The 139,366-nt window shown below is 45.5% G+C and overlaps 7 protein-coding genes across 24 annotated transcripts; 3 read left to right on the plus strand and 4 right to left on the minus strand.

Annotated features, from left to right (window-relative positions):
* Positions 1-4,216: 4,216 nt before the first annotated feature.
* On the plus strand, positions 4,217-23,387 carry PARP2 (poly(ADP-ribose) polymerase 2). Of its 5 annotated transcripts, none has more exons than XM_036842406.1 (16): positions 4,217-4,299; positions 5,262-5,396; positions 5,739-5,809; positions 6,409-6,459; positions 11,753-11,849; positions 12,276-12,351; positions 12,951-13,053; positions 13,671-13,833; positions 14,090-14,228; positions 15,032-15,095; positions 15,177-15,311; positions 15,571-15,698; positions 15,863-15,962; positions 16,470-16,568; positions 16,815-16,939; positions 17,060-17,329. In XM_036842406.1, exons 1-16 carry the CDS (start codon positions 4,254-4,256, stop codon positions 17,217-17,219), a joined length of 1,692 nt encoding a protein of 563 aa, XP_036698301.1. In that variant the 5' UTR covers positions 4,217-4,253; the 3' UTR covers positions 17,220-17,329. The 5 variants fall into 5 exon arrangements, with proteins under 5 accessions (XP_036698301.1, XP_036698302.1, XP_036698304.1 ...); XM_036842407.1 differs by having other exon boundaries at positions 5,739-5,800; XM_036842408.1 differs by lacking the exon at positions 4,217-4,299 and adding an exon at positions 4,302-4,415.
* A 2,422-nt stretch (positions 23,388-25,809) lies between these two features.
* TEP1 (telomerase associated protein 1) lies at positions 25,810-67,009 on the minus strand. Of its 9 annotated transcripts, none has more exons than XM_036842398.1 (55): positions 66,802-67,009; positions 62,408-63,088; positions 59,834-60,016; positions 59,422-59,556; positions 58,506-58,667; positions 57,934-58,095; positions 57,558-57,632; positions 55,139-55,263; positions 54,767-54,924; positions 51,057-51,166; positions 50,522-50,612; positions 50,108-50,294; positions 47,197-47,365; positions 46,551-46,709; positions 46,017-46,094; positions 44,326-44,456; positions 43,940-43,999; positions 42,555-42,713; positions 41,660-41,836; positions 41,354-41,474; positions 40,663-40,787; positions 40,279-40,392; positions 40,067-40,184; positions 39,715-39,909; positions 39,414-39,589; positions 39,171-39,327; positions 38,882-39,061; positions 38,322-38,414; positions 37,896-38,028; positions 37,606-37,756; positions 37,221-37,354; positions 36,947-37,035; positions 36,544-36,658; positions 35,861-36,101; positions 35,542-35,665; positions 34,500-34,624; positions 34,281-34,380; positions 33,916-34,071; positions 33,557-33,769; positions 33,187-33,340; positions 32,865-33,077; positions 32,070-32,230; positions 31,717-31,830; positions 30,623-30,730; positions 30,111-30,243; positions 29,951-30,027; positions 29,712-29,844; positions 29,436-29,572; positions 29,152-29,276; positions 27,900-28,043; positions 27,657-27,753; positions 26,818-26,923; positions 26,506-26,711; positions 26,272-26,376; positions 25,810-26,028 (listed from the first exon to the last, which is right to left on the minus strand). In XM_036842398.1, exons 2-55 carry the CDS (start codon positions 63,062-63,064, stop codon positions 25,906-25,908), a joined length of 7,974 nt encoding a protein of 2,657 aa, XP_036698293.1. In that variant the 5' UTR covers positions 63,065-63,088; positions 66,802-67,009; the 3' UTR covers positions 25,810-25,905. The 9 variants fall into 9 exon arrangements, 8 of the variants coding, with proteins under 8 accessions (XP_036698293.1, XP_036698292.1, XP_036698295.1 ...); XM_036842397.1 differs by having other exon boundaries at positions 36,544-36,673; XM_036842400.1 differs by lacking the exon at positions 40,279-40,392 and having other exon boundaries at positions 36,544-36,673.
* Positions 67,010-74,614: 7,605 nt separating this feature from the next.
* Positions 74,615-83,660, minus strand: KLHL33 (kelch like family member 33). Of its 3 annotated transcripts, none has more exons than XM_036842614.1 (6): positions 83,603-83,660; positions 82,531-83,307; positions 77,568-78,492; positions 77,285-77,452; positions 77,116-77,178; positions 74,615-74,812 (listed from the first exon to the last, which is right to left on the minus strand). In XM_036842614.1, the coding sequence occupies exons 2-6, from the start codon at positions 83,285-83,287 to the stop codon at positions 74,785-74,787; spliced, it is 1,941 nt and encodes a 646-aa protein (XP_036698509.1). In that variant the 5' UTR covers positions 83,288-83,307; positions 83,603-83,660; the 3' UTR covers positions 74,615-74,784. The 3 variants fall into 3 exon arrangements, with proteins under 3 accessions (XP_036698509.1, XP_036698507.1, XP_036698508.1); XM_036842612.1 differs by having other exon boundaries at positions 83,567-83,651; XM_036842613.1 differs by having other exon boundaries at positions 83,535-83,622.
* Positions 83,661-92,779: 9,119 nt separating this feature from the next.
* LOC118890181 (O-sialoglycoprotein endopeptidase) lies at positions 92,780-99,359 on the minus strand. Its single transcript, XM_036842619.1, has 11 exons — positions 98,885-99,359; positions 97,980-98,099; positions 97,623-97,798; positions 94,979-95,074; positions 94,793-94,842; positions 94,568-94,646; positions 93,853-93,918; positions 93,650-93,740; positions 93,336-93,411; positions 93,134-93,232; positions 92,780-92,980 (listed from the first exon to the last, which is right to left on the minus strand). Exons 1-11 carry the CDS (start codon positions 98,997-98,999, stop codon positions 92,941-92,943), a joined length of 1,008 nt encoding a protein of 335 aa, XP_036698514.1. The 5' UTR covers positions 99,000-99,359; the 3' UTR covers positions 92,780-92,940.
* A 116-nt stretch (positions 99,360-99,475) lies between these two features.
* On the plus strand, positions 99,476-102,698 carry APEX1 (apurinic/apyrimidinic endodeoxyribonuclease 1). 3 transcript variants are annotated; one of them, XM_036842617.1, is made up of 5 exons: positions 99,476-99,606; positions 99,915-100,040; positions 100,254-100,441; positions 101,566-101,758; positions 101,895-102,698. In XM_036842617.1, exons 2-5 carry the CDS (start codon positions 99,983-99,985, stop codon positions 102,410-102,412), a joined length of 957 nt encoding a protein of 318 aa, XP_036698512.1. In that variant the 5' UTR covers positions 99,476-99,606; positions 99,915-99,982; the 3' UTR covers positions 102,413-102,698. The 3 variants fall into 3 exon arrangements, with proteins under 3 accessions (XP_036698512.1, XP_036698511.1, XP_036698513.1); XM_036842616.1 differs by having other exon boundaries at positions 99,603-99,732; XM_036842618.1 differs by lacking the exon at positions 99,476-99,606 and adding an exon at positions 99,731-99,825.
* A 76-nt stretch (positions 102,699-102,774) lies between these two features.
* On the minus strand, positions 102,775-106,386 carry PIP4P1 (phosphatidylinositol-4,5-bisphosphate 4-phosphatase 1). 2 transcript variants are annotated; one of them, XM_036845192.1, is made up of 7 exons: positions 106,099-106,386; positions 105,588-105,778; positions 105,111-105,217; positions 104,557-104,662; positions 104,300-104,352; positions 104,112-104,202; positions 102,775-103,623 (listed from the first exon to the last, which is right to left on the minus strand). In XM_036845192.1, exons 1-7 carry the CDS (start codon positions 106,259-106,261, stop codon positions 103,480-103,482), a joined length of 855 nt encoding a protein of 284 aa, XP_036701087.1. In that variant the 5' UTR covers positions 106,262-106,386; the 3' UTR covers positions 102,775-103,479. The 2 variants fall into 2 exon arrangements, with proteins under 2 accessions (XP_036701087.1, XP_036701088.1); XM_036845193.1 differs by having other exon boundaries at positions 102,777-103,623; positions 106,120-106,356.
* A 7,738-nt stretch (positions 106,387-114,124) lies between these two features.
* LOC118891078 (purine nucleoside phosphorylase) lies at positions 114,125-120,453 on the plus strand. The gene is made up of 6 exons (XM_036844685.1): positions 114,125-114,256; positions 116,066-116,235; positions 118,463-118,566; positions 118,767-118,942; positions 119,056-119,246; positions 119,809-120,453. Exons 1-6 carry the CDS (start codon positions 114,246-114,248, stop codon positions 120,024-120,026), a joined length of 870 nt encoding a protein of 289 aa, XP_036700580.1. The 5' UTR covers positions 114,125-114,245; the 3' UTR covers positions 120,027-120,453.
* Positions 120,454-139,366: the final 18,913 nt, after the last annotated feature.

The following is a 139,366-nucleotide window of genomic DNA, read 5'->3' on the forward strand; positions in this document are numbered from 1 at the left end:
GTGCCACAACTACTGAAGCCCGCACACCTAGAGCCCGTGCCGCAACAAGAGAAGCCACCGCAATGAGAAGCCTGCGCGCCGCAACGAAGAGTAGCCCTTGCTCACCACAACTACAGAAAGACCATGCACAGCAACGAAGATCCAACACAGTCAAAAGTTAATTAATTTTTTTTTTTTTAAAGCTAAGTTCAATGACTCACCCAAGATCACTGGAGGAGTAAATTGTGGTGCTGGAATTTGATTTAGGCTTGCACTACGCTAAGGCCCCTCATCTTTTTCAGTATATCCTAAGCTTTTTAGGGCACAGTGCCGACATTAAAATTGGGAGCTCCTTTTAGAGCTCATTAAAATCATCTGACTTCAGAGTTTACAGCCTAGTCCCACTAAGAAAGCCAAACTGCTCTGAGCAAAGACCAGGGCAAAGACAACATCCACTGCAGCTCCCACAAACCCAGTAAGAACCTGGACCCTGCAGATACAGGAGAATTAAAACTGACTAGTCTGAACTCCTCCTCCCAAGATCTACCCTCTCACTAAGGGAGACAGAAGTCAAAACAGCATTGAGACAATAACAGTACATTTTCCTCCAAGCAAAATGAATCCAGGCATTTTGCAGAAACACTATGTACATGAAGCAGAATCTACTGTTCCTAGGTCACCCTGTCTCGGAGAAGGAAGGCAGGTCCAGTCCAGCAGAGGCCCACGTGGAAACAAGCCAGGCAGATCATTTCACTTCCTTCCTCCAATCTCCACGCAGCCAAAATTAATCACCTTGTAGCTCACCCACACTCCAAGGCTGGCTTGAAATAAAGGCCTGCCACCAGGATACAATGGCTCAAATTGAAGAGAAATTCAAAACAATTAGGAAGCAAAATTAAGTGCACACTCACCTGCCCACCACCAAAAGGAAAGAGAGAAGGTGGAGAGACAGGAAGTAGCTTTGAGAAGTGGCCTCAGAGCCTGATTGGCTAATGATGATTCCCTCCTCCTTTACCTTAAAAGGTGCTGAAATGATGCAACCCCCCCCCCCCTTCACCTACTTGTCTCTTTAAGGACCAATGATGCTACTTGCACTGTTTTTAGATTAAACTTTTTAAATCAAGTTTCCTTTTAATATACTTCACACAAGCAAACATGGGCTAATTCGAGCTATTTACACACATTCTTGTTTAGTTGGACCTACTGCAAAGAATTTTCATTCCTTTGGGATAATTTCATATCCTTTGTGACCTTAACATGGTTAATTTATGCAAGGTGACAGGTTTCATTATAAACAGTCTAGATCTACTCAAGTTAGAACTTACCATCAGGGTAATATTCAAGTTAACAGGCTTAGCAGGAAAGATACTGGAAGAAGACATCCACCTGCAATCCAGGAGAAAGGATTTATAAGAAAGCCACACTGGGGTTTCCCTGCTGGCGCAGTGGTTGAGAATCCGCCTGCCAATGCAGAGGACACCGGTGAAGATCCTAAATGCCGGGGAGCAACAAAGCCCGTGCACCACTACTGAGCTCTGCACTCTAGAGCCCGCGAGCCACAACTACTGAAGCCCACGCGCCTAGAGCCCATGCTCCGCAACAAGAGAAAGCACCGCCCGCGCACCACAACGGAGGGTACCCCCCACTCGCCACAACTAGAGAAAAGCCCGCGCGCAGCAACGAAGACCCAACGCAGCCAATAATTAATTAATTAATTTTAAGAAAGAAAGAAACCCACACTGCCGACACCTTTATCTTGGACTTACAGCCTTCAGAATTTTGAGAAAATAAATTTTTGCTGCTTGAGCAACCCAGTCTGTACTTCTTAGTTATGGCAGCCCTAGCAAACCAATACACCGTGTGACCTTGAATAAATTACTTACATTTTTCTAAAGTTCAATTTCCTCAACTGTAAAATGGAGATAGTAATAATACCTACCCTGTAGGGTTGTTGTGAGAATTAAATAATATATGTAAAGCTCATAGCATAGTAAGCACTAAATAAATTCTAGCTATTATCATTATAAAGATTAAATGAGGTTATGCATGTAGAGAGCACTTAGCTCAATGTCTAGTACACAAAGAAAGCTCTACTCAGTATTAACTATTTTTAATAAACTTTGATTTTTATTGTCTTCCTATTTCCAAATTAATGCCTTTTAGACCAGTCTAGCTTGTTTGTGCCATAATTAAGTCAGATGCAACAGGCTTTGACATATCTTGGAAACAGATTAACCAATCCCATCCAATCCAACAAACATTTGTTGAACACTTACATTTTGTTAGATTTATTCCTAAGTACTTGATATGCTTTTATGTTATTATAAGTGGTATCTTTCCTAAAAATTCTGTTTCTCCTTGTTTGAAGCTCTTTCATAAAGATAAAATTTACTCTTACATGTTACTTTCTAGCAGCCTTGCTAAGCTTCCTTATTGAGTTAAAAAATGTATCCCCCAGTTTCTTCTGGATTTTTTATCCATAATCAAACCACATGCAAATAATGAGAAAAATTTATTTTCTTTTTTCTAAACTTTACATGTTTTGGTGACCAAAATTTCTCAATTTTAATATAATCAAATTTATCAATATTTTCTCATACTCAACGACGTTTGTGTCTTTAGAAGCCTGTTCCCTTCCCTCAAGGTCTAAAAGATATTTATGTGTATTTTCTTTAAATTTTACTGAGGTATAGCTGATTTACAATGTTGTGTTAATTTCTGCTGTACAGCAAAGTGACTCAGTTATAGATACATATTTTTTCATGTTCTTTTCCATTATGGTTTATCACAGCATATTGAATATAATGTTCCCTGTGCTATATACCATAGGACCTTGTTGTTTATCCGTCCTATATGTATTAGTTTGCATCTGCTAACGGCAAACTCCCAATCCTTCCCTCCCCCACCTCTCTTCCCCTTGGCAACCACAAGTCTGTTCTCTATGTCTTTTACGTGTATTTTCTACCTAAGAGTTTTCAAGTTTTATTTTTGAATGTCAGTCCTTAATCCATCTGTAGTTCACACACACACACACACACACACACACACACACACACACACATCCGTATTAGAACAAATCACAATTCTAGCCTTGACCTGGAAAGCCTGGCTTGCTGTGGGCCCTGGCGGCCTCTCCAGCTCGTCTCACACCACACTTCCCGCTTTCATTGCTCCAGCCACTCCGTGTCTCTCCTCTTTACTTACTGATTCTTCTGATACAGCTCAACTCCTGTCATTTCCCTAGTGATGAGTTCCCCAGTTTGTTCTCCCATTAGAACTTCCCTTAGTACTGTATATTTCTTATAGCGCTTGTTGCTGCTGTACTTTTGCTTGTGTAATTGCTTGATTAATGTCTGTCCCCAACTAGACTCTAAGGTCCATGAAGACATGAACCATGTCTATTTTGGCTCAACTACCATATCCCCAGAACCCACCAAGGTGTCCAATAAATGTGCTGAAGTAATGAATAAATATCTATAATCTACATGAAAATCACCAATGCACTGGTTGTTCTTGTTAAAAATGCAGACTCCCAGTTTTTAATTCAGAGGGTCTGAGACAAGGCTTCAGGGCTATGCTCCCAGCGGGGTGGTGGTACCCAACTTTTCTAAGGTTCACTTGACCAGGTCCTCCGAGTTCATTAGCATTCTCTGTAGCTTCCACGCCCCTTGCATCCCTAAACGTCTGCTTACTCAGACCTTCCACAGCCTAAAAGAGGACGGGGGGGAGAGTAGTCTGAATTGGGTTATGAGGCCCCCATACGAGGTACCTCACCTCAGCCATTGAACTCACTTCGCTGGCCGTGAGTCTGTTCCAAGCTCCGGCTAAGGAGGCATCCGCCAGGCCCCCTCCGCAAGGGCGGGGTCGATGGCATCTCCTGCCCAGTCTGCCCTCGCGCGGAGCCCCGTTCTCTGGGAACTCACCTCCCCGAAGCTCAGGGAGAGCCCTGTTAGGGCCGCTTTTGGCCCTAGTCTCAGACCTTCCCAAGGGACATGCGATGGAGTGACTAAACGCACTCAGCTTGTGGCCCCATCGATGAGCTTCCCTCCGCCCTATGCCGAAAATTTAGCTCAACCTGCATTTATAAGGCTCCCAAACCTAAAGACATTTCTCGGTTATGGTGACTTCCCGCAACGCATTGCGACATGCAAATACTGCGGAGTGCACCTCCCCTGGCAACTCCTCGCTGGGACGCACGCGCGCTGCGTGCTCCCGCCTTTTGACTGCGCCGGCGATACTTGGGAGAGGGTTGATGACGTCAGCGTTCTGGCTCCATGGCAGCTCGGCGGCGGCGGGGGACAGGCGGCGGCCGGGCGCGAGGTTAGGAGTGCATTGTGGGGGGCAGAAGGCTGGAGGGCGGGAAGTCGGAAAAGGAACGGTGCCCTCTGCTATAGCCCTTCCTACTTCCATCGCCGCCTGAACCAGCCCTTGTCTTGGTACCGAACTTTGAAATTTTCTGTTCTCAGAGCTTTTGGGATTACAGAACTGTGTATGACAGCTTGTTGACCTGTAACAACTAACTTAGTGACGGCACTATCTTAAATACCTAATGTCATCCAGTTAAAAAAAATTAATTGTAAGGTGCATCATTGTTTTATGTACCACTAAGCAAGGAGAAACGCTTCCAATTAAAACATGATTCACTACTTATAAGTCATCCATGGTAAAATGCATCCCAGTTTCAGAGATAATAAAATGCAACTCTTAGAACTGACTTATGATGAGATATCATACTCTGTGTATTGTGTTCTTACGTGCATAGGTCCACCCCACAAATTCGGTACTGTGTTGTCTTCCTCTGGATTTATCAGTTGGGGCAACCGAGGTACAAAGAGATGAAATAACTTCTACACGATTCCACAGCTGGAAGAGACAGGGCTGGGCTCTAAGTTAGGCACAGACTCCAGAGCACTCTAGTAACCATTATCTCATAGCACCTTAGGTAGTTTGAGGATAGATATTTGGGTGGTATTGGGGCACAAGTAAACAGAAGAGATAAGCAGGCTATGAGACTCATGCCTCAGGCCATGAGCTCACAAGGACCTCAAGGCTCCATTTTGCTTTGTTTAGTTTTATGTGGCTAGAATAGCAATTCAGGAACTCACACTGTTTTCAAGAACAGTGGTGTGGCAGTTATTATTTCTTTGTAAATTTACAAAACCATCTCAATCTATTTCTTTAAAAAGATGTTTTTTCAAAGTAGCATCATATTCAGTGTGTACTCATTCTTTCTTTTGCTTCTTTGCCCATGCTTCTTGCCCATTCTGTATCACTGAATGAAGCTGAAAGAGTTAATAATGGCAAAACAGCTACAGAAAACCCTCCACCTGCGAAGAAAATTCGAAAGTGCCAGAAGATGAAAAAGGAGCCTGTGGCTGGAGGAAAGGCTGATAATGACAGGACGGAAGACAAGCAAGGTCAGCTCCCCGACATACATAGTAGGCCAGGGAGCACCTGGGCCAGCAAGGGCGTCTCTGGGAGGGGTGAGGGTCGGCGGGGGTGGGGGGTAATCTTGTTTTTTCAACTCTTATTTCTTCCTTTCTTGAAGGTATAATTAACTTTCTATCTTTTGGGCATACCACAGGACTAACCTACTTTCTCAAAATCTTCAGTTTCCTGTATTTGAGATGAATTGAGACCTGGACAGATCAGGAGTGCTTGGGAAGGGCAAAGTTAATTATGACAGGTTTCTGTCTAACCATGACAGATATTTTTGATTCCCATACAAGTAGATGTGGTACATATCTGTCTTTCCTCAGAGTCTGTGAAGACCTTGCTGTTAAAGGGCAAAGCTCCAGTGGACCCAGAGTGCACAGCCAAGGTGGGGAAGGTGAGAGACTCCCATTGATTTCTCAGGGAGCAGTTGTTCATTTGTTATTGGGATTCCTGTCTGGAACATTGCTAGTATCCATTTTAGGAATGCTCTCCAAAATATTTCTAGTGATTAACTCTCTCCAAGGCTGAGTGATGGCAGGGGTGGGGTTTGGGGGTAATCATCAGGGTGTTTTTTAGCATGGTTAACTTATGGAGTCGTCATCAGCTTTCCACACCTCATTCTCTTTCTCAGTTAGAAAATTGTATCATTATCAATGTTCTAATGAGAAACTGCCCTGGTATGTATGGCATGAGTTACTGATGAAGGGGGAAATGATTTGAAGAATACAGAAGAAAGGCTTCCTCTGGAACAGGTTTCCTTTAACTGAGTTAGACTGATTTGTATTTCTGTAATTACAAAAAGGCAACAAGTTTTCATCATAGGAATGACAGTTTATGTGTAGAAGAACGTACTTTTGCATTTCTTTCCCTGGAAGATGCATGTTGGTAGAGTGGGAGAATACTATCTCGAGGCATAAGAAAATTTAGAGCCTCGCTTAGGATCTCATCAGGGCTGTGACTGTACAAATGTCAATTTTTTTCTTTTCTCTCTAGGCCCATGTATACTGTGAAGGAAATGATGTCTATGATGTCATGCTAAATCAGGTAAGGGAAGAAACTATTTTATTTATGAGAATTTCTTCTTGATACTTATTGTTGACAGTGTCCCAGTGCCCAAATCTTTAATTCTGAAGTCCCTTATATTAGCCCCTAGGGGTTCATACTCCCAAGTACTCAGCCCTAGTGCACTCTACCTGATAGTGGAGACCTCTATGAAAAGCAGATCTTTTAGCAGATTTTATGTCTTTTATTGAACCTATGAACCCTCTGTTCATATCATTTTGCACATTTTCTGATAGGTTGTTGGTCTTTTTTCTTATGGGCTTTGAGGAACTTTATATAATGTGGAGGATAGTCCTTTGTCTATAATATAAATTGCTTATATATTTTCCAAATTTGTCATTTGCCTTTTGATTTTCCTTATGGTATACTTTTTGCCCTTACTGAAGTTTTACATTTTTATGTAGTTAAATTTATTTATTTCTTTTTTTAAATTTACTTTTTATTGAGGTAACATTGGTTTATAACATTATATAAGTTTCACATGTACAACATTAGATTTCTACTTCTGTGTGCACTACAGGGGGCTCACCACCGAAAATTTAGTTCCCATCTGTCACCATACAGTTCTCTATGCTCATCAGAGACATGGGCCTCTAATTTTCTTTTTTGTGTTGTCCTTGTCCGGTTTTGGTATCAGGGTAATGTTTTGCTTTGGGGGAGGTTTTTTAATTACTATTTCAATCTCTTTACTAGAGTTTGGTCTATTCACATTTTCTATTTCTTTATGATTTAGTCTTGGAAGGTTGTATGATTCTAAGATTTGTCCATTTCTTCTAGGTTGTCCAGTTGTTGGCATATAGCTAGTCATAATATTCTTTTATAATCCTTTGTATTTCTGTGGTACTCATTGTTATTTCCCCTCTTTCGTTTCTGATTTTATTTATCAGAGCCTTATCTCTTTTTTTTTCTGAGTCTAGCTAAAAGTTTGTCAATTTTGTTTATCTTTTCAAAGAACCAGCTGTTAGTTTCATTGATCTTTACTATTGTCTTTTTTAGTCTCTATTTCATTTATTCCTACTCTGATCTTTATTATTTCCTTCCTTCTGCTGACTTTGGGCTTCATTTGCTCTTTTTCTGGTTCCCTTAGGTGTGAGGTTAGATTGTTTATTCAGGATTTTTCTTGTTTCTTGAGGTAGGCCTGTATTGCTTTAAATTTCCCTTTTAATACCACTTTTGCTGCATCCCATAGATTTTGGTATGTCTTATTTTCATTTCATCTTTAGTATTTTTAATTTCTCCTTTGATTTCTTTGTTGACCCAATAGTTGTTCAGTAGCATGTTGTTTAGTAGCATGTTGTTCAGTCTCCACATATTTGTGATTTTTCCAGCTTTCTTCTTGTAGTTGATTTCTACATTGTTGTAGTAGTTTCATGCCATGTGATCAGAAAAGATTTTTGATATGATTTCAGTCTTCTTATATTTATTGAGAACTGTTTTGTACCTCAACATATCAATATGATCTATTTTTGAGAAAGTTCCTTGTGCACTCGAGAAGAATGTGTATTCTGCTGCACTTAGATGCAATGTTCTGTACAAATCTACCTGATCTAATGTTTCATTTAAGGCTGCTGTTCCCTTGTTAACTTTCTATCTGGATGATCTATCCATTGATGTAATTTGGGTGTTAAAAGTCCCCAACTATTATTATGTTGCTGTCAATTTCTTCCTTTAGGTCTGTTAATAATTGCTTTATATATTTTGGTGCTCCTGAATTAGGTGTACATATATTGAAAAACTTGTCTTCTTAATGAATTGTCCCCTTTATCATTATGTAATGTCCATCTTTGTCTCTTGTTAACATTTTTTCTTGATGTGTATTTTGCCTGATATGAGTATTAATTATACCCGCTTTCTTTTGCCTGCCATTTGCTTGGAGTATCATCTTCCATCCCTTCACTTTGAGCCTGTTTGTCTCTAGAGCTGAGCTGAGTCTCCTGGAGGCAGTATATAGGTGGATCTTATTTTTTAATCCATCCAGCCACTGTGTCTTTTGTGGGTTTTTTTTGTGTGTTTTTAAATTTATTTATTTTATTTTTTGGCTGCATTGGGTCTTCGTTGCTGCGTGCAGGCTTCCTCTAGTTGCGGCGAGTGGGGGCTACTCTTCGTTGCGGTGCGCGGGCTTCTCATTGTGGTGGCTTCTCTTGTGGAGCATGGGCTCTAGGCGTGTGGGCTTCAGTAGTTGGGGCATGTGGGCTCAGTAGTTGTGGCTCGCGGGCTTAGTTGCTCCACAGCATGTGGGATCTTCCCGGACCAGGGCTCTAACCTGTATCCCCTGCAGGCGAACTCTTAACCACTGCGCCACCAGGGAAGCCCCACTCTGTGTCTTCTAATTGGTGAATTCAATACATTTACATTTAGGATGATTATTGATAGACGAAGACTTAGTATTGCCATTTCATCTTTTGTTTTCTGGTTGTTCTATATCTCCATTGTTTCTTTTTCCTTGTGTTTCTGTTTGCCAGTTTGGTTTGGTGGTTTTCTATGATGTTTTTCTCAGTTTCCTTTTTTTTAATGTTTAGTGCCTCTGCTCTAGATTTATGTTCTGTGGTTATCATGAGGTTTGTATAAACGTCTCTTAGATAAAATAGTCCTTTTTCTGCTGATAGCATCTTCATTTGACTATATGGCTTCCATCCTCTTCCTCTTCCCCTTTTATGTATTTGTTGTCTCAAATTATCCCTTTTTATGTTGTAAGTTTGTTACCAAATTGAAGTAGCTATAGTTGTTTTTTCTGCTTTTTTTCCCTTTAACCTTTATGCTGTTTAAACCTATTCTGATAGAGTTGCAATTTTCTGATTCTGTTTATCACCTTACTCAAAGTTTTGTGTACCTTTGCCTTTTTCTTTCAAGTAGAAGAGCCCCTTTCAACATTTCTTGTAAAGTAGGTGTAGTGGTGATGAACTCTCTCAACTTTTGTTTGTTTGGGAAAGCCTTTTTTCTCCTTCATATCTGAATGATAACTTTGCTAGGTAGAGTATTCTTGGCTAACAGTTTTTATCTTTCAGTATTTTGAGAATGTCATTCCACTCCTCTAGAGTTTCTTCTGAAAAATCTGCTGATAGCCTAATGGGCATTCCTTTATAGGTGATCATACTTTTTTCACTGGCTGCCTTTAAAACTCTTCTTTTATCATTGACTTTTGACAGTCTTAATGTGTCCTGGAGAAAATCTTTTTGTGTTGAGGGAATTAGATGCTCTCTTAGCTTCATGGAGTGGTCTGTCAATTTTCTTTCCCAGGTTTGGGAAGTTCTCAGCTATTATTTCTTTCTGCTTGGTTCTTTTATAGTTTTAATCTCTTCAGAAAAGTGTTCCTTCTGTTCATTAATTTTATTCCTGAGCTCATTGAACTGCCTTTCTGAGTTTTCTTTTAGCTCATTGAGCTTCTTCATGACAGCTATTTTGTATTCTCTATCAGTTAGATCACAATATTCCATGACTGTAAGTTTGGTTTCTGGAAAATTGTCATTTTATTTTCATGATACACTGTAACTGTGGTTCTTCACGGTGTTTGATGAGTTGCTTCTCTGCCAGTATGTCTGAAGTAGCAAACACCGCTCTTCTTTAGGTAAAGCTTTTTTAAAAAATCTTGATTCTGAGGATTCAACAGGTTAGAAATTAGAGGCCTTTCTTTTGTTTTCCAGTAGGTGGCGCTGTAACACAAGTTTTTGGTTTCTCTTATCGGACCTGTCTCTAGTTATATTTGAGAGCACTTTCCACCCTCCACCACCTCTGTCAGGGGTCACCCGGTGCCCTCCTTATCACTGTTGTGCCTCTAAGGTCACTGGTGCTTTGCTGCTGCTGCTGTCACTGGCGTCACCACCTGGGGCACCAGGATGGCAGGAGCCTCCGTTCATCTGGGATCTCCTAAGTCACAGGAAAAGGCGCGGGGAGCCGGGTCGCCAGTGCCTCTGCGTTGTCTGGTATTGTTGTGTTCAGCCGGGAGCTGCCACTGAGGGTGAAGGTGCCGGGGCCAGAGTCATGGGCCCTCCATGGCTCCCCTGTCACTGCTGCCCGGTTACCTGTGGCTGCCGGCACCACTGCAGCCGGGACGCCAGAGTCCTGTGCACCGCCTCACCTGCTGCTGCCAGGTTCTCTGGGGGCGCGGAATCGCAGGCACCGCCTCCACTGCTGCCCCGGTTCCACCTCCTCTATGTGTCCCAGTCCACCCACCTTTAGATGTACAGATGTGTGGAATTCTCTGGCATCCTGGAGTGTAAGACAGAGGCACCTTTGCTGAGTTGTGGATTTTTTTACTGGTTGTAGATTGAAGGGGAGAGATGAAGGGAGCATCTTTTCTCCACCATGATGCTGATATCCAATTTTTTTCTTTTTAATCTTTTTTCTCTCTGTTTATTTTTGTTGTTTTGGATAGATACTACACATGCCTGGTTAATGTATTTCCTGAATATGTCTTCATATTTGAATTGATTGATCTATCGTATATACTTTTAACAGCTACCTAGTATTCTTTTATTACCACTTTTTTCAGTTAAAATATCATGAGCAGATAGAAAAGATCCTAAGGCCCCTTTTTGTTCTACCATCTGCGACTTTATAATGTGAGCAGACAGGAGGTAGGAACAGGAAACACACTTAACAAAGAAGACTGCCGTGATGACAAGGGCTTGGCCTTACAGCACAAGCTGCTGTTCCTTATCGTGGACTGCTCACTCTCTTCACTCAGAGCAAGTTACTCACAGGACACCGCTTTTTAGATACTAGTCACATTTTCTCTGAATGTCTCCAGCTCAGGTCACATTAGGTACGGGACACATGTGGCAGTGGTTTCTGCCTATCCTCCCTCCCCTCCTAACGTCCCGCTCTCAGCTCATTGTCAGATTGCTGCAGCTGACAAACCAGAGCTGTAAGTGGAACTGTTGAAGAATAAGCTGTCTAAACAAACAAGCATAATAGTTACAGATCTTTGGGGCATCAAAATTGTTTTCATTTGGAAAATAATTATTGGGAATGGATTGGGAGCTGGAAAACACATATGGCCTCGGAAACATCTATGGAGGGAAGTGATGATATTTGAGGTTGGTTAGAGGTTTTAGGAAGCTTCCAGCCTTTAATTCCTAGGAACTCAAAGTTTAATATAGAAACCCTTTTCCTCCTTTCTTATATCCTTACTCTTACATGAACCTGATTTTCTTGTCCCTTGCTGTCCTTTCCTCATGGCAATTACTGGTACCTGTGACCAAGGAAGAGTCATTGGTTTATGTGGCTTCCCTTTGCAAACTTCTGTCCTTTTATGTTCATATTTCTATCATCGTAGACCAATCTCCAGTTCAACAACAACAAGTATTATCTGATCCAGCTGTTAGAAGATGATGCCCAGAGGAACTTCAGTGTTTGGATGAGATGGGGCCGAGGTAATGACTTTTATTGTGGATTTGATGAATTATTATTCAGAAAGCCAGAAGCAACTAAGTGAGTAGCCAAAGGATCCTCTGGGTTTAAATTGGTGAAGTGGAGTTTCTATAACCTGTCAGAGGCTTAGGAATCAAACTGTGCTGCTTGAAATTGGGGAGTGGCCAGCATCCTCATTTGCAAGTTCCCATCGGAAAAGCTACTAGCAGCCTGTTGAGGCTGAGAACTCTCCTGCAATTGGGCTGCTAGTGCTGTTCAGAGGCAACAGGATCGGTTCCCTAAGCCCTTTCACCTTTTCCTTCTTCCCTTCCTGCCCATTTGTCAGATGCTAAGCGGAGAGACCTTAGAGAGCTGGCTTGTTGCTCTCAGGGAACTGTTCTTGGGTTACGGGGCAGAGAACCATCTTACATGTGGCATTTACTTTGCAGTTGGGAAAATGGGGCAGCACAGCTTGGTGGCTTGTTCTGGGGACCTCAGCAAGGCCAAGGAAATCTTTCAAAAGAAGTGAGTGCTATGAAATGAGTACAAAAAATATCCTTCTTCTTCTTGGATATCTCTTCTTTAAGAATTTTATAGTAAGTGTGATTTGGCCTAAATGATAATGTCTTTCCACTGTGACACTGTATGATTGGAACACCAAATTGCATCCTTAGTTAGTGATTAAATCACCTGGAACTGTAAAATTGACTAAAAACAGAAGAAGCTAATATATTCAGCATATGACCAACAATTTAGGAAATTTGGGAAAAATGAGATGAGACTATTCAGCTACAGTTTGAAAAATTATTTTACTATGATATGAAAAACTTTCTGGAGTCTCTGGAAATGTTTCTTTCAGAGAAAAGGATTGGATAGGGATTTTTTGTCTTAAGTCTCAATGACTTTTGTGATGTTTGGGTCCTTTTTTCCCATTTTTTTTTTTGTTCCCTTTGTCTCTAGAGCTTTTCTGTCCATTCAGGGTCCTAATTCAGAATCCAGATTTATGGAAAATTGATGTCACAGGAAATAAAAAGTTTGGAGATGTTCTTAGGAAATAATTGTAAGCCCATCCCTAGTAGTAGACCCTTGTTTGTAAGATTTTCTCACCACCTTGAACTTTACAGATTCCTTGACAAAACAAAAAATAATTGGGAGGATCGTGAGACGTTTGAGAAGGTGCCTGGAAAATATGATATGCTACAAATGGACTATACCACCAATACTCAGGTAAACTCTGACTATACGTTTAGGGAAGAACTGTTTCCTCTTAAGCAGGGTGAAGTCTAGCAGAGTGACTTAGATGAGGTCCTAGTCTCTGTTATTTACTAAGGTTCTTATAAAATCTTAGGTCCTGTTTCCAGAAGTTTAATATTATGAATCAAGAGAGGAGTAATAAATAGTCAAACTGATAAAACTACATTTAAAGTTGCCTTCACTTCTAGTTATATACCACAGTTTAAAAAAGAAAAAAAAATTTAATTTTGAATGCTGAGTTATAACCAGGATGCTAAAAGGATCTGTCCTGAAAACCGTCACATATCTGAAAAATGGAAAACCAGTCTTTTTAAGGTGAGAAGATTTGAGATACAATAGCTTCTTTACATACTTAATGACATCGTATTTGGAGGGCCTTTTAGACTTACTCTGAGTGTTTAACTATGGGAAGCAGAAGTAGGACTAGAAGGTGGAAGTCACACTGAGTTCTCTAACTAGGTTAATAATGGAGTGGGCCTGTGTTCAAGCAGAGGCTGATGTTGACCTGCCAGGAATATTGTAGAGCCAGTCCTTGCAGGGAGCGTAAAATAGATCCTTTCAGATTTTATGACTTTTTTTTTTTGCTGTAGAGTGAAGAGGAAACAAATAAAGGTGAATCTCTCAAATCCCCCTTGAAACCAGAGTCGCAGCTAGATCTTCGTGTACAGGAGCTGATAAAGTTGATCTGTAATGTCCAGGCCATGGAAGAGATGATGGTAGAAATGAAATATGATACCAAGAAAGCCCCACTTGGTAGGACTTCAGATTCTATCCTACATTCTCACTTCATATTTTAGTTCCTTTACCAGGATATTTTATCAACATCATGATTTAAAGCTTACTGATATTACTGAATAAAGAAAGAGAGATTTGGGGTGAGAGGTTGTGTGAGGGGAGGAAGAACAATTTTGAAAGTTGAAAGGTGAGAGTCTTTGTTGGGCTGGGACACAAATACAGTTTACAGGCTGGGACCCTAGTTGTGGAGTCTGATCTCTGGCTGGGTCTGCAGGGAAGCTGACAGTGGCACAAATCAAGGCAGGTTACCAGTCTCTTAAGAAGATTGAGGATTGTATTCGGGCTGGCCAGCATGGACGAGCTCTCGTGGAAGCATGCAATGAATTCTACACCAGAATCCCACATGACTTTGGGTAAGGCCTGTGCTGTTACTTCACTTTGGTCTTCTGCCCAACCATATCCCCTACATCACTCAGCAGCAACTATAATCTTTTTAATTTTTCATTTCTAAGGAAATGATCATCTTGAATAGCTGTAGAGCCAAAATGATTTATAGATAGCCTATTTAATCAGCTTATGAGTATGGGATGTGATCTCCTGGCCTGGTTAACAACCATATTCTCTGACAAAGTGGAAGTTACCAACTCAAGAGAGAGTGGGTCTAGCTATCCAACCAACATGTAAAACACCTTCAGGCATATCACCCTGTTTCCTATTCTTTAAGGTGACAATAACACACACCATTTCTGTGAACTCAAATGATGTTAGGTATATAAAATACATTTTATCTTTGTTGATTCTGCATTCTGGTGCTTACTTTATTTTTATTCCTCTATTGCTTTATAGAAGCCTGTGACCTAGAAATAACCCCGAGTGGTCAATAGGTATATTTCTGCTTCCAGATAGGACTTCATCCAAACTATTCCTTATTGATGTCAATACATCTTATTTTTAAAAAGTTCCCATAAAAAGGAATTTTAACTCTAGTCCCAAATGTCAAAATCTATAGAGTTTGTTCATTTTATCCTACTCAGGGTATATGCATAATATCTCTATATTTTTGGAATGTAAAATCTCTTACAGACCTCTATCAAATGGAAAACCCCAGTTTCTTATATCTATTTTCTAAAGGACCTATCTTTAGTCTGTTATTTTTAGTCATGTGCCTTTTGGCCACACATCAGAGAACTAATTATTGGTTATATCTCTGTCCTAGACTCCGTACCCCTCCATTAATCCAGACAGAGAAAGAACTGTCAGACAAAGTACAGCTACTAGAGGTGAGATATGTGTGGATCGGGAAGTATTACATCTCTTGTCCCAGGTTTCTCCCACACTGATTTTCTGTCTCATCTTGTCAGGCTTTGGGAGACATTGAAATTGCCATTAAACTGGTGAAGACAGAACTGCAAAGCCCAGAACACCCACTGGACCAACACTATAGAAAACTACATTGTGCTTTGCACCCTTTAGACCATGAGAGTTATGAGTTCAAAGTAAGAAAAATGATCATTTATTTTCATAACAAAATAAATGATCCACCCTTCCCCATCCCCCTGTTCTCTGACTACTTCTGGTTAAGAGAAAACTTTAGGGCAGAACTTCTATTTACTAGGAATTGGGAAGGTAGGGCTCTTTCTAGCTGCCCTTGTGAGACCATTTGGGCCAATTTATACCAGAAGCCCTGAGGTTCTTCAGCTCACCGTGGTCTCTTATAGAGTCCGCATCAGCCACTTCTTTCATTCTTCTTCACAGGTGATTTCCCAGTACCTACAGTCTACGCATGCTCCCACACACAGTGACTATACCATGACCTTGCTGGATGTTTTTGAAGTAGAGAAGGAGGGTGAGAAAGAAGCCTTCAGAGAGGACCTTCATAACAGGTCTCCATTTAGCTCTGGGTTTGGGAAGACATTCCCTTGCCTGAAGTGCAGTTATGGAACTTATAGAGAAGGATAGCGGAGACAGCTGTTGGTGTTTTTTTATGCTTATGGCCTGTGTTTGCAGGAGAGCAAGAGAGAGTACAATAATATTGGCTTTTCCTTAGGATGCTGCTATGGCATGGTTCCAGGCTGAGTAACTGGGTGGGAATCCTGAGCCACGGGCTTCGAATCGCCCCACCTGAGGCTCCCATCACAGGTTACATGGTGAGTAGAAATTGAACCCTGGAGGTAGGTACAAGGGAAAAGAATACAATTTTCTCAGTCCTTTTCCCCCCACCTTTTTTTTTTTCCTAGATTAGGATTAGGTGGTGACCTGGCATTGACTATGACCTTCCTTTCTTAAATTCCTAAGGATATCCCTCCTTTCTCCCCAGAAAGCAGAGATTCATTGATGCTTCTGCCATCTCTTGGAACAGAATTGTGAGGGGAAATGGAGAAGGGTCTATATTGTGTTTAAGATAATAGAACACAGGGTCAGTGGTATGAGCCTCCCTTCTTTTTTTTTTTTTTTTTTAATTTATTTATCAGTAATAGTGGCTCACGGGCTTAGTTGCTCCGTGGCATGTGGGATCTTCCCAGACCAGGGCCCGAACCCGTGTCTCCTGCATTGGCAGGCAGATTCTCAACCACTGCGCCACCAGGGAAGCCCGAGCCTCCCTTCTAACACAATGGCTTTGGCAGTTGACCTTGTTTTTTATTTATATGTTTCAGTTTGGAAAAGGAATCTACTTTGCTGACATGTCTTCCAAGAGTGCCAATTACTGCTTTGCCACTCGCCTAAAGGATACTGGACTGCTGCTCCTGTCAGAGGTAAGGCAGGAACACATCCGTGATTTCTAGTTTATTATTAGTTCCTATTTTTCCAAAGAGAAAAGTTCAGCCACAGAACCAAGAGGTTCACCTGGGAGAACCTGAGAGGGAAGCCAAGTGCAATTTCCACTGCATTCGATTCTTCTGCTGGAGTAGGAGAAGAAAGTACTGATGGAGTTTTCTGTTTGGCTTTAGAGCCATTCATTTCAGTAGGATGTGGTCATTTAAAGATCCTTTTCTTTGCAGGTAGCTCTAGGTCAGTGTAATGAGCTACTAGGGGCCAATCCAGAGGCAGAAGGATTACTTCAGGGCAAACACAGCACCAAGGGGCTAGGCAAGATGGCTCCCAGTCCTACGTGCGCCATCACCTTGTAAGTACTCAGAGCCTGGAGGGTCAGAAAACTCCTTTTGGCCAGATAAGACTCTCTACTTTCTCTATACAAACTTCTGAACCAGAGGCAGATGTTGACACACATTCTTCCATTTGGCAGGAATGGGAGTACAGTGCCCTTAGGACCAGCAAGTGACACAGGAATTCTGAATCCAGAGGGTTATACCCTCAACTACAACGAATTTATTGTCTATAACCCCAACCAGGTCCATATGCGATACCTTCTAAAGGTTCGATTTAATTTCCTGCAGCTGTGGTGAATGTTGATATTAAACAAACCAGAGAAAATATGATCTTCAAGCAAGAAAACAGGCAACGTTGTACTTTAGATTTTCTCATATTTTCTGTAATAAAGACAGTACAAATCTTCCACTGGCTTCTTCGGGTTTTACTTCTGCAAGCACATATTTCTTCTGATGTTAGTGTATCTTTGTTTCCAGGACAGAAAATATAGCTTCTCTGCGTATGCCACAGCTAGCTGCAGGTTATTCAGGATCCTGTTCTGTTCTTTCACAGCAGAATAGCCTCTGTGCATTGAGGGAGACTAATGGAGGTTAATGTTTTTCCCCATTTAATACAGTTTTTCTGCAAACTGGAGTTTTTTGGGTAGTATTATAGGAAGGGCAGATGCAGCAAAGACTGAATTGTTTCCCATACAAATCTTCTCACTTGCCTTTTTCCCCTGTTTACCACCTGCAGACCAGGTCTCCCACCACTTAGCATCCTAGGTCTCAGCAGATGTCCAAAATTTTGGGAAGCACTTGGAGGACTGTCACTAAGCCTAAATATATCTCAGGGAGGAAGAGAGAGAAGGAGAATGATTTTGATGTACCCCACCCCATCTAAGAAGTACCAAAGTCTAAAACAGATCCAGAGTCTTCTTGACTATTTGTAAACACATGCAACACAGATAAACACACACATACAACATACTTCCTTAGTAACAATGAAGGTTATTTAAATGAAGACAATAGCTTGTAACTTTTTAGAGACCAAATTACCAATATCTATCAAAAATTTTAAATGTACACACCCTTTGACCTAAAAATTACAGATGTACATGTTTACATAGATGATGTCACTGCAGAATTGTTATATGCCAAAAAACCCATAAATAAGGAACTAGTTAAATATATTCTCTCATTGAAATACTATGCTGCTGTTAAAACTAGACTATACACTTCAAAAAAATGTAAGAGAAGGGAATACTTCCCAACTCATTCTATAAGGCCGTATAAAACTAAACCCAGATAAAGATATCACAAGAAAATTATAGACCAGTATCCTGTAAGAATGTAGATACAGGTGCAGTGGTTAATAATCTTCCTGCCAATGCAGGGGTCACAGGTTCAAGCCCTGGTCCAGGAAGATCCCACATGCCGCAGAGCAACTAAGCCCGTAAGCCACAACTACTGAGCCCGTGTGCCACAACTACTGAAGCCCACACGCCTAGAGCCCATGCTCTGCAACGAGAAGCCACCGCAATGAGAAGCCTGCGCACTACAACGAAGAGTAGCCCCTGCTCACCACAACTAGAGAAAGCCCATGTGCAGCAATGAAGGCCCAACACAGCCAAAAATAAATAAATACATTTATTAAAAAAAAAAAAGAATGTAGATACAGGGACTTCTCTGGTGATCAAGTAGTCAAGAATCCACCTTCCAATGCAGGGGACATGGGTTTGATCCCTGCGTGAGGAACTAAGATCCCACATGCCGCAGGGCAACTAAACCTGCGTGCCATGACTAGAGAGCCTGCATGCCGCAACTACTGAGCCCGTGCACTCTGGAGCTCGTGTGCCACAACTAGAGAAGCCCGCATGCTGCAACTAGAGAGAGAAGCCCACAATGAAGAGCCCACATGCTGCAATGAAGACCCAGCTCAGCCAAAAAAAAAAAAAAAAGAATGTAGATACAAAAATAAAATACTATCAAGCCTAAACCAGCAAACCATAAAAAAGGATTATACAGCAGGACCAAATGAGATTTACTGCAGAAATGCAAGTTTGGTTCAACATACGAAAATCAACCAAAATTGATGGTTGTGACTTTTGCCAAATGTAGGGCAAAAGTCACATGACCATCTCATTAGATGCAGAAAAAGCACTTGGCAAAATTCAACACCCTTTCACGATAAACATTCAACAAACTAAGAATGGAAAGGATCTTCTTCAACCTTATAAAGGATGTCTATGAAAAACCGCAAAAAGACTGAAAGTTTTTCCCCAAAGATCAGGAACAAGACCAGGATATCTGCTCTCACCACTTCCATTCAGCATTGTACTGAATTCTGGGCACAGTAATTAGATAAGGAATAGAGGGGAAAAGGCATCCATATTGAAAAGGAAGAGGAAAAACTATATTGGCAGATTACATGATCTAATATACATATATTAGATTACATGATCTAATATATATATAGATTAGATTACATGATCTAATGTATATATATATATTAGATTACATGATCTAATATATATATAAAGCCCTAAACAATACATGCAAAAAGAAATTAGAGATAATAAGTTCAACAAGGTTGCGGGATACAAGATCAATACACAAAAATCAATTGTATTTCTATACACTAGCAATGAATAATCTGAAAAGGAAATTAAAATCCCTTTATAATAGCATCAAAAAAATAATTAGCAGATTTAAATCACAAAACTTGTACACTGAAAATGACAATACATTATTGAAAGAAATGTAAGAAGACCCAAATAGGTGGAAATACACTCCGTGTTCATGGATTGGAAAATTTAATCCATGCCATCTAAGATTTAATCCATTGCCATCTAAGATGGCAATACTCCCCAAAGTGATCTACAGATTGAGCGCAATTCTGGTCAAAATTCCAACAGCCTTTTTGCACAAATGAACAAGACAAACCTAAAATTCATATGAGATTGCAAAGTGATCTTGAATAGCCAAAACAATCTTGAAAAAGAAAAGGTTGGAGGACTCACTTTCTGATTTCAAAACTTACTACAAAGCTGTAGTAATCAAGAAAGTGTGGTACTGGCATAAAGATTATATATAGATCAATAAAATTGGAGAGTTGTGAAATAAATACATGTATCTATGGTCAACTGATCTTCAACGAGGATGCCAGGGCTACTAAAAGGGGGAAAGAATAGTTTTTTCAATAAATGGTGCCAAGACAACTTGGATATCCACATGCAAAGTAATCAATTTGGAATACTACCTCACACTATATGCAAAAATTAACTCAAAGTGTGTCAAAGACTTAAATGTAAGAGCTAAAACTATAAAACTCTTAGAAAACACAGATGGAAATCTTGTGACCTTGGATTAGGCAATAGTTTCTGAGATATGACACCAACAGCACAATCAACCAAAGAAAATAATAGTGTTCATCAAAATTTGAAACTTTTGTTAATCAAAGGACACTATCGGGACTTCCCTGCTGGTCCAATGGTAAAGAATCCACCTTCCAATGCAGGGGACATGGGTTCGAACCTTGGTCGGGGAACTAAGATCCCACATGGTGCAGGGCAACTAAGCTCGCGTGCCACAACTACTGAGCCCATGCTCCTCAACTAGAGAGCCCACATGCCGCAAACTACAGAGCCCACGCACTCTGGAACCAGTGTGCCACAACTAGAGAAAACCTGCACACCACAACTAGAGAGAAGCCCGCACGCTGAAACAAAGAGGCCACGTGATGCAACAAAATATTCCGCATGCCGCAACAAAGACCCAATGCAGCCAAAAAAATAATTAATTATAAATAAATAAATAGATATACTAGGGGAAGAAGAAAAAAGGACACTATCAAGAAAGTGAAAAGACAACCTATAGAATGGGAGAAAATATTTGCAAATCATAACATGAGAGGATCTAGTATCCAGAATATATAAAGAACTCTTACAATTCAACAATAAAAAGATAAATAGGGGCTTCCCTGATGGCACAGTGGTTAAGAATCCGCCTGCCAATGCAGGGGACATGGGTTCGAGCCCCGGTCCGGGAAGATCCCACATGCCGTGGAGCAACTAAGCCTGTGCGCCACAAGTACTGAGCCTGCGCTCTAGTGCCCACGAGCCACAATTACTGAGCCCATGTGCCACAACTACTGAAGCCTGCATGCCTAGAGCCCCTGCTCTGCAACAAGAGAAGCCACCGCAATGAGAAGCCCGCGCACCGCAACGAAGAGTAGCCCCCGCTTGCCGCAACTAGAGAAAGCCCACACGCAGCAACAAAGACCCAACGCAGCCAAAAAAATAAATAAATAATAAATTTATTAAAAAAAAGATAAATAACCCAGTTAAAAACCAACCAAAGAATCTGAGTAGAAATTTCTCCAAAGAAATACAAATGCCCAATAACAAGCACGTGAAAAGATGCTCAACATCATTAAATATTAAGGAAACAAATCAAAATCACAAGATACCACTTGACAAACGCTAGCAGGGCTGCAATTAAAAAGACCAAGAATAACAAGTATTGGTGAAAATGAGGACAAATTAGAAAACTCACATGTTACTGGTGAGAATGTAAAATGGCTCAGCTTCTTTGGAGAATAGTTTGGCAGTTCCTCAAATAGTTAAAACATACAGTTACCATGTGATCTACTAATCCTGATCTTAGGTATGTAAAGAGAATTGAAAAGAAATGTTTACACAAAAACTTGTACGTGACTTATGATAGCAACATAATAATAGCCAAAAAGTGGAAACAACCAGAATTTCTATCAATTGATGAATGGATGAACACAATATGGTGTATCTATACAATGGAATATTATTGTATTATTTATTATTATATTGTATTATTATTGTATTGTTTATTATTATAAAATGGAATAAAGTATTGATACATGCTACCAAATGAACCTTGAAAACATGCTAAGTGAAAGAAGCCACACAAAAGGCCACATATTGTATGCTTCCATTTATATAAAATGTCTTGAATAGGCAAATCCATAGAGATGAAAAGTAGATTAGCAATTGCCAGTGGCTGGAGGAAGGGGTGAGAGGGGAGTGATTCGGTACAATGTTTCTTTTGGAGGTAATAAAAATGTTCTGGAATTAATGGTGATAGTTGCAGTGTTGGAATATACTAAAAACCACTGAATTACAGGGTGAAAAACAGGACTCCCCTAACACCACTAGTCCAGTGCTTAAGGCTCCGGGGAAGGGGGAACGAGTTTGATCCCTGGTCAGGGAACTAAGATCCCACATACTGTGCAGTGTAGCCAGAAAAAAAAAAAAAAAGGTGAAAATGAATTATACCGCAATTAAAAATGCTATACTGAATTTTTGTGATATATATTTTTCCTTTATAAATAGTGGCCAAAAAAAGTTGCATTGAAATATACATACTATGAAGTTTAAGTAATAAAATGCAACAGGCTCCCAAACAGTAAAATAGATATTCATGAGTCCATACTGATATGTGAATGACTCAATATATAAATAAGTGGGGAAGAGGGGATAAACATTCCTTTTAGAAGAATTTCAATTAATATAGAAGGGCTGAGGGAAATAGAAAATCATCATTAGAAAATCACAGTAATAATTGCTCAGGCAAGATTGATGGATGAATATTAAAAAGTCAGTGAAAACAGAATATTTGCATAGTCTAAAAAAACTTACCTCAAAATTTATTGATTTTGTGGTGATTACCACAAATTCTTTGATATATCTCCCTCTTAGAGGTTTAATCCCCTTCCCCTTGAGTGTGAGCTAGACTTAATGACTTGCTTCTAACAAACAATATGGAGAAGGTACAGTAAGAAAAACCTGGCAAACATCACCTCAACCTTACAAGTGATCAAGGTTAACACCACTAGTAGTAAGTCATGTTGATATCACTGCTTTTGATATGATGTAACAAGAAGGGCACATCATCTCTTGTATTCTTCCTTTAAATTCATAATTTCAGTCTGTTCATGAGAAGACAGCAGACAAAGCCAAACTGAGGGATATTCTACAAAACACCTGACCAGAAATCTCCAAGAATGTCAAGACTATGGAAAGTCTGAGAAAGTGTCACAGTTGAAGGATTAGACTAAGGAGCCATGATGCCTAAATGCATGTGGTATTCTGGATTGGACCCTGGAACAAAATGAAGATACTAGTGGGAAAACTGAGGAAATCGAATCACATATGTAGTTAATAATATTGTACCAATGTTAATTTTTTGGTTATGTAAGATGTTAACACTAGAGGAAGCTGGGTGAAGAAGGGTATGTGGGAATATTCTGTGTAAATCTTAACTGATCTTTTTTAAAAAAGGACTAAGAGCCATTCTACTGGAAAAGCATCAACACAGGTTCTTTGAGGGTATAACTGTGTATCTGGTTCCTAGTTCTTCCAGATACATGGTAGGATGACACTTCCCTCCCCTTTGACAGTAGGCAGAGCCATGTGACTTGCTTTGCTCACGTATATAAAATATGAGTGGAAGTGATATGTTTTATTTCCAGGTAGATTTAGAGCCAACAAGTGGGGTTTTTTTTCTTTTTTAAAAATTCTATCAGTTCCCCATATATATATATATATTTTAACTGAAAAATTGAGTCCAGATTTCATCTGACTGATTAAATATATACCAATAACCAAGACATTTTTGAGAAAGAATAACAAGGTGATACTTGCACTAGTGGATAAGGAAAAGAACAGTCAAGCACTTCCTGAACATTTACCATGTAAGTGTCAACTACTGTTCTAAGTGTTTCACATGTTTTAACTCATTTAATCCTCACAACATCCCTAAAAAATAGGCAATATTATTCTGCCTATTTTACAGATGGGGAAAGGGAAGCAGTCTTGTTAAAACAAATTTCTGACCTGCAATGGAACAATACTTTCATAAAATATAATAAAAATGAAGTACCAGGAAAATGAACCATCAAGAATTTGTGGAATAGCACTGGTCAACAAACCAAACTTTGAATAGATATGTTCTAGATTTCAAAAACAAATTGTGGTGAGAGTTCCCCGATGGCCTAGTGGTTAGGATTCTGGGCTTTCACTGCTGTGGCCCAGGTTCAGTCCCTGGTCGGGGAACTGAGATCCCACAAGCCGCATGGCATGGCCAAAACAAACAAACAAACAAAAAAACCCAAACTGTGCATAGATGTGTAAAAACAGATGTTAAAAACTGACACATGAAAAAGGTGCTTTTGTGGGTTGAAGAAGAAAAGACTGCTCCAATGTCCTATGATCCTATAATCCAGTGACTATAATTGAACTCATCCAGGCACTGGGAGACACTGAAACTGTTTAATGATAAGAACTCAGAAAATATTTAACGTAAAACCTAAATTGATTTTCCCTTCAACTCCCTTGGGGACATATTTACTGTCACCTAGAACCTGTTCTTCGCTCAGAAGATTATACTTCTGAGCGAAGATTATACAGAAGAAGATTATACAGCAATTATACTTTGGCTGTGTATCTCCAAGATAAGAAAGATCACTCCCTTCAGGCGGACCTGGTAAACAAAGCTGAGTCTACTGAACAAGGTAGGCTTTACTTTCTCCAGCCCCACTCCTCCATCCTCAGCTGGGGTGCCTTTGTAGAATTTTTAGAGCATGGCAGACAGACATCTAGGGCTTCCTCCTGTCCTTGGCCCATGCTTTCAGGGGAACAAAAGGCAAAAGATTGAAACCAGTGACTTCCAGGATGACGCTGTGCCATGGTTCTCTGTAGCATTTCTGGGTAGTATTATGAATCGTAAGTTTCAAATTACCTTAACTTGGACTTCTAGTCACAAGGTTCATGTAGAGCAGGTAGCCTAGAAGGTATACTTAGAGCCCTTGCATGAGGCATGCGAGAAAAGATAGAAGCATGACCTATGATTAAAACTTATTAGCTGATGGCATTCCTTATGTCTTTATCCTCAGGCTGAGAGAGAATATGAGGCATTGGTAGAAATAAGATAAAGTCCTTCAGGTGATTTCTCCACGTAAACTCTGGAATCAGGGCAAAGTAAGAATAAAACTGAGTACCCCTCAACTCCCTAAATCCAGAAAACTCTAGACCAGAGTGCAGTGATATGTCTCTGAGAGAACGCTACCAACCCAGGATAAAATCCTGTGATAGCTCTGGCTTATCAGACACAAGTCCTTGACTTCTTGGACACCGAAGACCCTTAACTCTTCCTTAACCCTTAGAAAGAAAGGGCCTCAGGGAACTTCCTCTCCCATAAAATAGAGTTATAGGAAAATAAGACGGTCACAGTCCACAGCAAGTCCCTGTGTAGGCATTGTTCCACCCTTCAACTCATTTTATCTTTATGAACTTCAATTTGAGAGGGATACCCTTTTGTGATCTCCTCCAAGAATGCAAATTACTATACCGACTAACGCTTCCAAGTCAAGTGGCTGCCGCTGCCCTGCCAGAAGCTGTGAAAGCCAGAAGACGCGTTCTGCTCTCAGTGCCCTGGCTTCTCACCTCTCACCTGGGCAGTTGGCTCTGAGCAGATGGGGCTGTTTCTGTGACAGGAACCTAGTGTTGTCCTGGTTCTATCCCAGTTCTTTGCAGATACCCTGACCAGGGCACAAGTGACTCATTCTTCCTTCTCTTGCTCTTCCTTGAACAAGTGAGAGGTCTTCAGATTTCTGTTCAAACTAAGTGCTGGTCAACAACACTTTCATTCCTCCTCCTGGTAGGAGTCATACCTTTCGGTCCTGGGGCCAGAAAATGACACAAGAATTCTAAAGCATAATTTCAAAGAATACTAAAGATCTGGTTCACTTTCTTGCAGTTCTAGTAAGGATTAATGTTAAATCAGAAAAGAAACATAAGAACATCCATATTCTTCCCTCTTGGTCCAAATCCACATAAGAACACAGGCAGGACTGCATGTGAGATTTTCTGACCTTTTATTTATATAATTGTATCAAGAACATAGCCACTGGTGTCTTCAGGCTTTGCATCTCTAGCACAAGCGGTCTCTTTGCCCTGAGCAGTGATCTTCATTCCCAGGACAGAAAGTATACATTGCCCTGCGTGTCTCCCACTGCGAGCTGCAGGGTAGAGTTAGGACCCAGCCAAGGTTCCAGGCAGCTCACTGCCCCTTCACATCGGAACAGGCCCAGCTACGACGGGAACAAAAACGGGAGATGTGGGCTACAAGCCTAGGTAGGGCCTCCTTACTAACTTATTTGTCTCACACCAATGACTTTTGTTTAGAAACAGGTTAGTTGCACATTATTGCAAGAAGGACAGAGGAAAACAATCTTGATCTTTTGCCCTTTCTTACCCCAAGTTTGCTCTATGACATCCCTTTAGCCCTCCTTACACACACACACACACACACACACACACACACACACACTTACGAGCTGCATACTGGGTCTCTCCCACAGTTTAACATCTCTGTCCTTTGAAGCTGTCACCAGCAACTCAGGCAGCACGTGGAGGGCTGTGACAGAGCCCGTGTGAATCTTAGGGAGGGAGGGGAAGAGGTGTGGTGAGTTCTCAGTGGACCTTCCTCAGACAAGGAAGCAGAGAAGTCCGCTGGGTCAGATCTAGAGCCTCCTCCCCAACGTCTGTGACCTTTCCCTCAAACTCACCTTTCTACGCTGCCGTGTCTTTAGCTGTGGGACCGCTGGACGGGTATACGTGTCAGCACATACACATGCGTCTGTCTCTGGAGTTCGGGTTTCAGGCATTTCTACTTTTTCCTGCCAGATATTATCTGTGGTCCATTCTCCTTCAACGTTGCATCTAGCTAGGTTCCACAGCGTCCCATCAGAGCTGGCACACAAAAATGAGGACTCTGCCATTTCAAGGGCAGAGTTTGAGCCAGGTCTTAGACTTTGAAGGATCCACCATCCTCCCCTAGGCCACCTCTGGATTCCTTGGGCCCTCCCATCACCACTCACCAGATTCAGGTTTGGCCTGAGTTACCGATATGAGGGTCTTATTAGGATTCTCTAAGCTCAGATCAAATTCCGGGCACTCTTCAAACTCTCCTAATTCCTTTTGGCTCTGTGAAAGGATAGATCATTTTGATTAGCCTACTTGTATCACTTACTGCTGCCCAGACAAAGCAACTCTTTTCTGCTCTGGGCTGGTCAAGATTTTTTAAAATCGTATCCTAAATACAGTAAAGTACTGATACACAAATCTTAAATGGACATCTTGATAAAATTTTACACGTGTATACATCCATGTAATCCCTGCCCAGATCAAGATGTAGAACATTTCCATCACCCTGGAAAGTTGCCTTCATGCCCCTTCCCAGTCAATACCAGAGTATCACCACCCCCAGAGCTAACAATATTCTGACTTCTGTCACTATAAATTAGTTTTGCTTGTTCTTGAACTTCATTTAGGTGAAATCATGTAATATGTACTCTTTTGTGTCTGGCTTCTCTCGCCCCACGTAATGGCTATGAGATATATCCGTACTGTTCCAGACACTGCTAATACTCACAGTGGCAAGACAAGACAGACATGAAGAAAATGCAATTAAAAAAACTAGGTTTATGGTTTCCCACGATTCTTTTAAACACTAGAATCCTTTTTAGTATCAGTGAAATCTTACAGGGAAACCCAATATAAAATGCTCTTAAGTAGAGCTACAGTTGAAGGAAGAGAAGGGGATTTGGAACCAACTGCTTTTCCCTTCCTTCCTCTTATCCTCCATCATGGCCCCAAGGCTTTAAAACATTGGTCCTGGACAAATGTTTGTTTTAACACATACCCAGACAGAACTTACTGAGAAAGAAAGAACTCTAAGTTTCATTGACTGCAGGACAAACACACCATAGTCCTGGTGGGTGGACAACATTATAGGATCTTCTGAATAGCTTCTCCTGGTTTATAAGAAAGAAAGAGGCTAAGCCCAGGAACACCTCTCCATAAGACCCCGATGTTTGTTCTAGTTAGACCCAAACTCAGGGTAGCCACTAACCCACTTTTCCTCTTTCTCCAGCCCAAGAGAAAACATTTTGGATCTTACCAGATTACAGAGGGCTCATCACCTGGCTTCATGTGCAGTAACTGCAAATCTGCTTTGGCCAAGATGAGGGAGTGACCGTCAGGGACCAGACTTACACCTGTCAGGAACCCTAAGTCCTCCTGCAGAACTCGGTTCAGGTGAAGACTATAGTGCAAAACAGGATACATGGACAGAGAAAGATTCTACTTTAGTCCACCTCTCTCAGTTCCCCATGAATTCCTCAGGAGTAAAGTATAAAACAAAATGTATCACCGTCCCTACACATTGTGTTCCTCTTTCTGTTTTTGTTATATTAGTATTCATCATACCATCATCACCTTATCTGCTCAAACCAGGAATCTCTAACATTCCTGTCCTTTCCTTCCCTCCTGACCTCCAACTGACTGATAAGCACTGTGGAGTCTACTGGCAACACATGCCGAAATCTTTATCTCTCCTTTTCATCCCCACTGCCCAGGTCAGGGCTCACGTTCTGTCTTCCCTGGACTAGAGCATCAGCTGTAAATGTGGTCGCCCTACGTTTAGTATCTCTCTACTACTAACCATCCTCCATGTGGCCACTAGAGTTCTCTTTCTAAAATTCAGATAATTATTCTGCTCAAAATTCTTAGCACTGTGCCCTCTACAGCCTGGCCCCAGTTTATTTTTTCAACCCAATTCCCCACCACCACTCGCACCAAGAACCCAAAGACTGAGCTATACTCAGAACACACCATGCACTCTCACGCCTCCGTGCCTTTTGTTAATGCTACCTCCTCTTCCTAAAAACACCATTCCCTTCCCTTACTGATTCAGAAAACTCCTACTCATCCTCTAAGCCCAATCTCAAATAGCAACTCTTTTGTAAACAGTAAATTTCTTAAATTCTGCAGCCCCAGGAATTTTACATATATGTATATAAAATATATACATATAAAAAGTATATATATAAAAATATATATATATCTTTATTATAGCAATAATCACTCTGCATATTGTTGGCAGTTTACTTATCTGCACATTCCTGTACTTCGAGCTCCCTTAGTTAAAAATTAATTTCAATCTGGTTCACACTGCCTGGCCCAGAGCTTAGCATAAAGTAGGCACTTGATAATTATTATTTAAATTCACATGATAAGGAGCAGAAAACAATTTCCCAGTGACTTTTTCCTGCTTACTAACATCCTATTGACCTAGTTCAGAAGTAGAAGGGAGTGATTTGAGCAAAATCCCAGATGTAACTGTATTCATTAACCCAGCCACCTCATTTCACCTGAAATTTCTGGGTGCTGAACCCTTCTGCAGTTCCACTTGCCACTCGCTGACTTTTTCATCAGCACTGACAACAATCAAGGTGTGTGCTGAGTACCAGATCAGAGCACTGATGCGGCCTGGAGCCTAGTGAATACAAGTTTATTTCAGTATTTCTGAGGAACCAGGATTAACCTTCTTCCCCATCCCAGGCATCTACGCAACCTCTAACCCCGGCACATACCATCAGATATACAGCCAGAGCAGAATTCACATAAACAAAGAACTGAAGTTGACCCAACTCACCTGTGCTGTGGCCACAGCCTTAGCTTCCTGCCACAAGGTGAGTTCCCCAGCTTGATTCCCAGACACTGCTATAGAACCGTCTGGGGCCCAGGCCACAGCAGTGATGGCTGCATGACTCCTGGGTATATATATGTCATCTGGAGAAGAAAGGAAATGATTCATTAGGAGCTGGACCACTGTTGGGATACAAGAGGAGATAGCAGGCTACCCTTGACCTTCTGGGTCCGACTAACACACCCCCCTTTCACACCTTGCGTCTCTCCACACCTCACTCACCTGCTTCTTCAGGTACCTGCCAGAGCTGTATGGAACCATCCTCTGAGGCGGTCAGCAGGAGGCCTGAGGTTTCTGAAACAGCAGCTGCACTGACTGGGCCACTGTGTCCCAGGAGGGTGTGTGTTTGAAACACCTAGGAGGAAAGGATGGAGATGGAACAGTGGGGAGGTGACACAACAGGATGTGGTCCCATCATACCCTCTCCACTGCCCCCACCCAAGGCCTTTCAGGGAACTCACCAAGAGTGGATGCCACAACCGTGTGGCCCCATCCAATCCCACAGTTACCACCAGAAGCTCTGACCCCAGCTGGCCAGCTGATAAGACACAGAAACTGAGTCAGGAGAAGGGGAGAAGGGAACAGGCAGCGGGGACAGGAAGGTGGCTGACATTTCGTTACCTGCACTGGGCTCCAGGGCAGCTGCACAGTGGCTGATGGGTCCTGAGTGAGCAGCGATGCTGGTCATCTCCACACCCTGATGGTCCCACACTTTCAAGGTCCCATCTCGGCCCACAGATACCACGTGCTCCTCCTGCCCCAGAGCACAGGATCAGAGAAGAGTCACACTGAGCGGGACATGGGAATTACGACTCCCACCACAGAGGTGTGGGCTCAGCATTAAGAGCCTAGAAGATGTCAAAGAATGAGGACACCCCGGAGAGTGGGGCTGGGAGGCTCAGGACTACCATCATGCCACGAGGTCATGATACTGAGATACTGTGTTTTCATGCTCTCCCTACCCTCACACCAACCCTCAGCCTCAATACCCTAATCCTGCTCTAATTCAGGCCCAAGCATCTCACTCTTTATACTCCTTTTGCCTTTGGGATTAGATACGCAATGCATCCAGTCTCCCAAAGCCCCCTTAACCTTCCCAGGGACCCCCAGTGAGCTCTCCACTGCCTTCTCACCACGGCCAGCACGGCGCTCACGGCACTCTGGTGACCCAGGAACTGACCAAGCTGCTGTCTCAACTCTGGGTCCCACAGCCCTACAGAGCCATCACTGGAGCAGGAGACCTGCAGAGTCAGAGGGCAGAGGAGTAGAATAATCAGCATCCCTCCAGCATTTCTCTATACTTGTAACGTAGGGTGGAGGGCTGTAAGCCTGGTGATTAACAGCAAGGGCTGTCCTGGGCTCAAATCCTAGTTCCACCATTCATTGCTTGGTGACCTGGGGCAAGTTCATCTCTCTGGGCCTCAGGCTTCTCATCTATTCAACTAGGATAATGACAGTGTACCTACTGATATGGGGCTGAAGCATCTACGTAAAGGACTTAGCAGGATACCTGGTACATAGTGAGCATTGAATAAATAGTAGCTATTGTCCTTGTTATTAACATAATGTCAGTCAACAACAACTTTGTCTCACCCCGACAGAGGTGAGAAGTCTGCAACGCTCAGGAGAGATCTGGCTGCCTAGACGTCAGGGGTAGGACAGACTATGACAAGTCTATTCAATTGCTACTCATTTCTTTTTGAGAACAACAGGGACTCTGCGTTGGAAAACTAGGCTTTACCAACGCCGAGTGCATAATTTGAGACCCATTTTTCACTTAGGACCAAAGAAATCATAGCAGTACCTTTACCTGCAGGGACAGGGCATCCTAAGCCCTTGGGGAGACAGTTCTGTGTTCTTGTTAAGAGCATGGGCTTTCTTATCATAAAGTTTACTGGCTCAGCTTCTTCACTTACATGACCTTGGAAATGGTCTTTAATCTAGCTGAGCTCAATATCCTTGTCTATGAAATAGAGAGAATAGTAGTATCTTCTTTATGGGGTGTTGTAAAGACTAAATGAGGCCATATATGCGAAGGGCTTAATCCAATGTCTGGCACATACTAAGTGCTCAATAAACGTGAGCTATTATACTGAGTGTTAGAAAATTATATTAACACTATAATACTATATTATAACTGGGTATTAGGAACAGGATGAGGTGGGATGTGTTGTCTTCCCCCAGGAACCCTGCTGAGCTTTGTGCCACCGCCCACCCCTTCACTCACCACGAGGTTGTCTTTGGTCCAGGCACAGCCAGTGACCCAGTCTCGGTGACAGGCAGAGAAGGAGCAAATCAGAACAGGGGCTTTGGGTGTCCTCACATCCCAGCAGAGCAGACTCTGGACAGGCCCCAAGAGAGGAAGCCATCAGGACCATAGGACAGAGGTAGGAACACCAGGGCCATCTCAGGCAAAAAATTTCAAGGAAAGGGGGAATATCAAAGGAGGACGGGTGGACAGATCCCATACAGGCCACTGAGCAAAGCAAAAAGCTGGAGGAAGCAGTGGGAAGTGAGCTGCTCAGGAATCCAGGACCAGAGGGGCTGGGGGCCCATGGGGAGGAGGGCCCTGCAGCTCACCCGATCCCTGCCCCCGGTGGCCAGGCTGCATCCATCAGTGCTGAAGCTACAGCAGCTTATGGGGCCCTCGTGTCCCCGGAGCTCAGTGCCACAGGGAAAGTCTTCTGTCTTTTGTGGCAAAGCCAGCAACTGCCTTGGCCACAGCCGTACTGTGAAGTCCTCTGCATTAGAAATGGGGAGAGAGGAAGATTTTCTGAAAGAGGAAGTGACACAGGCCTGGGAGGCCAAAGACAAAGGCAATCATGGGGGCTGAAGGTGATGTCTGAGGGCACAGCTCCAAGGGAGGGACGCCGTGAGTCCCACCCAGGCCCTGGACGAGGACCAGTCACCATGTGAGGGCACAGGACAGGAATGCCAGGCACTCCCAGCTCCGGCTCTGCGGCTGTCTCCTTCTAACTCCCGACTGCACCTCCGCACCCTCCTCTTCTAAAGTGCACAGTGTCACTTTGAACGAGCCTCTTACCTAGAGAGGACTAAGGCCATTTTCACCTTAACGTCTCTCTCTTCTCCTAAGGGAAACCCATCCCTTTTACACAGCAAAATCCCCCACTAGGTAGAAACTCAGAGGGTGACAGGAATTACAAAGAGGTCCCAGAATCAGGGTTAGGGAACAAGAAGAAACAGTCTAGACTGATTATGCAAGATAAATGCATTTAAAAGCACTTTGCAAGTTGTAAAAAAAAGTTAGATAGGTGTGTGTATTTTCATGCATACATATACATACAAATTGAAGAAAGGTGTCAGCATATTTGAAAGGAACAGTGATTCACGACCCTGCCCATTGCCCAGCCGTACCTGAGGCAGCAGCCAAGAGTTCCTGGGACGTGGCCAGTGCCAGCACAGGCTTCCGGTGTCTGGACAAGCGCCAGAGGGACTGAAGGGAGCCTCCCTGGAGCATCCAGCCCTGCAGGGTCCCATCTTCTGCACCGCTCGCCAACACCTTAGGGCTGAGCCAGGCCAGTGCAGACACTGCCACATCTAGCGCTTGACACTGAGCCCCCTGGGAACCTAGAGAATGAGGGACAACAACAGAGTAAGATGCTTGGAAAGGGGGCCAGAGTTGGGGGAGAGGGGCCCTTTCCAGGCTCAGACACTCCAACCCTTCTCCCTCCAGTACCTGAAGAGATTGTGTAGATCCGAATGCCATCTGCTCGGTACCCAACAGCCACCTGATCACCATCTGGGCTGAGGGCCACGGAGAGGGCAGAAGAGAGAGAAGGGGAACCTAGACGCCCACGGGGACGACCCAGAGACCCGGACCACACCTGAACCTGAGGGCCAAGAAAGGGGCTTAAAGATAACCCACCCCCCATTAAAGTCCTCCTTCCAGAGACTCGTCTCTGAGAGCTACTGTGCACACACCGCACCCCCTCCCTGTAGCACAAGCTCCTCCAGACTCCTCGGCAAAGGCGCCACCCTCCCCCAAATAGTCCCACGCCTTTGCACCCCCCTCCTCATAGCCCACCACCAGCCCTCTGTAACCTGACCTTGCCATCCTCTCCAGCCGTCAGTAACTGGCACCCAGCCCGCAGGAAAAGGGCAGCAGTAACAAAGCCATGGTGCGCAGGGAAGGCAGCCAGCCGTGTCCCCTCCTGCCAGACCCAGAGCTCCACCATCCCGTCCAGCCGGCCCACAGCTACAGCCCGCCCAGACACACTGAAGGCCAAGGCACGGACAGAGGCTCCTGGGGCCCCCAGTTCCTGCGTGGAGAGGTAGAAACTGGAACGTCAGGGCCCTGCTCTCAGCCCAAACCAAGAGTGACCCAGGATGCAGGCGTCCGCCATTTCCCACCCTCCACTCCCACCCTCCCGCGCTTCCTTCCCCAGGGCCAGCCGGCTCCTCTCACCTTGGTGACTTTGAGCCCATCCACCTGGAAGAAGCTGAAAGTGCCAGCCCAGCTGCCAACGGCTATCACCTGCCCCTCTGGGTGGAAAGCGATGCAGTTGAGGGGCTTGGGACAGGTGTGCTGGGAGGCCAGCTGCCCGCGGACTATGTCCCACAGCTGGAGGAGAGAGAAGGGGAGGAGGACTCAGGGTGCTGAACACAGATGCCTGAGCTGCTCAGTCCCAGAGCTCCGGGGGCCACCTTGTCCAATCCCCTGCCCTCAGCAGGCCAGGCAGCCAGAGCCTCTGCCGCGCTGAGGAGAACAACCTCACAGGGCTGACTCCGAGTTCAGGGCCGCTTTCACCACCACAGCCCCCTGGTCGTTACCTTCAGGCCTCCCCCCAGGCACACGGTGGCCAGAAGCCGGCCGTCTGGGCCCAGGCAGCAGCCGGTGATCTGGTGCTGGTGAGCCTTGATCTGGAGCACCCTATCCCAGGGAGACAAGGTCAGGGGCCCCGGGCCACAGACTCCCTCCTCATCCCCCTCCCCCCCGGGCTTCCAACAAACAGGGACGGCCCTCACGCTGAGACGTGAGGAGCCCCTTACCGACAACCGTGCTGCAGGTCCCAGAGCTCCAGGAGCCCGTCAAAGCCAGTAAGAAAGAGGGCGTTGTCGGAGAGGAACGAACAAGAGGAGACCCCATCACAGCCACTCACCACAGACCTCTCCTCCTGTGACAGTGAGCGGGGAAGCGCCCTCAGGACACTCCCCTGACCACTCCATGTCCAGCCCCTCCGAGCCCCAACCAGGAAGGAGGCAATGGCTAGAAGGGCTGGAGCCCTTAGCTCTCCACACTCCCTGCTAAGTCTCAAACTCTGGCCCTCTGGCCCCACAGCAGGAGCCCCTGTGAAAAGTGCAAAGCTTTGAGCCCTACTCCAGACCTAGGCCAAGCTCGAACAGCTTCAAGTGGGACCTCACGATCCAAGTGAGGTCACATCGTCCCCCTCACTTCAAACCCCATACATAACCCCGAGTCACAGAAGGTTTGGTGCTTCTGAGGCGGGAATGACGTCACACACACGCCTGTGGGGGGCGGGGGGCACTGACATGGGCGGAAGAGGAGACGGCGGCTGTGGCTGCAGAACCCACCTCTCCAGCCTAACCTACTACCGCCCTGTCTCACACACACTCTGCTGCCACTGTTCTCAGCAACTTAGAGGGAACATTCCCCCCAGCGTCTTCGCCCGGGCTCCTCGCTCAACCCGGAACCCCTCCCCCTCTCCATCCTATGTCCTCCAGTAACTGCACAACTCACTTAGCTCTTACCTATGCCACATGGCTATGTTTTGGTTCCCTTTTTACCTTGTATGCCTTGTTTTTCAACAAAACTGACCACCTGGTGGGCAAAGACAATGTCCTAAGCCCTGCGTTCCCTGCAGTGCTTAGTACGGTGCCTTGGAAAGCAGGTATACAGCAAGCATTTGCTGTGGGATTGGTTTTTTTGACCAAGCCCTTGTGATCTGATGTGAGGAAAGTAAAGTTGCTGAATCAAATAGGGTGATAACAGGTGGGTTTGGCTTGCCTCGGGCTTGGGGCGGGACGTGAGGCTTTTCTGAAGGTAAATCCCACCCCGCCTTGCGTGTCGTACCTGCCAGGTTCTCAGGTCCAACAGGTAAACCGTCCCACTGGCAGTGCCCACAGCTGCTCTTTGCCCACTGGGGGAGAAGGCCACAGCTGTGGGGGATGAGGAAACTGCCAGGGACAGGCTGGAGCTAGAGGAAGAACAGCAAGAAAGGGAGGAGATGAGGAATGAGGGGAAGGAAGAGGATGGGAATTCGTTTCTGCATTTCTGGGCCTGAATCCCCCTCTCCATGGTGACTGCGGTCTGTTCTTTACTCTCCAGTTTCAGAGAGGGCTGCAGCTTGCTCTCTGGCAGGTTTGCCAGCATCTGGGGTCAAGGGTTTTACCTTTGCTGGCCCCTCATGGTCTGGGGTTTATTAAGCCAACGTAGCATGTGCTGGAGGTGCCATCGCTGGGAGAGCTGGGGGGCCTGGAGGCAAAGGGGCGAGTCCAGAGGCTGGTTGGCTGCCTGCTGGTGCAGGAGCAGTGGGTACTGGCTGAGGACTGAAGCCTGCTGCCTCAGGAAGGTGTGAAATACAGCAACATCAGCCTCAGGAAGCTTCTGTTCCTCATCAGGGACTGAGGAAGCTATAGAAGAGATGTGGGGTGTCACTGGAGAGCCAGCCTGGACCCCCATTCACCCCAGCACCAAGTCAATCATATGATGTGTCTAAAATGCTAAGTCTCAAAGTGTGGCCCTCTGGTCCCACATCAGGAACATCTGTTAAAAGGACAAAGCTTTGGGTCCCACTCCAGACCTAGGAAACCAGAATCTGGGGATGCAGGGATCAGCAGTTTCAACAAGTTTCCCAGGTAATTGTAGGCCCACTAAATAAAGTGTGAGAGCCTCTGGTTTAAGAGACCTAAGCAAAAGGTCTCCCGAGAATCACTTGCTTACCCTCTTGGCCTCTTCACCTTGGAACAGAAATTCAACTGTTCTTTCCATTACACCTCCCTCTGAGCAGGCCCCCCCATGAACACACCCAGGAGCCACAGCTTGGAGAAGACTCCACCCAGTAACTCATCTCACCATAGAGGGCATGGGCCTCCAGGAGCTGAGAGATCAGACCCAGTTCCAGGTGTGCGGCCACCACGTGGAGACTGGTAAGGAACTTTGCAAGAAAGCCACGGTTCCCGCTCTGGAGCTGGGAAAAGTCAGACTGGATTCATGAGGGATGTGATGAGGCTGGTGAGGAGGGACAGTCTAGTCTTGGACCCTGCCTGTGCAGCTAAGACCTAGACTTAGGAGCTGGGACAAAGGACCTGAAGGACGAGGGCAGGAAAACTGAAAGGAGAAAGGTACACGGCGTTTGGGAAGGGGGTGGGGGTGATAACGGCAGTGGGGATGATGGTGGCGGTCACGGGGGAGAGGGGTCTCAGAAGAGCCAAAGAAGTTCCTTGGGAGAGGGTGCCTGTAGGGTCTGGGGACTAACCAGGTGATACGGCAGGTCTCCCAGAGCTTCAGGAGGGCAACTTCGGAAGGTACCTGAGGCATCAGGGTCACACGTCTTCCAGAGCTGAGCTGCAGGTGTGGGTCACAGGAACAGACACTGAGACAGGCTTGGCCCTGAAGCATCTCCAAAGATCACATCCCTCAGGCTACAGCAAGAGCCATCCACCCCCTGGGGTAGCAGGTGAGAGGGCCAGCCGATGTGGAGCGCCAGGTCCCACGGTCAGTGTCCCAGGGGTTAACTGGGCTACAGTCACCTGCGATGAGGATGTGTGCCGTCTTCTCCAGCTCTGGCCTCTTCCCATAGCGGCATTTAGCGGCTGTTCTCAGGGGCCCATCACGGAGGCAAAGCCGGGCACCAGGGCGCTCCAGGGGTCCCTCCCCTAGCAAACTGATCCCGTGTGAGGGAGAGAAGGCAGGACAAGAGGGAGGAGGCCTGTAAGTGAGCGTCTGGCACAGCTGTGGGTTCCCATTCCCACCTCAAACAGTGGTAACTTGAGTGACAGCCATTCAGGGTCGGGGAGACAAGTGTCAGGGGCTATACGGAGGGAAGGGTAGGATGAAGAGAGGATCACATGGGGCCCTGGCTCAAAGACAGGGAGGTACAGAAGTTAGTGGGAGCTCAGCTGGGGGCACCTATACCTGCGCAGACTCTGGACGAGGTAGGCCAACGAACCCATGGGGTAGGGGTCCCCGCTGTTACCAGCAGCCACTGCTTCTTCCCAGGTCTTGGTCCCCCTGGGAAGTATCCGCCATGCGCTCAACACTCCATGCAACTGGTCCACAGTCAGACCTAAAAACCCAAGCTCTCTGAGGCCCTAAACCACGCAATGTACCCATCCCCATGACACCTAGTCCCTCCTTGCACCGCTTGCTGAGGCCCCAGCTGAACTGAAGGTCATCCGACCCCTGAGCCCACTCCAAGTACTGACCGCTGCGTGTGACCTCAAGAGTGGCCAAGGCCTGGGGAAAGACATCAGGGCCATGCTCTTGTTCCAAGGTGCCCAGGATGTGCTGCAGCAGCAGAGGGACAGTAGCGGGCAGGGTCCGGAGTCTCTCAGACACCTGGGAGGGGACAGGGAGGGGCCTGAGTCAGTCAGGGGAGGGGGAGAAGCAGCTTTGGTTGTGTAGGGGAGGGGACAGCAGAAAAAACCGTGGGAAGGGATGACAAGGAAAGAGCGACACTGGTGGGAGAGAAGCAGGGCTGGGGGGTGTGGACGAGGAATGGGTGATCACACGATGGCAAAGGATGAGGGTGGGAGAAGGGGAGGGATGGGGATGCAAGGGGCTGAGTGGAGACTGGGAAGTGGGATTAGGACTTAGAAGATGAAGAGTGAGCGTTCACATCCTCCACTGACCTGCTCAAAGAGCGTGAAGAGCCTCAGGTGATCAGTGACCAAGCGCAGGTAGAAGGGCAGGGCTGACCCTCGCTTCACCAGCAGCAGCTGCATCTGAAGACTCAGAGGACTCAGCACAAGGACCAGAGAGCCTGCCCACAGCCAGCCCTCCACCCGCTGCCCTCCGTCCTGGCACCAAGCCCAGTGCGGGGCAGCTTCTCCTCTAAGAGCCCCCACCGGGGAAGAGACCCGTGGCATCACCGCAGGACACAGCCATCCCTGCCCTGCACTGCTCTAGCCAGCCAGCTCCGCTTTCAGAAAACCCCCCGTGGTTTGGCCTACCCCATTCGACAGCCACAGCTTTCTCCTGCCCTCGCCCGGACAGGCCCTGGAGAGGCCATTCACCAGGAGAAAAGGAATGGGTGACATTATAAGGAATCGCAGTTATCTTATTGACAACTTCCCTCGGCTGAGAAAATGAAGGAGCTGGTCTGCGTGGGCAGCTGCTAGCTTCAGCACCCAGGGTTCTCCCAGCTCCCAGATTCACCCCACACACCCACCCGCCCTGGCCTACACCCAACCTGGTTGTTAAAAGGTGACTCTTCCAGCCGCTTCCCGTACAGGGCCAGCTCCTCTCGCACCAGCCGGGCCCGGGCAGATGGCTCCAGAGGCCCCAGGGCCACCACATGGGCACCTCGGCTCTGCTCGAGTGTCTCCCCCAGGGCGGAATCACTGGACACACTCAGCACCAGGTGCACCCACTGTGGGATTTGGGCAACGGGGTAAAAGCGTTGAAGGAAAAGGAGGAGAAGGCTGTTGGAGAGGTCCCTCTCCCTACTGCGTCCCACCCCACCTCCTTCTCACACTTACCCGGGGGAGGGTCTTAGGGATCCAGTCCGAGATCAGCCGCCCATGCTTGTCCACCAACCTGTCGGCCCCATCAATGATCAGCACCAGAGGCTGGCCAGTTTTCAGGGACTGAGCAGACTTGGGCAGCAGCCTCTGCTGCAGCTCCCACACCAGGCCCCTGTGTATGGAGGAGGAGGACCAAGGTCGGCAGGGGTGGTGTCACGTGCTATCAACAAGGCTGGGCTAAGTGGGGGAGAAACACACCGGTACGAGCTGGGGAGGGCACTTGGCTCTTGCAGCTGGCTATGCAGATAGGCACAGAGGCGTCTGAGCAAGATGAGGACAAGACCCTGGTCAGGGCGGGCCCCTGAAAAGTGGAAGAAGACTAAGGGGGCCACCGGGGCCCCATCAGGAGCTTGCAGGGCTGACACAAGGGATGCCTGCATGGGAAGAGACCAGAAAACACGGTCACATTTCACATGCACAAGCTCCCTGTTTCCCACCTCCTTAGCCCTCCTGAGCTCACACAGCCCTCCCTCCTGTCCAGGCCTCTGAGACTCTGTACCAGGAAGGTGGTCTTGCCCTGTCCCGACTGCCCGGTCACCAGGCTCAGCCTCCCCTGGTGCCGCATCAGCTTCTGCACTGTGTCCTGAAGCAGGCGTGGTCGGGCAGGGCTCGGTGGGTTCTTCAGCTGCTGAAAGGCGGCCTGGACCAAGTCATCATCCTGGATGGGCACTGGCTGCTCCGGCTGGGCCGCAGGCTGAGAACACATGGGGCAGTGACTATCTATACTTCCATGCTCCTCAGGACCCTAGGCCTAAAACTCACTGTGTCCCCACCAAGTTACCTCCCACCCAGGACTATCCGGCCCACCCTGGCCAGGGTCCACTCCCCTGGCCACCAGAGCTCCTGCTGACCTGTAGATAAAGCTTCTGGATCATATTCCACACATCCCGCAGAACCAGCTGCCCAAACTCCTCCAGGTCCCCAACATAGGGCCGGCCAGCCGCTACACCACCCCACTCACAGCGGTATCTGTAGGCAAAGCGAGCACAAGCGGGGTCACAGCAGGCCGGGCCCCCCTCACCACCTCGCTCCGTGCAGGTGCTCCCTACCTCTCCCAGCTCACCTGCGACAGGTGATCCCTTCCTGTCTGCTCAGGTAGCTCTTCAGTTCTGAGAGCCGATGGGCAGCCTCTTCAGACTCAGAAATAAAGTCAGACTTCCAGGCATCTGGCACAGAGCTGACCACCAAAGATACCCCAAGAGTGGGGCTGGATTCAGACCCCAGCCTCTCTCCATCCCCAGCCGCCAGACCTGGCTGTGGTTCCCTGAAACCCCTCAAGTGGAGATCTCCTGCAAGGCTGCTTTGGTGCCGCAAGGCAAGCCCTCTGGTCCCTGTTTCTCCATTCTAGGTCCCCCTCTTGTACTCTGAATATTATGGACAGAAGACACGTCCACTGAGCCTGTCTGGCCTTCTTTGGAAACTGAGGCCTGGAGGCAACAGAAGGTACCTGAGGAAGCTAGAATCCCGGAAGTAGATGAGAGGCTGGGCAGAGGGCTGCAGGCGGAGGCCCCGATTCAGGAACTGCATCACCTCCATCTCCGTCACAGAGCGACCTGAAGGGTACTGCCGGGCCTGCAGGCAGAGGCCGGAGAGCAGGAAGGTTCAGTCCTGGTCACACGAACCCCTCCTCTGAGACCTGCCAAGACCCCAGGGCCCCTTCATCTCAGGAATGTTCCTCTCTCCCTCCAGATACAAGCCAATAAAATATAGCTAATAGCTAACGTTGATTGAATGCCTTTCACATGTTGAGCATTTTTTTTTGAGCATTTAAAAAATAGATTTCTAATTCTTATAATAACCCTGCAACGTAGACATCACTGTTTCTCTTTAATATATGAAGAAGTTGAGGCTAGATTAAGATAAACCGTTTTCCATAAAGCCGCACAATGACAGAAGGGAGATCAGAACGCAGCTCTGTCTGACGGCAAAGCCTAATCAGCCCTACCACTTAACCTCTCGCACCCCATGGCCAGCCCAGAGGTATTTCCCAAAGGAATTCCCTCATCTAGGACTTGATCACTCGCAGAACCTCCTACCTGTGTTTCACTTCAAGTCTCAAGGATCTGCCTGTGCAGAGTCCCAGGGTTCTAGACATACCGAGGCTTCTCGCATCCCTGCCCCAACCTTGTCTGCCTTACCCAGAGGAAGTGAGGATGGTCAGGGAGGCTGTAGTTGGGGGGAACATAGCCATAGCGGGAGCCCAGGATGCCCACAAACAGCTGCGAGTTCTCCACCTCCCCCAGGCACACTTCCAGCTGCCTGCAGGATGGTCATGGGGGCGTCGTGTCAGGGAGACGGGGCTCTGGCTCACAACCGATGGCATCCAAAGAGCACCCCGTACCCTTGGCACTCAGCCACCCTGCAGCCCCAGCCCTGCCCAGGTCAGCTCCCCAACTCAAGCCCCTCATCGCCGACCCAGCCCCTCTTCTCTGTGGTCCCCATACCTGTTCCGACGGGTCTCCTCCTCGGTGACGCCCCAGCGCAGGTCGATGGCATGAAGGCTGATGCAGTGGGGGGCCGCTCGGGCCTGCAGTGCTGGCAGCAGGGACCTCAGCAGCAGGTCCCGCTCCCCATTCATGTCCCGGAAAGTGGAGGAAATGAAAAGCCGGACGCTGCGCCATCTGCAGGAAAGCCAGGGATCAGCCCACAGCCCAGCTCCACACACAGGGCTGTGACCTCTCCTCAGCACTGACAAGCCAGATACAGCAGACTGCAGGGGGGGAGTCCAGCAGGCCTCCAGAGAATAACCTGCTTGTAACCTCAACTGCAGAGCCTAGAAATTAAACCCCACCTGGCGACTGCCAGTGCGAGGGGCGCAGGTTCGGAGAACTAAGATCCCACGTGCCACGCGGCATGGCCAAACATAAATAAATAAATAAACCCACTTGCCATTTCTCGGGCACCCCTCCTGTGTCAGCAATAATTATTACGCACCTACACTCTGCCCATGAAATGCTCATGACAGCACTGTGAGGTAAGCACAAGCATTACCTCCATTGTACTGATCAAGAAACTACAGCTTAAGACATCAAGCAACTAGCCCAAGTTTCAAGCTACTATGTGGCAAAGCCAGGATGGAAAAGCCAGAGCCTGCGCCCCTGAGCCCTCTGCCTGAGCCCTGGTGCCTGCCACGCGCCTCGCATCCTAACCCCTTTCCCTAGTAGAGAAATGGGCATGCTCACCGTCTGTGTTAGAGACACCCCTACCTGGGAAAGAGGAGGCATTCCTCAGCGAATAGAACAAGCAGCATCCCTACAGTCAGAATTTCAGTCACCTGAGTTTCTCTAGGTTTCGACTGAAGCCCCTCCCAATTCACAAAGGCATAAAACACAGACTGACCCAAGCTGGAAAACAGGAGCCAAGGGGCTTGGAGTATTCTCTTCCAGTGGCCGGAGAGACTGGACCTCTGTCTTCCCTGGGGGTGGTGGAATCTTGAATATTTTGTCCATTTGGCCTACATGTTCTAGAAGGCGGGAGGCCCCACGCTCTGCAATGAACCTGACATAAAGAGTGACAAAATACATGAGAGCAAAATAGCAGAGTGAGAATCAGGAAGATCTTCCAAGGGGGTAGGGGACAAAGATATGGCTAGATTAGGTTCACCCAGTTAACTGGAGCTCCTTAAGAAGATGACCATAAACAGTAAATGTAGACTTAAAATAAGCGAGGCAGCAGAACCACAGGAATGAAAGAACAAAGAAGAAACCCAGTTATAGCCTCTTCTGCTGTGTGCATGGTTATCATAGGCTTTCTGTTGAGCCAGGGGCGACTGGGCTGAATGAAGATGTAAAGATTAAGATTATTCCAGTCTGGGCTTGATCAGCTCTGTAGCAGCCATGAAAGCTCCCTGGAGAGGGAGGGAAGTGTATGAGGCTTCCTAACAGGAGTAGGGGGCAATGGGTGGCATCCAAAGGAAAAGACAGGGGAAAAAACCAAATAAATGGGAATCCTAGTAGCGCAGAGAAAAACAAAGTTAAAAGATTTCTGGATCTGGCATAAATAAATAAAGTTAACATGGAATTTCCTCTGAAACGGAATGGAACAGAGGCCACAGAGAATGAATAGAAGTGACGTGACCAACTCTTGAGTTGTTCCCTTAAAAGCAGACAGCACAATCTCCCATGTCCCCTTTTCTCCTTTCCTGCTAGATGTAATACAAAAATAATGGCTGGAGCTGGAGCAGCCATCATGAACTATGAGGTGGAAGCAGAGTATTTGAGGATGGTAGAGCAACAGATAGAAGATGCCCAGGTCCCTGTAATACTGTGCTGTTGCCATGCCTTTTACAGCTGTAAAAGAGGAATGAACTTTTATCTTGCTTTAAAAAGGAAGTGGGGACTTCCCTGGTGGTGCAGTGGTTACGAATCTGCCTGCCAATGCAGGGGACATGGGTTCGATCCCTGGTCCAGGAATTCCTGATCCCACATGCTGCGGAGCAACTAAGCCCGTGTGCCACAACTACTGAAGCCCATGCGCCTAGAGCCCATGCTCCACAACAAGAGAAGCCACCGCAATGAGAAGCCCGCACACCGCAACGAAGAGTAGCCCCCGCTCGATGCAACTAAAGAAAGCCCGCACGCAGCAATGAAGACCCAACGCAGCCAAAAATAAAATAAATAAATTTATTTAAAAAAAAGGAAGTGAACAGAGCAGAGGCCACAGATAATCTCTAAAAGATGTTCTAACAAAGCCCCCAACCTCTCCAGTGTCCATCCTGTACTCACTTCAGTATCCCGTCAGTGCAGCCTGAGAGTGTCACGTCATTAGGATTCAAATCTGTGTATCTGGTAAAGGAAGAGTAGTCACTACCAGTCAGAAACAGTGCCAAGAACACAGAGTCACTGCCCCTAACATCCTAGGATGGACACCCTACCTGTGCACTTTTAATAGGGTTCTGTGCTAGGCTGGGACTGGGGTGGACCATCACGAAGGGGTATGGAGCCAGCCTGAAGACTTCAGAGAAGGTTCTAGCACTTGAAGTGCAATAGAGGTAAGAGACAGAACTGGGGAGGGGTCTGGTGAGTGGGAGTGTCCCACGCTTTAGTAGAGGTAGACGGGAAATATGGATCTCTATCTGCTGGCACTGGGCAAGGAATGTGAGCGCCCTTACAGGTAACCTGTCCTTCTTAGGAGAACACCAACAAAGAGGCACTTGGGATTCACGTGCTGCCAGAAAAGCTGTTTGGCTGCATTTATCAGTTTCTCATTTGTAGTTTGGCCAAAGACGATGACCCTGTCCACCTGTAAGATGAAAAGGGAGGGGCTAAGATGAGGAACAGAGGGATAGTAGAGGTACCAAAGAGCTCAGGACATCAAGAGACAGGTCTCTGAGGACTGGGGAATTAGGAGAACTCTGAGGTGGGGGGAAAATGGCCTTTTCTGAGAGCACTCAGGGTGGGAAAGCCCACTCCACCCTGACTTGAGGGGCATCAAAGTAGAGTTTGGGGTTGGCAAGACATGGAAGCAACCTAAGTGTCCATCAACAGATAAATGGATAAGGAAAATGTGGTATATGGGATTCCCTGGCGGTCCAGTGGTTAGAATACCGTGCTCTCACTGCTGAGGGGCTGGGTTCAATCCCTGGTTGGGAAACTAAGATCCCACAAGCCACATGGTACAGCCAAAAAAAAAAAAAAAAAAAAAGGAAATATGGTGTGTGTATGTGTGTGTATATATATATATATATATATATATATATATATACACATACATTATATATAAATGTGGTGTATGTATATACATTTAGTGTGTATATACATGTATACATACACACATAAACACACACACACACACACACACACACACACACACACACAATGGAATACTACTCAGCCATAAAAAAGAACAAAATTTTGCCATTTGCAGCAACATGGGTGGACTTGGAGGGCATTATGCTAAGTGAAATAAGTCAGACAGAGAAAGACAAATACTGTATGATATCAGTTATATGTGGAATCTGAAAAATACAACAAACTAGTGAATAAAACAAAACAGAAGCAGAGTCACAGATACAGAGAACAAACTAGAGGTTACCAGTGGCAGGGGGATAATATGGGGTGGGGGGGGGGAGGTACAAACTACTGGGTATAAGATAGCTCAAGGACGTATTGTACAACAGGCGGAATATAGTCAATATTTTGTAATAACTGTACATGGAAAGTAGCCTTAAAAATTGTATTATAATTTTTTTAATTTTTAATAAAAATAATAAAAATTTAACATAAAGTGGAGTTTGGGGTGGGGCAGTGTGTAGCTGGTCATTCAGGCTGACAAGAGCTGACTGTCAAACTTTTAGGAATTCTGTGAGCCAGCTGTTAAACACGAACCGCCATTAAATATTAAATTGTATAAGCTTATAATTGAATAAATTTTTTTAAAAACAAAGGTAATAAATACTAAAAAATCATTACTTCCTAATTATTTTACTACATTTCACTATTATCTACTCTTGACCTTATTTACATTTACTTTATCTCTACTGTGGAAATACTATACAAACTGTGCTACTGAGTACCTCTGAGTACCTCTTCCCCACTCTGTGTTCACTGACAGCACGTTGGTAGCTTGAAATCAGCCATGGAAGGAGTATTTACATCATGGAAATTAGCAAATGCTATTAACCAAGATTTATTTTTCCAGATTGCTGGTTGTTAAATATTTACCAGCATGCCACTGAGTAGGGGGTTGCAGCCAGCAGGGTATTGTGCATAGCGTGCAAGGAAGCTTTGAGAAATGAGATACATCAGTGTGGAGGAAAATGTTGGGGAGGGGAGGGTTTCTCAGGGACTGGGCAGTACTCACAGGGACCCTTTGGGTAGCCAGGGACAGCAAGTACTTCCCAAAAGTAGGCAGGGACCATTCACACTTTCCATCCGACTCCTGAAGGAAAGAGACTCGTGTCGTGTGGTTGCATGGGAGATGATCATTAAACAACAAATACTATAGTCTGCTCAAGAAATCTTCAGAACTGAGGGAGTTCCCTGGTGGCGCAGTGGATTAAGATTCTGTGCTCCCCATGCAGGGGACCTGGGTTCCATCCCTGGTCAGGGAACTAGATCCCATGTGCATGCCGCAACTAAGAGTTCACATGCCACAACTAAGGAGCCTGTGTGCTGCAACTAAGGAGCTGGTGAGCTGCAACTAAGGGGCCCGGGAGCCACAACTAAGGAGCCCACCTGCCGCAACTAAGACCTGGTGCAACCAAATAAATAAATAAATATTTTTTAAAAAAAGAAAGAAAGAAATCTTCTAAACTGAGTATAACCAAGCCTTTCGTAGTCAGGCTGTTCCCAGGCCTCTGTCTATTCACATATATTTGCACGGTGGGTGTCTGACCTGGACTTGAGCTTGGAGTTTGGTGGCAGTCTTCAGGATACCTTCCTCTGCCTTAATCACAGCAGTCTTCAAAGTGCCACTTCCACACAGCAAGAGATCCACCTGCTCTGTCCGTGTCATCATCATTGCAATCAACAGCAGCACGTAGTTCAGAGGGGGCTGATTGGACAAGCATCAGGGTAAAATAAGACTCCCCTATTTTAGAATCCACCTTTGCCCACCCAGCTCTAGAGGCCAAACATCTCCACTGGTTGGGGAAAAGTGGACAAAATCCCCAGTTAAGATGGGGCAGCTTCAGCAGCCCAGGAAGAGTTGACCAGGTAGGAAGGTGGAGAAGGGCCAGGATCCCTGCCCAAATTCAACACTGGGATGTAAGGAGGTGAAAGTGACACATATTTTGGTGACAGAAATTTAGAGAGTATTAAGGACCAGCCAAATGTGAAAGGTTAGTGCTACGATCCACGAACATGCTTGAGACCACATTCTAGGAATTATCCCTAGGAACCAAGGTCTGATACTGGGAAGCAAATGCATGTCACTTATTTTAGTTCTGAGTGTTTGCCTGGGAGAACCAGGTCTGGGAACAGGACGCCTCTCAGGATCTCCAGCATCCTACCAACATCACCCCATCTTTTTATTCTTTTACCCCTTGTGGGTTGCTCTTGGGAAGGATCCTGTCTGCATCAGCATCTGTCAGATAGACCAAGAGGGTGCGGCCTGGCAGCGGGGGTAGGCTGTGTTTGACGGAGAGGTTCACAGCTGTCTCCAGGGCCTGTCGATACTGAGCCAGCATCGCACGGTCGTATTTCCACTGTCTGCAGGCAGGAAACAAACAGACAGGGGGGTCACTGTTTGCCACTTTGAGGCAGATGGGAAGATGAGAACTTGCCACTCAAGTATAAAGTCTTCACCCCCTCCACAGCCCATCTCCAACGTCAGTAGAGAAAACAGGGACAGAGCTTCCCTTGGCCCCCATTCTACAAGACTATCCTAATCCATTCTCATGGCAGGAGAGAAGTCATCTTAAGACCCATTCTCTGAAATCGCTTGCCATCAATCCATACTTACTTCATGAGGCAAGATTTAAGGCTACATATTTTTACATTGTAATTTAAAGAACACATGCTAACTTCTTCCTCTAAAAAATGGCAATTAAAGGAGAAAGAATCAAACATTCATCCCACCTTTCCAAGACAATCTCTATTTCAAAGTAACTAAATAGCTTTAGTTCATGAGGGAAGTTCTTTTTAGAGTTCCAGCTAATAAATATGGGAATGATAGAAAACCCCCATTTTGCAACTGCTAATGAAACAATTGATTCGGGCATAGACTATCAAGTGGATAAACCATTAACTTTACAGTGGAGAAATCAGGCTACCATAACCTAAAAGCACTGATCAATCATCAACACTATGAGTGGGACCACTAGGCTTCTGGTGCCTCCTGATCCTGTGTCCTACCAGGAGACAAAAATTCTGGTGGTCTTACTCATTGTGTACAAAGGATCACCTACGAAATATTCATGTAAGAAAAAAGTTAAATATGAATCTATTCAAGCTTTTAGAGATAATGCCCAGGGTACACGAAATACAGAAACAAGTGAGATGACACTGGAGAAGTAGACAAATCTAGAATATGGGACATTCTGTGGGGCCCCCTGAACCTGATTTCCACAGCAAGTCAATGGCATGAAAACAATTAAAAGATTTTAAGAGATTTAAGTAAATCTGGGACTTCCCTGGTGGCACAGTGGTTAAGAAACCGCCTGCTAATGCAGGGGACACGGGTTCAAGCCCTGGTCCGGGAAGATCCCACATGCCACGGAGCAACTAAACCCGTGTGCCACAACTACTGAGCCTGCGCTCTAGAGCCCACGAGCCACAACTACTGGGCCTGCGAACCACAACTACTGAAGCCCGCGTGCCTAGAGCCCATGCTCCACAACAAGAGAAGCCACCACCATGAGAAGCCCATGCACTGCAACCAAGAGTAGCCCCCGCTCGCCGCAACTAGAGAAAGCCTGTGCGTGGCAACAAAGACCCAATGCAGCCAAAAATAAAATTAATTAATTAATTAATTTAAAAGAGATTTAAGTAAATCTTAATAACTACATGTAATGTGTGCATGCCTTGTTTGGATCCTGATTTGAATAAACCTGTGAAATGATACTTTTGAGACAACTGGCAAATTTGAATATAGACTAGCTAGTAAACGATAATACCAAGGAATTATTTTCAGTTCCGTTAGGTATATTAATGACATTCTGATTATACAAGAAAATGTCTGTTTTAAGAGACACATGTGAAATATGGAGGGGTGAAATAAGATGTATCATATTATTTGGCATTTGTTTTTTTAAAACATCTTCAAAAAAAAAAGAAAAGAAGGGAAGAGAGGGATCAGGAAAGGAAGGCTGATAAAATCTAGATTTTCACTGAAAGTGGCTAACAGTTTCACGGGAGTCCATTATATTATTCTCATTACTTTTGTACATGTTTAAATTTTTTCATAGTTTTTTTAACCTAGAGAATCCAGCAGTCTCTACCAGTGCTATCCAGTAGAAATAAATTACAATTAATGAAATGAAATTAAATTGAAATTACACATGTAATGTAAGGTTTTCTAGCAGCCACATTTTAAAAAGTAGAAAGAAACAGGACACATTAATATTACATTTAATTTAGCCTTATATATATATATTTTTTCACTTCAACATGTAATTAATACAAAAATTACAAATGAGATATTTTACATCCTTTTTCACACTGCCCCGAAATCTAGCACATCTCAGTTCCCATTAGCCACATTTCAAGTGCTCAATAGCTACCTGTGGCTAGTGGCTACCAAACTGGCCAGCAAAGACATCCTGTTTGGACTGCATCCTCAGCTTAATTCTTTAATGGCCCCATGTTCTGCCACTGATTCACTGATTCAGGCGAGTCCTGGCCACTGAGTCCTACTAGAAGGTTAGATGAGCCCTGCATTTGTCTTGAATGAAAATGAATGAAGATACTGTGGATGCATCTAAAAGGACAGAGTGCTGGGACTTCATCAAGCTTACAGAACAGGTTTTATGCCTGACTTTGAGTCTGCTTGATGATAACTATCTTTACATGTGTCAAAAGAAAAAGGAAAGTGAATGGGTCAGAAAATACACAGAGGAGAGAAACAAAAAGAAAAACAAACAGATATCACAGAGAAGAAAAAGAAAGAAAATGTGAACCAGAGCATAAGCAGAGAGGCACTATCACGTACTAATAGGAAGGGAAGTGCTACACAGGCTGAAGGAGTCCACAGAAACCAATAAGGCAATCACAGATAATACAGTGGAGGCCCAAACACAGATTTTGTTTCATGATCTTTCTACAGGACAATGTTAAAGACAAGGTTTGCTGTGCGAGAGAAGGCTGGAAACAGGCAAGTCTCAGCCATTGGGATGACTGACAAGCATGTCTTTGCAGAATAAAAGCTGGGTTTCCAGATGACTCCCAAGCCCTTTCAGGGTGCCTCTTGTTGCCCACCCTTTGCTCCCAGATAGCACACACTCACACACACACCTGGCCTTGTGTATTTTCAGCTTCTTCCGCTTGAGCTGCCCATATATCACGGGGATCATCATTGCTGCCCGAAGTTCCCGACGACTTGGTTTGCAAAACTGCCCCGAATAGGCATACTTCTTGCCATATCTTGTGTTTTTCATTATTATCTGCTTTATCAGTTTTGTGTTGGAAGGAAGTGGCAACTCTGGGTGGCGACAGGTAAGTATGTGAGTCAGGCAGCTTCTATTCCCTCATCTTGTCTTCCCATCAGTGCCTGTCCTGAGTCCTGATCCTGTGGGCTGGCCTGTGTCTGACCTCTGCCCACCCCATACCCTGAGACTGGAAGGCAAGAGGCTGAAAATACCAGTGCTGCTGTCTCATCTATCCTCAGGCATGACAGACAAACAGGAGTTGGAAGAAGAGAGATAATACCGTTCTTTTTGAGTTGAGCCTCAAAGTCATTGATGGAATCATGAGCATTAAGGAATCTGAATGGAAACTGCCGACTGTTGATCACTGACTTCTGCAAAGCAAGAGAGGGGTCATGAGCAGAGGACCAGGAAGCATGGGGAGCATCAGAGGCTCCAGGGACCAGGAAGATGAGATAACCACTCTAGCAGATCTGTGGGAAGGTGAGGAAGACCAAAATAGACGTTAGATAAAGGTGGGGAAGAATAAAGAAAGATGTCATGCGAGAATACGAGGAAAGGAGAGGAAGTAACAGAAGGTTCCCTGTTTCTTTTATATCAGACTCCCTCTGAAGTTAGTTAAATCACAGAAATGATCTCAGAAAATAAAAGGGAAAGTTCTTATACTCTATACTCAAAGGGATGATGAACCCCCAAACCTGTCTCCCTCAACCTATCTGAATCTCCGTATCTGTTTACAGCCCATATGGACAGAGCTTGGTGGCTATGACCTTCCCCAGCCACTAGGAGAAGGCTGGCTCCCTGCCCCTCACGCGTACAGCATGCTGGAGTCTCTGGAGCACAAGCTTGTGGTGGCGGGTGCTGATTCCAACCCGCAGCAGGTTGCGCAGATTCCGAAGCATGGCCATGAAGGGAAGCTTCCCACTGTCTGCGGAAGGTAGGACATAGGGTGAGAAAAGCAAACAAAGGATGAGTGAGAGAGGTCAGAGACCAGAGCCATGCAGAATGTTCTGGTCGGAGCAAATGAGGTACGAACATATGCTCTATCCTACCCAAAATGTTTTAAAGGTCTGGAAAGATAACAACTGGGTTGCCTGGGCTTGGAGCACAACCTAATCAACACTGTTTATGGGATTAGCTATTTCAATAAACAACTTAGGGTATCACTTTTTCTGCTGGCTCCAGCCCTGAGATTGGGCTCAACAGGCAAAATACATTCTCTAATCCACAGTAATGATTTCCAAAGTTTTTAGATGGCTGAAAGAGAAACTTCCTAGTGTAATCTTATAAATTATATACACGTAGTACAATCATTAGTTAATATTTCAAGGCAGGATATACATTTAAAGTAAAGGTTCACCATTAACTGTAAGTGTAAATTGATATTTCAAATAGTCTTCTTGATAATTCTTAAGTTTTTTGGTCAATGTCTTGTATGAGCTGATTAAATAGTCATCATTTTTTATTTAAAGATAGGTGAGGGCTTCCCTGGTGGCGCAGTGGTTAAGAATCCGCCTGTCAATGCAGGGGACACGGGTTTGAGCCCTGGTCCGGGAAGATCCCAAATGCCGCGGAGCAACTAAGCCCGTGCGCCACAACTACTGAGCCTGCGCTCTAGAGCCTGCGAGCTACAACTACTGAAGCCCGTGCGCCTAGAGCCCGTGTTCCGCAACAAGAGAAGCCACCGCAATGAGAAGCCGCACACCGCAACAAAGGGTAGCCCCCGCTCACTGCAACTAGAGAAAGCCCGCGCGCAGCAACGAAGACCCAATGCAGCCAAAAATAAATATAAGTAAAATAAATAAATAAAATAAATTTAAAATTTTTTTAAGTAAATTAAAAAAATAAAGATAGGTGAAAAAGGGACTTCCCTGGCGGTTCAGTGGTTAAGACTCTGCACTTCCACTGCTGGGGGCACGGGTTCGATCCCTGGTCAGGGAACTAAGATCCCGCATGCCACACGGTACAGCCAAAACAATTTTTTTAATTAAAAAAATAATAAAAGAAAAATAAAATAAAGATAGGTGAGAAAGATTCACCCTGAAGCAGAATTTCACTTCTGTCACTTTTTATTGTTCACTTGTCCCTGTGATATTAGTATTACCTTCAAGTCATAGTTTCTTTTTTTTTTTTAATTATTTATTTATTTCTGGCTGCCTCAGGTCTTCATTGCTGCGTGCGAGCTTTCTCTAGTTGCGGCGAGCGGGGGCTGCTCTTCATTGCGGTGCACGGGCTTCTCATTGCAGTGGCTTCTCTTGTTGCAGAGCAGGGGTTCTAGGCGTGCGGGCTTCTGTAGTTGTGGCACGCGGGCTCAGTAGTCGTGGCTCACGGGCCCTAGAGCACAGGCTCAGTAGTTGTGGCGCACAGGCTTAGTTGCTCTGCGGCATGTGGGATCTTCCCAGACCAGGGACCGTACCCGTGTCCCCTGCATTGGCAGGCAGATTCTTATCCACTGCGCCACCAGGGAAGTCCCAAGTCATAGCTTCTTAATAATCTTTTTAAGGCTTATGTCAATTTTAGAGGGTTAGTTTGGTTAATACTGAATAATAATTCTAAATCCATTTACAATTCAGAGATAAGCTGCAACAAGTCTCATTATGCAGAAACCAAAAAAGAGTGAGGGGGCCCCATCAATGCCCTTGTATTGTGGAACTCCTCCTCTTCCTCAATAAGCCTCAACTATCATACATGACACATAACCATGTAACATGAACTAAGTGACTACAGGGGTTCAATATGTATAGTAAACATTGGAAACATTCTTTCTTTTAGATAAAGGTCAACATAAATAGGAGGTGTGATATTTTTCCTGGCTACCACCCAGAGATGCATTCAGACTACATTACAGACCAGGCCTATTAGTCCCCACCCACATTCCAGGCACTAGCCCTACCATCAGCAGCTTTCATTGGGAAAGTGGTGGTACCTTTTTTAAGGTGATGTAAGTCTCATTTGAATTATAGCTAGAAAGCTTTAAGCCTGCTGGAAGTCCTGGGGTTCTCCGATCATAATACTTCTGATTTACAGACTGTGTAAAACAATTATGTTGTATACGCAATGTAAATGATGTGTGACAACTCATGAACTATTTCATCCTCTGTCAACTCATTAGTTTTGCTCAAATGTTGCTATGTATGAAAGATTTTCTAGATCACTTTGATAAGAAATTAAGTTCAATATCATATTTATTGACTAGATGAATAAATGAATGTTCATCCTACAGATTGAGAAATTCACTGATTTCATTCCAAATAATTCATTAATGAGTTGTTAATGAGCCTCTGGTTTCCAAAGAGGGATCTGTACATCTAATTATATTTTATCTTATATTTTATAGTTATATTTATTTTTATTTATATTTATTTTCATATCTATATTTATATAATTATATGTTATATAGTTCCTAAAGTACATAATTGATTAGTACATGTATAAAAGTTTTTAAAATATATATATACATATATGCTGGTGTATCCCAAAAATTGTTTCTGCAATAAATGATCTAGTGGTCTGGAGACCACTGGTTTAGATTATGGGTATTGGTCTCAACCAAGATAAATAGCACAGTTTTAATTTTCAGAGGCAGAGGGAGGGAAGGGGAGATGATGCATACTAGAATCACCAACACATGCTGACTGCCATCCAGGCTCCTTTATCCTACTCTACCCTAAGTTGTATCAAACATTGCAGAATAAGCTGTCAAGCATGTGTGTGTGTGTGTGTGTGTGTGTGTGTGTGCGTGTGTGTGTGTTTTAATTCCCATGTGATTCTGATACATACAGCACCAGTGACAACCCCAAAGTGGGAGGAATGATAAGCAGTTAAGCTTTTTGGGCTGCCCTGCGTACAACCTATAAATGGCAGCTTACAGAGCAATAAAAGCCAACTTGGGCTTCTGAAGCTCCAACATATGAAGTCCACAAAACTCAAGCAGTCAAAAGGGCTACAGTCAGGTATTTTTCAACAGAAGGAAGTTGACTTCAAAGATGAAAGAGGACATAAAAGAAAAAGTGGAATAGGAAGATCCTTCTACAGTTAAAAATAAACTAGCAAAAAAACAGACAGAAAGAGAAGACTGAAAGTAACTTGGTCTTCCCCATTTGAATTCTTTTTATCAGTGTGGGCAAATTACCTAAAACATCCATGTCCTAAAAAATGGGTTTTGGTGGAGATTCCAGTATGCCACGTACTAGTCCTACCTTGTTTGGATGTGTTACACCGATATTGACACAAGTGAAATCAGATAGAAGGTATTGCTTTTGTCATGTGTTGATAAAGGCCTGTGTATCACCTAACCACGTCTGGAATTATGACCTACCTATGATGCCAGTGCTACTCAAAGCAGGTGCCACTGTTCACTTTGGTGTGGTCAATGGCAGACCTGATAAATCCAATCATTTTCAGTGATGGAACTGCCAAGTAAGAGAATAACTGCACCATGCCATGGAAAGCTTCTAGTCAGGGTCCAAAATGTAGAGGCATGAATGAGGAAGAGAGGAAAGGAGTGTGACGGTCAAGGTTACTCTACCGATGAGTTCCTCCCAGACGGAAGCTTTGTTCCCCCACAAGCTCAGCTCTCGCTCCCAGGTCTCTGGCTTAGCAAGCTTCATCCGCTTCCCGGCTCTGCTAGAATCCCAGGGCCCCGGGAGGCGACTTCGAGAAAAGGCCTGTAGGTTGGAGGGGTATCTGGAACAGAGGAGGAAAAACTTATGCTTTCAAAGCCAGCTGAAAATAACTGAGAAAAGGAATGGTGAGTCAGTCAAAGCCAGTGAGTCACATTTAAGGCCAGGTCTGCCCAAACTAATGTTGCTGGGGTCCAACTACAGGGATTGGGGCCATGGGTGTTGAAGAATCAGGGCATTACCCAGATGGAGCGTGTGCTCAGGGTGCATCTTCTCACCTGCAGCCCAGCAGGGCCTGGACAAGCTGTGCAGGCTCATGGATGTGCAGTCTCTGTACCAACTTCTTCAGGGTGAAACTTGGCTCATTCTTTTTCTCTGACACTGCACTGCAGGTTGCCTCAAACTGTGGAAATATCCACAAGTCCCACAGGGGTCATTCAATCTATGACCATGGTCACTTTCTTCAGAAAACAAAAACCAAGACTATCCTATACCTATGGTAATTTCTTTCCCCAAAGTAGCTTTGGGCAAAGAATAGGAATAGAGGGCAAAACTCTCCAACAGCAAGAGCTTCTGTGATGAACATAACAGAGTAGGTCTATGGGGTCACCGTGTTTCATTTACACAAGGTTGAACTATCAATAGTTAACATGGGATGACTGGTTTGTGAAAAGCAAGATGGGGATTGAATAAACAGAAAACACCTTGTTCTTAGAGGGAGGGAGAGGGAAAAAAAGCTCTTATTTAAATCACTGAGACCTGGGGCTTCCCTGGTGGCACAGTGGTTAAGAATCCGCCTGCCAATGCAGGGTACACGGGTTCGAGCCCTGGTCCAGGAAGATGCCACATGCCGCAGAGCAACGAAGCCCGTGAGCCACAACTACTGAGCCCACGCACTGCAACTACTGAAGCCCACGCGCCTAGAGCCCGTGCTCCGCAACAAGAGAAGCCACCGCAATGAGAAGCCCACGTACCGCAACAAAGAGTAGCCCCCGCTCGTCGCAACTAGAGAGAAGCCCGCGCGCAGCAACGAAGACCCAACGCGGCCAAAAATAAATAAATAAATAAATTTAAAAATAAATAAATAGGTAAATCACTGAGACCTGAAGCATGTAAATGGAGGCATCAGCACAATGTAGGCTGTGAGGAGTTAAAAAATGAAAGAAGCTGGCTTTCAGAATCTTCTATGTTAGAAGAGCTAAGTTTGGGGGCTTCCCTGGTGGAGCAGTCATTAAGAATCCGCCTGCCAATGAAGGGGACACGGGTTTGAGCCCTGGCCCGGGAAGATCCCACATGCCGCGGAGCAACTAAGCCCGTGTGCCACAACTACCGAGCCTGCGCTTTAGAGCCCGCAAGCCACAGCTACTGAGCCCACGTGTCACAACTACTGAAGCCCGCGTGCCTAGAGCCCGTGCTCCGCAACAAGAGAAGCCACTGCAATGAGAAGCCCACGCACCGCAACAAAGAGTGGCCCCCGCTCACCGCAACTAGAGAAAGCCCGTGCAGAGCGGCGGAGACCCAATGCAGCCAAAAATAAATAAATAAATATATATTTAAAAAAAAAAAAAAAAAAAAAAGAAGAGCTAAGTTTGGGTTGTATTAATAGGATGAAGAGAAAAGACCAATGGACCAACTGAGGATGTGTTTTCTTGTAATACTACTATATTTTCCTAAAAATCTATTTTAATGATGATGATGATGAAATCATCACTTACTCAGTGCCAGGTATTGTCAGAAATACTTTAAATACAGTCACTGATTTAATCCTCACAAAAACCCAATGAAGAAGGTACTGCTACTATCCCCATTTTATATGTGAGGAAAATGAGACAAGAGAGAATAAGCCATTCGGCCAAGGTCACATAGCAACCGGTGGGGGGGGCAGGTGGGGAGATTGAAACCCAGGTGGTCTGAATCCAGCTTCTATGCTCTTAACCGCTATGACCAGTGCCTTGTTATTAAAGTACAAGAAAAAAACTTTGTGGGACTTCCCTGGTGGCGCCGTGGTTAAGAATCTGCCTACCAATGCAGGGGACACAGGTTCGATCCCTGGTCCGGGAAGATCCCACATGCCGCGGAGCTGCTAAGCCCGTGCGCCACAACTACTGAGCCTGCGCTCTAGAGCCTGTGAGCCACAACTACTGAGCCCTCGTGCCACAACTACTGAAGCCCGCATGCCTAGAGCCTGTGCTCTGCAACAAGAGAAGCCACAGCAATGAGAAGCCCGCTCACCGCAACGCAGAGTAGCCCTGCTCGCCACAACTAGAGAAAGCCCGCATGCAGCAACAAAGACCCAGTGCAGCCCCAAAAGATAAAATAAATAAATAAATAAATAAATAAATAAATAAATTAAAAAAAAAAATAATAAAGTAGAAGAAAAAAACTTTGTTTGGTTTGTTTTTAAAACTTCCTATGGAAGGTGGATATTTCACAATGTTTTAAACTCACTTATCCAGCTGGATGTGCCATCTGTCAGTAAAGTATGACACCAAGGAGAGCAAAATGGAAATAAAAGGAGCCTTTTCCGGGGCTCTCAAAACCCCATAATCAACAGCTGAGAATTATCCGGGTAGGACATTGGCATGTGCCTACCATACCCACTAATAGTATTTCTGGACCAAATGGAATTCCATTTCTAAATATTAGTTGAGAAAAGACTGCATGCGTACGTTTAGAACCCCAGAACAAGGCACTCACCATCCTCTGTTCATCTTGAAGAGGCCGAATGAACTTTGGCAAGTATTTCTGTGTCTCAGAAAATGTATGCTCCTTCTGTAGGGACAGGACAAGCCATTTCAAAAGGGGAAGTGGAGGGTGTCCCTAGAGAGACCCATTCCAATAGCCCTGAAGGCCCATCTCTACCACCAAGGAAACTGGCTGGGAAAGAGGCGGGCCCTGCCCTCTCTGCCCTCTGAGCTCTACCCAGCTCCTCTGCATTTCTCTGACTCCTTCTATTCCTGGTGGTAGAAACATGTCAGCTATTTAAGGAGGTCAGCGTGTTCCCTCACCCCTCTCACTTTCCGGGGGAAAAGGGCCTAGGGTGTGAATGACCAGGGTTGAGGCAGGGACTGACTGGAAGGCGGGGTGGCCGGCGGGGGCGCCTCTTGGCCCGGTGCTTCCGAGGGTTATACTTAGCCAGCTGGTACTCATCAAACTGGGCAAATTTGTCCGTCATCGCAGCACGCAGGCAGGCAGGCAGGGGCACCAGACTGTCCTCCTCTTCTCCAGTCAGGCGCTGTCAGAGAGACGAGAAACCATCAGGAGCGAGACCCTCCAAAACAAAATGAGAGCACTTCCTGGGGTTAAGTGACAGCACAGGATAGGAAGTCCCCAGCCCCAGCTCTACAACGACAATTTCTGTGGTCCTGGACCTGAGGGCAGACTTCTCAGATTCTTATTCTCTTCGCTGTAAACACGAGGTCTGGAATAACACCAAGTTTTCTCAAACTCAGTCCAACCCTTCTCAATTATCTTTTCCCTGTTGGGCAACTCAGCCTGGTACCAGGAGAAGCTGTCCTGTCTGGGCACCAGGGTTGAGGACAGCTGAGGGCAGGCCAAAGTGTCTGAGAATTTTCTCCACAGATGCAGTGAGCAAAGGAGAGGGAACCAAGTGAGGGTCAAAAGTCAGGGAACTGAATGCCATACCTGGTAGAACCTGGCTACCTGGATCCAATCAGAAGGTAGCTGGACAATGGCACAGAAATACCGTCGCAGGTAGGGGCGGCAGACTGGCAAGAAGGCAGCAATGGCCAAGACTTCATTGGCCACATCCCGGACATTCAGCTGCTGCCTGGCGTAGAGAGATGCCTAGGGCACAGGGTAGGGAGCGCTGGCCTCTCAGCCACTTCTGCACAGCACCATGCCATAAACGAATTTGCTTATCTAATCTGCCTGCATAAAACCTTTCCTGAGCCCTCCATATTGTCTGTGAATATAAAATCCAAGCCTCTTGGCTTGGCATTCTACATCTTCCATGATCTAGCCCTTATTCACCAGTCTTCTCCTAAGTCTACTTATCCCAATTTAAGGGCCTTTAACCTTGTCCTTTCCTGCTTTGGAAGACCTCCCACCATCAATGTCTATCAAAAACTTACCCAGGGTTCAAACTGCTGATTTATCCTGCCATCTTCCAAAGCTTCATAGGAAACATTTTCCCTCTCTTTTCTGCTTCTGAAACATTCACTATCTACTACTCCATTTGCATTTATTTAATATTTGGGATCGTTTTTGCTTCGCTAATAATACCATACACTCCCTAAGAGCCAGATCCAAGTTTCGTTTTATCTGTTGGTATAACCCTCAAGGCCTAGCATTGTGTACTTACCCTGTGTACCTACTAAACAAACAAACCCTAGGATACACTTTCTCAATCCTATCTTCCCCCACTCCTCAGAGAACCCTAGGGACTGGGCCTCAGGCTCACCCAGAGATCCTACCGCCTTCCTAAGTAAAGTTCCTTCAGCCCCTAGTATAAAGCCGCTCACCATCCCCCTCACACACCACAACCAAACTCCCTTCCTCCTAACTTCCCACTCCCATCCCCTCTTTCATGTCACAATACCTTGAGTATAAATTCAGGCTCCAAGGGGGCAAGTTCACTACAGGCTTTGAGGAGGAAAGCCTGGGAAGAGTAAGCTGCATCATTTGTGTTTACATTTGACACCAGAGTAGAACACAGAAAGCTCATTAGAACCATCTGGGAATTGGGAAAGAGAGGGAAGAAAGGAGAAAAGAGGTAATAAGGACCAACTTAAGCATCCACTCAGGCCAACTTCCAAAGACAGAGAGAATGAACCCAGATTCGGGCAGATGTTTGTCCGGCTGAGAGGTCAGAAAAGGGGATTAGGAAGTAAGAAACCAGAGTTCCTTCCCCTTCCATCTGTGGAGGGGACCAGCCTTTGGTGACCACTCCACCCACCTTCGCTATGCCCTCCCCTCCACCGTCAACCTCTCCCCAGCTCTGGGACTTTTACCTTCTTTTCCTGAAGGGCCTGGTCAGTAGGCTCAGGATGAGAGCCAGAGTCCCCAGGGGTGAGCTTCAGGGTCAGCTCTTCCACGTCCTCCTCCTCTCCCAAGCTTAGACTATAAAAAGGCATTTGAGCATCTGCCCATTCCTTGTCTTCTGGCTTTTTCTCTCCAGAAGAAGACCATCGCCCCTGGGGATAGTGAGAGTTATTAATCCCATCACTCACCCACAGCCCCTCATACAAGAGAGAGATCTGAAAGCAGCATCCAGGGCTAGGAAGAGTCCACATCTACCTTCTAGCACCTAAACTCTTCTCCCCTCACACCCCAGCATGGATCTGTCCAGTCTGACAAGAGTGATCTCTCAGTATCACACACACGCCCTTTCCCAAATCAACATTCTGAGCCTTTGCTCAGATGCTTCATGATCTTCCGGCTGCTTTCATCTCCTTATTGATGTCACAGCTTAGGAGCCTGGGGCCCTTCACAACACACCTCCCAAGAGGCTATTAAGGTATTTTAGAGTCAGAAGAAAAAGCGCCAAGTCCCAGATCAATCGCCCAGCAATCGTGAGCTTACCCTCTGAGCCTCAGCTTCCTCATTCCCTGCCACCTACCTGATGGGGCTGTTACAAGATTAAATGGGGTCATGTATGTATGACTCTTTGCAAATTGCAAAGCCCTAAATAAATGTAAGATGGCAGTAGCTGTAATCCTGACAATGACCCTATGAAGTGGATTTTCATTGATCTCATCTTAAAGGTGAGGAAATTAAAGCTTCAAAAGGTTAAGAGTCTTTGGGTAGTATAGGCATTTTCACAGTATTGATTCTTCCAATCCAAGAACATGGTATGTCTCTCCATCTGTTTGTGCTGTCTTTGATTTCTTTCATCAGTATCCTATAGTTTTCTGAGTACAGGTCTTTTGTCTCCTTAGGTAGGTTTATTCCTAGGTATTTTAATCTTTTTGTTGCAATGGTAAATGAGACTGTTTCCCTAATTTCTCCTTCTGATCTTCCGTTGTTAGTGTATACGAATGCAAGAGATTCCTGCGTATTAATTTTGTATCCTGGGACTTTACCAAATTCACTGATAAGCTCTAGTAGTTTTCTGGTGGCCTCTTTAGGATTTTCTATGTATAATATCATGTCATCTGCCAACAGTGACAGTTTTACTTCTTCTTTTCCAATCTGGATTCCTTTTATTTCTTTTTCTTCTCTGACTGCCATGGCTAGGACTTCCAAAACTATGTTGAATAATAGTGGCGAGAGTGGACCACTCTGGAGAAGATGTGGAGAAGAGGGAACCCTCCTACACTGTTGGTGGGAATGTAAATTGATACAGCCACTATGGAAAACAGGAAACTAAAAAATATTAATAGAACTACCATATGACCCAACAATCCCACTCCTGGGCATATACCCAGAGAAAACCATAATTCAAAAAAATACATGCACCCTAATGTTCATTGCAGCACTATTTACAATAGCCAGGACATGGAAGCAACCAAAATGTCCATCAACAGAGGAATGGATAAAGAAGATGTGGTACATATATACAATAGAATATTACTCAGGCATTAAAAGGAACAAAATAGTGCCATTTGCAGAGACATGGATAGACCTAGAGACTGTCATACAGAGTGAAGTAAGTCAGAAAGAGAAAACCAAATATCATGTGGTGTCGCTAATGTATGGAGTCTAGAAGGATGGTACAGATGAACTTATTTGCAAGCCAGAGGTAGAGACTCAGATGTGGAGAACAGACTTGTGGATGCCAGAGAGGGGGAAGGGGAGGTGGGATGAATTGGGAGATTGAGATTGACATATATACACACTGTGTATAAAATAGATGACTAATGAGAACCTACTGTACAGCACAGGGAACTCTTAATACTCTGTGGTGACCTAAATGGGAAGGAAATCTAAAAAAGAGGGGATGTGTATATACGCGTTAACTGGTTCGCTCTGTTGTACAGCAGAGGCTAACACAACATCGTCGAGCAACTATACTCCAATAAAAATTAATTTAGAAAAAAAAAAAAAAGGTTAAGAGTCTTGCCCAAGGTTGAGTGGCTTATAATTGGCAAAAATGGTAGAGGGCTCAGATTTGCCTTTCCCTCAGTCCAAATCTCAAGTCTACATAGAAGGAATGTGTGTTTGTCTACCGATCCTGACCTGTATACTAAACGTGCTTATATAGATGTGTACAAGTGGACGTGTGTCTGCACATGCACACACAGGGAAGTGGTACTGTAGTTGTTTCTCATGCCTTGTAAGATCTCAAAAGCACTTGATTGACTCTGCTAGTGCAATAGTATATCAGCTCTCCTCCCAAGCAGAGGCTTTCCAAGGACAAAACCTACTTATGCTCTATTGTCCAGAGTCTCTGCACTAGATAAGCAATAAGAGTAATGATGCTCATGAAGACAGCCCTTGGGTAAAAGACGCCTCAGGAAGAGGCTCTGAGGAAAGAAGGTACACAGACACAGAGCAGCACAGAGGGACACTGTGGCACTGAAAGCTAGTGACTAGACATTCTAACAGACATGGCTGCAGTGAAGACAACTGTTTGGAGCTATTACCAAAGCTGCTTCCTGAGCTCTCTCTGTGGCAGAGATGGTTTTCAAGACCCTGGGGCAGGTCAGAAGGTCTAGACCCTCAGAGAAGCACTGAGCCCTTGAGGCTGGAGGCTCAGAGAGCAGGTGGTTGCTGGCACTCAGGCTGCACAGGTCAGATTGCACCATGTGAGGTATCTGGAGACTCTGGGTTAAGGGGCTGGTGGACACAGTGCTCTTCAGAATGGGGAGTGTGGCCAGGAACCGGTTCTCCAAGGAGAGGATGTCTGAGTGGGTAGACACATGCCCATGTGGTTTCTCCAAGGTCTTCAGGTCAGGGAGTGTGGCCAGGCACCGGTTCTCCAAGGAGAGGATGTCTGAGTGGGTAGACACATGCCCATGTGGTTTCTCCAAGGTCTTCAGGTCAGGGAGTGTGGCCAGGCACCGGTTCTCCAAGGAGAGGATGTCTGAGTGGGTAGACACATGCCCATGTGGTTTCTCCAAGGTCTTCAGGTCAGCAAGTGTGGCCAGGCACCGGTTCTCCAAGGAGAGGATGTCTGAGTGGGTAGACCCATGCCCATGTGGTTTCTCCAAAGTCTTCAGGTCAGGAAGTGTGCCCAGGCACCCGTTCTCCAAGGAGAGGATGTCCAGGTGGGTAGACACACGCCCATGGAGTTTCTCCATGGCTGGAGCCCAACCAGTATATGCCTAGAAGGAGAGAAAGACAGGTGATGAGCAGCTGGCTGTATTGGGAGTACATGCGTACTGGGACTAAATCTTTCCCATAGTCCTCCTGGTAATGCCAGTGACCTGAAGGCAGAAAACAACCAATATTTGTTTTTCCAGGACTGGGTTCATTCCAAGGATGTATACAGGGAGTACTCTAAGGGAAAGGAGTAGGGAAAAGGTAAGGTAGAAGCTTAAGAGTAAGGAAGTTTAAAAAACAAAAAAAGGGACTTCCCTAGTGGTCCAGTGGGTAAGACTCCACGGTCCCACTGCAGGGGGCCTGGGTTCCATCCCTGGTTGGGGAACTAGATTCCGCATTCGTGCCGCAACTAAGAGTTCACATGCCGCAACTAAGAGTCCACATGCTGCAACTAAAAGATCCTGCATGCCGCAACTAAAAGATCCTGCATGCCGCAACGAAGACCCGGCCCAGCCAAAATAAATAAATAAATAAATAAATAAAAAGTAAGAGCTGGAAAGGAAAGGAACATGTCTTCACATGAAGGGGTAAAGGAGAACCCCCAGGGCTATCAGTATGATCCCAACTTAGCACAGGAGCCATACTCGTAATCTGGACTCTGGATTCTTAGCTCCAGAGAAACAAACATTTTGATCAAGTTGTCTATACTCACCACCTCAACTTCCTTGCCTCCTACTCACTCTTAACCAACTAAATGGGATTCTTTTTCCACTATTCCTCCAAGGCTGTCCTCTTAGGTAACTAATGGAATTCTTCTTACTATAAGAATAGACATATCTTGGAGATTACCTTACTTCATCTCTCAAGTGGAATATGACCCTGTGATCACTGTCTCACTGAAACTCTCTCCCTTTGACTTCCACGGTGCTGTCCCGGTTTTCCTCTTACAACCCTAATCACAGCTTCTTGGGGGGTTCTTTCTCTACTCTTCCTTGAATGTTGATGCTGCTTAGAGCTCTTTTCTAACGCTTCTATATACTTTCCCAGGGTGGTCTCACCTACTCTGTTGCTCCACATAACACTGCTATGCTGGCAACTCACATATTTATTCCTTGACCTAGATCTCATCTGAGCTTCATACTCATTTATCCATTCCCCTGTTGGACATCTCCACTTGGATGACTCAAAGGTACCCAAAACTCCGTAGATCTCAACTGTATCATCTTTCTACCTCTTCTCCAAATCCATTCCCCCTCATTGCCCCCTATGCTTACAAGGGTTTGGTATAAAATAGGCTTGAGTTTGAATCCTGATGGGACCTTGGGCTAGTTCCTTAAACTCTCTGTGCCGCGGTTTCATCACCTACAAAACTGAAATAAATGCCTACCTGATAGAGTTGTATAGGAATAAATAAGAAAAAATATATCAAGTACTTAGGGTTAGTAAGTGTGCAATAAGTGGAAGCTATTATTATTTATTATTGTTATCATCCAATAAATTACCAAATCCTATTGATTCTACTTCCTCAGTGTCTCCCAGATCTATCCAATTCTCTCTGTTCTGCCTGCCACCGTCATCGCTGAAACCCTCCAATCCACGTGGCACACAGTATGTAGATCTGCCTAAAGGAGCTCCCAATACATACCCCAGCCACCATTTACAACACCTTGTCTATTTCATCATAATAAAAACTTATCTTGTTAGCCCATTTGCCTACTTGTTCACGGTTTCTCCTAAATAAAATAAAACTCCCTGAGGGTCAGGGCTCCTGTGTCTTGTTCACCTCTGCATGCCCAGCATCACACACATAACCTGGCTTCTGACCTCCCAGCCTCACCTCTTACTGCTACTCCCATCTAACGTTAAACTTGAACCATACAAATTGTTTTCAGCTTATGAATTGCCAAGGTATCTCTTGACTCTGGACTTTGCACAGGCAGAGGCCTAGAACATTCTTCCTTCTACCAAACCACCCCCCTTCCCCATCCCCTCCTTTACTAGGCCAAATTCTACTTCCCTCTCGCTCTGAAGGCCTCAGTTTAATAGTCAGTTCCTCCAAGGAGCCTCAGGTGACACCCAGCCCCCAGTCTGGTACAGGTGGTCCTTCTATGTTCCCACACTGTACTTCCTCTAGCATAGAACACATCCTCTATATCATAATTGCCTGTTCATTTGTCTTTCATCCCCCCAGACTATAAGTTCCTGAGCACAGAGACTCTTTAGCCTTGTTCACCATTGTTGCAACAATGTCTAGTCAGTGGGATTCAGAAGCTTTTGAGAATCTGGTGAAAGCCATGGAGCTTTTTCACAGAAAAACATGAGTATATACTACTTTGCATTCAATTTTCAGGGAGCACACCCATGGATCTCCTAGAATCTCCACTAACTGCAAATTAAGAACCTCTGCCTGAGAGGATGCTTGAATTTATATCATTAGGAATGTACATACTCTCTTATTTGGACAAATGCTTATCTCCTATTTACATTTATGTATTTTAGGAATAAGTATGTTGTTAAGTCAACTGCTTAATCCTTAATATGCAAGAGCTTATGGACAGGAATGTAGAATACTTCCAAGAAGACTTGAATGGACTGACAATCCAGAACCAGAAAGGACAATGGATATCTCACTGGACATCAGTGCAGGCAAAGTGCATCAAGAATGATGGCCTATATAGGCTTGTACATTTCCCGCATGTCTTTGCACTATATAAGCCCCCAGCGAAAGGACTGGGGAATCTCAGAATCGACTCAAGATTTTCAAAAGAATGAGTCTCATAACAAAAATTAAGTTAACAGGGCTTCCCTGGTGGCAGAGAGGTTAAGGATCCGCCTGCCAATGCAGGGGACACGGGTTCGAGCCCTGGTCTGGGAAGATCCCACGTGCCACGGAGCAACCAAGCCCATGTGCCACAACTAAGCCCGTGTGCCACAACTACTGAGCTGCGCTCTAGAGCCCACGAGCCACAACTACTGAAACCCGTGTGCCTAGAGCCCATGCTCCGCAACAAGAGAAGCCACTGCAAGGAGAAGCCCGTGCACCGCAACAAAGAGTAGCCCCCGCTCTCTGCAACTAGAGAAAGCCCTCGTGCAGCAACAAAGATCCAACTCAGCCAAAAATAAATAAATTTTTAAAAAAGAAAAAAAAATTAAGTTAACAGAAAAATAGTTACATGTTTTTCACACCCTGGTGTTTGTGAAGGGAGATTCAGCTGACCTACAAATGAAAAGTAAAAGTCTCTACAAATTAAAATTAAAAATCCCCATCTCTAATTCCATTCTCCAGGGATAACCACGGCTAAGTTTTATATGAAGAGTTTCAGACACTTTCTATGCATATACAAATATATGTATAGGTCTGTACCTTCCCTTCCCCCATATCCAGCACCACCCCCCTTTTTGTTTTGTTTTGTTTCGTTTTCCACAAAGAGGATCATACTTTAGACACTATTCTGCACTTAGTATGCCTTGGAGACCTTGCCGTGTTAACACATTAATAGCCACCACACTTTTAAGTTGGCTGTGTGACAGCCTACCCTGCTTAAGCACAGCCCGGGTTTCCGTTCCAAACAGCACACAGAGCAAGGAAGAGCGACCCATTCTCACTTGGTCTCTTCCACCTTCTTCCTGCGTCCTTCTATCCCCGGGCCCTCCCTTGCCCTCATCCTTCCCACTCCCCCTTTCACACACTACACCCGCTCCCGGAGCTGCCGGAGGTGCAGGGCCGAGGCACCCCTCCCGGCGCCCGCCCCGCCGAGTCCCGGGAGGTCACTACCTGGCCGCGCTAGGCCTTCCCCACCGGCCCCGGCGGCCGAGCCCACGCCTAGACCCGGGGCCAGGGCCAGCTGCTGCCGGCGCTCGACCGTCCCCGGAGCCACCCGGGCCTGGAGCAGCTGGCTGTCACGCGGGGCCGCTCGGTCCTCGGCAGCAGGAAAAGGACCGATCTCCCGACTCCGCGGCTGGGTGGAGTGGAAGCCGGAGGTGGGGCCGGGCCGGGAGCGGGGAGGAGACGGCGCGCCGCCGCAGACGCGGGGCGGGGCTGTCGCGGCCCGCGGGGAGGAGAGATGCGCGGCTGGCGACGCCTCTGCAGAGAGGGCGTTGCAGCCTTTTCTGGGGCCAGAGGTTAGTCCCACTCCCTCCCGCCGCCTTTCCCCTCCCTCCCCACTTCCTCGTCCTCTTTTCTCCTGTCCCTCAGGTTTCCTCTTGTACCAAATTCCGCTCTTTTGCTACATTTCCTCTCTTTTGTAATATCTTCCAACACCATTTCTTGAAAAAGATTTTGGCATGTTCGCTGCCGATCTGGACACCTTTTGTCCTGGTATCAAATAGTATAGTGGGACTCTTAATTCATGCGAAAGTTACTTGGTGAAAATAGAAATAAAAGGAGACGGAAAGCCTAAAGCAATGGCCTGTAACCGGGTGTATATATCAAATAATTAAGGCAGAGTGAACTAAGAGCAGCTTATGTCCATCTGGGATAGGTCCCTGGACAAAGAATTTTTTGGAGCCATCCTGAATGGCTAATGCGGAACTGTTTTCAGAAAGTGGGACCAGGCTCAGGAAAGGGACAAGTGACCTTTAGGATGGTAATGCTGGTGCTGTTTCATAAAGAGCAGGGCCAAACAGATGTTAGCAGGAGAAACGTGCTTACCTCATGTAAGACAGATGATCTGTCTTCTGGAAAATATCCCTTTCCTAAGGGTAGTGGGTACCTGCATTCTCAGGTAACAGCTGAAGCTTCAGCTCAGGATCAGGGGCATCCTTTATTCTCAATTTGTTGAGCCAGATCCCACCTAACGTCCTTAGATGCCTCTCTTACCACCTACCCCATTAGTCCCTACACTCTTTTTATAAGAAATATTTTTCTGTCCCCTTTATGATCCTGAACTACAACTTATAAATAATGTATTTTAGCATCACACTGGTGGTACAGGAAGAATAGCAACTGGTGACCATTGCTTCCTGGTTGACTAGGAGGATCTAGAGTGTTCTTTCTGGTTAGCTGCAAGAGCAAAGAAATTCAAAGCCAGCACATTGGAACCACTGGAAATCTTTTTTAAAAATCCCCAAACCCAGGCCACACCCCAGACTGATTAAATCACAATCTTCAGAGGAGGACCCAGGCATTAGAAGTTTTTGAAACTCCCCAGATAATACTAATGTGCAGACAAGTTTGGGAATCTCTGCCCTAGGGTCTTGCTAATCAAGGTATGGGCTGTGGACCAGCAACATCAGCATCACCTTGTTAGAAATGCAGATTTTCGGGCTTCCCTGGTGGCGCAGTGGTTGGGAATCTGCCTGCTAATGCAGGGCACACTGGTTCGAGCCCTGGTCTGGGAAGATCCCACATGCCACGGAGCAACTAGGCCCGTGAGCCTGCGCGTCTGGAGCTTGTGCTCCGCAACAAGAGAGGCCGCGAAAGTGAGAGGCCTGCACACCGCGATGAAGAGTGGCCCCCCGGCTCACCGCAACTGGAGAAAGCCCTCGTACAGAAACGAAGACCCAACACAGCCAAAAATAATAATAATTAATTAATTAATAAGAAATGCAGACTCTCAGGCCCCACCTCAGACCTACTGAATCAGAATCTGTAATTTCACAAGATTCCCAGATTATTCCCACTTACATTAAACTTTGAGAAGCACTGATCTAGATAGGTGGAGTGGGGTCTGGAGTCTGCATTTTCAAGCCCTAGGGGCCAGGCCCGGCAATTTGTATTTTACAAGCTCTCCAGGCAATTTTGATACATGCTAAAGGTTAAGAACCCCTGATTAAAACTAGGGTTGTTGCTCACCCCCCTTGAAAATTTCTGATTTGGTAGGTTTAGGATAGGACCTGAGAATCTGCATTTCTAGGAAACTCTTGGGTATTGGTGATTCTGACCTCTGATCCAGGAACCACATTTTGAAAATCACCAGTCTAGAATGATTCTCTAGGCAGAGGGACAGTAACTGACTGATCTCTAAAGGATATTTCAGTTGGATTTTGAGACAGCCAGATGAACTGTCTCTGCCTTGCAACAGAGGAGATCTCTCAATTCACAAGATGTTTACAAAGTCCAAACTCAGCTTTTCTTTTCAGTGGACAGTGCTAAATGCACCCTGTATTATTTGTTCCTTTGAGAGCTGCTTTTCTAAACTAGCCACTCCCTTGAGTTGAAGCAATCTTTCTTCAGATTACTGTCATTCTGCCAACTGAACAACTACCAGAGCTGAGGAGGCACTCCATTCCCCACTGGGTTAACTCTCATAGAGCTTATTTCCAGGTTCTTAGAGGATGACTCACTTTCTCCTCCATAGACAGCCTACACCCATAATTGTTGATCAATGGTATTAAGCTGCAATATCCAACTGATGAGTGCAGTGTCCAGACTTACTACTTTCTGGGGTGAAGTTGTGCCATCTCCTCAGCCCTCAGAAGCCCCTTTATTAAGGACTCTACCACCTATTAAAATTGCTCACCTTTAGACATACAGATGGCCAACAAGCACATGAAAGGATGCTCAACATCGCTAGTTATTAGAGAAATGCAAGTCAAAACTACAATGAGGTACCACCTCACACGGGTCAGAATGGCCATCGTCAAAAAGTCTACAAATAATAAATGCTGGAGAGGGTGTGGAGAAAAGGGAACCCTCCTACACTGTTGGTGGGAGTGTAAGTTGGTGCAGCCACTATGGAGAACTGTATGGAGGTTCCTTAAAAAACTAAAAATAGAACTACCATATGATCCAGCAATCTCACTCCTGGACATACATCCAGAAAAGATGAAAACTCTAATTTGACAAGATACATGGACACCTATATTCATAGCAGCACTGTTCACAATAGCCAAGACATGGAAACAACCTAAATGTCCACCCACATATGAGTGAATAAAGAAGATGTGATTGAGATATATATATATATATATATACATAAAATGGAATACTACTCAGCCATAAAAAAAGAATGAAATATTGCCATTTGCAGCAACATGTATGGACCTAGAGATGATTATACTAAGTGAAGTAAGTCAGAGACAAGTAATATATGATATTGCTTATATGTGGAATCTAAAAAAAAAAATACATATCAACTTATTTACAAAACAGAAACAGACCCACAGACTTCAAAAACAAACTTATGCTTACCAAAGGGGAAAGGGGTGGGGGGATAAATTAGGAGTATGAGATTAACAGGTCCGCACCACTATATATAAAACAGATAAACAACAAGGATTTACTGTATAGCACAGGGAAATATATTCAGTATCTTGTAACAATCTATAATAGAAAAGAATCTGAAGTTGTACACCTGAAATTGTACATCAATTGTAGTTAAATTTTTAAAAATTTCTCACCTCTTCTAGTCAATATTTTTGCACACTTCTTATCCTCCCCCATTTTGGGTCAATCTTATTGCACACTTTTTATCCTCCCCCATTTTGAGTCAATAAATATCTGTTAAGCACCTATGAAGTGCAAAGACAGTATGTAAAATGTATAAAACGTGCCTTCTTCTCAAGGCTTCACGGTCTCATAAAGGAGACAGACATATGCAGGAGACACAATAATACAAGGCAAATTATGAGAAGTGTTATATTCTACTAAGGAACAAACTCAGGATTCTGTGGAGGAGGGACCTTGAGCAACTTCCTGGAGGGAGTAGACTTTGAACTGGGAAGGGTAGATCTCTGATAAGAAGCTGAGAGGGCAGTGAGTGCCTGGGGATTATAAAGACCCTTGGTTTCACCAGATTTTTCTTTTCCCTTTTGTGAATATTTACCTTTAGATTCACAGCTTGTGCTTCTATTCAGTCTATCCACTGCCAGCTTCAAAGAATCACCCAAGCAGTGATTTATGGACAGGCACCTATTCGGTTGCACTTGGCATCCCAGAGGAGCTTCAGATTCTTTTCCATTATAGATTGTTAAAAGATATTAATACCCTTTAACTGCTCCCACTTGTAGAGTCTAAGTATGAGTTTCGTGAATAAAGCCTACCACTCCATGGAGGTGAATCTACATTGGAGATGTGGCATAATAAAGACAGCAGGCTTGGAAGTCCTTCTACCTGTGTTTAAATACATGCTCAACATTTATAAACTGTGTGACCTTTGGTGAGTAAATTCACTCCTCTAAGGTTCAGTTTTCCTGTCTGTAAAATGGGGATAATAATAGCATCCACTTTTTATGGGTTGTTCGGCATTTAAATGAGATAATGCATGTAAAGCAGTTAACACACTACCTGGCACATAGCAAGCACTTAAACAATCTTAGCTATATTCTAAAATTTTTTTTTTATTTTTGGCTGTGTTGGATCTTCATTGCTGCGTGCAGGTTTTCTCTAGTTGCAGCAGTGCACGGGCTTCTCATTGCGGTGGCTTTTCTTGTTGTGGAGCACAGTCTCTAGGTGCATGGGCTCAGTAGTTGTGGTGGCTCGCGGGCTCAAGAGAGCAGGCTCAGTAGTTATGGCACATGGGCTTAGGTGCTCCATGGCCTGTGGGATCTTCCCAGACCAGGGCTCGAACCCATGTCCCCTGCATTGGCAGGTGGATTCTTAACCACTGCGCCACCAGGGAAGCCCTGAAACAAGCAGTTCTTCCTCCGTTATGAGAGAGTTGGCTTTAATCAGTGACAGTTTGCTTGAAAACTATGCAATGCATTGAGGCTCAGATTACCTGTCTGGTAATGAGTCAAGCTGGTATACAACTAGAAGACCTCTAGCTCCCTAAATGCCTTAGCCTGAGCTGGAGTCCAGATGAATCCATATCCCTATCTCAGGAGCAGTGTTAGTCTGGAGTAGCTGGGGATAAACCTGTAACCCTCTGTATGGCACTCATGGTCTCAGGGGTGCTACAGCACACTGGCCACCCTGTTTGGCGTCATCTAGCTTGCTAATCTAAAAGGGTGTAGCCTGGAAATTTAATTTCAGAGTACCAGGGTACCCTTTTTGAAATGTGTGTAGAGATCCTTAGGACTATCCCAAGCTCTGGAGCTCATGACTATAATAACACTATGATGTTGATAGTACAGGTATTATCTCTATTTTATGGATTAAGACACTGGCATTCAGACGTCGAGAACGGACTTGAGGACACAGAGGGGGAAGGGGAGCCTGGGACATAGAGAGTAGCATTGACATATATACACTACCAAATGTAAAATGGATGGCTAGTGGGAAGCTGCTGCATAGCACAGGGAGATCAGCTCGGTGCTTTGTGACAACCTAGAGGGGGGGGGAATAGGGAGGGTGGGAGGGAGGCTCAAGAGGGAGGGGACATGGGGATATATGTATGCACATAGCTGATTCACTTTGTTGTACAGCAGAAACTAACACAACATTGTAGAGCAATTATACTCCAATAAAGATGTATATTAAAAAAAAAAAGACACTGGTATTCAAAGTGATTAAAGGACTTACTCATGATTACCAAAAGAGCAATTGATTTGGGGCTTGAACCCAAGATACTGATTCTAATTCACTCTAATTCACACTCTCAAGCTATCCTTTTTTCAGAATTCTAAATCAGAAATACAGCTTATTGTATCTTGAATCGTCAGCCATAATAATAATACCGTAAACCTCTATCTCTCAGAGAAAAAAAGACTATAATCTCACCACTAATGACATATACATGTATTCATGCATGTATTTATGAATAGGCATGTATATATATGTAATATATGTATATTTTTGTAGTTGTATTAGCAGAAGTTGTGATAAATTCACACTTTTCCACCTATGATCCCTTGATCCCAAGGGTTAGCTAGGATTTGGAATGTAGTCTGTGGCCCTGACAGAGTAATTATGTCCTAATTACTGTCCTGCCTGTAGACCTAACCTGTGGTGCTTGTCCCAGTGAGTCTCTTGGTCCTGATGTTATAAGTATGTCACCTGGAGACTGTTCTCATTGAAAAGCCTTCCTCTTCATTATCCAGACTATGCCACCTGCCTTGGCTTCCTACACTGTGTAAAGAAGGGTTTGAATTGCACTGTCCAAAAATCTCTTCATTCCATGGTTCTATTAAACAATCTTTCTATGCAGGTTTTCACTCTTTTGGTTGGACATTGTTGCTTCTACCTCCTGGACTGTCAGTCTGGATAAATAATAGTGCTTAGTTTTGCAGCTAGTAGGATTTTTATGTGATTTTTACCCCCCTTTTTTTTTCATTTTTTAACCTTTTCTGTTATCGATTTTCCAGATGTCCAGGGCATAATATATATATATATATATATATATAGTATATTTGACAGGGAAAATATCTGGAGAAGAGACCAGTAAGGTTTCTATTTCAGTAGTTCAAAATTACATGATGAGTCGAGTGAAGAAAAAGATAAGAGGAGAGCAAGCTCAAGATGATTACAAAGTTTTGTGTCTAGGAAAAAGGAAAAATGATAGCGCCAACAAAGCATGATGAGTCTGAACCAATGAACCAATGATAGTGGTAAATCCAAGTAGAGGTGAGGGCTGCTAAAAAAACATAATAATAATACGACTAGAACCCAGTTGAGTCATTAAGGCTTGGGATAGAGGAGAGGTGAGCTTTCTGAAGAGGATCATGAAGCAAAGTAAGAGAAGAACATGGGCAACCCAGAATTAGGCATAGAAGACTCATATAGTCCAACACACTTATTGGTATTGAACCTACACCCCCAGTTCTATCCAGTTCCTGAGTTAACCTTGAAAAGATGAGTGCAGGTGTGTAAATTCCACCCTCACCCACAAAGGAGGTTGAAGGAAGAGTCGGGGCAGGTAGTAGGGGAGTACCTACAACACCTTGGTTCATTATCTGATTTACCAAAGATAAGAATCCTACATCTCTAGGAACTCACCAGACTGTAGCCTAATCCCTGGATTGCCATGATTGCCTGCTCTGTAGGAATGATTTCTGTCCCAATTCCCGATCCTAACTCTACTTCCCTTCTGGGGTCGAAATACTACCCTGAATCTCAGTGCACTTGCCCAGGGCCCCAGCTCGTTGCCTTGCCTGTATCAGGCCCCTCTCACTGAAGAGTGGTCCAAGAGCAAGACCAGTGTCCTGCTTCACATCAGAAACCTCCTCCTGTCTTCTCATTCTAACCACAATTTCAAAAATGGACTTCCCTCGTGGTCCAGTGGTGAAGACTCCGTGCTTCCCCTGCAGGGGGCACGGGTTTCGCATGCCGTGGGGTGCAGCTGAAAAACAAAAAACAAACAAAAAAACTAAGTAATGAAAGCTAGAGCCTTCTGCAGCTAACTACCCCCATCTACATAATTTTGGACCCTTGGCTGTCAGCTCTGCCTGGGATGGCACCACACCCTCTTGGACACTATGATTTGACTTTCTGCCACCTCTTTGGATTGGAGAAGTAAGAAGAGTAGGAGAGTGTGCTATCTCTGGAGCCAGGGAAGGAGAAATTTTTAGGGTAAAAGCCAGTTTTCAAGCCAGCCAATTCCTGCAGAAAGATGAAGGAAAATGAGGACAGCCTTAGATTGTTTGATTTGGTGAGAAGTAGGTCATGGTGACAACGAAGGAGGATGGTTTCAGTAGTGTGGTGGAGACAGAAGCCAAATTACAAGGGATAGTGAATGTTTTTTACAATAGAGAAACTCAGACAAGAATGATTCAGTCATGGTGAAACCTTTATTTAAGCCTGTCTTTGCATACAAATCACAAAGAGCGTGTTCACAGAAGTTCACCCTAAAGACTCAATCCTCGTAGTTTCTCAGTGCTTCTGATTTCCTTCTTCCCTGTCTTCTTCAATCTTTCTTCTCTGTTCTCTTATATAGCCTACTTACCCCTCCTCATTTTCAACTATGTTCCTAAACAGAGATATAGAAAAAAACCTTAATAAAATAATGAAATCTCAAAACAATAAACAAAAACATGTCAAGTCTCTCCTGGCCAGGATGAAGAAAGATGCGAGGGAGGCTCCCTCATCTCACCCTTAGCAGCATGAGAATCTAAATAAGCAAGGGTAAGAGAAAATTGACCTGTACAAAGAACTGGCCCTTCTTTGCCTTAAGCTGCTCAGGGGTCAGAAGTGGAAATACCACACAGGAAAGACGTAGGGGAGTTGTGGAGGAAGAGAACATACAATTAGGTGAAAGCCACTGTCTTCAGGAAGGCTCCAGGGAAGAGAGTAGGCTGGAACAGCAGGAGAATTCTCTGAAGAATCCCTGGAATACTGACTTCCCCTTTGCTCTGGAGACACAGGGCACCACACGCCCCATTTGCTTCTTTCCTCTGACTGGAATGCCTCCCTCCTTCTCTGACTGGTGAGTTTCCAGGAAGCCTTCAAGATCCAGTTCAATCTACACCCATCTGATGATGCCTTCCTAACAGAAGTCTTCCCTGGACAGAGTTCCCTCCTCCATCCTCTGGGCTCTCATATCTTCAACTACGAGGCATGTGAGGTACGCAGCTCTCGTGAGAGGTATGAGGCAAGTGTCCATACCTCTAAGTCCACTGTAAAACTTGTATTTGCTTACAAATCTGTGTGCTGGTCGGGAGCTCCCTGACCTTGGGATGCTTAGTGCCTCACATCGTACCCGGCACACAGTAGATAATTAATAACTGTGAGGGAGAAAGGAGAAAAGATAGAAGAGAGCAAAAAAAGGGAAGGAAAAGCAGGGTGGAGGAAGAGAGAGAGGAAACATCTGACTCAAATTTCCCTGGCCAAGAAAAAGGGAAGTGGATTCCAAAAACTCTGGAAGAAAGGGACAGAGGAAGAAACCACTTTTCTGGGCCTCCTCTGCCTCTCACTCTTCTCTCTGCCACTTCCTCTCACAACTTAGCACCTCACACCACACTGTACTGTTTTCTCTGCTGATCCCTCGATTCACCCCAAAGGGAAGGAAAGAAGCCAGCCAGGCTCCTGACTTCTCCCACCCCATGCCCTCAAATCCTGTTTCATCCCTTTGCCGCCATGGGCGCCTCCCTCCTTCCCCTCCTCGTCTTCCCCGCCTGCAGCACTCCCACCTCGTCGCCCTGGCATCTCCGTCCCCTGTGCTGTGCCGGGTCCAGACAGGAGCGTCCTCCTCAGATTGAAAACCAAGAGGCTCTTAGGGGCAGCCTGTGGTGTATGGCTGAGGAAACGCTAGACTGGGTCTACAAGTTTACCTGAGAAAGAACATTGTCAAGAGGGTCTGGGTGTCCCAGGGATTGGAGAGTAAAGAGAAGCAGCAATCGCAGTCCTTCCCCCACACTCCTCAACTCTTTCACGGATGGCCTCTCCACGTTTTTCTCCTTCATCCACTGATCAGAATATCATTTTCCCAACTGACCTCACATGGCCCCTACACCTTGGCTATTGACGCTTCCTGACTGTCTGCCCAGCCAGATGCACTTTCCCCACCAAGAATCTAAACCTTGTACAGTTGCCCCTGGGTCTCCTCTCCTTACCTAGGTATTCAGTTGCCTCTCCTTCCCCAACGCTCTTCCCCTAGGGATTCCAGAACCACCTTTTCCTCAATGCAGATCATATATACAAAAGCGCTGTGTGAGTTGTAAAGCACTGTGCTAGAATGAAATACGATCATGAATAAAGCCTTCTCTTTATCCCTGCCCCCATCATTTCTATCCTCTCAAAATGTTTCTTATCCCTTCCTCACGCCATCCACTGCCGCTGCCCCTTCACCTGCCAGGTTTAGTTTTGTGTCCTGTGGGAACCAAAGCTATTTGCTGCACGGTGGGCTGTGTCAGGATGCAGGCAGGCATCTCAGCCCGAGGCCTCGGCAGAGTTCCCAGGCACAGCCATCGGCCCAGGCCAGGACAGAAGGCGTGGATAAGGTGGGAGGGGGCGTAAGTACGGTGGCTGTAGCCCCCCAGCACCAGTAGCTCCCCCTGCAGCACAGCGCCTGCAGCCCCGACATGGGGCGAGGGCAGGGGGGTCAGGTGAGTCCAGCTATCAGTCCTTGGTTCATAGGTCTCGAAGCTCAGCAGGTCCCCAGTCTCACCTAGCCCACCCGCTACATACAGCCGCCCAGCCAGAGCAGCCATGACGTGGCCAGCCCGAGGTACCCCCATAGGGCTCAGAAGTGTCCCCGGCTTCTCAAGTCTGGGGTCATAGTGCAGCAACGAGGCCAGGTACTGGCCAGTCCCGCCGCAGCCGCCGCTCACGTACAGCTGGCCCTCCAATACAGCAGCTGCGTGGGCAAAGCGTGGCGCTGGAAGCGCAGGTGCCGGCCTGTGGGAGAACAGGGCAGGTGATCAGGCAACAGTCAACTTCAGTTCTCCTCTTCCACGACTCCTAGCCTCTCCCTGATGCCTGAAACACCCCCTCCCCTGCTCACCTCCACATATTGAGCTTGGGGCTATAAGTCTCCACAGAGCTGAGGGCCGCACCACTGTCTCGTCCACCCAGGGCATAAAGCAGTCCATCCAGCGCCACCAGGGGGAAAAAGCTCCGAGCCTGGCACAAAGGTGCCATCTCCTCCCAGTCCCCTTGACTGGGGTCCCACCTGGACACAGTGGGACAAGAGATGGGAAGAGTGACCCTGGGAGTCTGCGGTTGGCTGAGCTGCCAACCTCCCGCAGCTGCCCGCCTTGGGACCGGCCGCTCTCAGGGGCCCATACCTGAGAGTCGAAGCCAGGGTGTTAGAGTGGCCGTAGAAATCCTGTCCGCCACACACGTAGAGCTCACTTCCGGCTAGGCTCGCAGCCCCGTGCCGAAAGCGCCCGGGGGCAGGCAGGGCAGGCAGCTGTCCCCACTCCACGGTTCGCACCAGTCCTACGCCGCAGCGAAAGGCCCGGGCCCACCACACTCCTCGGGACGGCTGTCTCATGGCCATGTCTGATCTGAGCCCGTCCCCGCCAATCACTACTAGTGCCTGGTCAGGCTCCCTCCGCCTCTCTTGTCCTGGAACCTCAGCCTCCACCATCAGCTGACGCAGCAAGTCCGGGCTCAAGGGTGGAGGCAGCCCGGCGGCCCGTACCCTCCGCAGCTCCCTGGTGGACATACGGCCAAAGCGGACGCATCGAAGCAGGGCCTTGGCCTCTGACTCCTGGGTGTCAGGGTTGGCAGCTAGCCAATGCAGTGCAGCCGCAAAGGCCTCGAACTCCTCCAGCAAGTGTAGCTCGTCGCTGTCCAGGAGCTCAGCCAGGCAGGCGAGCGGTAAAGACGGGAAAGTGGAGCACAAAGCCACAGCAGGCAGGTGGGTGAGGAGGTAGTGACGGGCTTTGCTCCAGAGACTCTCCAGCCCAGGGGCTTCAGCCATGGGGATCAGGGCCAGGCAACGGGCAGGGTTGAGGCCTTGTGCCAAGGCTCTCTGGCACAGAGCCAGGCAGGAAGAGCTCTGGTACCGCACAGCAGCCTGGGCGGCTCTCAGCAGTCCTGGCCACCTTGCCCGCACAACCCCAGAGTAGGCAAAGGAGACAAGCAGTTGCAGGTCCTGGGCAGAGATGGTATGCAGAGACACCTCTGTGCCCTGGGATTCCCTCATCCCGCTCAGGAGCATGGCCCCAAAGAACTCACTGCCACAGGCGAGGGCTGCTCGGTGCACTGCAAGAGGGAGAAGCAGAGGGGGACTCAGAGTGTTGCAAACTGCGAGGCACTCTTCTGACTTCACAGCCCCAACTTTGGGCCAACCACCCAAGACCACAGGCCAAACCACGGTATATGCACCAGAACCACGTGGAGTGCTTGTTACGTGAAGGTTTCACGGACCCACCTCCAGAGATTCTGATTCAGTAGCTCTAGACGGAGACCCTAGGAATTTGTGTTTTAACATATTCAAGCACCCTGCATGATTCTCATGTTAGTGGCCTGAAGACACTTTGAAAAACATTGCTTTAGTCTTTTTGATGCAGGCCAATTAGAGAAAGGGTCTTGATCAGTCAAGTGAAGATGCTACAGAGAACATTTGCTAAGAGGGGGTACAAAATAAACTGCAAAGACCAATGTGCAACTTATATAGGTCTTTCTATATTGTACACAGAATAAAGTTCTTTCTTCTACAATTATAAGAGCCACTGACATCAGCCATTCTGCTAGTCAGATTTTACTCAGAAAGTGGTACAACCCTCAGCAATGGCTGTGACCCACACTCATCTAACTGCCATCTCCTCTTACCCAAGATTTACTGCTTGTAAACTGGAAACCTTCAAAATCACCTACTTCAATTGCTCCTTTTAAGATATGGAAACTGAGTGAAAGGGAGTGATTTATTTTCTATCTCCATGCAGTGGCTGTCTGGGCAGATCACTGTAACTGATGTCAGGCTGCAATGAGCATACTTGTGTATCAGTTCCCTGCTTATCTGCATGGCCCTTGTGACTCTGAAAATGTCCCATTCAAAAATGCTATTAGGGGCTTCCCTGGTGGCGCAGTGGTTGAGAGTCTGCCTGCCAGTGCAGGGAACACGGGTTCGAGCCCTGGTCTGGGAGGATCCCACATGCCGCGGAGCGGCTGGGCCCGTGAGCCACAATTACTGAGCCTGCGCGTCTGGAGCCTGTGCTCCGCAACAAGAGAGGCCGCGATAGCGAGAGGCCCGCGCACCGCGATGAAGAGTGGCCCCCGCTTGCCACAACTAGAGAAAGCCCTCGCACAGAAACGGGGACCCAACACAGCCATAAATAAATAAATAAATAAATTAAAAAAAAAAAAAGAAATGTTAAAAAAAAAAATGCTATTAAATAACTAGACCTTATATGCTCCCTAATGTAACTCAATTTGAGGCAGTTGGCGTCAAGTATGGAGTATCCTGACCAAAATATTTAACTGAAATCTAATCAAACCTTCAGATCTAAATTCAAGTTTATAGGAAACTGAGAGGCTAAAAGAATGAGTTAAACAAAACCATGAGGGAAAATGCTTACAAATCTAGAACATGGAGCATTCTATAGGACAACTAATCTTGTTTCTTCAATAAGTCATAAAAAAAGGGAGAGAGGACTGTACGAGAGTAAAGGAAGCTTAAGAGACATATATCTGAGTTCAGTGCAAACCTTGATTGGCTCCTGGGTTGAACAGAGCAGCTCTAAAAGACACTTTTTCGGACATGTGGGAAAATTTCAATGTGGACTAGGCGATATTAAGAAATAAGTGTTAATTTTGTTAGATATGATAAAGAAATTGTGGTTACATGAGAAAATATCGTCTTTTAGAGAGACACATACCCAAGTATTTGTGAGTGAAATGTCTGAGATTTACTTTAAACTTCAGCAAAAAATAAAGAAAGAAATGAAAGAAATATAGTAAAATGTTAATTGTTAAGTCTGGGTGATGGGTGTTTGAGTGTTCATCTTAATATTCTCTTTTCTTTGCTATGTTTGAAATGCTTCATAACAGAAAAGAGGGGAGGACTTCCCTGGTGGCACAGTAGTTAAGAATCCGCCTGCCAACGCAGGAGACACGGGTTCGATGCCTGGTCCAGGAAGATCCCACATGCCACGGAGCAGCTAAGCCCGTGTGCCACAACTACTGAGCCCACGTGCCACAACTACTGAAGCCCGTGCACCTAGAGCCCGTGCTTCACAACACAAGAAGCCACCGCCATGAAAAGCCCGTGTACCGCAACAAAGAGTAGCCCCACCCGCTGCAACTAGAGAAAGCCTGCGCAGAGCAACGAAGACCCAACGCAGCCAAACATTAATTAATTAATTAATTAATTTTTAAAAAGAAAAAGAGGGGAAATGCTGCTAGAAGTCCTCTCAGGCAGGTCACACAGACCCAAGCTCCCAGTGAGGCTTATGAACCTCAGGCTGCTTTGATCAGTTGCAGCATGTTCACCTCTCTCAAAGGGCAGGTGATATTGGCGTGGCTTTCCACTGTCTTTTTGAGCAGTAGGTAGTAGGTTGGTGCTTCCCAAGCAGTAAACATTAGTGACAGCTTTCACGTACATATTGCCTGAGAAAATCTGCATTCCGTAAAGCAGGTAAGCCATCTCATCTTCCATATCATCAATCAGCCTATAGCTCAGAGCCACTGACAAAGGATTCACAGCCACTTGTATTTTGTGCCCCTTCTCACTCATCATTATTCCTTAGAATTTTAAGTGACAGGTTCCCACCACTAAGTTGGAATGTTTCTTAAAGGAAGTGAAAGCAGTGATATTGAATACAAGGATGTTTAAATTCCAAACCCTAGTGAGAATTTTATAACTATGAAATTTTAAATTCCCCCTCCATCTAGTGCTATTGGAAATGATAACATACACTTAAGAAGTCTGTTATGGACTGAATGTTTGTGTTCCCTGCCCCCACCAAATTCATATGTTGAAGCCCTGATCTCCAACGTGATAGTATCTGTAGGTGGGGCCTTTGGGAGGTAATTATGTATGAGAGTAGAAACCCTCATGAATGGGATTAGTGCCCTTATAAGAGGAGACATGAGAGAGATGATCTCCCTCTCTCTCTGCCATGTGAAGATACAGTGAGAAGGTGGCCATCTACAAACCAGAAAGAGGGCCCTAACCAGAACCTGACCTTGCTGACACCCTGATGCAGCCTCCGGAGCCATGAGAAATAAATTTCTATCGTTAAACCACCCAGTCTATGGCATTTTTGTTATAGCAGCCCAAGCCGACTAAGATAGGATCCTTTTCCTTTGGGGAGTCCCAGAAGCACTTTGGGTCCCAGTCATTCCTCCAATGAGCAGTAGCTGTGTGACTTTGGACTTGTCTTAAAGACTGATTTCCTTAGCAATAAAGTGTAAGAGGTGAACTAGATAATATCTAAACGAATCCCTTTTAATGTTAAACTTTTATGTGTCTGCACTCTGGCTCCATTTGCCAGGTGCTATGTGTCTTTGACTTGACTGCATAGGAGGCAATGCATGGCCTAGTGAGAGCAGACTGGGTTAGTGGATGTGGGCCTGTATCCTGGTTTTCACCTGTTAACATCTCTGAATTTAATATTCTTTATCTGCACCCAGGGATAATGATATCTAACTCACTAGTTTTCAGTGAGATGAAAAGAGATGGCATGTGTAAAAGAAATTCCTGGTACCCAGTACCTCACTAAATGTTAGTAGAATCTGAATAAATCTCAACTTATTCAACCCTCTTCAGCTTTCCTGGTGATGAGCAGAGTTAACTTCAAAGTGCCATGAACTGGTAGCCTTAAGATTCTGGCCAAACAGTACCAGACCTTGCTCACTAGCTGTAGGGTCCACTCAAGCTCACTTAGGGGAAAGGACACACTGAATTTTTCCACTGTGTTCCTCAGGCTTTTCCTGTGTCCTAAATAGAAGATGCCAAGAAGGGCCCTTGGTTAATCTTTGTTTGAGTCCATCACCTCCTGCTTGTTCTACTGGCGTGGACTATATACCCTTAGCTCCAGCCAGCTGACTGTAAATTTCTTGTTTCTGGGCACAGGAAAAGCCACAGCATAAATCTGTCAGTGCTCTTAAGAAAACAACTCAACTGCGCATGCTCCATTCTCAGTGGGTCAGGAGAGGTGCCAAAGGTCACCCCGGGGAAATTCTGACTGCAGCAGGGATCAAAACCACTATGGTAGGGACCGAACCACCCGCTGCTTGCGCACACCATTCCAGGTGGCATATGCGCCTGCATTAATGTAATGCCCCACAGACCCTCACCCCGCAGCCGGCAGCCGCCTGCCTCCAGCTCCAGGTCACACCCGATGCCTTCTTGGTACAGGAGCTCCATGGTGCGCAGGTTCTCTCTCAGTTCCTCTGCCTGGCTGGGCTGCTTTTCATCTTCCCGGGTGCTTCCAGCGCCCTCGCGTCCCCACTGGGCCGCAGCCTTCACCCGGGGTGCTCCCAGGGCTTCAGCCGCGACCAGCACATCCCCCCGTGGGGCGGGTCCCAGCACCCCCTCATAGGCAAAGGTCAGCATGGCCTCCCAGGCCCCGCGGGTTACATCCAGGTGGAGGGGGCGTTGCAGACCTCTGCTGCCCAGCAGCCTGCCTCTGAAGAGGCTGCTGACTGCGGCCAAGATCACCCGATGCACCCCGTATACTCGCCCCCCGACTGACACGTCTTCATCCAGCAACAACCTCTGCTCTCGCAGCCGCTGTGCCTCCGCGAAAAACTGGCTGGGATGCTCCTCGCTGCGCAGCTCCTCGGGCTCCTCTGCGTCTTCTCCGTCCTCATCCTCTTCCTCCTCCTCTTCTTTCTCTAGGGACAAGGCTGGAGAGGGAAGGCTCCCTGGGGCCATGGGCCTGGGGCCAGGCTCTTCCAGAGGAAAGGGGGGCAAACCAGGATCCTCGTCCGGGGACGGAGGCCAGGAGGGGGTTCTCCTGGTGGGCAAAGGGAGCCCAAGACCGTCCTTCTGGACCGGAAGAGAGACTTGTTCAGGGTCTGAGGAACGATGTGCCGAGTCCGAGACGCTCATGGCCCAAGCTCACTGGATTGCTGCAGGTAAGCAGAGGAAAGAGAAGAGAGGGTAAGAGCTGGACCCACAGAGGCCAGAGGAAGCCCTGCCTCCAGTCCGGCGACATGTCAGTCCCTCTTCCTACTTCAACCCCCTCCCCCCATCCCAGGGCTCGAGCGTGTAGGCTACACCGCGTGACTCTGAGGTTCCCCAGGTGCAGCAAAGCACGCAAGATCTATGTGTAAAAATCCAGTACCTGGAACTGTACCCTGCCCGTCTTGCCCCCATGCCAGTAGTCACCCTCCTAAGACACCAGTGTTCCGCTTGCCCTCTCACTTGAGCCTGCTCTACTCCTGACAGTGTGGCAGAGGGAACGCGCGCCCGGGGCCCTGTCCCTGACCGAACCCAGCTAATTATAGCCAGTGCTGGGAGGCTGGGGGCTGGTCTCCAGGTGCCCAAACTCTGACACCCAATCCCCTGGGCCTGACCTGAGATGACCTCCTCCCCCCTTCCACTTGTAGGCCATGCCCTGGTGCTGAGCGAGGCAAATTCGGAAGCCAAGTAGGATGCAGGGATCTGGTGGAGTGAGCCAGGCCAGACAGGCTTCCTTCACTGGACTGGGCTGGAGGGGGTGCGTGAAGAAAGTCTGGACTCTGCACACCAACAGGAAAGTGGGGAGAAAGACTGAAGCATGTGTTTGGGGTCAGTCCTGGCCTTTGATTTTTCTGTGCATGATAATGCTGGGACCCTGGAGCGAACAATCCTGACGTGAAACTCAAATATAACCCATCCATCTGGTCCAACAAGGGCAGAGGGGTGTGGGAGGTGAAGGGGCATGGGTCAGGGCTACCGACCATGGGTGACCCACCCTTAGCGAGGGGTTTCCTCCCTGTGCCAACGTGGAGTTGGTGGTGAGAGAGCCAAACCCAACCCTCGGGCTGCACTCCTCCAAATGGGTCAACAGAGAGGCAGCCCGTGGTTGTCCTGGCTTGTGAAATGGGCGATAGTGACCAGCCTCTGCGTGGATCCTCTTATGGTCTCCCCTTTGCAAGACAAGGTGGCCAACACCTTGGGCCCCCACCAGGAAGAGGAGGAACCGCTATCTGGCAGAGACAAACCCCAGGTCAGCCTCTGCCCTCCCTCTGCCAACAAGGACAAGGACACTGGACCCTGATCTGCGTTCTCTGCCAACCCCGCGGCTCTACCACAGCCACGTGTCTGTCTCTGGAGGCTCTGCTCGGCTCCACCGTGGCGAGGCCCATACTCCACAGCGAATCCCTGAAGGTTGGATGAAACCTGCTCTTCTGTGCAATCATCCACCCTCCATTAAATGTGTTATGACTGACCTCCCCCCATAGCACCTCCAGGTCTGTTAGCCGTCCTTCTTGTTGCTGGCCTCCTGACTGGGGCAGGGTCTTGGCATCTCAGCCAGGAGACAGTATCACTTCCACCTCTGCTCAGGAGCCCCATGTGGAGCCACACTCCCCAAAAGATGATGTGGAGAATTCGGGGGCCAGGCCTGGCAAGGCCCCATTGCGCTTTATCTGGGTCATGGGAGTCATGGTAACGGATTGGTGCTCAGGGTTCCCAAAGGTTCGGGATGGAAGCAGGGAAAGCAAACTTCGCTCCAGAGGACAGTCTCAAGGGTCCCTCTGAGGGTGAGAGGAAAGGGCTGAGGGTGACCTTGACTCCTCCCTCCCTGATGATCAGGGGCATCATCCTCTACCTGCAGCTGCCTTGGATCACTGCTCAGGCCGGCATAGGTGTGGGCTCAGCACTCTGCTAGACAGTAGGAAGGGATTTGGGACTCGGCCTCAGTGAATCAAAGGAGCCCCATTCCCATCCCACTCCAGGGCTCAGATCGCTCGTTACCTTGCTCTCGGCTTCAGTCACTACTATCACCAGCCTGTCTATCTCAGCCATCTCCACCAATGGCAAAGTCAAGGCTGGCGAGTCTGTTGTGACTCCATGACCTCTTAGGGCCCCTGGTCCTGTTGGGAGTTGGTGAGACCGATTGACTCTTCTTTCCTCTCCTCTCAGGTGGTACCTACTTCCTTGTCTTGCACAGCCTGGGTCTGGAGCTTGGCAGTTCCATTGGAATATTTGCTTTCTCCTATGCAGTAGCTGTGGCTGTGCATACAGTGGGCTTCACAGAGACCCTTTTGGACCTGTTCTGGGTAATGCCCATTCCCTTCCTTCATGCATCCTTTTCTCAAGTCAGCTGACCACCCAGCGTGCATTTTCGTGGCTCCAGCCTGGGCAAGTCATTTTAAGAATCAGATGGACCAATTAAAAATCTCTGTGACCCCCTACCTCTGTGTTCTGCCCTTCCAGGAGCATGGGGTGCAGCTACCAAACATGGATCCTGAAAATGAGTTTCGGGTGGTGGGCCTGGTGACCTGACTATCCTTGTGGGCGTTGGCACTGGCAGGCGTGGAGTGGAAGTCCAAGGCAGGTGAGGGGGAATTGAGTTGGGGGTGAAAAGACTAAGGGAATGGCATTGAGAGCTGGACAGATCAGGGAGGGGCGGAACGTGGGGAGATGTGGGATTGTGTGTGTGCGTAGTTGACAGAGCAGGTTTCCAGGGACCCGGACCTGAAACTAGCCGGTTTTGCTGGGAGAGACTCCACATGCCAGTTTTTGAAGGGGAAAGTAAGGAGGACGCCTTCTGAGGATCTGCTGGGATGAGCACTGGACATGACTACCAGATGAGAAACGCCCTGGTTCTTGCTCCCGGTATTTACAATCTTGATATTCACCCCTCTGGCATGGGAAGGGACGCTTTGTAGTTTGAGGCAAGAAGGAAAGACACCCATTTAGCCACATTCCTTTATGGGAGGAGGTTGGTAGGAAACAGAACGAGAGGATTGGAGAGAAGAGTGAAGATGAGACACAGAAAGTGAGGAGGAGGAGGAGGAACTACTCCTTCCCTTCCACTCACCTCTCTCTCTCTTCTTCCCTCCCTCTTTCTCCCTCTCTCTATGGAGGGGGGTGGTGTCACCCATGGTATTACAGGCCCAGATTATCTTCTTCTTCCTGATCTTCCTTTCTCTTATCAACTACCTGCTGGGGACTTCCTCCCCATAAATCCCAGCCAACAAGCCACTGGCTTCTTTGGGTACCAAGGTGAGGCAGTGGGAAACTGACTGAGAAATGTGTCCTCCTCAGAAAAGAACCCTCAACTTCTGATTCTGTATGTCATTCACAAGTTGGCCATCAGACCACTCAGAGTCCTGTAAGTCCCAGGGCCAAAAGTCCCTTATGCTTCCCAGCCTGACCTAAGTCACTGACACTAAACTGGGCAGAGGGGTAATAATTTGGGCTGAACAAAGGAAGCCAGGAGGTGCTCCTCGAAACCTCATCTTTTCTCTCTGTTCCTTTATATAGAAAGCATTTTCTTTCACAACATTGTCCCGCAGTGGTGGGCATGGTCCAGAGGGCAGTTTCCTTGGTATGTTTTCCATCTTCTTCTCCTCAGTCACTGGGGTACTCACCAGGACCAGTATCTCTAGGGACCTCAAGGTGACAAGGATGTCCAGGCTTAGAGCACACTATCACCCCTCTTCTCTCTTCACTGATGGTTCAACTTTTGTTCCCAGGACCCTGCTACAGCTGTCCCCAAAGGAACCATCCTTGCCATCACGTGGACCATACTTTCCTACCTGGGCATCTCTGCCACAATTGGTAAGGCCCTCCACTCCTGCCTTCAGCGCAGAATGACCTGGAACCCTGGTTTCTGCTTCTCTGAGGGGCTAGGTGATGAAATGAGCCAGAGGTATTCATCAATTATATTAAAAGTAGTTTATATGCAGGTAGGCCCCCATCCCCTCCTTCACCGGTTCTCTCCATCCCTAGTTTCATTAATGAATTGTATGGTGCTCTTTGATTATCAAATTTGGTCATCCCCCCAACCCCATGCACACACACTTCCATTACCTGCTTTGGCACTGGTGGTACCTAGACAGTCCTACTGCTTTGGGTTGGGGTTCTCTTCCCATGAAGGAGTGTGTGTCCTAAATCTCATTTCCAGGCTCCTGTATGATTTGAGATGTTTTAGGAAATAGGACCGACATGGGTGTGCAGAGTGGGAGCTGCCTAGGGTCAGAGTGCCAGTATGGCTGGTATTTCGGCGGATGTTGAGAGCCAGGGTCTTGCCTCTATGGGCTCTCTGATTACTACCAGGTGAGTGAACCAGAGGGGAAGATTAGAGAGATAAATCTTACCTAGCCCACTGCCCGGCATAGAGTAGATGCTCAAAAACCAGTAATGACTTAAGTGGATTCATGTAGGAGGAGCCGAAATCTGATGGAAGAGGAGTTTCTGTGGTAGGGGGTACTGGCTGTGGGGAAACAGTGGCTAATCTCTACCTACATCCGAACAGCTTTATGGTTACCAGTTTGAAAGAAATGCCAGCTGGGCAGCAAAACAGAAAAACTAAAGAGTGAAGAAGCCCTATTATCCCTAAATCCCCAAGGACAAATTTCAGAGGATGACATACTTTCTGTTCCCTTCTGTATCTGCGGTTTCCTCTCTCTGTAGCCAAAAGGCTTTTGAAGACTTGGTGGTCTTACAACAGGTGCAGAAGCCACCACCAAAGGAGAACTTGGCATCTACCTCTCTCTACACTCCTGCTCCTTCAGGCTACATCCCTGAGCAGGACCTGAAGACAAACCAAAAGCAGGTAGATATACAGGAACAGGGCCATTAAAGTGGGGGCAGTTGTCCCAGAGTACAAACTGACAATGGCGCACACCTTGTCTCTGCTCACTTTTCCTAACCATGCAGTCAGAGTGGCACATGTGCCTTCATAAAGTCCTATGGCTGCCCTCACAGTCATGAATCTGGGAAGATTTCAAACTGCAGGGGCACAGAGCTCAGGGGTAGGACTAGTCCAATGGCTAGAGAAGCTGAGGAACAGGTTCCATTTCTTACATAACAGGAGCCTACCTGTGATCCCTCAGTCAGCCTGCCCTGGGGCCCTATACATGACCTGCCTGGAGATGCTGTCCAGGGGCCTGACATCCCCCATTGCTTTCACTTGTGGAAATCAGCAGTACACACTCACCCTATACTGTTAGTGAGACTCAGGAGGAAAGACAGCTAGGAAGAGGAGTCCATAATTTAGGACTCAAGGAGCCAAGATTTTAATCTCCTGGCTCCACAAACTTTTTTGAGTCTACCCTTGGGTAGCCCAAAGCTTTGGACACACAAGGATTTTACAACAGCCCAAAGCTTCCTAGGGAGAGAACTCCCCGACTACGTGATACGAACTGCGGCTGCAGTGCCAAAGAAGGTCCTTCCTCCACAATCCATTCCACCTCATGATATTAATAAAAACTTACAAATAAATACCTGAGGCTAATGTGTAGTAACATACTTGAAAACTCCCCAAGCCTAGAAAAACAGATTATTCCTGTTCTCAAATAGATTCAACAAGAATTTATTTTCTATCTTCCATCTCAAAGTTTCTACTTTAAACCTCCACGCCTTAATGCATTTCAACCCATTTATGTGTCTATCCTTTGTAAATGAAAAAAAAAGTATTTATCATCACTTTCTACTTGGTAAGTAATCAGAAACTTCCTCTTTTCCCAAGCTCATGTAATCCTAATTTTTAAAATCTTTTGGCTCAAGTCTTACCTTATAGTCTTTTGATTATTTCTTTGGTTTAATTCCTCATCAGCTTATACATTCATTCAGCAAATACTAACTGAATGTCCACTATGTGCCAGACCCTATTTTAAGCACTGGGAGATGATATGCCAATGAATAAAACAAGCTACACCTCCCCTCAGGGAGTTTATATTCCAACAAGAAGAGATAAACAATGAACATAATAAAAACAACTATTAGATTACAAGGTGCTAAGTGCTACGAAGAGAAATAAAACAGGGGAGTGGGCTAGAAAGCGCTAGAGGAGTACAATTTTAAGTAGGGTTGTCAGGAAGCCCTCACTAAAAAAAGTTGAGCAGACTTAAAGACTATACCTCCGGAAAGAGCTTCCCAGGCAGAGGGAGCAACAAGTATAAAGGCCTTGAGGGGCAGCACACCTTCAGTGTTTAAGGAAGAACAAAAGGCGAATGTTGCTGGAGCAGAGTGAACAAGGAGATAAGTAGCAGGAAGTGAGGTCAAAGTATTACTTGAGGAAGGGTGGGGCAGGTCTTGGAGCTTTCACAGGCCTTTAAAGGACTCCGGTTTTTATTCTGAGGTAGGAAAACACAGAGGGTTTTGAGAAGAGTGACATCATCTGGCTTCCGTGTTAACACTGTTCACTCTGGCTGCTGTGTTGAGAATTGACTGTAAGAGGGAAATGGTGGAAGCAGGTAGACCAGCTACTACAATAGGACAGCAGTCCCCACCCTTTTTGGCACCAGGGACCAGTTTCGTGGAAGACAATTTTTCCACGGACTGGGGCGGAGGGTTCAGGCTGTAATGCAAGCGATGGTTCAGGTGGTAACGCGAGCGACGGGGAGCGGCAGGTGAAGCTTCGCTCCCTCGCTCGCCCGCCCGCCACTGCTCACCTCCTGCTGCGCAGCCCGGTTCCTAACAGGCCGCCGATCGACTGGTACCAGTCCATGGCCCGGGGGTTGGGGACCCCTGATCTTGGAGGCAGAAAATTCTGGCTTGGGCTAGGGTGGCAGCAGAGAAGCGACAAATTGGATTCTGGATATATTCTGAAGGTAAAGTCAACGTGATTTGATGAATTGGAGGAGATGAAAAAGAGGTGCCAAAGATAATACCAAGACACTTTAACGTGAACAACTAGAAGGATGGAGTTGTCATTAACTGAAATAGGAAAGATTGCAGCAGTAAGCTGGGGAGAAAATAAGTTCAGTTTTGTATATGTTAAATTTGAGATGCCTATTAAGCATCCAAGTCGAGATGCCAAGGGCAGCTAGATATTCAGGACAGAAGTCCTGATTGGAGCTAAAAAACTGGGGAGTCATCCACATTGAAATGGCTCTAATGTGTAACACTGGATGAAATCACTCCAGATATGTATGTAAACAGAAAAGCAGTCCAAGGACTGAACTCTAGAGTGCTATGGAGATGAGGAGAAACCAGCAGACTAAGAAAGAGTACTTGGTAAACTAGGAGGCAAACCAGAGAATATGTCCTAAAGCCAAGTAAAGACAATGTTTCAAAGAGGGGGTGTCAAATGCTGCTGATAGCCTGTGCAAGGTAAAGCAGAAGATGCCATTAGATTTAGGTTTGTGCAAGTCCTTGGTGACCACGATGAGAACAGTCGTGGTGCAGTGGACTTAACGGAATTGGTGGAGACGTAGTGGAAAAGACTCTTTTAAGATGTTCTGCTATAAAATAGAGCAGAATAAACAAACTACAAGGATATACTGTACAGCACAGGGAATACAGTGAATATTTTATAACTTTAAGTGGAGTATAACCTATAAGAATACTTACTAAATCACTATGCTGTACATCTGAAACTAATATTGTAAGTCAACTATACTTCAACTTAAAAACTTAGTAATAAACAAAATGTTTTTAAAAAATTGAGCAGGAAAATTGGAAGCAACTGGAAGGGGAAATGGGGTCAAGAGAGGTTTATGTCTTTGTAAGATAAGAAAAATGATAGCATGTTTGTGTGCCAACAGAATGCTCCAGGAGAGAAAGGGGAATACTGACGCTACAGAAGAGGAGGGGGAACTGTTGAGAGATGTCCTTGAAAGCCAGATGATGGGACTGGCTGGACAGGAGCCTGGACAGTTTGTTTAGAGCAGCATTTCTCAACCTTGACGCCAATGACATTTCAGCCCAGATAGTTCTGTTGTGGAAGCTGTTCTGTGCACTGTGGGCTATTTGGCAGCATCCCTGGCCTCTACCCAGCAGCACCACCTCCCAGTTGTGATCAACCAAATGTCCTCTGGGAGCAAACTCAGTCCCAGTTGAGAATCACTGGTATACAATAACAAGAGAGAAAGCAGAGCTTACAGGTATAAATGCTGGAAGGTATGTAGGTGTAGTGGTAGGAGCTTGTGAACCTTTTCTGATTGTTTCTATTTTCTACCAAAGTAAAAGTGAGAATGAGGGATGTTGGAGATTTAAGGGATCAGAAGCGAGGGCAAGTGGGGAATTCCCTGGCGGTCCAGTGGTTAGGACTCCAATCCTGCAAGCCATGCAGCATGGCAAAAAAAAAGGGAGGGCAAGTAAAAGGACCAGGGGATATTGCTAGTAGCATAAAGGACTCACTCAAGTTTTCTGGTAATGAATTTAAAGACAAGTCAACCTGACTGTTTTTTCCTAGCCCTTTCAGCTGCGTGGATCTAGGAGTAAAGTTGGTGAAGAGCTGAGTGTGACAAAAGCCAGAGAGAAGCAAGGGAGGTAAGGCGTGTGTAACGAAGGGCTCATGACTGGAATTTAGTTGGAGGAGGGAAATGAAGGCATGTGGAATAAACTGGAAAGATAGGAAGTAATGGTGGGAGGGTGGGATGTCTGAGACTGAGATATAGAGTAGTGGTAGGTCTAGAATATGACCAAGGGAATGAGTAGCTGAAGTAGGGGTGGAGGACAAGATCACTGGAGGAGCAAAGAACTGAGACCAGAGTGTTAGAAAGGTTATCTACATGGATATTTAAATCACCAAGATTTATGACAGGTACTGACTTGTGTTTCAAAGCTGAGGTATGTTAGAGATGAGAGAGAATAGTCTTAAATATAGTATGAGGAAGGGACTCCCCTGGCGGTCCAGTGGTTAAGACTCCATGCTCCCAATGCAGGGGACCGGGGTTCGATCCCTCGTCAGGGAACTAGATCCCACATGCGGCAACTAAGAGTTCGCATGCCATAACTAAAGATCCCGCATGCCGCAACGAAGACCCAGCGCAGCCAAATAAATAAATATTAAAAAAAAAAATAGTATGAGAAAAAATGAGGACACTTGCACTGCCTCCAGGCCCAGTGGTACAATGCGTGTGAGAGAAACCACCACCACTACTAAAAGAAGCAGAGTCCTCAGGAAAAACCAGGGCTCAGAGCAGGACTATAAAAAGGGAACATACAGAGAAGAGGTTGAGCATACGTGGGATTTTTGCTAATGACTGGCTGTTAATTTCAGAGAGGATGTGTATACCTGGGGCCCGCCCCCTCAAGCCTGCCAATGGAAATGTCTGTAGGCCTAAGTGTATGGAAGAGGGATGGTTTTACTTTTGAGTTATCAATTAGCATGAAATTACACTTGGCTTCAGGCTATTTTCAGGGAAATCCTGAGTACCTATACTTCAAACAATTTAAATGAGATGATAAATGTAAAGCAATTATCGTAAGATCTGATGCTAAAATAGTATCAATGATAATAGCATTACTAAGAAGAGGTTAGAATATCTAAGAGAGTCCCCTCAATTTTAGCTCCAGAACAGCAGCTCCCAAGGCAACCTACATAGTCAGCCAGGGTGCTGCTCTGACCCCCTGCCTCCTTACCCATCACCCCATCAAAAAGAATTTATCCAGTGCCAACTGTGTATCCTTCCTGAACACAAGTTGATTATCAACATATAAAAACAAAAATATTTTAATGCTGAGTCATCTTGAGGTTCAAATGATAGGAGAGGGGCATACATAGCCTTGCCAGGATTCTTACGTCAGGATAAAGATTAAGGCCCAGGGTCCCTTGGGCTCCACTTAGGGCGCTATCTACTCCGATTCTGTTAATCTTGTTAGTCCCTCCAGGTCACTTCTACTTCATCTGTCCGATACCTGTAAAAAAAAAATAGGAAGAACTTGGTGGACAGTTACCCCTTAGCACCTTCCATTCTTCTCTGCCCTCACGATTCTGGATCCTCTTCCCTGCTGATCATTTTTGCCTACCTCCCATTTAATCCTGTCTACCTCCTCCAAGGAGCTACTCACCTCTGTGTGACCCCAGATTCACTGAGAGGAGTCGTGTGTCCAGCCCGAAACATCTCCCAGCCAGCCTGGGCTATCATGGCTCCATTGTCAATGCAGAATCTGGGAAGGAAAAGAGGTATGAAATTCATGATCTAAGGGCGGAAAATCACAGTAATTGGAGGGAAAAAAAAAAAAGAAATAAAGAAAGGGAAAGGGCCTTTACCTCTCATCTGTGGCAAAAAGCTGGGCTCCGCGCTCCTGGCACATCGTCTCCATCATTTCCTGTAACCTCATATTACCTACAAAGAGGTAGGGGTACAGTTAGCTTACTTTTAGCCATTTCTCCACAGTCTGGCTGTACACCTCATGTGCACTGACTTAGGAAAATGAGGTAGGGATTCCAGGGGCAAGGAGTGGGAAGCATAGGACAAGAAATAAAACGAGTGATTTCCCCAAACCCTTAGAGATTTAGAGTATCAGGAGGAAGATACACATGCCCCAAAATAGGAAAGAGAAGCACAGTTCAGTGATACATACACCCCACACCTCCCACGATGAGGGCCTCCTGGGAGCCACAATGTGCCATGGCTCTCTCTGTGATCTCTACCAGCATTGCAAACACAGTTTCCTATGGAGGGCAAACAAGGTAAAAACATCAGAGACAATCCCAGCTTAGTTCTGTCTACTATATAAAAGCTCCTCCAGCTTCAACCTTCTGTCCCAGCTTTTTACTCCATTACCTGCAGGGAGAAACATAGATCCTCAGGAGTACACTCGCCCGTGGCCAGCATCCGCTGGGTTACATCCTATAGTTAAAGGGGAAAACATATAAAACAATGAATTGTGGTTTGGGGATGACATATGAGCAAAAAATTAGTGCACTTGGAGTATCACCATGTTTCACCACAATTCAATTTACCAGTACATCCCATATGACACCTTGCCCTTCACTGGCACTGAGCTATAAAACCAGCAGCATTCTTTCAAGATTCAATAATTATGGGAAAAAAAAAAAAAAAGAAAGAAAAGAAAGAAAGAAAATACTGTGATTATCTTAAAAAAAAGACTCAGTAATTATGAATGTCTACCCTGGCACCCTCCATTCCCTACCCCAGTTAATTTTTCCCCAGAGCACCTGTCCCCATCTGACCCTTTTTATTTTATTATTTCCCCTCCCTTTTTTTTTGTTTACTTTTCTGTCTCCCACCCCCACTGCATGAAATGCAAGCTCCAAGTAGGCAGGGATTTTTGTTTTGCTCCATCTTGTATCACTATTGCCTTGAACAGCACCTGGCACACAAAAGATGTTCAATAAATATTTGCTAAATGAATTTATTCAGCATCTAACATGGGCCAGTACTATGCTATATGTAGAAAATACACTGGAGAGCAAAACATATGTGCTTCGTTAAAAAGCACGAGAAGGGCCCATCTCCTCACCTCTCCCACACTCACCTCAATGAAAGACAAGATCCCTGAGAATGAGACGTCCATCCCCTTTACAGTGTATGGCAGCTCAACTAGCTTCTTGCCTCTATGTGGGAGTGAGTATACGAGGCACTTAAGCCTGTAGTCAGCTGGCTGCTCACCCTCCAAAGCCCCCCCAAACCTCATTAACACATATACAGGGAAATCCCTGGCGCCCCACCGTTCAGCCTCCTTCCACCTTATTCCCCTTACCGCTTTGCCATCTGTTCAATGTTGTAGCCTGGACTTGGGTCATTGGAAATCTAGCAGAAGGAAAAAGAGGATGAAGTCAGGTATCCAGGAAGCATAAGAAGCTAATTTGCTACTTTCCTCCTCCTTTTCCATGGCTCCCCGCAAATACATTCACATCTTATGTTCTCTGTAGCCTCAATGGCTTACCTTCAGCACTCGAGCAAAACGATCCAGACAATTACCCACAGCAATATCGATGGTTTCCCCAAAGATGCGGTAACGATGTTCTGAATACGCAATCACCTAAGGGTGATGAGGATGTCCATGAAACCTCAAGTCTGTAAAGAGGAGCATTTGGCTTTGGGGAAGAACGCAGCAGAGGATCAACATGGTCACTAGAGCTTTCAAAAAGCAATAAGCAATGGGAAAAAGTACTTTCCCAAACCCTCAATGGGTACTTTTTAATAACGCTTATCTGAAAAGTCTATATATACCCCAAGGATTCCCAGAGCAGATTCCTAGTCTACAGAAGGTAGTCTAGATCATGGGAGAAGCAAATTATCACTCTGGATGCATTTTTCTTGCTTGGAGGTTCCTAATATTCCTTTAAAAGCAGTCTAGACAGTGTGTACTAGGGAAGGCTTTCCTTCTTGCAAGCAGGAAACCAGAATTCTTCTAGGTTATCCTACCAGGGTGGTGGTATTTGGAAACCACCAAGGTAGAGTTAAAAGAAACTCAAAAATCCCAGGGAGGGGCTTCCCTGGTGGCGCAGTGGTTGAGAGTCTGCCTGCCAATGCAGGGGATGCGGGTTCGAGCCCTGGTCTGGGAAGATCCCACATGCCGCGGAGCAAATGGGCCCGTGAGCCACAATTGCTGAGCCTGCGCGTCTGGAGCCTGTGCTCCGCAACGGGAGAGGCCGTGATGGTGAGAGGCCCGCGCATCATGATGAAGAGTGGCCCCCGCTTGCCGCAGCTGGAGAAGGCCCTCGCACAGAGACGAAGATCCAACACAGCCATAAATAAATAAATAAAGCACACCTAGTATAGTGTAATTTAAAAAAAAAAAAAAATCCCAGGGAATTCCCTAGCGGTCCAGTGGTTTGGACTCCGCTCTTTCACTGCTGAAGGTGCTCATTCAACCCCTGGTTGGGGAACTAAGATCCCACAAGTCACGCAGTGCAGCAAAAACAACAACAACAAAACAAAACTCAAAAACCCCTTTCTGGGTCAGACTAATGGCCCATCCAACTCAGCACTGGCAACCAACTTATGCCCATTCTTCATACGTGACAAGCTTCTAGCACAGAGAGTATTTATCACCCAAATACCACTGACACATGTGCTGCATACTGCTGACAGTGAGTACTTCCTAAGGACCATAGGTCCCTTTCCCTTTCTGGTGCTGCTAGGGATTTTCTTCCATTCTGATGTAGCTCTTACTCTACTGTCAAAAGCTGGCAACAAGAGAGGAAAGAAAAAATTCTGCCTTTCTACTTCTGTCATCTACTCTTCCCTACCCAATCATCTTCTGTTTTTCACACCTAAGCAGGCTTCAAAAGGGAGGAGGAAAAGAGAAAATTCCATCACTGCTCATCTCCATTAACTCTTGTAAGCTTCCACTGCTACTTTCCACACCCCAAGTCCCTAACCTCGTATGATATCCTTCAGGCCTCAACCAGTTACTTGCTCTCTACCCATTAAAGTTGCCACATCATTTTCACGGGAATGTGTGCTTCATCTTTAATAACTATTTCACAAGATGAAGTTTTAGAACATAACCCTTTCATAAGCTGGAGACAATGACCATTCCTGACAATAATCCCATCAGGTGGTATGTGGGAAAGGAAGGCTGGAGTTCTCTAATCCCAACCTAAAAAGATCTTATAAGGTATCCCAAACAACTCTGGCTTCACTTGTAAGTTTAAAATACCTTCTGCCATTCATAAAATGTTTTCTAAATTATTTATATTTTCATACTCTTAGAGTAAAAACTTCTATATATTTATCACCAGTAACTAAAACAAAACATGCAATTGTTGTAAAGATACAAATGGGACAGTGCCCCTTAGTTTTAATTGCTAAGATTCATAGGAAAAATAAGCTTCAAAACAATGAAAATGAAAATCCTTTCATTATTTTGAATACTTCAATCCTTATCATTCTTTCCTTCTCTAAATTGGAAATTCCTTATCTCCACAGCCACATATATAAAGGTCATCTAATGTTCTATTCATACTGCCCAAACATACAACATCACAAACTCTGTTGTGGGTTTTCTAGTATATCACATTTTAGTTTCAGATGAGCCCAGCTTTGCTCTTGCAGTTCCCACCACTCACGTGGAACATGAAAGTTGTTGGTACAGTGCCTTAGAAATTAAGAAGGAATGGTGGAACTTTTCTGCCGTAGTCCTGAGTGGTTTCTGTCAAAATGGGCAAGTTCATGAAACCTGGGAAGGTGGTGCTACTCCTGGTGGGTCATCATGAAGAACACTGATGACGGCATCTCGCTAGCCCTGCAGTGATGGTTACCACTGGCAAGAAGAAAATCGCCAGGAGGTCAGAGATCAAGTCTTCTGTGAACGTTTATAACTATAATCACCTCATGCCCACAAGGTACTCTGTGGATATCCCCTTGGAAAAAACTGTTGTCAGCAAGCATGTCTTCAGAGACCCTGCTCTTAAACGCACGGCCCAACAAGAGGCCAAGGTCAAGTCTGAAGAGAGACCAGCAAGAACAAATGGTTCTTCCAGAAGCTGTGGTTTTAGATCTGTTTTGTTTCAGTCATTAAAAATAACCAAAAACCTCTGAGGGGAAACAAAAAGAAGGAACAGTGAAGTACTGTTAAATACCTGTGTATTTCCTCCACTGACATATAGCACAGTTGGGCTGGTGGCTCCAGTGATGAGGCGGCCCATCTCAATGTGGCCTATGCAGTGGTTAACGCCCAGCAGTGGCTTATTCCACAACTGAGCCACAGTACGGGCTACAACAGCCACAGAAACCAGTGGGGCACCCATGCCAGGACCTATGGGGACAGAAATGGGAGTGAGAATCCTATAGAGACTGGGAAAAACAGAGCCAGGGGAAGCAGGGGATGTGAAGGTTGGGTGGCGGTAGTGGTGGTAGCAGAGGTGAGCTGCAGGCTGTTTTGACCTAGCCAGGCTCCAGGTATATTCTTCCATTGTCACCCACTCTCCCAGCCATACCTTTGGTGTAGGCAATGCAATCAATATCCTTGGAGGTTAATCCAGCCTCTGTTAGTGCCTCCTGCAGCAGGTCCAGGATAACAGTTCGGTGGTGCCTGGCAGTAGCACCTGGAAGGAATCCTAAGAGATGGACACAAGTCAGAGATCATAGAGTTTTTCTATAGAAAGGTAGGCAGCAGTCAAAACAGACGTTTAGTGGGGCAGGAAGAGTCCCTTTCCCTTTTCTCAAGCATCCTGTCTTCTATGTCTTCAGATATCGTCTTTCCAGCCTGTTCAGCTAGGCTAAAGAAGGCAAGTCAGTTGCCTTCTCCTACGTGAGCAGGTGTTTGCGGGGAGGGTAAACAAGTTACAATATAACTTACAAATAACACTTACTAAAAGTGATAATGTGTCTGGTACTTTAATTCTCAAGACCCAGTGATGCAGGTATTACCATTCCCATTTTAAGAATACAGAAGTCCAAAAACAACTACTGAATATTACAAAGCCAGCCAGTTCTGTCTACACCTAAGCTGGGAGTCTTTACACTCTTTCTCATTCTAGTGTATTTTGACTGCACCTACGTTATACTATTTATCACACTGTAATGTGAAGCTCTGTCTACATGTCCAGCTCCATAACAAGCTTATACATCTATTTTTGTAGCCAGCAGCCAGCTGACGATTAGCACGTAAAAGATGCTCAGTAAAGGCTGAACGAGTTCAGAAGATCCAGGTTCAAGTGCCTGTGACTCTTCTATCCACCAGCCTCGTGATGATAACACTGTCACATAATCTCAGAGACTCACATCAAAAACTATGAGGGGACAATGCGCTCCCCACCTTTCTTCACTAATGTTTAGGAAGATGGCAGGTGATGCCGTGCGGAGAAGTGCGCCGCAAACTACAAGTTCCCTACTCCCGTACCTGTGCCAGGAGGCGTGACGTAAGTCCGCCGCGGGTTCGCCAGCACCACGCCGTCCCGTACTACTCCCACGCCAATCTTGTTGGCGCTGCCTTCAAAACCCAAAACCGCCGGCATGGCTCCTAGCTACCACTGGGGCCGTGGAGCCCGCACCAGTCCGCGCTGGGACGCAGACTCTGGGTCGCTGAAGAAAACGAGTCGCTAGCTGCTAAGGAGGAGCACGCACCGGAACAGATACCAAAGAATTCCCGCTGCTAGCGCGCCGGCGCCAGCCCCAACCCCTGTCGTCACGGCGACCCATCAAGGCCCCTTCGAGGACCTGTTCTCTTAACTGCCAGGAACACTGAGTCGGCATCTGCTCCTTAAATTCCTATCCGTTCCTCTGCCTCTCTCCCATGGTCCAGCCTAGCCTTCTCCACTGATTTTGTTCTCTCTTACACAGCTCTGGGATCTCCGATCAAGGTGGCAGAAGGAGTCGTGATTCTGGCATAGCGATGAACAGCCCAAGAATGGAGGAGTGAGGCCTTCAGTGCCCCGGAGTCACGGAGAAGGGTGGGAAGGCTGAGCTTTCAGTCACGTGGTACAAACAGACCAATCACCCGCATTCCTCCGCCACTGGCGGCGCATCTCACATCATGTGACCACGCCAGTTACCCACGTGGGGGCACATCGTGCTCCATTCTTTGTGCTGAGTTAAGGAGGAGTCAGGCTGCGATCCAAGCAGGTCAGCTACAGGGTTGTTGTTGTTTTGCCCATAGTAGGGGCTTCTCTGGACTTCTGATCGGCAGGCCTAAGTCGGGATTCTTAATGAAGTCCGTCGATTGGCTGGAGAGCCGATCTCGTGAGGAGGGTAGGAGGCACTATGAAATGATCTAGTCTTGAGGATGAGGGGCTGAAAGGCCGATGGTGCACTGAGGCGGGAAAAGAATTCAGAGATAATACGGTTTGAAAGGCGGGACTTGGTGCGGGGGCGCCCGAGGGGGGGAGTCTTCCCCAGCCCTAGCTGGTTTCACTACTTCTTTGCGTCTGTAGGCAACGCGATAAATATACTGCTTCGGTGGGCGACGTGGAACTGGTGCAGAAGGGTGTTTGTTACAGTGATGCCGAAACGTGGGAAAAAGGGAGCGGTGGCAGAAGACGGGGAAGAGCCCAAGATTGGTAAGAGAATGAAATAGGCCCATCTCCCTAGAGGCTGCGATGGGGATGTCTATAATTCCCTTGATGAACGGGAGGTACGGACCGACTGTATACTCATTTTTGCAGTTTGCGAAGAAGTCGCGGCAACTGCAGGCTCTCGGTGGATCTATAGTTAACTGCGGATCAAAGTTGGATACCGCCAACTTATATCATTGCGTATTACTTATTTTATAGAGCCAGAGGCCAAGAAGAGCAAGGCGGGAGCAAAAAAAAATGAAAAAGAGGCAACAGGAGAGGGGGCAGTCATGTATGAGGACCCCCCAGATCAGAAAACCTCACCCGGTGGCAAATCAGCCACACTGAAGATCTGCTCCTGGAATGTGGATGGGCTTCGAGCCTGGATTAAGAAGAAAGGTTTAGATGTGAGTGGAATTAAGGGGAGGGGGGTACCGATCTTGGGGTTTAATCACCTTTTACCATTTTAGTTCCTAGCACTGTCGTTTTCTTGTGGCAGAGATACAAGGTTTTCACCAACTCATACCACTTGTATTTCTTTTCTTTTTATAAATTTATTTATTTTTGGCTGCGTTGGGTCTTCGTTGCTAAGCGGGAGCTTTTTCTAGTTGTGGCGAGCGGGGGCTACTCTTGGTTGTGGTGAGCGGGGTTTACTCTTGGTTGTGGTGCGTAGGCTTCTCATTGCGGTGGCTTTTCTTGTTGCGGAGCGCGGGCTCTAGAGCGCAGGCTCAGTAGTTGTGGCGCACGGGCTTGGTTGCCCCGCGGCATGTGGGATTTTTCCGACCAGGGCTCGAACCCGTGTTCCCTGCATTGGCAGCCGGATTCTTAACCACTCTGCCACCAGGGAAGCCCCCCCAATTGTATTTCTTAAATGCCATTCCACCAGTTCCACTGCCATTGTTTTATTTAATGTCCTCATCTTTTTCCTAGCATGTCAGAAAAACCTTGTTACTGGACTTGCTCCATTTTATTTCCTGCATATCCAACATTTAAATAACTACTTAAAAAATCTTAGCTGGCTATCCACTGCCTATAGGGAAAAAACCAATCTTCTCAGTGTTGCATGGAACACTCTTTCTTGTCTCCCTGCCACTTATGTAGTTTATAACTTCAAATACTGTGTTGCTAGACTTACACTCCTTCTGCAGAGACTGCCTTATTTATTTATTTATTTATGGCTGCATTGGGCCTTCGTTGCTGCACGCGGGCTTTCTCTAGTTGCGGTTAGCAGGGGCTTCTCTTTGTTGTGGTGCACGGGCTTTTCATTGCGGTGGCTTCTCCTGTTGCAGAGCACAGGCTCTAGGCCCACGGGCTCAGTAGTTGTGACACATGGGCTTAGTTGCTCCGCGGCATGTGGGATCTTCCCGGACCAGGGATGAACCCATGTCCCCTGCATTGGCAGGTGGATTCTTAACCACTGTGCCACCAGGGAAGTTCCTCACCTGTGTATCTCTAGTACTTAGCACATAGATTCTTCAGTAAATGTCTGCTGAATTGATAATACTTTTTCTACCTTTCATTTCGCTCACAGTGGGTAAAGGAAGAAGCCCCAGATATCCTGTGCCTCCAAGAGACCAAATGTTCTGAGAACAAACTACCAGCTGAACTTCAAGCACTCTCTGGACTGTCCCATCAGTACTGGTCAGCTCCTTCAGACAAGGAAGGGTACAGTGGTGTGGGCCTACTCTCCCGCCAGTGCCCACTCAAAGTCTCCTATGGCATTGGTGAGACACTGGTGATTCCTAAAGCCCAACTCTTCCAAACCAATTGCTGATATCCCACTCCAGCCCCAATTCTTGATCCCTTTATTCTTTGCTTTCCCTTCTTCAACTTCTTTTTGCTGTTTCATCGTTTCTGTAGGTGAAGAGGAACATGATCAGGAAGGCAGAGTGATTGTGGCTGAATATGATGCATTTGTGCTGGTGACAGCCTATGTACCTAATGCAGGCCGGGGTCTGGTGCGCCTGGAGTACCGGCAGCGCTGGGATGAAGCCTTTCGCAAATTCCTGAAGGGTTTGGCTTCCCGCAAGCCCCTTGTGCTATGTGGGGACCTCAATGTGGCTCATGAAGAAATTGATCTTCGCAACCCAAAGGGAAACAAAAAGAATGCTGGCTTCACTCCAGAAGAGCGTCAGGGCTTTGGGGAATTGCTGCAGGCTGTGCCACTGACTGACAGTTTCCGGCACCTCTACCCCAACACGGCCTATGCCTACACCTTTTGGACATACATGATGAATGCGCGATCCAAAAACGTTGGTTGGCGCCTTGATTATTTCTTATTGTCTCACTCTCTGTTGCCTGCTTTGTGTGACAGCAAGATCCGTTCCAAGGCTCTGGGCAGTGACCACTGTCCCATCACCCTATATCTAGCACTGTGACACCTCCCCCAAATCACTCTGAGCCTGGGAAATAAGCCCACTAAACTAGCTTTAAACTTCTTACCCCCAAGCTTTAAAAACTGCTCTCTAGAGAAATCTGCACTGTTATTTCCCTTCTAAACTATGAATCCTTTAACCAGGCTTCTAGAAACAGACTTAAGTTCTCCACGATTTGTGTGTGTGTGTGTGGGGGGGGTGGTTCTTTTTTTTTTTACATTAAACAAAAGCTACTGATGACTTCCTTTGAACTGTCGATGTGAAAATAAAGAGTCATAGTTTCAGCCTTGCTGTCTTTGTATTCTACCGCTTTGTGGGGCTACAAATTCCCCTCATCCTTTCATACACACAGATTTAACAACTGGAAAAGAGTAGAGTCATGACCTTATTTATTTACAAGCACAGGATGAGTCCCTAACCTCCCCCATGACAGAGCAACCCTACCCAGCCCAGTTAAATACTGCAACTGGGGGGTAAGGTTGAAAAGGAGGAATTATGGGAAATACAGGACTAGGGGACCATACCCCACATTAAATAGTTAATATATACATCAGTTCCTGTGGTTCTGTACAGAGCAGCGGCTGACCCCGCCCCCAGAGGACGTGGAATGGGGGAGAGGAGACTGAGGGTGCTGAGACCAGAGCCAGCCCCTGATGAAGTGCAATAGCAGCAGCAAGGTCCTAATGGTGCACAAGAGGGAGGGAGACCCCCAGGGCTACCCACCCCCACCCTGCCCTGGAATGTGTAAGGGACAGGAATGGCTCTCAGGGAGCATATAGGAAGGACAAGGCTAGAACCGTCTTTTAGGACCCAGGTTTAGGGGAAACTTTCCGCCTACTTCACCCTAAACACAGCAACCACTGGAGGAAAGCAGATGGCCAGCAGTGGTTTTACTTATTCCTCCAAACCTAGGTGAGGGCCTGGTTCCTTCCTACCTCTCCGCAGGGAAAAGGAAGGCAGCTGCTTGGCTCCCCTTACAGAAGCCCAGGGAGCCTTCTACCATCACTCCCTTTAGAGTGTCACTGTCCCCACCTGGACGGGGCCAGGCAGTCTGTGGGTCATCGGGGGGCTCAGGAGAAGTTCTGGACAGGGTGGCTGACCTTCATACAGGCCCAATAGAGGGCCCGGCCCAAACACAGCACAGCCAACAGGATGACAAATGCCCAGGCTGCGTAGATGCCTCCGTATCGTTGTGCATGCTTCCATGTGCCAAACTGATGAAGAAGAAAAAGGAAGATGAGGTTACTGTTGATCTCTCACCACTTTCTAAGAGCCCTAGTAACAGTAACATGGAACTCAAGCTTCAGTCTCTGTCCCCTATCCGCATGCAGCCACCTTCAGGGACCTTTTAAAAGGCCCAGCTGTCTAGTTCCCTCCACTAGGCAGGAACATACTCAAACAATCCCAGACATCTGTCAGTTTTTCTTCATGTCTGACAACTGAGCCAGGTTTCCTAATAGCAACTCAATCTAAGCTACTGCTCCATTGTTCTATCCTCTGCACAAAGAAGATAGCTGTTTTCTACTCTGATAGTAACAATGAAGACCGTTTATCAGTCTCCTTCAACTTCAGTTCATCTACACGTTAAAACAAGACAAACAAAAACAGTTTCTTTCACTTCTTTTTAGGATAGCCATTTCCCCAATCTTAGCCTACGGAGATGAGGCTGCAGAGTGAAAGGGGTTGGATCAAGGTTACTCACAGCAAGGCCAGTGGCAGTGACTGCCAAGAGTAAGCCAAGCAAGAAGCAGCAGATACATCTCTTTCGTGGATATCTGCGCCCAATAGATGACCTGTGGGGAGGCAAACAAAAATGGATACTTGCAATGGCCCTGTAGCTTTTACTCTATTCACTACCCAGCTCAACGATGCCGCTCTCTAATCACTCACACTTTCCTGCAGTGAGGGCAACGGGCCAAGGTTCGGTCTGTGAACTCTGTCCACTACGGAGAAAGGAAAAGAGAAACCAATTAATAGTAGAAGCAGGGTCATCTTCAATGAGAGCCCTGGGGCAGTGGAGTCTGGGAAATGGGTCCTCATAAAACAGACCTTTTCAGGATTCATTATCATGACTCAGAAATATATTCATGACTACTTCTCTGCTGCCCACCCCCTGCCCCCCAGGGCTTCCCAATACCTCTCCTCACCAGAAAAGTATTCTTGCAATGTCCACAGATGACCCTGACACCCACAGGTTGTGGTTCTGGACTCAAAGGTCCCGGATGCACAGGCCCCAGGTTGATGATTCTTTTGCTGTACAGGAGAAAAAGACTACGTTTTAAAAGTTTTCAATCCTAAGGATCCCTACATTATTCCTCCTTTACATCCCCCACTCCCTGACTCTAAGTCCCTCTACTTCTCTGTACATTTAAGATACTCTGCGCCCCCAGCCCTACCCCAGAGAATCCTTGAGGAAGAGCATCGCTTAAACTTCAGGCCTCTAATTTCCCTTTTACCTCAGGATAATTCACCCAGTCTCTGAGACTCTCCATCTTCCTAAAGGACACCACTTTTCTCCCAATCTTTTTATCGAGAGATGAGAAAGATGGCTATAACATTCTAGAGGCACAACAGTCCTTAGCTTTTTCTCCTTCTAAATAAACACCAGGCTCTCTCACCTTTACATTCTCGATAAACATTCACCCTTTTTCGGCTTTCCGATTTTCCCCACTAATGCCCTTCCCCAAATTATCCCTCTCACCAGTATGGCCGAGGGCAGGCGATCCGCTGGGAAGTCACTTTACAGATAAGGAGACAGTTGCAGGGGCATCGAACATATTTTTTCCCTGGGGGTGCATTCTTGATTGGCTAGAGAATAATGGGGACATCGGTAAGCAAACCTCTAATCCCAACCCCTTCCACTTCCTCCAAAAACACCTTCTGAGGAGAGATCAGAGAGATAAAATCTTAGCCAGGACAGAGAAATGAAAGGCATATAACATGAGATTTGCAAATGAAAACTAAGCTTAAGTATCCAAGATAGGTATGAAGGTGAGGGATGGGAAATATTAGCTTTGGTGAGTGGCTTCTGGGGAAACGGCTGTGTGAGACTCCTGGAACTGAAACCTGGGTTTCATCAAGAGCACTTGGCTAACGCCCGAAGGTCAGGGTCTAGAATCAAGGGATCAGAAAGAGGATCTAGGAAACAGGGCCCATTTCACAGATTTGTATAACTCACAGTGGCTTCATTGCAGACGCCACATTTGACTACATGTTGATGCATCTTGCCTTCCACGTTGATGAGAGACTGGCAGACTCTGCAGGTGATCATGGGAGCACTCCCACTGTCCGGGCTGGTCAGGGGTGAATAGGGGGGTGGGTCCTCCCCAGGCAACACGGCTGGGTGTCCCTCGGGGAACGGGGGAAATGCTGGAGAGGAAGGTAAAAAGAAGGGCTGGCATCAGGTGCAGACACCCTCACTGATGCTACACGGAGTAAGGCAACTCTTGCTGGTCCTCAAGCCTTCTGACAAGCTCAGCGGGATCTTACGATCAGTGCTTCGATCAGATTCCTCAGAAGCCCCTTCCGCTCCGAAGCTCCGGTCGCGATTGCGGAGGGAATGAAGCCTCCCCTGGTCACAGGTGCAACAGCTCCGCACCTGGCGCTTGGGCCCCGCCCCCGCCCTCGGTCCCGCCCCCTGCTCCTCTCAGAGTACCCCCCGGGAACACCTCGGACCCGCCCCGTCTTACCCTGGGGCGGGGCATGTTTACCGGCTCCGTACGGTGGTGCGGAGGGGGTCAGGCCTCCCCCGGGCCCAGCCCCACTCCCGCCCGGCCCCACTAATCCGTTGCCGCCGGCGCCACCGTCGATGGGCTCAGAGAGCAGCGGGGATCGCTCTCCATCTGCCGCCATGGCCTCCACCGCCGCCTCCCGCTTTGGCCAAGGATCCGGCTCTTCGCCGCTGCCGTCGCCGCAGCCACCGCCGCCGCTACCGGGTCCCCAGGGCGCCTGCGCGCCGCGCGGCCAGCTCGCCCCGCAACCAGTGGCCTGCCCCGCCCCGTTTCGCCCCACAGCACTTGATAGGCTATCCCCGCCCCCGTCGTGCTATTATTCGCGGAGACAAACGAATTTCTGGTCCTGTGAAGGCAGCTCCTATTTTCCATTGGGGAGCGTGGCGCCATCGTCAACTGTCACATGACTTTCAGGACGCCGCTGGGCCTGCAAAAACTGCACGTGACGAGAAGTTCTTCGAGCTATTGGAAGCGTGGCCCATCGCGCTACCTCCAGACTAGGAGGTGGGGCAGGGCTGCTTCAGCTCACTGGTGTTCCAGGAAGCCGCCGGTCCTCTTTCAGTCGCCCAGAGCGGGCGCATAGTCATTGCTCCTCGTTAGTCCAAAAACATCACTAAAAGATTTTTCTACTCTTTGAGGTTATAATTGGCCTCTCATTGGCTGGAGGCTTCCCTTCCCTGGTCCTGCGATCCTTGGGGCGCAACTTTATTGGCCCGAACTTAGAGCCAGAACCTGGGGGCGTGGCTCAATGAGCTGCAGTGAAAGCGTGAGGGAGTTTGGGCTGTTCTAAGCACCGGGAGTAGGAACGGTAGGCCATAGTTAGCCACTCTTCTCAAAGGAATACCTGTAAAAAGTCAGAGTGAAGATGTGCCAGGAGGAAATGGATTAAAACGTTAATATTTTCACCCCAGGCTTTCTCACTGAAGTCACTTCTGGAACAGGACACAAGACCGGTTTCTCCAGGAAGCTGCCTTGCAGACCCCACCCTCCCACCATCCCTGGTTAAATTATGAAAGCATCTTTGTATGAGTCTGTCTCTATCGCTACAAGGATGTCTCATGATTTTACTCAATTTTGTGACCCTCAATTATAAATATATATGTATGATAAGAGTTTTTTGACTGAGTTACCAATCAAGTTCAAAGAGATTTTAGTCACCTTATATGGCATAAGAGACAGTCTTTAGACTTGTCTCGGCTTTGCCCCCAGCCAGGAGACTGCTAATGGAGGTTATTCTGACAAGTATTGGAAAAGATCTTAAGCACCTCAAACATTTGATCATACAGCCAGGACTTCCCAGGTCTTGCAGTGATTAAGAATCCACCTGCCAATGCAGGGGACCCGGGTTCAATCCCTGGTCCGGGAAGATTCCCACCTGCCGCAGAGCAACTAAGCCCGTGTGCCACAACTACCAAGCCCACGTGCCACAACTACTGAAGCCTGCGCGCCTAGAGCCCGTGCTCCGCAACAAGAGAAGCCACCGCAGTGAGAAGCCCGCACACCACAACAAAGAGTAGCTTCCACTCTTCCACTCGCCGCAACTAGAGAAAGCCTGCGTGCAACAATGAAGACCCAAGGCAGCCAAAAATAAAATAAATAATTTTTTTTAATTTTAAAAAAACAAACAAAAAAAACAAAACATGAGCATACTCCAAGCTACAAAAATCCCCAATATCCTCCTCCCCCAGCTAATATGAATGACTGCTACTTCTTTACGTATTAGAGCTTTAGCCTCTATCTGGTCTTCTCTCCTTCTAGATGAAATGTATTAGATACCCAATCATAGAATTACTCTACTTCCTGACAGCATTCAATCCAGAGGAAAATCCCATTTCCTTAAACCCTTTCAAAATTTCTTAACACAAGCCCATTTCTATAATAAGTTCTTTCTAGCACCCTCTTACTGACAACACTGCAGTTTTTCATGGCGTGTGTTTTCCCCTCACTGCACCAAGTAATAACCAAATTAAAAAGAAAAAAAAAGTCCAGAAAAGTCGAGGTCTTCTGACTTATGGTTTCTTTTTCTTTTTTTCTTTTTTGGCTGCATTGTGCAGCATGTGGGATCTTAGTTCCCCAACCAGGGATTGAACCTGTGTCCCCTGCATTGGGAGCGTGGAGTCTTAACCACTGGACCACGAGGGAAGTCCCTGACTTACGATTTAATGCTTTTGCACTCACATCATCTACTAGGCATATCGAAAAGGGCAGAAGTGCAGAGGTGGCAGAATGCATGGTTTCTGGGATGGAGCCCTTTTGATGCTCAATGCCTGGCACATGGAAGTTGCTGATAAATGACTATTAAATTAATTAATTAATTACCTTAAGCCCTATCTTGAGGGAAATTTGTGTACTGAGCAATACTGTCAGCTGTAGTCCCAAGCTGGGTGGATATTCAGCTGGGATACTCCAGTGTGGCTGGTATCAGTTTATGGCTGGCATTTGTTCTGATTGGTTGGCTCCTGTACTATACAGGTAAATAATTTCAATGTTACCCCCGGTACCAGGTATCTTACTTATGGGATGGGGGCTTCTCACATAGACTGAGAAAAATCAGGCTATGGAGGTGTATTTGTTTGCTAGGACTGCCATAATAAAATATCACAGACTGGGTGGCTTAAACAATAGAAATTTATTTTCTCACAGTTCCGGAGCCTTGAAGCCCGAGATCAAGGTGTCAGCAGGCCTCTGCCCTTGGTTTGCAGATAGCCGCCTTCTCCACTGTGTCCTCACAGGGCCTTTTCCCTGTGAGCACACATACCTGCTGTCTCTTCCTTTTCTTATAAGGAATTAGGGCCCCTTATGACCTCATTTAACCTAATTATCTCTTTAAAGGCCCTATCTCCCAACATAGTCACTTTGGGGTTAAGGGATTAGGGCTTTAACATATGAGTTTTGAGATAGTCCCTAAGAGTCCATAACAGGAGGATATAAAGAAAGACACTGCAAAGCTTTGGAAGGGTTTTTTCTTCAGGCTTCCAACCAAGTGGTAACTATCACACCGTGTAGATGGCAGAGAATGGGGCTGGAGACATCTGCTGGGCTTCTGCCACCCAGGGTCCCAATTTGATTTCTCTTTCCACATACCCTATTTCTTCTCTACCCTTTCCTGAAGTGGTAGTTTGCCACCCGTGTGAAACCAACACAGTCCCTTACTCCATTTCCACGGCAAAGAATGTTTTTGGTAATGTGCAGAGTGAATTAACCAAGATGAGGTGTAGTATGGGCGGTTGGATGGAGTGGGGTAGGGTGTGGTCTAGTTTTAAGGGATTATTTCTCTTTATCACTCTGCACCTTTGTTCCCTTCTGTTTTATGTCCTTTCCGTGCCCCAGTGCTTTGCCCCTTCCTTTAGGGTGTAGTCAGCTGCTCTATCTGGGGACTGATCTGTTAGGTCAGTCTGTTTATCTTCACTCTGTTCCTGCACTGAATGAGGCACAAATAGGGATCTCACACAGAGAAGAGAAATGAAAGTGATCCTTCTACCCGGGAGGACTAAACTAAAATAACATTTTAGTTTCAGGAATTGGAGAAAATGGAAGGTCAAAGATTCTTGGTGATGGTGGGGTAGGTATTTAAATAGGAGAACAACTATCTTGTGGTCTAGAGAGAATGAGAAATTTCAGTTGAGAGGGCAGGAATAAAATAGGTTTCCTGCCTAAGAAATCCTGAGAGGCTGAGCCTCCTTCTATAAATGTTGCCATTGGGAGTCACTATCTCGAGATATCTTCCCACTCCATAAGCCAATACTTAGTGACTTAGAAACTGCCACTTCCACTCTTCAGTTTCCTTGATATTGAGCATGGAAGACGGGTGTGTTACTGCATGTGTGCCTGGACATGGGAGTGCTTCAGACCTTCAAAGAGGGGTGAGAAGAAGATAGAAAAAGGGTAATAAGGCAGTAATGAGCTATAATCACCCTAAAGTTGATAATTGTTTTGTTCCTGACTACAGGAACCCTACAAGTACAGAATAAAACAGAGTCCCAGCTTTGTAAAATGTGGAGACTGGGGAGCAGTGACTAGAAAAGGTAAGAATAGTGTTGTGCACTGTTCTTTCTGTGATGATTGAAATGTTTCTATGCTTTGCAATGTGGTAACCACTAGCCACATGTAGCTTTTGAGCAGTTTAAATGTGGTTAGTATAACTAAGAACTGAATTTTTATTTTTTATTTTATCTTTTAATTTTATTAAATTGAAATAGCCATATTTGGCTAGTGGCTTCTGTTTTAAACAATGTAGGATTAGAGTCGCTGTTGATGGGCTGGGCGTACCTCTAGTTTTTGTTCTGATCCAATTCACGGTTAGGTGGGTCTAGAGAAATCGAAAAGGAAAAGAGACAAAGGGGAAAAATAATAATAGTCAATATTTACTGTGTACTTACTATAATTCCAGGCACTTATCTAAACATTTAACTGGCATTTTATATAATCCTCGCAACAAGAGTAAGTACTATTATTATCACCATTTTACAGATGAGAAAACTGAGGCATAATGAGATTTTTTTTTTTTTTTACTTGCTTTGGATCACACAGCTGGTAGGTAAGGGGTGGAGATGGAATTCATTCACAGGTAGTTTGATTAGAGTCCACTCATTTACACTACACAGATTCAGGAATGAGGTGGCAAGGAGTGCCTGGGGCCATAGTTCCCATACTCTGTGCCAAGGGGCAAATTCACAGGAGTACCGTGGGATATTTAAAATTTTTTAAGGGAAACACAGCAATATTTGACATCTCTTGTATACTATGTGAACTGCTAGCTCAAGGTAGTTCACAATTTGAACATTAGATTGTGCTACATTGGGACCTCCCTGGTGGCGCAGGGGACACGGGTTGGAGTCCTGCTCTGGGGAGACCCCACATGCCACAGAGCAACTAAACCTGTGCGCCACAGCTACTGAGCCTGCGCTCTAGAGCCTGCGAGCCACAACTACTGATCCCACGTGCCACAACCACTGAAGCCTGAGCGCCTAGAGCCCGTGCTCCGCAACGAGAGAAGCCACTGCAATGAGAAGCCCACGCACCTCCAGGAAGAGTAGCCCCCGCTCACTGCAACTAGAGAAAGCCCACGCGTAGCAACAAAGACCCAACGCAGCCAAAAATAAAGAAAGAAATAAATAAATTTATAAAAAATTAAAAAAGACTTGCTACATTCCTTTTGATGACAAAATATCTTTGCAAAGCTGGCTTTTAGGAAGTCGTCTGATAAAAAAAAGTAAGTACTGTGTGGAAATCAGCACGGAACAGGAAATGAGGGTAGTAGTGCTGGACTCCAAGGTTTGAGAAGTTGGGCAGTGCCCAACAGGCACACACATTCCATTAGTAACTATTTGTGCTTATTTAAGAAAAAAACAAAAAATAGTTTTTCTTTCAACTTGTCTGTATTATGTTTTTCAAATGGTTTCTAAGTTGTTAGGCACCAACTACCTAAAAAGCAAAACTCTTAGGTATTTCTTCTGACCTAGGGGTGCTGTGAAAAAATTTCTGAGTTCCTAAGTGCCCTATAAACTAAGAAACTGGGAACCTCTGGACTGGTGTATTGCAAACAGATCAAAATGGAGTATGGAGACTTGGCTTGAGATGGCGTAAAGAGAAATAATAGACATTTAATAGACATTTCATATATATGATCATTAAGTACTTGCTGTATGCCAGTGTTCACAGTGCCCTAGATACACACACACATACATACACACACATATACACACACACACAGAACACCTAAATCTACCTTTTAAAGGTAAAAATCCTGTGAGGAAAGCAATGAGAGATGTAAACAAACCAAGGTTAGAGGTAGGATGGGACCCAAGGGCTTGATGCAATCTGGAACCTGGGCCCTTCTGTTGGATAGACCACTAAGATGTGTCCTGAGGAGGCCTGCTAGGCCTCATAGGGTAACTCATAGGGCCATTGGTGAATCCGAGATTAAAAAGATTGGGGGTCCAAATGATTGTTCAGAAGCTTGGTTGCTGAACTTGAATTCAGAATAAAGTATATTGTGTGGTTCTGAAGGTTATGTGACCCTGGCCAAGGTGCAATCTGGTAAACTGTCCTTGCCTTTCATATAGCAGTACATTTCTTTGGTGCCCAGAATGTTTATATATTCTGTAGGCTCCTCCCTACATGACATAGGAGAAACACTACAGAAGATTGAGCCTTGTCCCTCAGTTTTCCTTTTGTAGATATATTGAAGATCATCTACCCTTACTTTAGACAGAGTTAAAATTAATTAAGGGAATTCCCTGGTGGTCCAGTGGTTAGGACTTAGTGGTTTCACTGCCGAGGGTCAGGGAACGAGGATCCCACAAGCCTCCCCGCAAGGCCAAAAAAAAAAAAAAAAAAATTAATTGATTAAGTTTGTGCTTTCTTAGATGTAATTATGTTCTACTCTTGTTTTTTGTGTAAACTGGATTGGATTTGAGGTGTTTAAAAAGAAACTTTCAGCAATCAAATATTGACAGATATTACCCTTGGGCTGATTTTTTACTTATGACTGAACTTACCCATCATTCAAAATCATGCTTTCAGTGTCTCAATTGTACAGAGTCACATTACTAAGGTGAAACTTTACCTGTAGATCACCCTATTGTTACCTTTGCTAAAATTACTGGATGAATAAGGATAATAATAATAATAATAATCCAATAATAACAATAAACCGTTCATTTGGCACTGTGCTCAGTTCTTTATATATGTTATTTTTGTGTTTACATATATTGTCATTACTCTTGTGTCCCTAACACTAGAACAGTTCTGGTACATAGTTGATGCTCAATAAGTATTTGTTACATGAATGAGATAGAAACGGAGCTGGGAAACAGTGGTTTGGGCCATGGTGTTGGGTAACACAGCAAGCAGGAAAGGTTAGAGCTCAGGAGGGTGGAAATAGGTGGAGGATTCCAATAGCTAAGCAAGGACAATTTGTGATTTGATGTGAATTTGGTTAAAATTGTAGAAGTGGAGGCAGAAAATAGATAAATTCTTACAAAGACGTTATGCTGCGTAGTTCTGTTACAGGAATTTTCATTTTGGGGAAGAATCCTTCTGTAATTATCTGAATTCCTTGGATCAAGTATCGTGTAAATCAAGGGTCTGTCTGCATTTCCCTATCCCATCCCCACTCTATCCCCATCCTTTGTCTGTGTCAAGGATCCAGGAATTGTGTGTGTGTGTGTGTTTTCCAATAAAACTTTATTATAGGGTTACAATTCTTTGTAAATACTACTGTTTCTTATTTATATAACAATTTTTTTAGATATCCATAATAATGAGTAAAGAATGTATGGAAGTAAGTATTCTATGAATAACTTATAATTTGGGGAATACTGGGGAAATTCCTGGAAATTCCTATTTCTCATTCCCAAATCCCAAAGCTTAATATCTATAGGGAATTTGGAAACACCTGGAGAAGGGGATTTGCTGCATCCTCCTGCGAGGATCCTGGGATTCTTACCCGCAGAAATTTTTCTTCTCCTCATCTGGGCCTGGATTTAGACCCCTTATATGTTCTCCCATATCCTGTAACCTCCAGAGCAGCATTATTGCTAGAGTCGACCCTTTTTCCTTTGCCCAGGAAGCAACTCAGACACAGGCTCACTTAATTTTATTCTGGGTTTGCACCACGTAAGGTTTAAATTTTTCTCTTTTCAAATCTCTCATGATTTGCTGTGGACACAACCAGGAATGGGGTTGCAGGTAGATGGTTCGGGGGCTCTCCTCCCGACTTCTACCCTCTTCCCTCATAGGCTTCCGTGCCGGAAACTCCGGAACTGCAGTTAGAAATGGGTGCAGAGGCGAAATGCTGGGTGCTCCTACCCCTCCCCCGCGGTGGGTAGGGTGAGGGTCGAGAAAGGTACTGCAGCTGGGAAGACCTCAGATTAGGTTTACACCCTAGCCTCCGGCGATTGAGTCTGGGCGTGTCACCATGGAGACGGGGCCAGCCGCGTACTCGCCTGCCATTGGCTGGGACTCCGGAGCTGGGGATATAAGCCAGCGCGGTGTGAACAATGCGCTGTGTGGATCGTACCCGGTGACTGGCGGTAGCTCCGCTCAGTGGAGTAGGTCTGAGCGGAGAAGGGCAAACTGATCGAGAGGGCGTCGGCGGGACCATGGCCAACGGGTGAGGCGGGCACCAGGCCCAGGGAACCCCGGAGGCCTCTGGGGAGGGGAAATGGCTGTCATCGAGAACTGGAAACCCAGCACTCTCGGCCCCGAGGGGGCGAGGAGAGGGAGCGAGTGCCCCGGGGATGCAGAGAGGCCTGGCTCGGAGCCCAGCGTCAGGGGCAAGGCAGCAGAGCAGTGGGGCGGCCAGCGCTGGCAGGGGCGCGCGCGGGAATCGAGCAGGGGTGGCGCCACCAGAGCAGGAAAGGGACAGGTTAGTAGACCGTAGACTACTCGCAAAAGGAGCCGGTGTGTGTGTGTGTGTGCACGCGTGCACGCACGCGTTGCGATGTGAGTGTAGAGGGAGCGTACTCCCCCACCCACATACAGGGAAGAGGTCTTTTCAACCCACGCGCTCGTCACAGATTCCCATTCTAGAGTCTAGGTAAAGCCCTGAGGTACTTTTGGCGCCCATATCTAGAGTTCCTCCTTCAGAAGAGAGATTGCTCACGTCCCTCGACAACGCCTCTCTTTCCTCCAAGGTGGAGGTTCAATTAAGTTGGGGATGTCGTCTCCAAGGAGAGAAGGAAATTCTTATTCACTGAACTGAGCAACAGATCCTGCCTACTCCCCCCACTTCACCTTTGAAAACCCTTATTTCGGCTTTGGTCCTTGAAATCCCAGCCCAAGTCTCCAGCAATAGGGATCACAGTGGTTTTTGGGTGCCCAGGGATTCAGGGCATTCTTGGGAGACTGATGGCCAATGAGGAAGTCCTGTAAGCTGTGGCTAGATGTGCTGGGTGGCCAGGGCTTCACACATATTTCATTTCCTTGGCACCTCTTGGGGATGCTATTTGATTAACTTTTACCATCTCACTGCTTCTCTCTTCATCATTCTATGACCCCGGTTCTATTGCCCCGACCCGGTCCCTTACCCAGCTACTTTCCTGAGGGTAGCCCGGTGTATTGTAAAGGCAGCACTTTTGGAGAAAGAGGTTTCCTCTGGAGGCTTGGTTAGTTGTGTTCAGCTCTGTCACACCTCAGTCGTCGTTTCCTCCCCTGCTCCGTCCCTTCTCCTTGTTTTTTCCAGATAGGTATGAGAGAATTGGACTGGAATTGTGAGAAAAATTCCCAGTTGATTCTTGGGGATGTCTGGGTTCTGCGTAAGTGTATGCCTTTAGGTCTCTGAAGGGCAAAGGACCTTGGACCTTGATGAAGAGAAGGAAAGATGGGAGAAGGCAGGGAGGAAACACGGGCAGGGGGGGAAAGTTGTAAAAGAGGTTCAAGTGCTGTGGACCTGAACCATGATTTATGGAGTCAAAGGTCTTTGGAGCTTGTTAGTAAATTTTTAATTCATTTTCAAACTGAGCCTATACATTCCCTTGCTTTACATTAGAGGAAAGAATTTGAAGCACAAGTTACTTACCTAAAAAAGACAAAATTGGGACTAGAATCCCTGTTGAGTTCTGCTTCCTCAAGACCAGGATTCTGAAACCTGGTTTTTGAATCAGAATTCAAAAACTGAGGCACTTTTGTAAGAAATAGAGATTCTGGGGCCTCTCCGCATTCTGTAGGGGTGGGTTCCAGAGACTATTTTTCACAAGCTGCTGCTGAGAAACTTACGCAGTCAGTTCTGCTCCAGCTGTTGACAACCAAAATTGTGGCCTGGGTTTGCTTTTTTGTGCAGTACCTTGTCTAGCTTCTTGGCCAACTTCTCTGTCCCCTGTCACCTTGGTACCTCAGCCAGCCTTTCTACACTGAAGGTCATTAGTTTATGATACCCTTGGGATGGAAGTGAAACTCACCTTGGTTTTCCTTTTTTTCCTAGATTCACGTATGAAGATTATCAGAACACTGCAAAATGGCTTTTGTCTCACACCAAACACCGACCTCAAGTGGCGGTGATCTGTGGTTCTGGGTTAGGAGGTCTGAGTGACAAATTAACTCAGGCCCAGATCTTTGACTACAGTGAAATACCGAACTTTCCCAAAAGTACAGGTGCTGGCAAGGGGGAGTAGGGATAGGACTGGGGGATATTGATGGGATTCTGATGGGAGGGCAGTGCTTCTACACCCTGGCTATCCTCTATAGCATTTGACTAGAGACAACTGTTGTAACAGAGGGAAAAACCTACCAAGAATCAGAATGACTTTAGAAGGAAATTCCCCCAGTAGAAATGTTTTAGTAGGGCATGTTTATGTCAATTGTACTGTATGATGACATATTTCCTGTGCTTTAATGACTCAGCTCCTTAAAGCTCTACAACACTTCCCCTGCACATTCTTTCCCCATACACACCATGGTCACCACATCCTCACACACCTCTCTCATTTCTTTCAGTCTGTAGCCTAAGTGGAAAGAGCAGTGCCTGTAAGCTCCCAGACAAAGTCAGGCCTTCCCTGTCCCATGTGTTCCTGCCATTCCCAATCTCCCCAGCTCTAGGTCCAGTCCTAGGGTAAGGCACACACTGGTGCACAGCAACAAATGAACACACAGACTGCCATGTTCTTGCAGACAAATACCCAGGTGATACATGAATACACAAGACTTGATTCACACTGACCCTTTGGAGGGGGAAAGGGTACCCCCTATGCACAGTGGAGTTCTGAGGATAGTGTATCCAGCATCCTAATAGCGGCCAAAAGCTCTAAGGCTGGGCTTCCCTGGTGGTCCAGTGGCTAAGACTCCACACTGCCACTGCAAGGGCGTGGGTTCATTCCCTGGTCGGGGAAGTTCCGCATGCTGAGGATGAGGCTTAGGGAAGGGCCAGGTGAAATAGGGCAAAGTAAAGGACAAGGGTAGTTTATTTGATTTACTTATTAATTTCTCAGATAACTAACTTCTGTTGGTTTATTTATTAACTTTTCAGATTCTACTTTCCCTGGAGAGTTGAGTTTTAACAGATATTTTTCATGCCCTTTGGAGCAAGACTGGGAGACCGGAGCAGGGAGGTGGGGATGGGGTTGGAGAAGGAAATAATAAAAAGTGAGAGAAGGGAGTGCAAAGTTTTCTAAGAGAGATAGTAGTGACGCTGGCTCCACCTGCCACTCCTACCCGCAGTAAGAAGGGCACTGCACTAAGTAAATGGATTAATTTTTTAAAACTTTATCAATTTACTTTTTATACTTTATTTGGGTTTCCCTAACTGTGTCACCTCTGCTCTACTACTGGTAATTTTTTTTTTTAATAAATTTATTTTACTTATTTATTTATTAGCTGTGTCAGGTCTTCGTTGCTGCACGCGGGCTTCTCTTGTTGCGGAGCACAGGCTCTAGGCGCACGGGCTTCAGTAGTTGTGGCATGCGGCTCTAGAGCGCAGGCTCAGTAGTTGTGGCGCATGGGCTTAGCTGCTCCGTGGCATGTGGGATCTTCCCAGACCAGGGCTTGAACCCATGTGCCCTGCATTAGCAGGCGGATTCTTAACCACTGCGCCACCAGTGAAGCCCGGTAATTTTTGTATAAGCGCCTCAATCTCTGAGTATCCCTCAACTCTCCCTGTTTGTTTTGGTCCCTCTCCCAGACCATCCATTCTCTAAGGGATAGGTTGGCCATGTCCATTAAAGGAGAAATGTTAGATGAGAGAAATGGTAATAATGGTTACTATGTCTGTGTGGAGAGTTATCTTTGCACTCCCATGGCCCTGCATGCCCCGTTCAGGACACGTATTCCCACAGGACTGTTTTGTGGGTCACAAAGGAGACTTGTATGGGTCCAACCTCAGCCCCTTTCCCTGTTCCTAGCCTCCTTAGGAAGCTAGAATATACCATGAGCTCCCTCTCAGGAGGGAGGAAGCATATAGTTTAGTTAGGGTAATAAGGATACAGATTTTGAGAGTTTTGGAAATTTTGGAAAAGAGGTCTATAATTACGACACTCACTGCATTCATTATTACTCACTTATTCTATTTTTTATTATTTTATTCTCTTGCAGTATGGCTTTCTCATTCTTTTGAAATTTCTTCAAAAAGAAACTGATGTGTGTTCACATTGAACATCTTCACCCCCATAGCTCTAATCTCAGGATGTACTTATATCTAAGTTTATGATTAATTTCTGTCTCCCCCACCAGACTTAAACTTTCTGAGAGTGGAGATGATAATGTTTTCTTTTGATTAATTATACCCTCACCTATTGAGCACAGTGAGTTGGCTCAGAGGAGGTACTCAATGGATATGTGTTGTATGAAAGCATCTGTCCATTCATTTCCCTTTCTTTTTTGTATACAGTGCCAGGTCATGCTGGTCGACTGGTGTTTGGGATCTTGAATGGCAGAGGCTGTGTGATGATGCAGGGCAGGTTCCACATGTATGAAGGCTACCCGCTCTGGAAGGTAAATCAGGGACGCAAACTTGATTGGGTCTGGACAAAGGGGGAGGGAGCTCTCCTATTTTATTACCTAACTACCCAGGCAAGTTAGATTTTTGGTCCCCTTCTTTCTCGTCTTTTATGCTGTATATCATGTTTATCTGCATGGGTGGATTGGTGACATTTTAAAGAACACTCTCTGATCTTTTATCTTTTGCTTCTAAGGTGACATTCCCAGTGAGGGTTTTCCAGCTTCTGGGTGTGGACACCCTAGTGGTCACCAATGCAGCTGGAGGGCTCAACCCCAGGTTTGAGGTTGGAGATATCATGCTGATCCGCGATCACATCAATCTACCTGGTTTCTGCGGTGAGAACCCTCTCAGAGGGCCCAATGATGAAAGGTAGCTATCCTGCTCCTTTTTGTATAGATGGGTAGGCTCTAAGGACTTGTCTGGGAGTTGGGAGACAGCTTACTCTATTCCATTAACCTGAGATAATCCAACCTGTGCCCTAGGTTTGGAGTTCGTTTCCCTGCCATGTCTGATGCCTATGACCGGGATATGAGGCAGACGGCTCACAGTATCTGGAAACAAATGGGAGAGCAGAGAGAGTTACAGGAAGGAACCTATGTGATGGTGGCAGGCCCCACCTTTGAGACTGTGGCAGAGTGTCGTCTGCTGCAGAAGCTGGGGGCAGATGCTGTTGGTGAGGAGGGGAACTTGGCTGGAGGCTTGAAGAGGGAGGGTTCTGGTAAAATAAGATGGAAGAGAGAAAAAGATTGTAGACCTAGATGATAAACTGAAAGAGGGCCTGACTTAAGGGAAGATTAAATTAAACTGACTTGAAAGGTGGTGGGAGGTTTGCATTGTAGCATCAACTCACCACCCACCACCAAGGGCTCTAACCACTGTAATGCTAATGACCGGTCCATAATTTGATGACTGTTTCTGATTATTTTAACAAATATCATTATAGCCACCTTCTCTACCCTTTGGCTGGAAGATAGAATTGCATCATTAGAACTGACTTTAAAATGACCACAAACAGAGAGAAATTTCTATTTATAAGAGATGTGCAAGGCCCTCTGAGGCCCGACTCTTTTAGGCAATGCAGAACACCCTAAGCTTGACACTAATTTAGCTGCTTCTTTGGATGTTTTCTTGATGCTGAATTGTCAACGAGGTGATTAATGGAGGTGAGGCTAAAGGGTGAGGAAAAGAGTCATTTGCGGATCCTGACAGTTGGTTTCCCTCTTTCTCCACATCAGGCATGAGCACAGTACCAGAAGTTATAGTTGCAAGGCACTGTGGTCTTCGAGTCTTTGGCTTCTCTCTCATCACTAACAAGGTCGCCTGGGATTATGAAAGCCGGGAGAAGGCCAATCACAAGGAAGTACTAGATGCCGGGAAGCAAGCTGCGCAGAAATTGGAGCAATTTGTCTCCATTCTTATGGCTAGCATTCCACTGCCTGACAATGCCAGTTAACCAGCCCTGGAGTGGTCTGGCATCTCCCTTCTGGGCTCCAAGGAGCTGCTACCTACTTTGGCCTCTTGCTGGAGTCACGTGCCTCTGCCCTTAGGTAGTGACAGAAAGGAGTGTCACCTGCCCTACTTCTCCCATCAGACCTTTCTGGTACAGAGTGCTCTTCTGCTCAGTTGTCATCACAAAATGATTTCCACCCCTATTCCTCTTCAAGAGCCCAAGCGCTACCACACGTCCAAGGATTTGCCCAGGATTTCACTTGGGGCTGTCCAACTCAGCCTAGTAGCTACTGCTAGCTTTTTGAGATGATCCTGTCACATTCCTGGGGGTTTAGCTCTGCTCCTCAAAGCACTGGAGACCACACAAGGAACAGCCTATTCCTTTTGGAGTTTTATACTATCATACTTTGAGAATAAAGAGAAAGATGAAATAATTTCTGCATTTTTGTGTAATTTGGGATAAGGGTGGGGCACAGGCCAAGACTGGCATGAAACCAATCATGAGACCACATGTCTTGTGGTTTGACTCTCTGCCTCTCAGACAGCTAAGAATTGAGGTAGATGGTATGCGAACGCAGGAAAGGATGGAAGAAAAGCAAAGAGGTGAAAGACAGTGTTAGAAGATAAGGAAGGATATACATGATGGCCACTTCCCTCAGATCAGTCTTGCCTCTGTCCCTTTGCTTTCTGGTTGTTTCTCTCTCTGTCGGCTCTCATGAGTATCTGAATTCGTTTACTGATCTCAGCTTATGTTCCATAGTTGCCACATCCTTGGTAAGCCCTAATTGTATTTCCTGTTGGTTTCCTTCGGTTCCCCCCACCCCTAACCTCTGCCATAGTTCGTGACAGCCATACATTCTGTCACTCCATTCCGACAGTGCAGTGGCAAATACCCCTTTCTCTGCTGCCAGCAGCTCCACTGCTCATTAGCGTCCTGCCAGCCCCTGTGAAGTTGACTCATACTCTAGCCTCTTCTCTTGGAGCACTTCCTTGCCTCCTATTGCTTTCTTCCTGGGTGTTAGTTTTCCTTTTCACCGTTTTTGGTCAGAACCTTCCTGGGACAGGAGCCTAGGCATTACCTTTTGTTGGCCCACTGCACTGTTTGCGCTTATCAACTTGCATTCAGCTGCTGGCACGTTTGAAAATCATACTATCCCCACCCCCTCAGGCCTGTTTGCCTTTTGACAGCGGGTAGAGCTGGATGACTCCAACAGTGGTAACATCTCAGTTAGTAGTACTATAACACGGAAGAGGCATTTTGGCAGGAAAGCTTTCGAAAACTTTCAAATCATCCTTTGTTTGCTACCTGACCTACCTAGCTGAGCCCAGCACAAAGAAAAAGTATCCTGGAGTGGCCCTGTAACTACTCTTCTTTTCATCCGTTCTTTGTACCTTCATCCACCTCTAAAACCCTACCTGGCAATCTGCTAGCGTCTGTCATTTGTCTGTGAGAGAGCTGGTGTAGAGGGAAGGACTGTGCATCCTTTAGATACATACACACAACAGTAACTTATGCATCTGATGAGATGCTTATAGACATTTTTTTAAATTTATTTTTTTAATTGAAATATAGTTGATGTACAATATTCTATGTTATAGATGTACAATATAGTGATTTACAGTTACATTTCTTTTTAATCAAGTTATTGAATATTTCTGTATAACACTCTTAGCCTAAGAAAATGTTAAACTGAGAATATAAGAATGGTCTTTTCCTCTTAAGGCCCCTACAGTCTTAACAGATACACATTTGTAAAGCTATTAACTGTTCATATAAGGCAGTATAAAATAGGTACAAGTCACATATTCTGTGAGCCCAAAGGACGAACTGATTATAAGTATACACTGGACTTTGAGATTGGTTATTGAGAGAAAGGTTGTTTAACTTTGAGCTTAGTCTTCAAGGATGAAAGGGAGGAAGGATTTCACATCAGGGTGAGCCGAAGCACAGAGCAATGTTTGTGGGTCATTGTCACAACAGGTGTGACTAGAACAGAAGACATGGAGACATAGCAGATGGGTACTTGGGGGTTAGAGGAGGACTGCATTTGCTGCTTGGCTTTCTTACCCTGGATCTGCCTCTTGGTGAGATGGATCAGGAATCAGAATGGTGTCATCTGAAAAATATGTCCCAGAGACACTTGAGTGGAATATTTAAGGGCATTTCTAGGTTTTTAGATTTAGGAAGTGTCAAGTATTTCATAATAGAATACTAGATTAATGAAGAAGATTATGCATTTGATGTCCTAATTCAAGAGTCTAATTCCTTAGATCTAAGCACAAAAATTAGGACTCAGCTACTTTATACAAGTATATATTACTAATTCATGTTAGGGCATGAAATATACCCCCATGGTGACTGAAAACAAAATTATATATTCTTTATAGTACAAAGTAAGCTATGACAAGGAAAGTAGCTACAGGCAAGTAATAGTCATTTTTTAAAAAATATTTATTTATTTGGCTGCCCTGAGTCTTAGTTGCGGCACACGGGATCTTTAGTTATGATGTGCGGGATCTCTAGCTACGGCATGCAGGATCTAGTTCCCTGACCACGTAGCGAACCGGGCCCCCTGCATTGGGAGCATGGAGTCTTAACCACTGGACCACGAAGGAAGTCCCTAGTCATTTAATTATAGATAATAATTATTAATTCTAAATTCACTAGAATTCTACGTTCAAGGTGGGTATGGGCTGGGGAGGAAAAACATGACCACAAAGTGTCTTCAATATTTTTAAAAAACAACTTTACTGAGATATAATTCACATAAAATGAAATTCACCCATTTAAAGTGTGTAATTCAAAAATTTTTAGTATGTTCACAGATAAGTACAATCAATCGTCATCAGAGTCAATTTTAGAACACTTCCATCACCTCCAAAGGCAACCTGTACCTTTTAGCTGTCACTCTGCACTCCACCCCCACTCCCACTCTCCCTGGCCCCAAACAACCACTAATCTACTTTCTGCTCTGTAGAGTGAACTATTTTGGACTTTCATATGAATAGAATCATATATGGAATCATGTGGACTTTGTGACTGGCTTCTTTCACTTAGCATAATGTTTTCAAGGTTCACCTAAGTTGTAACGTTTATCAGTACTTCCTTCCTTTTTATAACGAAATAACATTCCCTTGTATGGCTACACCACATTTGGTTTATCAAGTATTTTCAGTTTCAAAATGCCAACCAACCTAGCCCAAAATGAATGTATCAATTGAGGTGAGCAAAAGAATAAAAACACAAAGTCAGGGAGATAGATCTCGGGGGGGCCACCTAGAGAAGGGTAGTTCTCAAAAAAAAACCTCTCCAGAGAGGCCTACAGAATGCCTAAAAAATGGGTTCAGTTTCTTGAGCCTCATCCTATGTGTCAAAACACACCCCATCAAGTCAGGTTCTCTTCCCTGACCCTATCATGGTCATCTTTACCTACATCAGTAATGTTACTAGGACTTCCCTGGTAGCACAGTGGTTAAGAATCCGCCTGCTAATGCAGGGGACACAGGTTCAAGCCCTGGTCCAGGAAGATCTCACATGCTGCAGAGCAACTAAGCCCGTGTGCCACAACTACTGAGTCTGCGCTCTAGAACCCCCGGGCCACAACTACTGAGCTCACGTGCCACAATTACTGAAGCCTATGCACCTAGAACCTGTGCTCCGCAACAAGAGAAGCCACCACAATGAGAAGCCTGCGCACCGCAACGAAAAGTAGCCTCCGCTCACTGCAACTAGAGAAAGCCCGCGCACAGCAACAAAGACCCAACACAGCCAAAAATAAATAAATAAATTTATTTAAAAAAATAATAATGTTACTAATCATGTATTTTGTATAGAACATTGTCTTAAAAACCATAATATAAATTGGTAATAAGACAAAGTGCTTGCAGTCTAGACAGGGGACAGGATATATGCATGAAAAAGGAAAAACAAGGTTGAATTAGTGGTACCCTCTATGCCTACTTTTAGTCTTTTTGTGTGTTGTATTGTCATTGCTTAGAAAAATTGTTTTTGAAAGAGGAATACAATAATGTGTGAAAAGTAGTGTATGCTAAGTGCCAATGATAATGTGCTACAGAGGATGGGGAGTGGGTAAAGGATTGGTAGGACTCAAGTTAGACTTTATAGGAAAGAGAAGTGAGAAGGATATAGCTGAAAGCACTACATGCAGGCCAATTCAGGAATGTCTAATTTAACAGACTGGAAAGGTTAAAATGAAGAAATCATGAATGCGAGCAGTTGGAGATAAGGTGGAGAGGGGCTAGATTGTTTAGAGCTCTGATCTCAGGCTAAGGAGTACGAACCTTATTCTCTAGGCAAATGGCCAGCCATTGAAGGCTTTTTAACTAAGGACTAATGGGAAAATCACACTGTAGTATTTTGATGGACTAAAGCCTAACCAGAAGGAGGGAGGCTTTCGACTTCTCCGGTGGTGCAGTGGTTAAGGATCCACCTGCCGGGCTTCGCTGGTGGCGCAGTGGTTGAGAATCTACCTGCTAATGCAGAGGACACGGGTTCGAGCCCTGGTCTGGGAAGATCCCACATGCTGCAGAGCAACTAGGCCCGTGAGCCACAACTACTGAGCCTGTGCGTCTGGAGCCCGTGCCCCGCAACAAGAGAGGCCACGATAGTGAGAGGCCCGCACACTGCAATGAAGAGTGGCCCCCGCTTGCCACAACTAGAGAAAGCCCTCGCACAGAAACGAAGACCCAACACAGCCAAAAATAAATAAATAATAAAAATAAGTAAATTAAAAAAAAAAAAAAAAAAAAAGAATCCACCTGCCAATGCAGGGGACACGGGTTCGAGCCCTGGTCCGGGAAGATCCCACATGCTGCAGAACAACTAAGCCCGTGCGCCACAACTACTGAGCCCGCATGCTACAACTACTGAAGCCCGTGAACCTAGAGCCTGTGCTCCGCAACAAGAGAAGCCACCGCAATGAGAAACCCGTGCACCGCAATGAAGAGTAACCCCCATTTGCCACAACTAGAGAAAGCACGCACGCAGCAACTGAGACCCAACGCAGCCAAAAATATATAAATAAATTAATTAATTAAAAAAAAAAAAGAAAGAAGCAGGGAGGCTTTTTTGATGGTAGTATTAATTTCACCTCAAATTAGCTGTGTAGAATACCGTAATCAGTGGTGTGAAGTATTTAATTTTTAATCTGGTTGAGGTCTTCTGTAGTGTTTGAAAGAAAATGCTGTTATAAAATAAAACATAAAGACAAGAGCGTAAGCAATTTAGAAATGAAAATATACACTTAAGTCAAATTAGTTTTCTCTTTTTTTAGATTAAAATCTGAATAGGTGATATAATCACATAGTGAACCACAAAAAATGTGTACAGTGAAAATGTTCATCTCAGTTCTCTCCTCCATCTGCCCTTCCTTCCCCACCCCACTAGGAATCACTTTTATTAGCTTCTTGTGCATTCTTCCAGGATTTATAAAAATATAAACAAATAAAAATACATATTTTTATTTTTTTCTCCTATTATTATACACAGAAGTTAGCATGTTATACTTATTGTTCTACATGTTGCTATTTTATTATATCTTAATGTATCCTGGAGATCTTTTCACATCAGTTAATTAGTGTGCTTACTTGATGAATTAGGTCAATGCTCTCAAGAATACATGTCTGTCACCTCGAATTTTTTAGAACCAAAGGAAGAGTATGCTTGGGGTTTTTTTGTTTTTTGTTTGTTTGTTTTTAGCTATTTCCCAGTCTGAGTTGATTACTTACAAATAGATACAAAGAGATACTAACACTTGCTGCCCCTTTAAAACAAGAAAGTGAAGAAGAATGGAACTGTTCCTTCCGTGCTGTGCCTTGCATCTAAATTTGATCTGGCTTAGATTTGCATTGCTCTTTTTCTTGTAAATAGGCCTCTGTTTTTCATAATTACATTTTGTTTCTAAGGGACTTTGAATAAACACTGGCTATCTGCCTTGTTTTTCTGTTATTGTAAATTTGGATTTTAATAAAAATGGAAAATTTCCTGTCTTTAATCTTTTTGCCAGAGTTTTAGCTTTGGTCTAAATTAGATTTGAAATTGTTTGGTATTAATCTGCCTTTGTTCTCTTGTTTTGGGGTCAGAGAACTCCTCCACCCCTCCATCTGGTTTTCATTTTCACTTCCATTCTGAGTTTGTTCATTTAGGAGGCTTACTTTAGCTCATTTGCAAATCACTTTTTTTCTTGTCCTCTTTCCCTTCTCTCTTTTATTCATTTTTTAAAATACCATTTTGCTTGTCAGCCAGCTATTTGATACTGGCCTTTGTCTTTGCTTTTCCTATTTTATTTTGAGCTGTTTCTACTTGAGCTTTCACTATAATTTTATAATAAAAGATTGGTAGGAATATAGTACGACTTTATATGTAGCCTGACGTGTTCTAGTTCTATCCAGTGTTCTTTTTACCCATCAAAGACTGTCCAGGTCAATTCCAGTTCACAGTATTAATCTCCACTGTTCCCTCCAAATAATACTGTAGAGCTACTACCATTGTTAATATCCTACCCACTCCATCAAATGAAGTATGAAAATAATTTAATTGCCATCAAGGAATATAGTTGATATTTGGCACAGTGGTTGTTTTTTTTAAATAAATTTATTTATTTTTTATTTATTTATGTTTGCCTGTGTTGGATCTTTGTTGCTACGCGCAGGCTTTCTTTAGTTGTGGCAAGTGGGGGCTACTCTTCATTGCGGTGTGCGGGCTTCTCATTGCAGTGGCTTCTCTTGCTGTGGATCATGGGCTCTAGGCTCACAGGCTTCAGTAGTTGCAGCACGTGGAATCAGTAGTTGTGGCTCACGGGCTTAGTTGCTCCACTGCATGTGGGATCTTCCTGGACCAGGGCTCGACCCATGTCCCCTGCATTGGCAGTTGGATTCTTAACCACTGCGCCGCCAGGGAAGCCCACAGTGGTTGTTTCTGATATGCTTGTTTTGGAAGTGGGAAGGTTCTCACTCTGGACTTCCACTGATAGACCTGCAAGATCATGAATCTGGAGGGACAGAAGGAAGTCATTAGGTTTCCTTGGATGCTTGCTCCCCCAAATTACCCTCCTCCTTCACAAACAGATAGGAACCAACACTGTTTAAAAAAACAAATATGGAATTATGGTAAGGGTAATTTTGGATATGTTCTGCCATTCTGCCATTCTTTATGGTGTCCAGCTTCTAAAATATTTCCTACCTACTGACTCATTACTTCAGGATAGCTCTACGGTTGGTCTAAAGGCTTGTTAGCAGGACTCCCAAAGATCTAGAAAACTGATCCTTGGTAAGGTTACACAATACTGGATTCAGGAATGTTCTCAGACCAGAATATACTAGCCTGGAGAGTCTGAGAGAGGTGCCTTAGAGAACCAAACTGTACCCTGCAATAGGATTGTACATTGTATAAACCAGAAACTTGAGGTGCTTCTACCTGAGGAGGGGCTCTGGGCATATCCACACTTGCTTAGGAGTAAAAGTGGACTAGACTGAGAAATACTGTTATATTTCCATAGAGTCTAATATGACTCTCACTTACTTAGAGTTTTCAGTAATAATACACCTTCTGGTGAAGGTGCTGGAGTCAAGATGTTTGTGCTTTTTTGTAAAATTTATATTGGAGTATAGTTGATTTACAATGTTGTGTTAGTTTCAGGTGTCTAGCAAAGTGAATCAGTTATACATATACATATATCCACTGTTTTTTAGATTCTTTTCCCATACAGGCCATTACAGAGTATTGAGTAGAGTTCCCTGTGCTATATAGTAGGTACTTATTAGTTATCTATTTTATATATAGTAGTGTGTATCTGTCAATCCCAGTTTCCCAATTTATCCCTCCCCACCTCCTTTCCCCCCTGGTAATCATAAGTTTGTTTTCTAAGATGTCTGTACTTCTGTCTGAATTGAAACATTTATTCATCTCTCTGACTGAGCTGACTTTATTTTGTGCCCTTTGGATAAATAACCCTGTTTGATTATTCAAGTGACGTTTGTGTCAGGTCTTGTCATCAGCCTTTACCCAGTATTGGCATTTTTCAACAAAGGCCACTCAGATAACCATAACATTTACTTGACAACACTGTATTGCATTGATATTTGTTCATTTTTTCCACAATTATTTTGAACTATGTCCTTTTGATAATCAGATGTATTAAGGCTTATATAGAAATGCCGAGGGGTGTGTGTGTGTGTGTGTGTGTGTGTACATACATATGCATATACACATACATATATGTATGTCTAAACCCCCAAACTATCAACTTATAAACTGTTGTCTGTCCATGAAAACTTGAGGAAGCTTGAAGCTTTTCAATGTCCGGAACAAGGCACTTATTGAGTGCACCTCTCCAGGCTGCTGCTCAGAGAGAAAGATAAACATGAAGAGGGTATGTTTATCCATTTACTCAACAAAAGTTCTAGGGATTGGGGAAACAGAGAAGAACAAGACAATGTTCTTGCCTTCAAGGAGTTTATATTTAACTGGGGAGTCAGACGACAAATAAATACAAATATTAAAAAAAAAGTAAGGTAACGATAAGTGTTAAGAAAAAAAAAATCAAAGTAAGAGGATGGAAAGTAATAGAGAAAGGAAAGGCAAGTTAAAACTACAGTGAGATACCATTTCACTTTCACTATTATGTCTATTATAGATAAGACAGACATTAACAAGTGTTGGCAGGATACAGAGAAACAAGAATCCTCATACATTACTGCTGGGAATGTAAAATGGTGTAGCCACTTCGGATAAACAGTTTGGCAGCTTCTCAAAAAGTTAAAGCTACTATGTGACCCAGCAATTCCACTTCTAGGTATCTACCCAAGAGAAATAAAAACACATCCACACAAAGACTTAACACATAAATGTTTACAGCAACATTTACTAATAATGGAAACTGGAAACAACTGGTGAATGGATAGATAAAATGTATGGCCATACCATGGAATACTTTTCAACAATAAAAAGGAACAAACTGCAGACACATGCTGCATCATGGATGAGCTTCAAAAACATGCTGAGTAAGACAATTCAGATACAAAAGAACATGTATCCTATGATTCTGTTTATATGAAATATCCAGAAAAGACTAACTTATAGAGACAGAAAGTAGATTAATGGTTTCCTGGGGCTCAGAGTAGAAAAGGAGATTAATGTAAATGGGCATAAGGGATCTTATTCAGGGGGTAAAAATGTTCCAAACCTGATTTATGGTTGTGGTCACACTACTGAGTAAAGTTACTAAAAATCATCGAATTGTACACTTGAAATGGGTGAATTTTATGACATGTAAAATATACCTCAGTAAGGCTATTAAACAAAAGAGGGAATTCCCTGGTGGTCCAGTGCTTAGGATTCCATGCTTTCACTGCCAAGGGCTGGGGTTCAATCCCTGGTCGGGAACTAAGATCCCACAAGCCGCACAGCGTGGCCAAGGGGAAATAAAAAAGAGAGAGAGAGAGAGAGAGAGAAAGTAATAAAGAAGCAAGAGATTTCGAATAGGTTAGTGCTGGAAAGGCCTCCCTGAGGAGCTGGCATTTGAATAGACACCTAAGTAGAGGAGGGAGTGAGCAATGGAATGACTAGGGAAGAGTGTTCAAGCAACTAGCATGAAGGTTCTGAGGGAACTTAGCAATTTAGCAACAGCAAGAAGGCCAATATTATTAGAGTAGAGTGAACAATGGAAATAATGGTGGGAGACAAAGTTGGAGATGTGGGCAGGTGTTGTAGGTCATGGTAAGAAGTTTGGATTTTATTTTGAGCATGAAAGGAGGCTAATGAAAGGATTTTTAAAACTGATTTACCCTAAACAACACAACAACAACAAACAACTCAACTGACTACTTTGTAGAAAATCCATGGTATGGGGCAAAAATTGAAGTAGGGTGATCAGATAAGAGACCACTGTGGTAGACCAGGTTAAAAGTTGGTTTGCATCAGTGATGGTGAAGGAGGTAGTAAGATGAGGTCAGAATTTGGAGATATTTTGAAGATAGAGCAGACAAGAATTTCTGACATATTGGAAAAAAGTATGAGAAGAAAAGAAGAATCAAGAATTGTTCCTAAAATTTTGCCCCAGTAGGTGAGGTGAATGGAGCTGCCATTTACTGAGATGAGACTCTTAGGGAGGAGCACTTTGCTTTTATAGCTGATGAGTTTTAAAAGTCTAGACCTCCAGGTGGACATGTGGGGTATGCAGTTGGATAAATGAGTCTGGAATCAAAGAGAGGAGATTTAAGCTAGGTACATAAATTTGGAAGTCATTAGCATCTAGATGACATTAAAGCAAATGATCTAAATGATATTATCTAAGGGACAGAAATCAGGATGTGGGGAATGATTCAGCAAAGGAATTTGAGAATGACCCATTAGTGAGGTAGGAGGAAAATCAGAAAATAGGATGTCTTGGAGGACAAGTGAAGAGAGCAGTCAAGGTCACTCACTGCTTACCTTGACATGTAGTCTTGAAACCGTGCACCTCAGATTGGGACTTGAACCCACGCAGCTGGGACTTGAACCCAGCCAAAACCCACAGTCTTCCAACTGAGATCACACACCTGGTTTTAGGACTTAATGAAGCTCAGATTCTTGATGTCTCAGCACAGAAAGCATTCAGTGAGAGACAAAGTGATAGGTAAGAAGTGGATTTATTTATACAGAAACACACTCCACAGGCAGAGTGTGGGCCATCTCAGAAGGTGAGAAAGGCACCGGGGTATGGGGTTGTCAGTTTTTATAGGAGTGGGTGACTTCATAGGCTAAGGAGTGGGAGGAGTATTCCAGCTATTTTAGGAAGGGGCGGGGATTTCCAGGAATTGGGCCACCACCCACTTTTTGATCCTTGTGGTCGCCTTAGAACTGTCATGGCGCCTGTGGGTGTGTCATTTAGCTTGCTGATGTGTTACAATGAGCGTATACTGAGGCTCAAGGTCTAGCGGAAGTCGACTTGTCCACCATCTTGGACTCATTTGGTTCTAATCCATTTATGTCCTGTCCTCGGGCTATGTCATTCTTTCAAATGTCGTGCCCTGCTCCCTTCCCTCCTGTTTCAGTCTTAGTGGAGCAACAAGAATGACACTGATACCAAGCAGGACCTTGTGGGGCTCCTGGGCACAAAAGCCGTTCTGTGACCCCCACTTCTTTTTTTTGTTTGTTTGTTGGCCACACCTCGAGGCATGAGGGATCTTAGTGCCCGGACCGGGGATCAAACCTGTGTCCCCTGAAGTGGAAGCACGGAGTCCTAACCACTGGACCGCCAGGGAATTCCCCTCCGCCCCCAACTTCTTGATTACAGGAAATAGGCTTCTTTCAGCCTCCATGACCTTCTCTGAGTTCCAATGGGCAGGTTCAAACAGATGTTAATTAGGGAAGGGAGGGGATGCAGAGACAAGGGAGGAAGAGTCAAGAAACAATAGTGCAGCCTTGGGGCAGAGTCCTGGTTCCAGCCCTCAAGGGATATGCATAACAATATCTTTGAGCTGTTTTGCAGATTCTGAAACCCCCACCTGGTAGAAGTGTGCTGCCCACCAGCACGTAGACTGGTTGGAACCAGAAGATTGATGATGCTGACTCCCACTTACCTCACCACCAACCAATCAGTAGAATGTCCACGAGCTGATCACGCCCTCTTTGAACCATTACTATAAAACTCCTCACGGGCTTCCCTGGTGGCGCAGTGGTTGAGAATCTGCCTGCCAATGCAGGGGACATGGGTTCGAGCCCCGGTCTGGGAGGATCCCACATGCCGCGGAGCAACTGGGCCCGTGAGCCACAGCTACTGAGCCTGCGCGTCTGGAGCCTGTGCTCCGCAACAAGAGAGGCCGCGACGGTGAGAGGCCCGCGCACCGCGATGAGGAGTGGCCCCCGCTCGCCGCAACTGGAGAAAGCCCTCGCACAGAAACGAAGACCCAACACAGCCAAAAATAAAATAAATAAAAAAAAAATAAATAAATTTATAGGGACTTCCCTGGTGGTCCAGTGGGTAAGACTCCACGCTCCCAATGCAGGGGGCTTTGGTTCGATCCCTGGTCATGGAACTAGATCCCGCACGCATGCCACAGCTAAGAGTCTGCATGCCACAACTAAGAGTCCGCATGCCACAATTAAGAAGTCTGCACGCCGCAACTAAAGATCCCACATGCTGCAACTAAGACCCAGCGCAACCACAATAAATAAATAAATAAATATTTAAAAAAAAAAAAAAAAAAAAAAACTCCTCACTACCCCCTCCAGGTTGCCTCAAAACACAATTTTGAAGGCACTAACCCTCTGTGGCCCCCTTTACCTTGCAAAGCAATAAAGCTATTCTTTTCTACTGCATCCAAAACTTTGTCTCCGAGATTTAATTCGGTGTCGGGGGGGTACAGAGGCCGGATTCAGCTTCAACACCTTGATTAGACTGGACACCAGAAACAATGAGAGATGAGGAAGTAGAGACAGCATGTACAAATAACTCATTTGAGAAATTTTGCCACATAGGGGAGTAGTGGTTGGAGGAAAGATGTGAGGTCAAAGAAAGAGGCTTTAAAAAAAATTTTTTTTTAAATTTTTTAACGATGGGAGACATCTTGAAACAGAGAGGCCCCAAATGGGACTTGCATATGATATGAGGGAGGAGACAAGATGGTTTGTACTATTGACTGGAAGTTAAATGGGACCTTTAATTGATTAGCCATGCAGTACCCTATGACTTGTTTATCGTATAGTTACAACTGCGCCGTGCGATAGGGACTCTTGATAGTGAAAAGAAATGAGTCCACACTGATAGCTTGGACTTTGACTTGATATCTGTCCATAAGAGGGCAACAGAGAAAGAGCCCTGCAAGGTTGTCCCTGCAGGGTAATATTACATACTCTTCAAAGATATTAGAGGGAACTGAGCCCTTCCTTCCCAGAACCTCAATGCTAAAATTCAGCTTGGAGACCCCAAAGCCTCCAGACTTTGGGACATTCTCAGATAGTGTGGCCAGGCTTTGAGATCTGGAGGTAAGGAAGCAGGTAAGGAAGTAATTGTAAAGTTGATTGAATGTGGAGGAATGGCCAGTATGGAGGGAAGTTGCAGCTATTTCGTGGAAGCATTTTTAAAAAGAATGAGGCTAGACGACCATTGTTAGTATAAATAAACTGATTCCAGGGGAGTATTCACTGCCACAATCATTCCAAAGGACCCATTGATGCTGAATCTCAAAGTGTGTGGCCAAAGTTTACAAAAAAGAAAAAAAGCCAAAAAAAGTCAAGTAGAGAAGGATTTAATCTGTAAGGGGAAGGGGGTGGGGAGAGAGGAAGACACTCCTGCTGTGATTGGATCTTTAATGTGAATAACCATAGCATGTAACATGTACAGAGTGCTTTACAATCTACAAAAGATTTCACATTCTTTGTCCTTTTTAGTTTTGATATTTATGGAGCCTATTGAGTATCATTAATATTATTCTCATTTTCATTTTTCAGATGAAAAAAGAGAGGCTTAGAGAAAGGTCACCTGACTTTTCCACCATCACACAGCAAAGGAATGACTAAGCTAGGACTCATATTCACAACTTTTGTCTCCAAATCTTTGAATCTATAGAGAGTGATGTGGGTGGGTACTGTGTGGAAACACATCACATGTTTGGGCTGAAAATGAAGGTCCGATGGAGTTATGCCTGGTGGCAAATTGGAGATGAAATGGAGTAGTGAAGAACTGTGTTCTATCGTTTTAAAGGATTGTTGATGTAAAAGAAGAATCAAATTTATTTTGTGCAATTTTGGTGAGTTAAGATTAGACTGGAAGAGAGGTTCCACTCAATTTGTGAAGAGCTCCACAAAAAAGAAATTGTTAAGTTCTTCAGGTGTGGAAACAGGGGCTAGATGAATATTTGGCAAAGCCATAGAGAGAAATCTTTGACCTTACAACCTCTAAAATTCTATACAAATCAAGTAGCTTGAAACATTAGGACTGGTTTGGAAAAGCCTGAATAACAATGATACACTTCCCCAACACTAAAAATCAAGTAGCTTGAAACATCAGGACTTGTTTGCAAAAGCCTGAATAGCAAAGGTACACTTCCCCAACACTTAAGTTATATGGAAGGAAGATTAGATGTTACACTGTACATTCATGTTGCAATAATTATATGTATATGCATGTCCACTTCTTCTTGAAGAAGGTAAGAGGTGAGGAGTTGGGAGGCTAGATTAGGAAGAGTTGGGAGCTGTGACTGATCCCAGACCAAAGTGGAAGCAGTTCACCACTTCATCAGACAGGAAACTCAGCAATTGAGAAATCTTTAGCAGCACACCTGGAGGAGTTCACCAGGGGACTGAGGCAGTAACTCAGAAAGGATGGGTGGTGGAAGGGTTACACAGGAACTTTGAGGAAGGAGTGATTTATGGGCGGAAGCCTTGCCAGAAGTGCAGTCAGTGGTGAAGAAAGCCATTTGTTCTGGGAGAGCAGTTTAGAAGGAATATGTTTTGTGTGGGCAGTAGTTCATGAGGAAAGTGTTTGTGGGGAAGAGAGATATGGGGCTAGTGATATGCATGAAAGCACTTGTTGAGAATGTGGTTTGTAGGGGGCTTGCATTGCTGGGGCTGTGAGGGGGGGCGGGTGTTTTGTGCAGAAAGAGGCCACAGGGACAAAGAAAAGAGTCCCCACTGTGGCCTTTAAAAAATAGATGCATATACATATTTAAAAATTGAAATAAAAATATTATGATTACAAAAACAATACAGGTCAGTAGAACAACTGGACTATATAAAGAAAAAAGAAGAACCCCTATATCACCTCAGCCAAGATAAGCACTGTTAACAGTTTGGTGCACTTACTATGGATTTTTAATTTTTTTTGGAAAAAAATTTTAAAGTATAGTTGATTTACAATATTGTGTTAGTTTCAGGTGTACAGTAAAGTGATTTGGTTATACATATACATATGTATATATCTATATCTTTTTTAAAAAATTCTTTTCCATTATAGTTTATTACAAGATACTGAATATAGTTCCCCGTGCTATATAGTAAATCCATGTTGTTAATTTTGGAAATTTTTAATGTCCATTTTCTCCCCAACTGTTTACTTTGAAAATCTTCAAGCCTATAGAAAAGTGGAAAGAATAGTGCAATGAACACTAGTATACCTTCCACCTGTCGACTAAAAAAAAATATTCACAACCTAAAAGTTGAGAGTTATGTTTTATTTGGTGGGAATTTTTAGGACTTCAAGCCCAGAAGGCAGCATCTCAAGTAATCCTGAGAGAACTGCTCCGAGGAGGCGAGGGGGGGAAGGAGCCAGGATATATACGAGTTTTGTAACAAAGGGCAGGTAGTCTGAACGTCAAAAGATTATTGTTAATTAAAAAAAACCCGGATATGTCAAGTTAAGGAATTTAGCACTTTTCTGAGTATGGGAAGATGCAAGAGTCTGGGCTCACTAAAGTCATTCCTTTGATATGCACCTCAGCTATCTGGGGCCAGTATCCTGTGTTTTCATGTCCTGAGTTTCCTCAGGGCTTACGGGGGCGGGTGATGGCTGCTAGATGGCAGGTATTCTTTCCCTTCCTGAGTTCCCTCAGGGCTCACCAGCTCACTATCTGCTGTGACTGCAATCGCTGATGACTGTGACATCCTTTGTTTACTGATATGGCAGGCAATATTTCATTTATCACACTTAATTAATCAATTGTTAACTTTTAGCCACATATATACTTCCTTTTTTTTCTGAGCCATTTGAAAGTAAATTGTTGCAGACATCATGTCAGTTCACTTTTTTTAAAAAATTATTCATTTATTTAGGCTGCACTGGGTCTTAGTTGTGGCGCACGGGATCTTTAGTTGTGGCATGCATGTGGGATCTAGTTCCCCAACCAGGGATCAAACCCTAGCCCCCTTGGTCTATAACCTGTCATTTAGGAACATCATGCCCATAGGACTGGCTTACCCATCTGCTGATCTTACCAGGGTATATGAGGAGCTTCCTGGGGAAAAAAGCCTGTGTTTCTTGAACTGATAGTTGCCCTGATGATCATCATTACCTGACCAGAGCACAAGACACAGTTTCATGAAGGGAAAGCAAGCCCCTTTACCCTGAAATTTTAGCTGAGTTGCTCTCCCATGGGATAATTCTTTGTGCAGGGAAAATATCTGATTTGCAAATTGAAGGGCACCTGTGATTACTTTGTTGGCTTAGGCTTTTTTGTTTATTTGTTTGTTTTTGGATATAGTTGTTGGCTGTCCTTTCAAGAATGTTCCTAGGTATAAGAAGGTAAACATGGAGGTCTGTGAGATAATTTTAACATTTCAGAAAGTTTTTCTTTTTTTTTTGACTGTGTTGGGTCTTCGTTGCTGCGTGCAGGCTTTCTCTAGTTGGCGGCGAGCCAGGGCTACTCTTCGTTGTGGTGCGTGGGCTTCTCATTGCGGTGGCTTCTCTTGTTGCGGAGCACAGGCTCTAGGCGTTCGGACTTCAGTAGTTGAGGTACGTGGGCTCAGTAGTTGTGGCTCGCGGGCTCTAGAGCACAGGCTCAGTAGTTGTGGCACACGGGCTTAGTTGCTCCGCGGCATGTGGGATCTTCCCGGACCAGGGCTCGAACCCATGTCCCCTTCATTGGCAGGCGGATTCTTAACCACTGCACCATCAGGGAAGCCCCATTTCAGAAATCTTAATGAAGACCACAAATTTACTCTAAATAGACTGCAACATGCTAACTAAAACTAAGTTTATCTGAATGATAGCAATCCATTATGGCAACCCTGGTTATCTCATTCTTATCAAAAACTTTTTGGCAAAGTTTTTTTTATTTTTTATTAATACAAATGGAAAAATTACATTGTGGTGATTCATAAGTATAACAGCAAACTTTCCTTAAAACTTGAAATTTTTAGTGCCATCTGAGAATTAAATCGGGTTAGATCAGCAGTTGGTAAATAGTAGCCACTGTGGACAAAGAACATCACCTGCCATTCCAGTAAACAAGAAACGTTGTCCACCACCAAGCCGTTAGTCAGTGCAGCTGCCCTCACAGTACGCCCTGACTGTACACCCTGCAGGAATTCAACATGGAAAAAAACAGGACACTGGCCCTAGACAGTTAAGATGCATATCTAAGGAACTATTTCAGTGAGCCCCAGACTCTTGTATTTTCCCATACATAGAAAAGAACTAAAATCATTAACTTGAGATGTCTGTTTTTTGTGATTAGCAGTAATCTTTTGATGTCCAACTACATTTTTTTTTCAGCAAACACTCCTGTATATCCTGGCTCCTCCCTTACTTCTTTTTTTTTTTAATTAATTTATTTAATTTATTTATATTTGGCTGCGTTGGGTCTTCGTTGCTGCACGCGGGCTTTCTCTAGTTGCTGCGAGCAGGGGCGACTCTTCGCTGCAGTGCGCAGGCTTCTCATTGTGGTGGCTTCTCTTGTTGCGGAGCACGGGCTCTAGGCACGCAGGCTTCAGTAGTTGTGGCACGCGGGCTCAGTAGTTGTGGCTCGCAGGGTCAGTGGGTGTGGTGCACGGGCTTAGTTTCTCCGTGACATGTGGGATCTTCCCGGACCAGGGCTCGAACCCGTGTCCCCTGCATTGGCAGGGGGATTCCCAACCACTGCACCACCACAGAAGCCCCCTCCCTTACTTCTTGGGAACAGTTCCTCAGAGCTCTCTGAGACGCTGTCTCCTGGGCTATAGTCCTCAGTAGGGTCACTGAATAAAACATAACATGCAACTTTTAGGTGGTGTGTTTTTCTTCAGTTGTCACCACCATTTGTAAAATCAAACCACTGAAATTCCGAATTTATTAGTGGAGTCCGGGTGGCCACTAAGAACCCACAGATTCCAGTTTGGGGACCAAAATGTAGGCTTAGGGAAGTACAGCGATTTTAGCATCCTCACAGCTAAAATACAATCAATCAAAGTGTATCTTGCCTTTTTTCTCTTACCTAAATTTGATTTGTGTTGTCATTTATTGTAGATAGTTTTGCAAGCTGCCTTTAATCCTACCTTTGAATAGGTGGAGTATAAAAGAATGCAAACCAACAAGCATGCCAACGTATGTTAAGGAGGAGCTTGGGAAGCTTGGAGATTAGAAAGGGAAATTCTAAATTTTGGGAGTTGCCTCCGTGTAAACCACCACTGCTCAGTGGCAAGATGCTGGCTCAGTCCTTAATTCTGAGTCAGAAATGTTTCCCCACCCTCGTCCTGGCCTGAATAAATCTCAACGCTACTCACCTCTCCTGCTCACCAAGCAAACATCTCTTCATGGTTTTCTCTCCCACTTAAGTCAGGGAGAAAATATTGGGGCAGGATTATTTTTCACTGCCCAAATTTTTCAATGTAGCTCTTGCTTATGGTTTTATTTTGGGATAGGTTGGTGTGAGTCAATCCAGACAAAGTCAAACGTGGACCTGTGAGTTGAGGACGGACCCAGTGTGGCTTGGGTCATTGTGCTGACTCCACCACCTGAAGCCGTGCCTGTGTGGCCATCTGGCTTTGCTGGATGCTTCTGTTATCTCACCTCAGTCTAAGCAAGAGAATCATTGTAGCTTAACAAATGTAGGTTATCAGGAACCAAGAGGTCTGGGAATAATAAAATTGTCTTTGGTAATTAAAAGATTAGAAGCCACCAGGTTTTTTTGTTTGGTTTTGGTTTTGGCTGTACCACACAGCTTGCAGGATTTTAGTTCCCCAACCAGGGATTGAACCTCTGCCCGCTGCAGTGGAAGCACAGAGTCTTAACCACTGGACCGCCAGGGAAGTCCTAGAAGCCACCAGTTTAACTGGTATATCTTCGTTTGACTTCAGAGGCTTTTTGCCACTTGAATTAAATGTGGTTCCACTAAAACTTGTTTGACGACTGCCTCAAGTTGAAATACCACACAGTGACAATTATTTGAAGTTTGGTCCTTTCCCTGTGAATTTTACTGTTTCGGTGTTTTGTTCTAAAAGAGTTGTGTTACAATTACCTTTCAGCCATTTTACAAATGGTCATCTTCCACTCCAAGAGACTCACACACTCACACATTTCTTTACTAGTGTTCTTTCTTTCTCACTCTTAGTGTCTAGTACCATTATGCACCTCAGGAATTGCCAAGAATCCCTCGCTGACCTGACGATCTATCTCCATACTTCTTCTTGTTCATACTAGAACTTCCAAGAACGTAGACTTTTAGTCAGACGGATCTGAGTTCAGATGCTGCCCTTGTCATTTACTAGCTCTATGATCCTGGGTATTTTACTAAGGTTCCTAATGCTTTGTTTTCACATTTGTGAAATGGGAATATAGTATCAGTTACCTCACAGTATTAGATGAGATACTGTAAATAAAGTGCTTAAGACAATTCCCTGGCCCTTAATCAGCACTTTATAAATGCTAGCTA

Source organism: Balaenoptera musculus, chromosome 2 (assembly GCF_009873245.2).
Source record: "Balaenoptera musculus isolate JJ_BM4_2016_0621 chromosome 2, mBalMus1.pri.v3, whole genome shotgun sequence".
Lineage (NCBI taxonomy): Eukaryota > Metazoa > Chordata > Mammalia > Artiodactyla > Balaenopteridae > Balaenoptera > Balaenoptera musculus.

What these genes read in the sequence shown, in the direction of transcription:
- KLHL33 (XM_036842614.1), bottom strand. Translation starts at nt 83,287, where the DNA reads ATGAGCGTCTCGGACTCGGCACATCGTTCCTCAGACCCTGAACAAGTC. An exon ending in AGGCGGCTGCCGGCTGCGGG is followed by an intron (nt 78,493 to 82,530) that starts GTGAGGGTCTGT and finishes TCCCTCTTGCAG; the next exon opens with TGCACCGAGCAGCCCTCGCC. An exon ending in ACCCTGGCTTCGACTCTCAG is followed by an intron (nt 77,453 to 77,567) that starts GTATGGGCCCCT and finishes CACTGTGTCCAG; the next exon opens with GTGGGACCCCAGTCAAGGGG.
- TEP1 (XM_036842397.1), bottom strand. Translation starts at nt 63,064, where the DNA reads ATGGAGAAACTCCATGGGCGTGTGTCTACCCACCTGGACATCCTCTCC. An exon ending in CCAAGAGCAACCCACAAGGG is followed by an intron (nt 46,710 to 47,196) that starts GTAAAAGAATAA and finishes TTGTCCAATCAG; the next exon opens with CCCCCTCTGAACTACGTGCT. An exon ending in TGAGCGCCGTGCTGGCCGTG is followed by an intron (nt 30,244 to 30,622) that starts GTGAGAAGGCAG and finishes GCTCTGGGGCAG; the next exon opens with GAGGAGCACGTGGTATCTGT.
- PIP4P1 (XM_036845192.1), bottom strand. Translation starts at nt 106,261, where the DNA reads ATGGCGGCAGATGGAGAGCGATCCCCGCTGCTCTCTGAGCCCATCGAC. An exon ending in GCGTCTGCAATGAAGCCACT is followed by an intron (nt 105,218 to 105,587) that starts GTGAGTTATACA and finishes ATTATTCTCTAG; the next exon opens with CCAATCAAGAATGCACCCCC. An exon ending in ATTGCAAGAATACTTTTCTG is followed by an intron (nt 104,353 to 104,556) that starts GTGAGGAGAGGT and finishes CTTTCTCCGTAG; the next exon opens with TGGACAGAGTTCACAGACCG.
- LOC118891078 (XM_036844685.1), top strand. An exon ending in AGAGGGCCCAATGATGAAAG is followed by an intron (nt 118,943 to 119,055) that starts GTAGCTATCCTG and finishes CCTGTGCCCTAG; the next exon opens with GTTTGGAGTTCGTTTCCCTG. An exon ending in GCTGGGGGCAGATGCTGTTG is followed by an intron (nt 119,247 to 119,808) that starts GTGAGGAGGGGA and finishes TCTCCACATCAG; the next exon opens with GCATGAGCACAGTACCAGAA.
- PARP2 (XM_036842406.1), top strand. Translation starts at nt 4,254, where the DNA reads ATGGCAGCTCGGCGGCGGCGGGGGACAGGCGGCGGCCGGGCGCGAG. An exon ending in TTGGATGAGATGGGGCCGAG is followed by an intron (nt 11,850 to 12,275) that starts GTAATGACTTTT and finishes TTTACTTTGCAG; the next exon opens with TTGGGAAAATGGGGCAGCAC. An exon ending in ACTATACCACCAATACTCAG is followed by an intron (nt 13,054 to 13,670) that starts GTAAACTCTGAC and finishes TTTTTGCTGTAG; the next exon opens with AGTGAAGAGGAAACAAATAA.
- LOC118890181 (XM_036842619.1), bottom strand. Translation starts at nt 98,999, where the DNA reads ATGCCGGCGGTTTTGGGTTTTGAAGGCAGCGCCAACAAGATTGGCGTG. An exon ending in TTGCATTGCCTACACCAAAG is followed by an intron (nt 97,799 to 97,979) that starts GTATGGCTGGGA and finishes CTGTCCCCATAG; the next exon opens with GTCCTGGCATGGGTGCCCCA. An exon ending in GGATCTTGTCTTTCATTGAG is followed by an intron (nt 93,919 to 94,567) that starts GTGAGTGTGGGA and finishes CTTTAACTATAG; the next exon opens with GATGTAACCCAGCGGATGCT.
- APEX1 (XM_036842616.1), top strand. Translation starts at nt 99,690, where the DNA reads ATGAAGTCCGTCGATTGGCTGGAGAGCCGATCTCGTGAGGAGG. An exon ending in GAGCCGATCTCGTGAGGAGG is followed by an intron (nt 99,733 to 99,914) that starts GTAGGAGGCACT and finishes TTGCGTCTGTAG; the next exon opens with GCAACGCGATAAATATACTG. An exon ending in TTAAGAAGAAAGGTTTAGAT is followed by an intron (nt 100,442 to 101,565) that starts GTGAGTGGAATT and finishes TTTCGCTCACAG; the next exon opens with TGGGTAAAGGAAGAAGCCCC.